We start from the raw sequence: 129,446 nt of genomic DNA, 5'->3' as shown, positions 1-129,446 counted from the left end.
TGGGGGGTGGGGTGGGCTTGTCCTTTATAGTGTTTAAACCACTTGTTAAACCTACATTTGTAAGTCTGTTTATCTGGTGGAGTGGTTAAATGAAGCCAGTGGCATTAAGTTAGTTAACAATAAAGCTTTATCCGCGTCGCGTTTTCAACACTCATTGGCTCAAATTTACACTGGCCATCTGGCTCATAGTCCTTTTTAGATTCTTTTCATCTCTTGCAGACAAAAACTCTTTTTAAAGCACTTAAAACACACAGCTACATCACATCGCACCGCTCTCAGATATAAACACAATGTTCCACACAGAGGGAATCCTAGCAACGTGGCAGGACGCACAGTGAGTGAATAAAATGTCATCTAACAAACACAGAGCTTGTAGACAGCGTCCCTCTACACTGTCGCCAAATGAGGCCACAGTTCAGGAATGACTTTTCTCCTCAGCCAAGGAAAGAGGTCCAGGCTTCTCTCGTACACTTTCTAATCCACTACTCTGCTTACCTCTTTCCCTCCCCCCTCCCCCCCATCACTCCCTCTTTTCTTCTCCCCTCTCTTCTCTGTCCTGTCGGGCTCTCTCAGCCAATGGGACGGGCTCCAGCAGCCAGCTCTCCACCCCGATTTCCAAGCATTCCCCTACCTCCACCCCCACCAGTCCAGGCCTGAACAACAAGCAGAAGGTACCCGGACATCTCTCCTTCTCCTGCCCTTTCATCTTGTTGCCCTGTTTTTCTCCAAATCCGTCTTTTTTTTTTTTTGCTCTTGACTGTGATTTTGCTCTGCTGTTTCTCCAGGATCTCTACCTGCCCTTATCTCTGGATGATGATGATTCTCTCGGCGAATCCATGTAGACTCTCCTCCTGCAGCCTGCCTCCCTTTTTTGGCCTGAAACACAGAAGTTTTTATACCTCTGCTGCTTTCCACCTTCACTCACAGTGCCACCTGTTGTCTAGGAGAACCACTCTTTGTCTCTTTTTAAGGCCTTAGCCACCAGGGCTATGACACCATTTGCTGCTTGAGAATAACACAAACACCTTTTATTCTTTTTTTAAATCAGTTTCAACCACTTTGTAACAATCAGCTCACTGATGTTCAGACATGTTTTTATGTGGAGGTTAGCCACTGTTTTTTAAAAGGGTACACAGTTCACTGACCCACAGATTTCATGGTGTAAAAGCTTCTCTCAGCTGTCTCAGACATTTTGTTGAAGGATTCACTCTGACTTCAATGTTTCAGTCACACAATTCCAAGCAGCAAATGGCCATTTTTAGGGGTGTTAGTCAGAACTGACTCAACTTTTGTATCACTTGTATTTGTGACGTTCCTCCATGTCCCTCTGTCCTCCTGCCCTACGGTTAATGGTGTGAAAGGTAATGGTTCCTCGTCAGAGGAAGTTTGCTAAGCCAGAGAACGTCTTTCTAACCCGCTGTAAATACTGTGTATAGCTATCCATCATAACATCTCTGCCCAATGTCCATTGCTGTGCTTCCATAACGTCACTACAATATCTGTCTAACATTTGCTCAACATAATACAGGGTATGGTCAAAGTAAAAGAAGCAACCAAAATGAAGTCCCACCACAGAGGGTGAGGATGTGTGGGATGCAGCTCCTGACTGAAGAGGATTGTTGGTCGGAAGCCCACACCTCCTCGATGACAATTCATGTTCCCTACATGAGAAATTATAAAACCGTAATTGTGTAAAATGATACTATTTAAACTACCATAAATCCATATGTTTATGCTGTAATTGGCGTTCATCTTGTCCAATCAGAGACAAGGCGGAGAAAAAGCATCTCACATAGCCCTCATGGGAAATCTTTATGTTGGTGTTTCCTCCATTTTGACCCTCTACATAGACAGTAGGCTATACATGGTATATATACCCTCTGTGTTTTAGATTTTCACAAACTGCAGTGCATGATATTGGTGAATGGTTATGAAATTTTGGGCATGTAAAAAGCTGATTGAAAGGACCTAACAATGCATAAAACAACCAAAGGAAAAACAATTAGGCCCTTGTTTAAAAAAAAAAAAGAAAAAAAAAAGAAAAACCAACACACATGCAGTATACAGTTTTATTGACCAAGTCTAAATAATTCCCTTTCCCTTCTTCATCACAAATAGTGGTGACATTTTATCGTTCAATGTGTGAAATTCAAAGATAAATAAAGGTCTCAAAGCCAAAGTATGATTTTAGATAAAGAATTATAGAAATGGGGAAAATATGTAATTTTATTAGTTGTAAAATTCTTTAAATGTTCTGGAGGAAACACGTCTGGAGATTTATGCATGTTACTTTTTAAACACATCAGAAAAAGGTCAAGATTAAATCATGCTCATCTGAGGCAATTGGCGTTGTCAGGGCTCTAAACTTTAGTGGGATTTCTCCTGTTTTGCATGGCTCAGCATAGTTCTCAGATACAGGGGAGATGAAAACATAACGGTTGTCTAAATCCATGTGTGGGTTTTAAATTTTATAAAGTTTATTAATTTATATCAAGGGTACTTGTCTAGGATTTCTTTTCTAGTTTTAACTTGCTCACACGAGCTCTAAACACTAGTACTTTTTTCAAGCCTCTGTGTGCAACTTTCTATCGCAATATGTCTTTTTCTGTAGTCATGACTTGCATCATGTGTCTTACAAAAATGCTAGGAGTTTTCTCAGATTTTGCAGGGAATCAAACCTGAGAATCTCTAAATTGGAAAACACTGAAGCACAAAGCAGGGAGCTACTTATTCATCACGGCAACAAACACTTTACTGTCTACTTGCCAGCATTACAATGCGTGACCACAATTCATTTCTCAATGCTTTTATTAAGTGGTAAAAATGCTGCACGTGTAGCATCTTTTAAATTAACATCTATGCATTCGGATTAAAGAAAAAAGTTTTTCTTTTGTGTAGAGGATGGCCTTTTTATACCCAATATCATGATAAGAAATGAACTAAAACTGAGATTTCCATGCAGTTATTCCTTTGTGATGACGTGACCGTCTGAAAGTTGTATGTCTTAGGAGAGATCCGGTGTCCGCCCTCTGGATAAGCTTTGAATAGCTGTTTTCATCAGCCACTTAACGCTCATGACACACTGCTACAAAAATATCTGGTGCTGTGAACTACACCTTTCTCCTGCAGGGAGCGCTGTCACACCAGCACAACGGCTAATAATATCAGCTAATCCAACAGCAGGGACGCCTCACTTTACCCACCAGTTTGTACAAACGCCCCATTTGTTGTCATTTTTCTCAAGCTATCAGTTCTGTATAACCTTACATGCTAATAATGGTCTTGTTTCCTTGATTTTTCTACAGCTTATTACAGCGCTACAGCATATTAAACATGAACAGAAAATGTTGGTTGTCTTGTGTAAACCGGCCGCCACCATGTAAGATGGATGGTGTGAATTCATCACCCACAGTGGTGCCTTTTCTTTTTCTTTTTTTTTTAAGATTACTGTTGTTTGATAAAATAAATGAAATGGGACATCGAAGGCTTGTTCTTTGTTAACAGCTGTTTGTAAAACATTTTTAAATGTCTTGAATGGGGAAGCCTCCCAACACATCTTGTTTTGTAGAGTTACAGGACACTTTATCATGGTGTAAATACGCTCCCTGTTCTTTCATATGTATGCCTTTCTGATCGAATGAATGACTTTTTTTTCTTGGAAATTTACAGCGTCCTTTTTTAGTGGTATTTTGCAATGTCACAGTGGCTTGTTTCAGTGCTTCATTCAATGTATTAACCGGTATCCTTTTGCAATTAAAACAGTTGTATTTCACCCCTCTGGTCTTGACTTAAAGGTTGTTTTCTTTTCTGATCTACAAAGTCGAACACATTTTATTACAGCAACAGTACTTTACTTTTTTTCTTTTTTTTCTTTTTTTTTCCTTTTTTACACCTATTTCTGACACGCACATTTTTTGCTGGCATAGTCGGCAAAGGAAGTTTGTGAACAAGTTGGTTCTGTATGTGTACAACACTAATGTGTGCTACAAATTTAGTTGTATAAATAGATAAAAGATTTGTGTGTAAAAAAAATAGAGGAGACCACTACAAAACCATCTTCATCACCATGGGAACAGGAGATCTGCCTCTCGCTTTATCAGCAGCGGCCAAACATGTCAAACAATAACTGAACCGTTAGCATTGCTAATTTTCTCATAACACAATAGTAAATAGTAGTGTAGAAATATGATGTGTCATGCTCCTTTGTCTCTATCAAGGTTTGTAACAGCTTCAGCTTATTCAAATTATAACATTTGTAAGCTGCTTGTAGAGCCAGATACTTGTGTGGGATATTGTATGTGGCCCAGGTTTGATCAATTTTCTTTATTAATTGATAAAATGTTGTATATTGAGCAATAAAAAAATGTTAGTACAAACATGTTGCAGAATATAACTAAACTGCATTGTATCTAATTGTATCTTAAATTTGGCAACTAGCCTCCCTCGTCCTGTAGTTATAGTCAGCATCACAAATACTGTGGCCAGTTTTTACCTTCATTAGTCCTGTAGCCACCTAACAGGCCCCTACATATGCTGCTTGTTGTGCCTAGCAACAGTTCAGATAAGAAGTCTTAGCTCAGAACAAACCCATGAATTCATTAATAACCCACAGAAAGCCATTAATCTGGTGGTGCATCATTATACGATACAATCCAATATTGATTATAACAAATATGCAGCATTAGTGCGGCACTTCCTCTCTGTACCATGACTGCACATTTTATTGTTGTGTTGTGCTGGAGAACGCCCCCTCTTCTTCCTGCTATAACATGATGCTGGATCTGACTGACTGCTGGAGTTGTAATACAACCGTTCAGCTCTGGCGGCCCCTACTGCAGGACTCAAGCGTGGACATACTGATGCCGTTTTTAGCAACACATATGGAGACGCACATTCACCTTTTATGAATGTCCTGCCATCTGCTGGCTATAATGTGTGTGTCCTACAATTTTTCATTTTTCCATAAGGAGTAGTCAAATCTGGGGAAGGAGTTGAAGGGGAGCTCCACTAAAACAAACATCCGTGACTCCACTCAAATTAACTCTGGGATTCTGCCAAAATTGTAGAAAGATAAAAAGGAACTAGAAAATGCTATTATCAGTGACTATCTCGTACTGTAAATTTACTATAAAAAGACTGTAAATATTTAACACAGGGTCACAGTACTGAATGTCTGTCTTTCCTGGCAACTATTTTAGGCCATATAAGATCATGAGCCTGTTTTTTAATAGTTGAATATCTTTAAAATGTCACCAGGAAAACGTAATTTTTCTGTGGTAGTAACTTTCCACAGACATGAGACTAAATGTTGTGACAGAGTCTGGCTGTCATCTGAGTTGATATCAGCAGAAATTTGATCCTTTCATTCTCTGATTTCAACCACCGCAACAATGATTTATTTGAGGTAGAGTGAAATATTACTCAACTCAAAACTCAAAGCAAGCATTCTTCAGACATGTGGTTATGTGCTCAGTGAGGGAAAATTCAAGCCAATAGTAGAAAAACAGCTTTAGTAAAACATGCTTTATAGAAATGCTTAATTTAAGAATTTATTTTCGTAATGAGTGGGGTTCAGTAAAGTACGGTGTAATCAATATTTATGATCAAAACTCTAATCTCTGCTGACATTAGGACAGAAAGTCCTTAGCAGCTCAGTTGATATTGTGGGGTAGGATTTTTTTTCTGTCCTGTTATTTATTCTGTGCCAGAGAATGCACCTTTATTCCAAATACTGCGTTCTTCACCACTCATTCTCTGGGTCTGTTTCAGATTTCACATCTTGACAACATTAAGGGTTCAAGTTCATCACCTTCTGACTCTGAAAGAGATTGTCTCATGTTCAATAATATTGACTGTCTGCAGCCTTATAGGACAGATATTTCTCTTTGACCTGTCAAGTCATTATGAGATTCAAACACAGAATCCATTACAGATCACAAATGTGCCTCTGGGGCGATTAGAGATTTTTAAAAAGATGACGAGGGAATAGTCTAATCATGTTAGGTATCAGCGTGGGACAGATTTCTGCTGTCAGCTGTTTCTTTTGTAACAACACAATGAAAAGTGTAAATCTCTGCTAATATCCCCAGAGGCTTTACTGTTCCACAATAGCAAAGCACTGGACAACACAGTGCTACTGTAACTGTGCAATTTATGGAGTCTCAGTGCTGTGGTTCAAAATGTAGTTTAACCTCTGGGTGGCACTGGAGGAAGGGCTACGAGTTAATCAAATGCATCATCATGCTGCGCTAACTTTATTTCCATGTGCCTCGTCAGTTTATGAAATATCTTGTGTATGAGTGCATTTTTGGCCTTGAAATTTGGATGGTAATAGAGCTGAATGAAAATTCATTGGGGAGTCACAGTGTAAAGGTTCATCTTCAAGGGGACATACATTTACTCAGTAAATGTCATAAAAACCTGCGCTTTTGAATTTGAATGTTTCTTGTGTGCAAGAAGATTTCTTTTGGCTGATGATGATGTGAGATAAAAGGTCAGGAGGTCAACAAAAGGATTCATTCTCTGTGGACTCTGAGTGTCCACAGCAAATGTGATTAAAAATCTGGCCAGCAGTTGAGATATTTCTTTTGGACCAAACTGAAGCACAAGAGAGCAATGATGGACACTGCTATCCTCAGATTTGTTTTTATTTCATGTCATTATTCACAACAACACTGTTATTTCATGTCACTTTTTATTTCAGTTTTTTTTTTTGTCACTTAGGTGAAAGTGCTGTTTTCTGCAGTTACCATTCCCTCACCTTTCAGCGAATCATCCGCTCCCAGCCTCTCTTAAAGGACCAGCACGAAAGATTTAGTACCATCTGAGACGGCAGATTGCAACCAACTGAATACCCCTCCCCTCACCGTTGCAGAACTTACGGTGGCCTTCAGGTAACGTAAAAGTGTTTCATTTGTCCATTATGGGTTACTGTAGAAACATGGTGGTAGCTACAACATGGCAGCAGGCTGTGGAAGAGGACCTGCTCCCTGTGTAGATATGAAGGGCTCATTCTAAGAAACAAAAACACCACAATTCATAGTTTCAGGTGATTATACACTAATGAAAACATAAATATGGATATTATATTCTATTTCTACCAATGGATCCCCCAAATCCTACACTTGTCCTTTAAGAAATAAAGCTTAGTAAGTGCTACCAAATTTAGCCAGTTAGCTCCAATTAGCTAGAACAACTACAGTGCCAGTGTTATTCTGAATGGTCCAGTGAGCAGGTGGTGTACAGTGGGTTTTTTGCACTTCGTCGATGAAAGCAGCTGCTGCAGCCAAAAACAACAGTAGGCTAGTGAACCAGGGCAGAAAAGTTAGAGGCCGGACGGCTAAACAGTACAGTGAAAATAACTGTAAAGCTCCACAAAGCTGAGTGGAGCTTCAGATTTGGGTGATCATTCTCCGTACGTTCATACGATTTTAACATTGTGACATTGTTTTCACTTTGTCCTTTGGGACATTATTGTTGTAAAAATATTGATTCAATGTGAAATGTGCTTTAATGTGAAATTCAGAATGATGAAATAGCATTTGATAGTAATAAGCTGAGCTTTACAATTTTCTTGAATGCTTCAGTTAATTGGTTTGTTTTTTTATATTTTGCAATTTGTTTTCAAATATAAGCAGAAATGTCTTAAGTATTTTAATAATCAATCAATATATTGTCCCTCAGATAATTAGATAAATAGAACATCATGAAATAAAAAAATATACTTTATGAATAATGTGTACAATTACCAGCCTCTGTGATTTGCTTCTGTGTTTTTAGTTTTTTTGTTTTTAGTGGCAAAAAAACTGATGTCCAGGCAAAGAATTTTCTGAGGACAACACAGCATACATACATTCTCACAAGGAAGAGATCTTTTTGACATGTGAACTTTTCCCTGGAGCCAGTATCAGGCTGCACTTTGGCTGCACTTCATTTAACCAATGCATTGAACACTGCAAGTGATAGGAGAGAGCATTATTAGGCCTCGCTGCACTCTGTTACATTAAGTTGCTGTCGCCTTTTTAAATAGGTTCCCGTCATACACTGTGTGACTAGATATTTCCCTCCCCCCCCACTGAAACACCCTTTTCTCATGAACTTTTGCTCGTATATGAAACCCTCCATTGTTTCTTTCTCATATTCCTTCTAATCCAATTGATTATTATTATTTTTATTTTTAAAATTAGTTTAGCTTCTTAATCCGCCTTTCCTCTTAACTCCCGCATCAATTATTACTGTTGGCTTCCTCCAAGCATTCTTCTCAAGCAGCCTCTTTTGCTCTCAGTTTAAAGCTGCAATTATCCAGACAAGATTTTTGTCCATCTGAGGGAGTCAAAATGCTTCTTGTGCTGCTTAAAAGTTAAGCCCTCACTTCTGAGAGCCTGCCAGTTTGTCTTATAACCACAGTTCACTTACAGTCTGGGGATTGCACATGGCTTATTAGTCATGTTTATTCAAATTGATTGACCTCTGGATAACTGTAAGATTTTTTTTTTTAGCATTATAAACAACACACAACAAATGATTTAACAAAGATAAATGTGTCATCCAGTACATACATCGAGGAAAATATATAGAAGTTTTTTTTGTTGTTATTGTAATAGAACAGGACAAGTTTTCGCCTGTTTCACCTATGAGCTGCAGGGTAATGGGAGGTAGAAGGTGTTCAGTTTCAGTCTTCCCTTCCCTCCCTCCTTGTAATCACCAGCCTTTGCATAACACCTCCTGCTGCAGAGAGGTGCTCGTCAGACCAGTTTTTAGTCAGTGTTTGTCCTCACAGGCAGAAGTTGAAACTCAAGAAACTGGATTTTGTTTGGACAAAATTGTGTCACAGACGCCTCGTTTTGTGTGACGAATGTTCAAAGAGAAATGTGGTGACTGATTTGAACACATCTCTCAGGAGGCTTCACAGGACTGCACTGCAAGATAAGACAGCTCAGCACAGGTGAGAGCTGCTTTTACTACAAGCTTAGTGTCTTTAATTCAGTTTTAGTGATCTTATATACAGTGTTTAGCTTCACTATAGTTTCATGGGATTAACTAGGATTAACCTTTACTGTGTTTTGTTTGTTTGTACCATCACTTCACAACCTTTTGTATGAGACATCTTTAGTTTCGCAAGTAAAAGTTTTGCCTCAAACCTCTATGCCAGTTCTTCCTTATTAATGTGCTCACTCACATTAATGTTTCTACTGGCAATATTTCATACTTCTCTGTGTCCATGTAACGATTTATTAAGAGGTTTTCTCAGATACAAGTCAGTACTAACTCCACATCAAAATGTGGCAAAACATTTAGGCATGCCTGCAGCCTGGTGATACCCATAGTTGGTTCTGATCTGATGTTTTTGTTTTCTTGCTGTGCCACCCCTGAATGAGACTAAAACACTTTTAACATTCCCATCGTGTCCTGTCATGCAGGACAGAAATGTGTGGAAAACGAACTGCTGTCTCTTTTACATATATTACGCCGGTTAAACAGAGAATATCATACCAAATAGTGTGTGAGGCAAAGTTTACTACGCTCATGGTCCACTAAAGAAGAGCAAATAACCAACCAAAAATAACCTGCCTGAGCACATTAGCCAGGAACTCTCAAACAGATAACATTCACACACAAGCGCATACAGGCTCACAACGCTGTCCCCTTACCAGAGCCACAGAATGTTTATGATTTCTCAGTTTAAAGTCTGGTAGCTGCGTATGACATCTGAAGTTTTAACACTCCTTCTTCCTAATGTCACTTACTGGAGTAAAACAATAACAGGGAGGAAATAAAATCCATTGTAAAACAAAACAAACGCAGGGTCAAAAGCCCGGGTGTGGCTCTTGCAATGCACATGCATAAATAGGCCACTGGTGCGTAGGAGGGGCGATACAGACAGGTACAACACCTGGAAACTTCCTTAATGTAGAGCGGTGTCTGAGAGGAACGGTTGGCATTTATTGTTTCTTTTTCACTTTAGTTTCCTCATTTCTCTTACTTGAAGTTTTCCAGTCAGTGCTCTTGCTGCCCCAGACATTTCATTACTTAACATTTGACTTCTAAAGACCCACTTCTGGGGGATTCTTATGAAGAAGAAACTTTATGTGCGTCGAGAACTTATTGCTTCCAGTGAAGTAATCTTGGTTTGCTGTAATGTGTTATTCTTGGCAAAAATAAAACATCAAGCTGTATCCATATAAATCAACTCAGTCCTGAGGGGTCAGTGAGAAGGGACAAAAGATCAAGGGTTAAAACATCATCATTCCCCAGAGAATACAGCTGTGTTATTCACCACTGACTCTGTCATAAATACAGTAATCTTTCTGGCCTTAAACACATTTCTGTTGTTCTTAAAATACTTGAGAGTTTAGGTTAAAACTGACTCATGAAATGCCAATCACATATACGTGGCAGCTTTTGTTGGCTGTTGTTAACATATTTTATTTATTTCAATTTAACAAAGGGACAATGTGCAATGACATTGATCATTTACAAGAAATGAAAAGATCCCATCACGAAAAATGACAGAATACAGAAAATACAGGGACCCAGTATATATCGAAAGACACTACAAAAAAGCACGAAATAAAGTATGAGGACCCAATAACCAAATTTTTAAAAATAAAAACCACAATAAAAACAGTAAAAACCACAGATAGAAGATATAGGTGCATATTTCAAGGTGCAATATGCGACAGTCAATAGCTACATTTAAAGTGACAAGGTTGGCTTTAGGATCAGCATTATGGATAATCTTGTATACTAAGCGAATATCTGCGAACATAACAAGGTTATCAAGGCCCAACATTTTGTATTTTGAGAGTAGATCACAGTGATGGAACTGTTGTTTTTTCTTATCCAAGACTTTTAGGACTTGGTTATAGAGTGATCTTATTGGATTTAGAGCAGTCTTGTTTGCCTGAGACCAGGAAGTGTGTGTGAAGGATACAGTATGTAATTAATTTGTTTTCCTGTCAGTCATGATGGACATGAAAAATCCAGAGAAAAAGTATCTCTGGTGAGATACTTGTGAGATAAATTTAGCTTTGGATCTGCGTGCTCTTTCCATAGAAACTTGATTAATAGACCACAGTTGGCAAAGATAAATGTTTTGGATTTTACAATGCTGTAAAAAAACCTTTTTTATGCAACACTGTAGGCTCATCAGTAAATTCAGATTGTCCAGAGGGACTCAGGGTCACAGGGCAGTCTGTTGCTGATGTGGGAGTGAAGTAGTGTAGGGATTTATAGGAAAACCTCTAGGAGACTTTGCCCAGAAATGCTCATCGTCATAGGCCACAGAGAGATCCTGCTCCTAAACACTATATAAAGTCTGAAAACGTCTGGTGCCTGTCATTAACCCGCAGCTGTGAATCATCAGCATCCGGACCATGTTCTCCTCCGCTGCCCCGTACAAAAACCAGCACTACGCTGATCTGAGGAGGAACTGCATCCAGGACAAGAAGCTGTTTGAGGATCCAGAATTTCCAGCCACCAATGCGTCGCTGTATTATCAGAGATCACCTCCAGGGACTGTGGAGTGGAAACGACCCGGGGTGAGTGACTCAGCTGTGGTAGCGGTTCATCAGTAGCATCCATCAGGAAATGCAATTACTGCTGCTGAAAAGAATAGAGTGAATTATACAAACTGCAATTTAACTGAAAAATCCTATAACACCGCTCCATTAGGTTTGTTTCTTCTTTCTTGTTTATGGTAAAGTGTTCTACAAACTTAAGAACAAAGTGTACACCCTGTTCATTTTTCTCTTGCAGGAGATAAGCAATGAGCCCCATCTGTTTGTGGAGGGCATCAGTTCCCATGACCTGAACCAGGGAGTTGTGGGGAACTGCTGGTTTGTTGCTGCCTGCTCTTGTCTGGCTTTGAAGCCAAACCTTTGGAAGAAGGTGAGTTCACTTGATTTATTTACTCTGTGAGTCAAAGGGCTGGTGTATTTGCTGTTGGTAACCAAATTTTAATAATGCTAATAGCTCTGATGAGACAGCAGGAGTGGGGTAAAGGATTAGGGTTGAAACGTGTAACCGGCTGATACTCAACTCAAATCTGGACGTCTCAGGAATTCACCTGAGGGGCTTCACTCATGATTTAGAACGACGCCACATTCCTTCAGTACAATAACGCATAACTTTGAGTCAGATTGTCTTTGCTTGTATATGGTAGTCTATCATATAAGCTACTGTGTTGTGCCACTGCCATGAATTCAAAATAATTCAAAATAATATTTAGAAAACAGTGTGTAGAAACTTGTAGTAGGAGGAAGAGAAGAGAAGCTAGAGAACTGAACACTCAGGAATCAAATGTCAGCCACAAACTTTCTGCTCAGAGTTGTTTCCTCTCCTGCTCAGAGAACTGAGCGTGCAGATTGTAACTGTTAGAGCCAGAGTGAGTCATTGTAAACTCTCCACATATTTGGGCTTTTTTGATCTATCGGGTTAAAAGTTCCCAAAGTGGCTTATTAACTAAAAGAAATAAACTTAAGCATCGAATATTTGTTTACACCATTGTGAACAAGCCACCACTACAAAGTTGCTAAAGCCACAAATGCCTTCAACTGATGACTGGATTTATGCTATTTACAATGTTTCGTGTATATTCTATGTATCCTATATTCTGAAAAGATAAGTGTTCCTTAAATAACTGGAAGAGTTTGTGAAAACGTGGGGAAAATATACCATACATTTATCCCTTGTACAATATATATTATATATACAGTACAACCCATAGGTTATAGATTGTACTTTCAAAATATGTATATATATATATATATATGTGTTCGTGTTGTGTAAAAAGGCTGATATCCACGGCTCTTCTCCTTTGCTCTAAATGCTGTATGACTGATGTATGAGAGTAGAAATTAAAAATGTATTTCTAAGTTGTTATAATGTACAGTATGTCTAAGCAGACTTATGTCATTGCTGAGTGCTATATGTGTAGTTTTACTAAAATCTGTCAGTGACATTACATTGGGAGCCACGTGCCATTTTATTTACAGTAGCTTTATCTGAAAATGACTCAGCAGTCTCACTGATATTTGCTGCATTGTGTTTGTGTGTTTCCAGGTCATTCCTGACTGGAAGGAGCAGGAGTGGGATCCCAAACACCCGGAGGACTATGCAGGAATCTTCCACTTTCAGTTCTGGGTGTTTGGAGAGTGGATAGATGTGGTGGTGGACGACCGGCTGCCTACAATTAACGGAGAACTCATCTACTGTCACTCAAAAAACCACAATGAATTTTGGAGCGCCCTGCTGGAGAAGGCCTACGCCAAGTCAGTGCACTTAAACCAGATTGTCCCTTATTCAGACATTGATTTTCACCTTCTTTTTCATATTCAAAAATATAACTATAAGTTATAAATGATCATTATAAATAATTGGCATTATTAAATACAAATATAGATCCTTTTACCAATACAAGTTCTACTACTTATAACACTAATAGCAACAATACATTAATAATGCATGATAAAATAAAACAACTATTGCTGCTTTTCTTATAAAATTTTTTAAATGTGTTTTGTAATATTGTATATTATATTATACAAATATATAGAATGCTGTCTTGTGTTCAACAGTATTCTTAAATATAGATCATTATATCTTTTAATATTTCTGTAACACTTCCAACTCTAAACTTGTGATTGCCCTGCACCCTGTGTCCAGGCTCTCCGGCTGCTATGAGTCTCTGGAGGGGGGAAACACTGGAGATGCTGTGGTGGATTTCAGTGGAGCCGTGGCTGAAGCCATCAACCTGGAGGCTGGCGCCTACTATAAAGAACAGAAAAAACAAGACCAGCTGTTTGAAGACCTACTAAAGGTGTATGACCGTGGAGGAATTATAAGCTGCTCCATTAAGGTTTGTTCCGTTTCTGAACGTTCACCGCTTTGTCTCTGCTCTTAAGACAAACTGGCCACTGTGAACTGATTGTTTTTATAATTTCATCAGGCGCAGCCTCATGAAATTGAGAACAGGATGGCAAACGGGCTGGTGAAAGGCCATGCGTACTCAGTGACTGCAGTGAAGAAGGTGCGCTTGGGTCACGGGCTGTTGGCCTACTTCAAGAACGAAACCATCCCTCTGATCCGCATGAGGAACCCCTGGGGCAAGATTGAGTGGAAAGGAGCGTGGAGTGACAGGTGAGAGGCTGATAGAGGTAATTTATTCTCCATGGTTTATTTTTTCATTACAGATGATAAAATGGAAAACTCATTGCCTGAAGATGTAAAAGGTGACTGTAAAACGTTGATAGTTTCCTTCATGGAGAAGACACTGTGGTCAACTTAAATTCATATTAGTCAGATTCCAATAAGGATGAGAAAAATATGTCCCTTTGTATGCCCAGTATGGTCCAAAGGTTTCAGTTCTGACCAGTGGAAGAACTCACAAGCTCTCCTGGGCCCTGCATGATAACTGAGATGGAAGTAATTCACCATATTTTAGTGAAACATACGGAGCATATGGAGAGACAGCAGAGACGTGGACATTGCTTTAGAAGTTGTCCGTCTTTTTTCCAATGTGAAATATGCTGGAGCTGCTGTATATCTAACCTGGTAACAGCATCTATTCTGTGAACAAAAAAAAAACACATTTAATGACTCAAAAGGTGGATTTTGTGTGATTCATAAGTGCAATAACCATTTGCTCTGCCTGGTGTCTGTCAGCTCTGAGGAATGGTCAAAGGTCGGTGACATGGAGAGGGGCAACCTTGGCATCACAGTGGAGGATGATGGAGAGTTCTGGTAAGTGGTTAAGTCCCCTGAATTACAACAGTCCAGCTGCGGAGTTTATCTCCTCCATGACATTGTAATCACGCATGTTCTGTTTGCATCCGCAGGATGTCATTCACAGACTGGTGCAAGTGCTTCACAGATGCAGACATTTGCCGTCTAATCAATACTTCGCTCATCAGTATCCACAAGACATGGAATGAGGTCGTGCACTTCGGGAGCTGGACCAAAAACGCAGAGCCGCTGTTAAACCGGTGTGGAGGCTGTGCTAACCACAAGCAGACATTCCTGCAGAACCCACAGGTACCCGCACGCTCCTCACATCACCTGCGTTCATGCACATGCACACCTGTATATTCACTCCTTTTCAACTTCTTTTACAGTATTTGTTTGATGTTACGAAGGAGGTCGATGAAGTTTTGATCTCCCTGCAACAGAGAGACATGAAGATCCACAGAAAAGTTGGCCAAGGAGAAAATTTAACCATTGGGTTCGGTGTCTTTAAGGTAACATATGGTGTAAAACCTCCAACATCCACTAATATACCTGCATAATAAGCACCAAGAGACTTACAAACCAGGGGCAAATGACAGTAAAAGAGAGTTGAAGAGTTTGTGAAACATTGCACAAAGATCAAGAGGAGATTGACTGCAATGATAAGTTCATCACAGAGGAAATGGTGTTCGTCTGGGATGAGGTCGTTAGTCAAAAGTTAGTTTATTTTGGGGGAAAACGGGGTCATTTCATCACATTTTGGCTTTCACAATACTTTTCTGCTCACTTGTTGAGCCAACAGTGAAGAGTTGTTGGGTGTTTCTTATGACAGGCAGACATTACTTGATCAGTTTATCAGAACCAAAACAGACCATTTAACAAGTGGTGAAATCATACATTTAAACACAAAGAATGCACATTCTTTAGTTGATTGTTTCAAGCTGAAAAACAGAGTGGAAACAAATACATTTGGTGACTGTTTTTTCCTGGGCTCTAGGCGAGGTGCAGGCTGTTCAGCAACCCGTGTGCTGGTGCTGCGCTTGTGCAGCCATTATAGAAATCTCGTGTAATTTGATGGTTGCTGGAGATTTTAAAAAAGCCTTTCATTTACATTCCTTCTGAGTGACAATATACCGAATATATATGAAACCACAACCTCACTAAAGGATTAAAAAAAGCACAACACATTTATGGGTAGAATTATACAGTGGTGAGCGACATTCATAAAGTCTATTTAACTCTTGATGTTTTTCAGTAGAAGTTTTAACTGATTATTAAATTACAAAGCCAACGCATTTCTCCCTTAAAGCAGCTGTAAAACATGCCAGACTAGATCTTATCTCTTATGCAGGGATTAGATTGCTACGTTCACATGAGTCCAGAGATCTGGCTAAGTTCTACTCTTACACTCTTATCATGCTCACAGAAGTGCTGCCAAAGGGGCAAATTCTGGACAGCAATAAGTGCTGGTGCCACACAGCACAGGGCCTGTGAACAGCTGCGTGCACGCGGCCTGTTGAAATGCTGTGAGCTTGAAGCCTTAACCTGAATTTAACCCTTGTCATCTATGGTCATTGTGTAAGAGATGTGTCCTCCTCCTTTATGTGATGGACTCCAGACACTGTGTCCACATTCTCTGTTTTATGTTGCTGTCCACTACTCTTTGTGTCCTCAGTCAAAAGAAGACTTTTACTCAATAGTTGTTTTATCAAATTACCAGTTTTTAAGACTTTTGATTAAATAGATAAATATGTGTCAGTGAACCTCTGAGTTTGTCCCCAGCTGGAGCTTGAGGACTACGATGATTATGATGTTAATCCTCTGCATAAGCAAGAAGTATATGCAGTGTAATTATGGAGCATGTCCAACAGGATTTTCATTTTCTTAACTGATCACCACATCACTCATCTTACCAGTAAAAGAACTGTATCACTCTAAACTTACAATAACACTGAAAAAATACACACTTTACACACAAGATTTTATTCACTATTCTGCCACCAGGGGGAAGAATAATATGTGTAGGCAATACACAGCAAAGTATTACTCCACTAGAACGGTTAACATCCATAAAATAACATTTTTATCAAATGTGTATGTATTATATGTTTGTATTGTGTGTTTATTTCAGATGTCAGTGGGTTTACAAGTGTCAAAAAGTAACCTTTGAGTTATAGCATGACATGTATCACCACACACAGTCCATCAAGCCTAAACTGGTTGAACCACAATACTTATGTGTTTATATTAAATATGAACCAGTGAGCCAGTGTTTACATGGGCAAACACCAATGAATGCACATATAAAAATCACGTGCCAGACTTTATACTTGATGAGTAAAGTAAATGAACACTAAATAAAGTTTAAACGGTTTTCCTTTTCCAGGTGGAGCTGAACAGGAAGTATCGGATGCATGACTTCCTGACACAACATTGTGTGGAGACGTCCACCTACATCAACGCTCGCACAGTGTTTATGAGAAGCATGCTGCCGCAGGGCCGCTACGTCATCATCCCCACCACCTTCAGGCCTCAGACGCTGGGCGATTACATGATCCGGGTTTTCACTGACGTGGACTCAGGGTGCAGGTACGACTGTGGTGACAGTGGAGTCGGTGTGAATCAGCAGTTTGGCTCCGCTTAATGTTGGCAGAAAGAAATGTAATGTTGTAAGTTTTATCTTACAATTATTAGGTCTAAAGAGACACTTCAGGGAAATGGGAAACATGCTGTTCTTGGACTGTTCATTTCAGACACTGGTGAATGGATCATTTCCAAGAAAAGCACACAAATGAGTGTTTTGGAGAGTGGAAACTATAAAAATTTACCCGTAATGGATGTCGGTGGTCTGTAAACATCGCTCTACCACTACTTTTCTTGGCCAAAGTTTCTGTCTTACCAAATTTTTCGTTGTTTCTGACATTCTTGTTGGCAAATCTAAACACAGCATCAAATCGTGATTGCTCGCATACAGGCAATCCAAGCTGTCAAGTCCAGTCAGTGTTGTGTCTATGAAACACAGACATAATGTCACAATGTTTGGACTATCAAACTCAGCTTCTCTTCTGGAAGTTTAACTCTCCTCTACTCTCACAGGGAGCTGACAGAGGATAAGCCGAAAGTGAGATGCTGGAGTTCATTTCTGGGATACCCGCAAGTTGTGACTCACATCTACGTCCACGGAGCTGAGGGGCTGCAAAACCAGGACAGCACAGGAGGTTGGAGGATGTCCCACAATCTAGAGTTCACCCGCACGTCTCCTAAACGCTATGAAAAGTCTTCATTCCACCAGTGTAGTTCACTGAAACATGTTGTTACATGTTTTCACGCAGGTGCAGACCCCTACGTGATTATATCCTGTGAAGGCCGGTCAGTGAAGTCCATCATCAAGACGGACACCTTGCAACCAGAATTTACAACCAGCGCCATTTTCTATAGGAAGAAACCCAGAAAGCCCATAACTGTTGAGGTAAGATGGCACCTATCTGCTCCTTATGACTGTAATTAATCTGAGTGACTGGCAGTGCAGACAGATTGTTGGTCACTGTCCTGTGGAAACCATGTATCACCAAAATGAAAATTTTACAGATTCAGAAAAAAAAGCCTTGATTTATGCTCAAAGACATTTTTTTTTATTTTTCAATAATTCAGTGTGATTTCAAAGGGGTTTACTACTAATATAAGGAACTTGTTAACCTTCCCCTAACATGCTTATTAAAAGGTTTTTTGTTGTTGTTGTTATTTTTCTGTATGTATATGTAATGGCAGCTTTTATTTGGCTATATCTGAGAGCACAGCATCATCATGTTTACCTAAACTCAACATAATCAAATGAGAGTCACCAACCCTTTGTCAAAGCCCTTATGATCACTTTGTGATACGGCACAGTGTCCTACTGTATGTTCAAAACTGACTGGTCCTCCTCAGGTGTGGAACAGTAACGCAGTGAAGGACGAGTTCATGGGCCAAGTGGTGCTGTCCGGGTCGGTGAAGGACACCACTGATCCTCAGAGGCTTCAGCTGAGGAAGCGAGGTCGGCAGATGGCTGACGAGATGCCGGGGAGCATCGGCGTGAGGATCATCACTGCGACTCAGCTGACGGCCATGTGACCTCGCCGGTGACCCGAGAGACAGCTGAATCATTTTCAGTGCTGAGCTGTGTGGTGTGAACTTGACACGTGCCATCATCAAAGCACTAAAACCAACAGCAGTATGACCTGTTTTCAGGGCACTATTGGATAGACTGAATGTCACTTCCTGTTTGTTACTTTTAATCAAATGTTTCATCTTCTCTTTTATTACTTTTTTTAAATTACTTTTGAATAACTTATGAAACATTTTTATATTGACGATTTTGCAATTTTCTTGTGAAGATATTTTTTTTTTTTTACACTTCAAATATTATGAGAAATATGGCAATGCTTTGTCATTCAAGTCTTAGATACAATTATATTTATGGCCTATATAATCATCATTATGCAGAGAACTCACTGTATGCCCAACTCATAATTCATGTATCATCTGTCTCTTTAATGCATGTTCCATCAGTTCATATCATCATGTTTCGTTCTCATGATTATTAACAAAATGCAAAACCATGAATAACATAACAAATTAAAATAAATCCAACCTAAGAATCATGATAGCCAACAAGCATCGTCACAACTCTGGTTTTCTTCCTCTTTTTATTTCAGTCCAGTTCCCAAACTGCAATATTTTGTTTGTTTTTTTTTACACTCAAGACACAGCCATGCACAATTCAAAGTTCAAAAAGTCTATTGCTTCAACCACAATTAAAAATAGTTTATCCAAAACCTCATTTCCCCTTCAATCGTTTGTCCTTTTTCAAAGATGGGGAAAGGCCTGCTGAGGTATGCCAGATGGATCAGCAGTTTTACAAAGCTAGACAATAATAAGAGTAATAATAATAATAATAATGATAATAATTTAAAAAGTAACATTTTTTGTCTTTGTTCCATTCTCTTGATACACATTAATAGAGGAATTTTCACACCACGTGTACAGGTTTACACATTCAGAAGATAGGAATGTACAGGCGCAACCACAGAAAAGGGGCACGTCAGCGGTGTCTCTTGTCCCGAAATTCACCTTTGTGCTCATAGTTCAGACCTGTACATGGGGCAGAGGCCAAACGTCCCAGGGCCGGCGAAGCTTCCTTGACAGGCCACCCACACCTACCGCACACACACATACATGTACTAACACTCAGCAGTGGACAGACTGTGTGGGCCCGCACACAGAGTGCTGCATTCATCGGCTCTCTCTGTCCAGATGAAGGAGTGTCCGATAAAGCCCAAACAGGAGAGCTGGATCCGGGAGTGCAGAGACAGCGTGTGTGTTTGTTTTTCTCTTTTTGATTTCCAGGGTGCAAAACATTTATTGATACATACTATAGAGCAACCTGAATATTGTCATTTTAAGTTACATAATTCTGAAAAAAGGGGGGGTTTTCCCGTCATATTTACATACATACATACATATCCTAACAATCTTAACCTATTTGAAGATGAGATACAGTGTATAGTTTGTTTTACATGCATGAATTCTGTTGCATCCTCCTGTCTAACATCACTCCTTCATCTTCTGTACATTTGCTGTACAATGGAGGTACAATGTGACTAAGCAGCTACCCTGCACCTCAAAGTCAAGGTGGACAACACGAGTGAGGCATCTTCTAGTGCAGATTGAGGTAGCCCCCTAACAACACGCAGACACACACACTCACGCACAGAGGGATGCTACATGGGAAATGCCTGACGAAGCTACCAAATAACGACACAAAGTAGATAACCTCTGTACAGGAACGAGTTTAAACGCTAAACCAGGTATGGAAGGAAATGTTAGGAAACGATATGAACCTCTACCACAGTTTCTGTTTTCAGTGCTCAAGGTACAATCATGAAATGGCACTCACTACTTCGCTCAGTGGATAACATTCCCCCTCTCTAATCTGTCCAAAAAACTCACCACAAACATATAGATCACATGAGAAAAGTCACATAAGACACCATTAAAAGACAAAAGGACACTGAAGCATGAATGAGGAGCACTGAAATACCAAAGGAGAAGAGGAGGGAGGGGTGCAGGTGGGTGAGGAGGACGGTTGGTGCCCGGTGCCTTATTAGACATGAATGTTGTTGAATATTTAGCTTGTTCAGCTGGAAAGGGAAAGATAAGGCCAGGATTTTGCTGGCACAGTCACAGTCATGTCATGTATTCTGCAATCTAAGATCACAAGATTTACTAATACCCCATGCTCCTGTAAAACAGAGGAATCATTTCCCACACTGGAGAACAACTGAAACGACCACCTTCATCTACATTTTACATTTCTTATATAAAATTCATACATTCATACATATCTTTCATAACCTTCGACAAGGTTATTTAAACTGTCAAAGGACAAATGACATGAACATTTTTTTTTCTCCCTCAATGTCTCGTTGCAGATTGTTGTTTTGGATTGACTAAATTTATGTTCAGTGTATTTTATGTTGGCAAAGATTTTCGTCAAAGGGCATCTTGTTATTTCCTGCTTAAGGTCTAAGGGCACGAGGATGCTTAGGACACTCTGGGAAACTGTGATAAATGTGGCACTGGACGTCCAACTCACTGTAGGTAAATAATTACATGACCTTCTGTTTGCCACTGTCAAAAAAAAGAGCTCATTTGAAAATCTGAAATGTTGCATTTTTAGGATTACGCACTGTCCACTGTGTACCAGCCCCTTAAAAAGCTTACTATCCATCAACATATACAGAGATCTAAATGATAACATATATCATTTCTGTTGAGTCTCTGATCTAGTATTTGTCTTTTCTTCTATTTCATACATAATTGTCAGATGAAATAAAAAAAGAAGGCCTGAACATTAATTAAGATAGATGTTGAACTGTCTGTTTAGCTCTGATTTATTTACAACATGGTACAACATGAAAAGAAAACAGAAACCCACAAATACTAGCATGGATAATCCTATTTGAGATGCTTGTACACAATGAATGCCATAGTGTACGTGGACATGTGCTTTTAAAGGATCTGTCTAATTAGCAGATAAAATGCTTGCATTGGTAATGAAACTGAGTGTTAATGTGCACTATTATAGTTATTCTAAAAATTTCTGCCACATAGACTATGCAGAATTTACAGTGTCAAACGTTGATTTAAATATGTGACAGGTCATCTGCATGTCAGTGTCACTACATCACTAAAATGACAATTGAATATGTAACACTTTCCTCCTGAAAATGATGAAAAATTATGTACAGTATATACTTATTATTTTCTATTTGCAGGTGTGATCTGCGGCTGTGTCACATTATAGATGGATGCTGTTCTACAGTTTTGGTTGAATTCAACATTTTATGTAGGGAAACTCAGTTTTTTCAGTATTTGAAACAGTCAGAGCATTAAACCTGATAGCATGTAGCCAGTTTTGGAAAGAGCGGAAATCAGTAAATGAACTGCAGGTAACCTTCATGAACCCCAGTGATTTCTATGACAGAGACTGTCTGAACTACGTTGGCTCATATGAAATAGAGACCCGTATCTCTTCACTGACATGAAGCAGATTACTGAAGGATGTTTAAAGCTGACATAGGTCATGTGAAATTATTCCTGACTTTTTTTTCCCCTGTAGCTGCACCCCTACACACACACACACACACACACACACACACACATACACACACACACACACACACACACACACACACACGTGATGGACTGCTCTACATGTACAGAGTGCTGGAGAAGTAAACGAAGAGGCAAGGTCTTTTCAGCAGCATGGGCCGAGAGGCTGCAAGGCCAGATGTCCGTCCTACATTTGAGGCCTGGGGGTCTTTTGTCCTTGTGCTGTCACTGTACGTCACACAAAGCCCCCTCCTTGTGCTGTCACTGTCACGCCACCCACCAACCATACACCCAAGTCTCTGCCCCCACGAACGCACACAACACAGGCAGGGCTCCAGCCTCGGGTGCGGACAGAGGGCACTCCCTAGCGACTGCTGTTCTTTATGGCTTCCTTCGCGGCTACAATCAGAGGCGTCAGGCTGGATAGAGGCTTCGCCAGCTTGAGGAAGGAATGCTGTAGAGGACAGAGAGGATATGAAGAACTACAGAATTACAAAAATATAAAAAAGTTGACATTTAGTGATGATTTGGTAACATCTGCTCCAGATGTTACCAAATCAGAGCAGAAGATAGGCAAAGGTAGGAGGCAAAATCTTGATCTTGAAGCCATCTTTAGCAATATTAACTAGCAATTCCAGGAGAACAAGTAACATTAGTCAACAGTGTTTGTGCACTTACATGTGAAATTATTCATGTTAACACAAATTATATCAAGTAAGATTAAGAAAGGTTTTTTTTTTATTATTGTCGTTTGGTTTTATGGACATGTGCTTTCTGCTAAATGGTTTTGAAAAATCCCAAAGATCCTGAAGAATCACATCGGCTACTTTGAACTTTGATTTTGCAAGAATAAGATTGTATTGACTGTCAAATTTTCCCCACAATATTTTGGTATTTTCCTGCAAGCCAACACCTGACTAACTACTTGTCCATGGCCAACGCAACCTGGTTGATGCCATATCACCCCCATGGTGCAGGACTAGTTCATGTACAAGATAATACGTGTGGCAAAACTGTGTACATGCATTTTTGGGTCTGAGTCTCAGTTTCACCTGTAGCAGCTCCTTGGCAGAGCCCCTGCGGTCCACATCCATCTCCAGACAACGGTTGAGGAAGTCTCTGAACACGGATGACAGTCTCTCTGGGTTCTGCAGCTCTGGAGTCCCGTTGGTAGCTATCAGGTACAGCGCCTGGAAAGATGGAGGCGGTCAAAACAGATTATCAAACGAGGGCACTATAGAAAAAAAAATCTGAATATTTCATTTTCATGCATACTGTATGACCAGCGAGCTAAAGCTTTGAGTCCTGTTTGTGTTTTACCCTGAGTGGATTCTCGTTCAGGTAGGGCGGTTCTCCCTCCACCATCTCTATCGCCATGATTCCCAGGGACCAGATATCCACTTTTGGGCCATAAGCCTTTCGAGTGACCACCTCCGGTGCCATCCAGTAGGGCGTTCCGACCATCGTGCTGCGCTTGTTCTGCTCTGGAGTGATCTGGGCACAGAAGCCAAAGTCGGCTGCAGGGGGAGGCAGAGGGAGAGAGGTGCCGTGGTGTGTTAAACATTTGAATCTGAGCCACTTGTTTGTCATTAATGGTGTTTTTTTTTTACTGTAATTCTTCCACGCTAAAACCAATTCAGAAATGTCAAAAAAGTAAAGACTTACTAAGCTTGACGGATCCGTCCATACCCAAGAGGATGTTGTCACTTTTTATATCTCTGTGGATCACCTGGTTGGAGTGTAGGAAGTCTAGAGCTTGAAGACACTATGAAGAGGGAGGAAAAAAAAGCTAAAAATATATATCTGATCGACACCCACACACACAAAGGGAAGCCTGCACTAAGCACATAGAGTATTTGGACTGTCTTTTTCTCTTGGCTGGTTAAGTGTTCACATGCTTTTTTTTAATGTGCCCACCTGAATTTAAGGGTCAGCTCATCATAGCTACAGAAGTAGTGGGCAGTATTGCTGATGTGTAAACTTGGCTTCTTACCTCTCTGCAGACCGCAGCGATCTGGCCCTCGTCCATGCAGGTCTCAGTCACTACATCTGTCAGCGAGCCACCGGCCAAGTACTCCATCACCACCCATAGCTCATCTCCCACCAAGTAACTAAACATTGGAAAGAGGGAGGGGAAAAGAGAAAAAAAAATTGAAAAATTCTTGTGGTTCTGAACTGGTGTGGCCTTTCATAATGTGGTGTTCAGCTCAGCTGTTGCTTTGATAGCCTGACACAGAGTTAATTTCTAACACAGGGTAGAAGGTCCTCAGACATGTTACTGCTAGAGGTAAAAAAAAAAAAAACTGGACAGGACAACAGGACAGTTCAGAAATCAGAGCTGAGTAAACCAGGTACTAAAATGTGACAGAAACTCGGGATGTTTAATTCCTATTTGATTTTTAAAACACCAGGTGGCGGTAATGCACCTTTAGATGAATGCTGACTACCATGAAGAGGGAAAAAGAAGAAGAACAAGATGAGGAAAAGGAAAAAGACCTGAGAAGGAGGCATAGAGGATCCCTCAATGTCATTGTGGTAACAACGTACATTGACCTCATTTAACTTATGATGACAAGTCAGTTGCTTTTAGCAAGTTAACATCAGATACATTCATGCAGCTGTGTGAGTCGTGTTAGAACCTTTAACCGTCTTAGAAAACAAAAAATGCAAAAATGATTTTACATATGCTAGAAAAGCAACAACAGCTGTGCCACTAACCTGCTAATGTCTTCTCTGAGTTTTATGAAATCTTTGTATCAGCCTTGTATTTCCAATGTCATGTAAATGCGTGCAGGAGCAAGATAATATGTAAAACTACAAGTACTAAAACTATTTTTCAATTAAATGGCCAGAAAATGAATTAAGAATAACTTTGGGGTTTGATAGATGCAAAACATTTGCTGGTCTCAGCTTCTCAAATGTGAGGATTTGCTTTTCTCTCTGTTATATATATGACATGAAACTCAAGATCTTTGGACTGTGGTTTGGGCGTCACTTTGGGCTCCAGGAAAATGATTTGAAATGTTGTTTTGTGGTGATCAGAAATCTAAAACTGACCTGTCCAAGTAGTTCACTATATTGGAGTTCTTGTTTTCCCTCATCACCAAGATCTCATTGATGATCAGCTCTTTCTTGGGCTGCTGCTGCAGGTTCATCTGCTTAATGGCCACCTGAGAAAACATACGGGAGGAATTTGCAGCTCAGAACAAATGTAAGCCTGATGGTTTAGTGAGGAAAAAAAGGAATAATATACAGTGTCAGAGTGTTGTACCTCTTGGCCAGTTGCGATATCGATGGCAGTGTACACAGTGCCGGATGCTCTGTAAAAAACACACAAATCAAAATCACGTCAATGATACATCATTTATGTATTATACATAGACACTGATAATCATAAAGAAGTGTAACCAAAACTAAATGGTGTTATTATATGATTACTATTTTGCCTGTAAAGCGTGAGGAATAAGAGACTTACAGCATATACATCAGCAAAATTAAAGTGATCATCATTTCGTGCTGCTACTACAGGAGCAGTGCTAACTGGGCTCAGAACGACAGTATGAGCCACTTAAATTTGTATATTCTGCAGATTAATATAGAGAAAGAGTAATTTTATGTAAATGCAAGAACAATTTTACATTGAATACATCAGATTTACTAGTTAATATTCAGGCCACAGACATACTCTGGTTGTTACAACTTGATTTAACTTAATTAGAAAACAGGAACTCTGCTGGGATAGGGCAGTCAGACTGAGTGGACGAGTTAGCGTGGTGGCTAAATGCCTTTATTCCTTTGATATTAAAATATCACTAGCTAAAATGAAGTGCTAATGATGTCATGAAATAATAAATTAGCAGAGACGCCATAGTGTAAAATAGTCTACACTTGATGCCAGACGCTTAGCGAACTGTATGTGTGCAATATGGAAACTTATATTGGATTACCTTAGCAGTGATGAGCACTTATACTGAATGCACAAGGAGTGTATGGTTTCCAATAGTTGGTCAAAGGAATGGTATGCAGCCATTCTGACCTTATTTGGAAGTGAAACTCATGATAGTGAAAACCTTCACCTAGGCCTCTAGTCTTTCCACTTTCTCTGTTTGTCTTGCTGTAAGCTGCACCTGTGTACCTTCAGAGGCTATGAATAATGAAGCACAGTTCCTGGTACTAATAAGTTAAAGATAACCTGGTGGAGAGTAAATAGACAGTTATCTATTGTTTAAGATAAGAGCTTCCTGATCAAATGTGGAAAGAGTGAGCACGTTAAAACAGATAAGAACCACGCAGTTTTTTATCTGTGCAGATGTGTAGTGAACAGGGAGAGAGGACCTTAAAAAACAGAAAGACAAGCAGGGGGAGAGAAAGAGCTGGCTGAGCTAATCTGGCCCATGGCCATTTCAGGATACAGTTCTCATTTCCTCTATACTTATTTTTCTCCCAGTCATTCAACCTAACCCTCCCTCTGCCTCTCTGAAGTGGTCACCATAGCTCCATCTCTCCTGGTGAGACTGACTGCTCCTGAAATTGCTCCATTTCAATTACTGTGACGACTGGTTGATGATCACGGACGGACTTACCCTTGTCCTATTTTCTCGAAGCGCGTGTACTTCTTTTTGGGATCCCCCACGCTCACAATACTCCCTGAGTCAGAGAGAAAAACAGATATATAATGTTTGAGCTTGTGTGGGCGCACACCGTCATGACAGCCTTCACACAAACACGCAAATATACAGAAGACAACACCGCAGAGCCTTTTCTGCCTCTCTATTTCAGACATGCCCTGCCTCGTAGTGCAGCTACTCCAAGTACATGGAGCTCCACTTTAATTGGGGCTGAAGTTGCATTGCAGGGAGAGGAGCGGCGCGATGAAGGCCACAATTAATGATAAAAACTTCTTTGCCACTGTTTTTGTTTATAATAACCATTCCTCTAAATGCACAGAATTTGTGCAATGTAAATGTGTAAAACCTCAACTAGAAACCGGATATCCAGCCCGTCTTCTGTATTACCACAGTGAATTATTCGATACAGCTGCGTACACAACCACAAATCGACAAGCACACACAGATACACATCAGGGACAATGAGGTCATGTCCTCGGTGTTGTTTTTGGACACGTGTGGATTTTAACCTTGTGGAAGAGTTTTCATTCTACAATATTTGGATGATTGCGATCATTTTTTGATGTAATATCTTTAAATTGGATAAACAAAAAATCAAGAGACTTAGGATTTCTGTACAACCATTGCTGCTGGCTGTGTGGAGAAAGATTTGAAATCATACTGAAATAATCATATAACTAACCCTTAATGAATAAAATCTCATTTGGACTCTAAGTTCCTATAACTCTGTCCTGATAAACATACAAACACATACTGAGCTCTAAAGACACATACTGAGTCTCTCCAGAATCTCCTCATCTGTCATTTTGGACTTCTTCCTCTGGCGGTCAGTGTGGCGATACATTGTGTTGGATGTGTTCTCTGGCTGCACCTGCGACTCCGGTGGAGTCAAAACTTCTTTCACAGGGGTGGGGGGCTTTGGTGGGTCCATGACAGAGCGCGTGTAGATCTGCAAGAGGAGGAAAGAGTCACAAAAAATGCAGACGGGGCCAATGTACTTGCAGGAGAACGATTTTACCAGTCGTGCCATATATACTCACAGATTTGGTGTGCTCGGGCCGAGGTGCGATGACCGGGGGCAATTCGTCGTCATCATCCTCCTCTTCCTCCTCCTCCTCCTCCTCCTCTTCCTCCTCATCCTCCTCCTCTGACACAGGTGGAGCAATCGGGGGCTCTGACGATGATGTTTTGGCACCCTGGAGGGTAGAGATGTGAGTAAGTGTGGATGCATGTGCCACGTAGCAGCATGGAGTGAAAAAGAGAAGATGCAGATCTTCTAATTTTTCCCAAATTATTAACAAAATGATTATTTTCTCTGTGATGAGTTGTCACCACAGTAAAGAGCCTGCAAACCCCCAAACCAGCCCAGGTACAGAGTTTGAGTTCTGGCCAGTTGAAGTTAAGCAGGACTTCGTCTGTCATACAGGCCCCAGTGATGCTGAGTTAATTTTTAAATCATGTCAATCACACAGTGATAACAGATTCAGATTAGTGTAGATTAAAAATGCATCGTATTCATTAACATGTAGCCAGAAAAAGGAGCACATGTGATCAACATAAACAACATACAATTAATCTGTCGTGACACTCTGCGCTGCAACAGTGCATCTGACATTTTGTGCAAAAAACCAAGAATGAGTCAGGTTAAGTTCTGTTAATAGTGGAGGAAAGCAATATGAGTCAAGTGAGAGCTAAAGAGACAAGCGCAAAAAGAGTGAGGTGCCATTTAGTGCAGTTTATCTGAGGGCTTTTAAGTTGAAGGGTCGGGTCAGGTGGCCATGAACCAGTGATGAGAATGATTTTTTTTACATAAGAACAAACTTTTCTATATTTAACTGTGCTACAGGAGAAAACATGCTGCAACACTGCAGTAATGTGCAATATGGTGATGAAGTGTAGACATCCTCTTGATGTGGGAGATACCTTTTAACAAGCATGATTAATATGCCTGAGGCATATTTATTATGCCTAATGCTCAGCCTTTATTCCCCCCATCCAAAACTCTGCTAGCCTTGGATCATCTTCCTCTTATGGAATGGAAACATTTCATCCATTTCCAGTGTCGTCATGCATAAATGAATCAGTGCAGCTTAGCTCTAGTGATTAAAGGGGAAGGGTCTAGCTGAAGGAAAGTCCCAGTCCTTCATTCAGACATACTGGGCCTCTGACCTGCTGCAAGGAGGGCTGAGCCAGGACTGCAGTGCAGAAATGAGTGTCTGGCTGACTGTAAGCAGTGCCATGTGTTTTTTTTTTCTTTTCTTTTTTTTTAACAGAGCCATGCGCTAATGTCTACAATGGTGATGAAGTTACAGGCACATTATTGGCAATGTGGATCAAATAGTAAGGAATATGAGCTCATACATGCAGTTTCGACAGTCATCACAACCCTCTGTGGCATGCGCCCCTGCCCTGCCATTTCAGACACAGTCCATTCAAAAAAAAAAAAGAAGATAAGAGGTGCTCTTGTGGAAGATAATAAATACAGTTTAAACTAATAGATCCAATCATACCCCCCAAGAAATTTCAATACAGAGAGTGATGATGCCTCTAAAATCAAGTATTTGTATGCATTTTGCATTAGCCAGTTGGCATAATCAAAATTAGGAGATCAAATAGTGGAATTTAGCTTCAAAGCCAATGCAGAGATACATCATGTGGAGAAGTAATATGGAGGAGTTACCTTGTCAAATAATGCGCTGCAGGTTCTAAGGCTGACAGGAGGCCCAGATGACAGCAGTCGGTTCTGAATGTGAAGGTTGAAAATGGGAGGATTTACTCAAAACAAACCCACACAATGTTTAAGAGTAAGTGGACTTCAGGGGGAGGAGGGTGGGGGGAGGGGAGGGCAGGGGTCCGCTACTGAGGGATGGACATTAAGTCCACAAGTTGTCCTCCTAACACACAGCATGAGGAGAGGACATGATAGAGTCAAAATCATGCCACCTGAGGACTGTCCTCGCACAGGGCCAGAACATGTTTCCCTCTACACTTCAAACGTTGTTTTAGTCACCTTTAATTTGGACGCTTCAGTAGTGACAATATCATGTCTGTACCTGGTTTCTAATTTCCTCATCACATGCTAAAGATGCAATCCATTAGTTATTACAAAACAAAAATGATCAAATTACACCTCAATTATTGTCCAGCGTTGTGACAGCACACACATAAGCACACGCACATACACAGGATTAGTCTTTGCTACTGTATTTGTCAGTGTTGCTTTGTGAAAAGCACCTTTTGGCCCAAACTTATAAATCACTATAAATAAAACTTTACATCACTAAGTTTGACTCAATCAATGTTACTTTGCATTACTATGTTGTGCCTCATTATCAATGCAGGATACCAGTGTTTGCTGTGGTTGTGTTTGTATTTGTTTTAGATTCTTCAGCGTAACAGGGAAATGGTTTCACCGTTGAGAAAAGGGAACAGCCACAGACTGGCTTTATAACACTGATGGAAAATGAAGTGGCTGTTTTCATTGATCTGGATGGATTCATGCTGTTTTCCATTATACAATAAAACAAATATGAACAAAGAAACATTACAGCTTGCGTGGCAACTTTTACTGAGTTAGCTTAAACATGTCCTTACAGTTGCTTTTTACTTCTGAACATCAAACCATTTTGAAGCTTTTTACCTTAAAGACTTTAAAATGACCATAAATGAAGTTACAGGAATTGACAGATTTACGTTTAAGTTTACTAAGGCACACATGTATTGTGTGAGCCTAACCAAACATGGGACACATTTCCCAACATTGTGGCTTCCATGCACCAACCACACTAGAGTCTAAGGTTTTTGTGAAGCAGTAATTTCAGCAGTGCAACCTGAGGTGCACGTCACACTCTGACAAACAAAGTGTCAATGCTGTGAATGTAGTTATGCGGTCGAGCCGTCTTTGTTGGTTGACATATGACTGCTGTGGTCTGACAAACACAATCACTTAAAGCATGTGCGAGTGCAAGATTTAGCATGTCAGAGAGGACATCAGGCACAGGAAGTAAAGTTTAGATTTCCTTACCGATTCAATCCCTGAATCTAAAATTCAATTATGACTTTTTAATTGGTTGGATTAGGATGTGACAGTTTCTCTAAGTGCACGCTGAGCACTTAGGTCAAGGTGAGGCACTTGGTCGACCTGAAACATGAACAACTGGCTCAAATGAACGCTCAAAGATCTTAAATGAAAACCAGAGATTTCACAATAGGGCCAGCAGTTTTTTCCCATCGTCCTAATGCATTATGGGAAAACGTTATTTTTCTGAATCCTCAATGACAAGACAAGATAGCTGCAGGATAGACGTGGACTGTAGCAGGTGATAATTGCAGAAGTGAATGTGATTTGCTTACAGTAAATAACACACCAGATATCAAACATTTACCTGTATTGCAGGTTAGCAGAAGCTGGTGTTCAGAATATTCGGACAGAGAGCGTCAGGTTTCTTATGGAACTGTTTGCCTCTATAGACCAGTGATTGGCACCTCTCCTGTAGCTCTGCTCATCTCAGACAGTGTGGTCCAGCCATAGGAGAGAATCTGCGGTGCGGTAGCCAGTAGCTGAGTCATCTCTGCAGCCGTGGACCACTGTGACAGTCCAAGGCCGAGACGCTCTCAAATACCCTCAGTGAGCTCGCACAACCTTTTAGACTCACTGCCACACCCGCTTGCCCTTCACTGGCAAAGAGCTCTTTTCAAGCAATAGCCCTGCATGAAGTGATCCCAGTGTAGTTTGCCTGGGGCAGCGAATCCCACTGAACAGACTTGGATTCCACTTCTTCACCCGGCTGAGCGTGTACAGGCCAAGGCATTCAAAGCATAGATTACTCTGGTCAAAGCCAGGAATGAGGTCAGCACAGCGGGAGTCCTTCTAGATGCAGTTGAGCCTCCAGTGAAGCCTGTCTATGGGTATTTCAAAATCTGGTTAAGTAGATTGGAAAAATAAACAATGAGCAGGGCAGCAGCAGCTCACGCAGCAGTCACCGTTTCCGTGCACGAGCTGCAGAACTGAGTGGCATTTTACGCAAAATTCAGGGCATTGTGCTGCATAGTCGGAGCAGTGAGCCTCCAGAGGGGAACACAAACATTTTTCCCATTAGAGGGTCTGAGGTCTGTGTGAAATGAATGTGCTTGAGAGTAACACAGTCCATCCCAGGAATTCCCACACAGAGTTAGTGAGAGTAAAGTGAAGAAGATTTACTGTGGTGTAGTGTAGGAGTGGTATAATTCCTCTGAGGTTCAAGACGATGAAATGAAGCCACATAATGTTGCAACTTACCTGTTAAATTATTACAGATATATAAATCATAGAAAAGAAAATTCCTCCATATATTACTTAGAGAGATTTTCCAAAGCAATGAAATATGGCAGTAATGGTGCATGGCTAAGAACCAAAGACTGGCTTGATTTGTAATTGTAATTTTTTTTGGCTATAATAACCAGACAGTCTAGAGAGGACAAGATACACAGTGCAGCAATAAAACTCCACATAAAACAGGCAGACGAGCCACCTCCAATAAAAAGGCACATTTTTAATTAACAACATCACAATTATTTTAAAATGGAGCATTAAAAAGTAGTTGGATACTATTAACTGCCCGATATTTTGTCAGATTATCATTTATGGTAATATTTTTCATTAAAAAAATATTCTTAAAAATCACTTAATATATATTATTTAGCCTAAGAAAATAAACCAACACAAGCAAAAATAACTTAAGGTATAAAACAACTCACCAAAGTGTTTGCTGCTATGTAGCCATGTGCCGACTTGTCTGTAACAAGATAGAAGACTTTATTATAGAGACAGCGTATCTTTGGTGTTAGAAATTTAAATAAATGAAATGTTTTTGTCTGAAATTTTTTTTTATTGGTAACTTTTATTTTATGGTGTCAGTATTTTGGTGCCGCTCACCTCCAGAGGTGAAGCTCATGTATTTCTGGTTGTTGACGGTCTCTTTGGAGTCGTAGAACTTTAAGACGTCCAACACCGCCTGTGGGTTCTTCTTCTGCTCCAGCTTGGTGATGTTCGAGGTCTGTAGGAGTCGCGCCCACTGCTCTGGGATACCCTGTGCGATCAAAAAAGGAAATCAAATATTAGTTCTTGAGTGAAATGTAACATTTAAGCCACGATGTGCAAGTTTTGTCTTGAGGAAAGAATGTGGGGTTGTTAACAGTCTGTCAGCCACAGCAAGAAACTGGTGCAGTCTTTCATTCATATCATCTTTCTAAACTTGTGCATATTTTTTTTTTTTTTTTAACCACTAAACCAAAATTCAGTGTGCTGACAAAGTAAGTCCACTGTTGTGCAGAAGCAGTGGCATTAGGGGCTCAGAAAAAGATGATACTTTGAGTGGGATCACGGAGCAAATCAAGAGCGATATACAGAGAGGTCTTGTTTTAAACTCTTTGTCACAGGCACTCAGCTAATCAAATGAACAAGGAACTATGTGTCACTGATGTCACGGACTGAGTGCTGTACATTTGGAAGTCAAATAGGTTAGACTACATATTCTTCAATGTAAAGGTGGTTTTAAAGGGTGATGATGATAAGTCTTAAAGTGCCCGCATGTTATTTCTATCTGAAATAATAAATAATTGCATCCGTCTGCCTAAACAAAGAAAACTAGACTTTTGTGTTACAGATTAGTCCTGTGCTGTTGTGAATCCATTTCAGATTCATGTTCTCCCTTATTATTTTCCTATTTCGTATTTATTATTATGTTAATGCTTTTCTCATTACAGATGATCTCAAGGGTGAGGAAAACAATATCATGAACACTTGTACAATATAATGCACCTATACTGCAACAACCCCCCTACAGTGCAGTGTATCTTTATACTGTATAAAGATAAACTGTATGTACTACAGTGCAATGACCCATCACCACTGACTGGGGCCTCAAATTAAAAACATTAAACATTAAAAGTTTCTTAAATTTTGCATGAGGGCTATCGCATTGATCCTCTTGTGTCAAACAGATATTGAGGTTTTATTTCTTCCTAATATACTAGAGCATATCTGGTTAAAGTGCGTGGTGGTTTGAGATGCTATAAAGCATAAAAAAATAAAGTTTAAACACTTTAAGACCTTCTCTATGAATTGCTGAAACAAAAAAGACTAGATCAATTTAATGTGAAGAACATCAAACGGAGGAAATAAAAGAATAAGGAAATACTGTGTCATGGTGTCGTTATCCAGGCTTTGGCAAGAATAAAACATCTGCTGAAAAGTGAAACTGCAGCTAAAATGTAATTTACCAAGAAATGCTGAAGGCTTCCAGCGCAGGTTTCACTTGATAGGAGAGAGTGATTGTCATTCAATTCACATGTATTACCAACCTTATGTGCGGGGAAATATATTATTATTTGACTCCATCACCTCAGGGAATTGCGATTTTAGTGTGTGCCTGGGCTTCTGCCTTTGGAGGAGAATTTTAGAAGCACATCAGTCCCTGTTTATACGCCTGATTGTCAGGTGAAAGGGAAACTCACCGTGAATTCTCCTGTTACAGCATCAAAGCCAACATGAATGGTATGTTCAAAGTCTGAGGGTAGGGATATCTCAGGACGTTCCTTCTCCTTCTTCTTGTTTGCTACAAGACACAAATAAAACCTGATTACAGGCTGAATATTCATACAGAAAGTAAACTCCTAAATTACACGTGAGTAAATCCGAGCGTAAAAAGTGAGATGGAGACGGACACTCACTCTTGTCTCCCCCGGGGAAGATGGAGCGCAGGCGGACCTTCTTGTTTTTCTCTTCAGGAGCCATTGGAAGTGGTTTAGAGGCGTGATTCACTGATGAAGAGTCTCGGGAACTACTGTTCATTCTCAAGGGGGGGGCTGGTGGTTTCTCTTCAATATCGACACTATCAGACATCTTTAGTGGCACTCACAATGTCCTGTGGGAGAGAACGAGAGAGATGGAGAAGTCCAGTGTTAAAGAGTCTGATTTTGGATCAGCAGGAACAGTGACACATGAGCAAGGTTAAAAAATCCCTCTGGATGAACCAAACACACATACAACATTGAAGTCTGACAGGTACTTAAGTGTACAAAATACAATGATATCAAGGGACCTAACTGAGAAATACATGTTTGTTTGTGCTTTTTTTTTTTCTGCTTGATTTTGAGCTGTGCCAAGGAGGATAAGTGGTCACCTGCGTCTGTCTGTTTGTTTGTTTCTAAGAAGGATTACACAAAAAGTACTGAACCAATTTGCACCAAACTTGTTGGAGGGTTGGGGCACGGGCCATTATATTTTGGTGCTGATCCAATTAAAGGTCACTGACATATTTATGATGTTGAGATCAATGACTTTGTGTGATTTGGTGCACACCCAGATACTAATCCGGATCTGGTGGAGAAAAAATGTTTGGCCTCGGCGAGGGTATGCGCTCCGCTGAGTACAATTCTAGTTTTTAAAATGTTTTTGTCAACATCAAGGACAGCTGCAAGTAAAATGCATATTCTATAACTCTGAGATTAGATATAAAAGGTTGGAAAATAGTGTGAAATTGGCCATCAGAATTTCCCAATGCCCAATGTAATGTTTTGAAATTGCTTGTTTTCCCTGACCAACAGTCCAAAACTCAGAGATATTAAATCCACAGTGATATAATACAGAGAAAAACAGCTTTTTGTTTTTTGATTGTTTTTGATTGTTTTTTCCTTGAAAATCTACTAAAATTGTCGCATTAACTTCTGATAAATGTGGGCAGAGAATGAGGTGAATGTCTTTTCTCTGTGGCTGGTTTCTGGAGCAGCAGAACTGGAGAAGGATCAATGTGCCAGAGACAAATCAAAACTTGATCGCTGCATTCAGACGGATAAAACTCTTACAGAAGACTACTCATTACAGTCTCAAAGTTCTGTATTTTCAGAGCTTTGGCCCATTTTCACATGAGGAATCCTGTTAGAGCGACACTGACTGCAGGTCTGAAAAAGTCTCATGAAATTGTGTATATTTATAGATCTCTGCTAACACATCTGTTATTTTGCATTGCAGATTTAGATATTATTCAGATTTAGACTCTATTATTCAGATTTAACTACTGAAATTTAGTTTATAAAGGACTCTCTACAAGAATCGTGTTTCCTCTTGCTATTTGAATGGAGGCTATTTGAAACGGTGGAGGTGGCGTCTGATGTCCAGTGGATCTGTTCAGCTGCGAAAACAGTAACCAGGAGCTGATTCTAAAAGAAACTGGCAAGACTAAACGTTCCCATCACTCATCCTCTCATCTTCTATCTCCCCATCCGACTAACATTTTAGACTCCTTCACTGCCTCACCCCGAGGCCAAGCCCATCATGTGATGTGCAGCACGACCGTCCCAGAAAGCGGGCCATCCAGGCCGCCCCCTTAGTGTAGACCTACATTAGCAAACAAAGAGCCTTACTCGGCTCTTACACAGTGCACACTGCCTCTGACAAATTACACATGTGCCTTCCGAGTGGCCTTTACGATTTTACATAACCATCGCCAGCACAACGCAAAATCTGGTTGGTTACACCCTACTCTTTGTCAACTTCCCAAAAGAACTGGTTTTGAATGAAGGAATTAGATTAGGAAGGAAGATGTAACATGATAAGAAGCCATGATTTAATCAGATATGTCCACAGTAACAGCATTATTACACAAGAGCTCTGTGCTTTCCCTCCGCTGCCTCAAATCTTGAGGAAGATGCTTGTCCTTTTGTGCAACATGTTTGGCGGTACTGTGTAATTTCCTCATGAACCTGTATGAGCAGAACCAATACTTGTCTTTACTTAATGACTGTAGATCTTGATGTCCAACAAAAACTGATTTATTAACTCAGGGATATTTTGATCACTATCGTACTATCATAGTAATTTCACTTTCACATTCTGTGTTTTCCTTATGATAACTACACATATATGTACACATTCAATTTGATTAAGTCATCATATTTCGACCCCATCTCCAAAACAGCCGAACACTGTCTCATCTTTCTTCCCTTTGATAATATTACCAATATGAATTAATGAGTAATGAGACTATTTTTAACGTTATATTAATATAAACCAGACTACAGAATATTTGATAATCTTTATCATGTGAAAGTCAAACATCGGTCTAAGATTAAAACACTATTAGTTGTGCAGTGTTGTTGTTCTTCTCTGCTCTCGTATGATGAGAATAAGAAGATCTTTGTTTCACTTAGCAACAGCATTTAACTCTTGCAAAATGCACTGAGGTCTTTTCAGCCAGATGCACTTTTCTATAATCACTGCGGGAAAGTATTTGTTTGATAGCAGCCCATACAGTGCTGGCCTTCAGTACCAGAGCTTGCTGTAGATGGATTTTCATGTCTTATCTAAGTCAAGATGCAGCAAATGGTGGACACAAGTTACACACTGAACAAGCCACAGAGTGGCACATGATATAAATAAAGATACAAAGATTACATCAGTTGCACTCATGAGAAACTGCTGATTTAATCCTCCCCAAGACAGATTTATGTAAAAGGTGACTCACTCCTGTCAGATTGGTAAACTATACTAATAAAAGTTACTTGTTGATCCATCTTGGCTGGAGGGCACGCACCAGACAGCTACAGACAAAGACTTCATGGTCTTAATGTACTGATACATTTTTAAGATTGTTTCCGGGTGTATTTCCAGGCTCTCATGGGATATATACTGGTGGTGGGGGTGAGCCTCCTGGCAGTTTCTACCGTGCTGGGTGAGTTCCAGGTGAGAGACCAGACAACTGCAGCAAACAGGTTCTCTTAGGTTGGAGGTTAGGCGTGTCAGCGACAACAAAACCTGGTGGAACTGCGCTGTTTGCAGAAGAATGTCACAATGTTGACAAGCTGAAGCAACAGGGAGCTGCTGACAACATGGCTATCATACCAACATAACAATAAGTGTATAGAAGACATAGTGGGAACTCAAAATGAACCCAAATTTAGTTAAAGGATATAGTATAGGATATAATAGAGCACCACAAGAGGCTAAGTCAGGAAATCTTGACCTTTAGAGCGAGAGTTGAGCTTTCAATTTTCCCCATGCTGGAAAGGAATGGCTTTAAAATGCTTTTTAAAGGGTTGATTTAAAATGCAAGGTGTGGACTGAGGCTACATGTTCACGAAAATAGCAATGAAACCAACTGAGTCTTTATTAGCTGATACAAGGTAGCTCACAGCTCATCTTAGCTTCAAAACTACAAAAATAATAAAAAAAAAATACATTCATATCCCCAGAAATCATATCAGATTATTCACTGAGAGAAAGACAATCACTGTAACACCTCCAGCTTTTCAACAGCATTAAAAAAGCATTCAAATGCTGTGCATAATCCCCTACATATATCCACCTTGTCTGGAGTCCATTGTCTACAGACTAATGCAGCTGTGACTGATGCCTCTGTTAATCCATTAACATAATCTTGGGAACACATTGTTGCCAGCTACAGTTTGTCATGCAGCTTTCAGCTTTTTAGTAGTCATGCAGAGAAGTGGCTTCACCAACATGTGCACATGGCACAAGCAAGACCTGACAACAGTAGCTGGGATCTAATCAATCAGGTCACTATCTGGTCAGCAGATACAGTGGGAGAGAAATCAATGGCTGCAACATCAAATAATGACGAGGTGTCAGGAGGTTTTGAATCCTTTGAAAATGAAATGGATATTTTCTCGAGCTTTCTTGGGTGTTTCACACTGTACTCCTTCACTTCATCGATTCTCACGTCCTCCTTGGGACAGCATACACTTATATAAAGCAGTGCAGGTAAAGCGCATGCTCATAAATATGATAGTTTCAGCCATTGGAGAGCAGTGTGGCTGAACGAAAAAAACTCTTCAGCGTCTCTGGTCATTTCTATATCAGGCAACAGCGAGAATCCGCGGCACTAGCTGAAAAATATAAAACCACAAGGAACTGAGTGGTTTTATATTTAACAAATCTCTCACTCTGGTCCTCGCCACTCTGTGGCTATTTGGCTAATCACCTGACATGCCGGATGCCGGGCGGTCAGACGGCTAAAGATGGCAGATTCATGGAGGCCCAGACATCACTGATTCTTCACTCACATAAAACACTGACCTATTTACTGTGCACACTGACAGACAGGCAGGCAGTCAGTGAGAGCACTGTCCCTGAAACAAGCAGCTCCTATTTCTGAAAACACACATAGGCCAGTCTTTCAACATCATAAATCAACTCTACGTCTGTCTTTTGACTGATACTGAGATAGTGTTATGAGGCTCCACTATTCCAGCACACTAGAAAAAAAAAAAGAAAAAAGAGGCTGTAAATGTAAACCAGGAAAACTGCAGCTGTAACGCTGACACACGAGATGCTAATTTGTCAGAAATTAAAACCCCAAACCTCATTCTACTTGGCTTGTTGTGGTAGGATGTGACATTTTGACAGCGATATGAGGATGTTCAAGTGTCTCAAAAACACACACAGACCCACCACAGACACACCAGCTCAACTCACATATTACTGGGGATGTTTTCACATTTCTCCTCCATAAAATATTAATCTATCCAAGAAGAGCAGGCATTTTCTCTGCTCTTTCAAACATTAATGCTGAATTTGAATGGCTAACACAGGAAGAGACTCTAATCTTGAGCCCATGGCGGCCCAGTAATGGCCCCCGCGGTGGGGGGAGGGCTCCATAAGCCTGGCTCTTCATGCCCCTGATTAGGACACGCTCTCTGTTTGACTTGGCTTTAGCTTTGGCTGTGCTTCTTTGAAGGATGCTGATTACTTGGATGGGATGGACAGCTAGAGGACATTCAAAGGATAAGGAGGTAGGGGGGAAACTCCATGGCCACAGTTTACCATTGTTATCTCCTTTATCTTGGTGTGTACTGACCACCGCAGAGTTTTTAGAAACACTGAGACAGAAAGACAAGAGCAGTTCACCTGAAAAACATCATATAACACAAGCACACACCAACGCAAAGAAAACAAAAGAACCCCACAATAAAACAAAACACAGACACTTCACCCAGACATTAAAGCACTGGAGGCCACCGACACACACATTTCAACATGCTATAAACACTCCTCTCTCACATGGTTGGTCTGTCAAGGTCAGACTAAAACACACACACAGCCACAGTGTAGATGCCACGGAGTGCCATCCCCCTTTAATTTCAAATGGAGAGAGAGGGAGGAGGAGGAGGAGGAGGAGGAGGAGGAGGAGGAGGTCGGTGTTCAATTCTGTTAAAAAGGACTCTGAAAGGGGCATGAGGAGAATTAATCGTCACAAGATCAAAACCTCATGTGGTCAAACATGCCACAGCATCCTCATAGAAATGACCTCATCTCCTTTTATTTCTTTTGTTTGTTTGTTTTAGTTTATAGAGATATTAAAATTAAATATAAAGGAAAAGGGATCCAATGCTGTGATATCATCTGACTTCACATTTACATCTGATGGTTATTGTGTTATTATACAGATATTTTGAAGCATTCTTGTAAAGATGAATTATTTTTTACAGGCTTTTGAACTCACTCATCTACTACACCAGAGTTTGTGTTCAGCCACAGACCTGGACTTAATGTCTGAAAAAAACTAAACAATAACCATACATATGCTTTTTCACTTTCTTGTTCAGGTGAAAAGATTGATACCAGATGCAGCTCTGAAGTTCACTAATCAACACATTATATCTTGTTTGTTTAATCTCCAACATGTTATTTTTACAATTCAGTTTTTGCACTGATGAAGACAACAAAGAATATGTCAGCATTACTTTGTCTGTGAAAAATTACACTGTTTGATACTTAATCCGTAGATGAGTGTCTAACAGAGCTTTGACATTGTGATAGCATAAAGTCATAAAGTCAACATCCAAAACGTACGGTACATTGAACCTGGAATTTCCAAAACATCTGAATCCTGGCCACTGTGGCGTCATACAACTGATCACTGTGACTGTAGTTTCTGTGCTATAAAAATTTCTGCTTTAGAAGCTTTTGTCTGACGAGGCTCCACCTCTTCGGTTTGGTTCCCCTCCTGCAAAAAACTCACTAACTCTGCTTTGCATACAGCTGCCAACGTTTTGTTCATGAGAGGGACAAGTCACAACTACCTCATGAGTTTTCTTATAAGAGGCGGCAGGTGAGACAGGGGTGTATAAGTTTTCTTGCCTTACACAAGTTGTCGGTTTAAAGTTCATGAGGAAAGCTGAATTTTAGAAACTGTTTTGTGACAATGTTTTTGCAACAGTTTTTAATAAACATCTATATACAGACCGACAATGAATATAAACTCAGTAACTCAATATTGATTCAGTTCCTGTCACCTTTCGGGAAGTGCAGAATCATCTCTTTCATCGCTTGTTAATTGCCTCACAGCAGTAAAATCATGTGTTTCATTACCAAATAAAAAATTCAAAGTCAAACTTTTTCTTTCAACTTCTATTTTTAGCTGATACACACGCCTTGGGGGAAAGCCATGAAAATGTTGAACATGAACATCTTTTAATCATGTTGGTATAAAAGGCTTATACCCGTTCATAATATGCCAACTAGAGCATGATTACACAATATCAAAGGCAAACCTAAATGGATGCAATAGCAGCTCTTCCACGTTAAATGTCCATTCACACTGACCCCTCAGAGATCTGACAAACTATCAGCTCACATATAATATATTACAGACACTTCAATTTATTCAAGCAATCATGTAGTTATTCAGTCCTATTTTACACACAGCACAGAGCATAAATGTCTCTAATAAGTAACCAGTGATCTATTATTAGCCGCCACCCAGATGTCTGTGTCTGATCTTGTTTTCGCTTTCGTCACTCTATTTTCCTGGATTGACTGGAGAGCTCTAGATAAACTGTATGTTATTGTAGCTTAAGCGTACTGGTGACTTTTTTATTTTTTTTATTACACTCATATTATTTACTGTTCTATTTCCTTGCAAATCACACAAAAATTACACCGCAATGAAACTGGGTCATATTAGAAAACTTGAATTTTCTATTGTGGATATAAAGATGAAAGAAAACTAAGGTCCTACACTCCACAGGACTAAATCCACCACATATCTCAGGTCGAGCAGTTTGAGTTGAGATGTAATCCGCTTTAAAATTACACAGTGTTTTCTGATCCGATCCTCATTTAATCTAAATTAGATGACTGCAATGCACCTTTTGTTTGGCTGTTAAAATTCTACATTGATCTTGTCCAATGCTAATCAGCAGCAACACTAATGAGAGTGAAAAACGCGGTGATAAGAACCTGCTTTATTTTCTCTTAGTGCTCGCACTAATTGCTCTCAGATTGAAAGGATTCATTGGTCCTACCACACAATATCTCCCTAGTTGACTTACTTACTATTAAGTAAAGCCTCTGCTCACAGGGTGTGCGATAACGTTCCTCATATTCAAAACAAAGCAGAAGAAGGCAGCGCAGCCCACACTCAAGACCCATTTATTCCCTGCAGACTGCAATCCACCATGACTCTCATTTTACCAGGCATCATCCTTTCCCAAACTCCCCTGCTGTGGAGGCCTGAGAACTCACTCTGTCATTTAATATTTAGCTCTAGTGAACCCGCCCCAGCGCTGCTCTCTCATGTCAGACAAACCCTATTTTTCTTCAACCTGCCACATTATTATTCTCATTTTCAAAAGATTCTTGTACCAATGTCTCAAAATAATAGTTTCCGTAAGTGGTTTCCAAGGTAATTTCAGAAGCTGTGTGCACACATCTTTTTTTTTTTGTTTTTTTTGTTTTGATGATGACATGTCAGCAGCAGCAGTAAACAATATTAAATTAAAAGACAGAAAATAACACTATGGAGCAGTCACAGCTGACAAAACTGCTGTGCGCTGTGTTCTGACAGTTTGAGCTAGCAGTGGAATAAAAGTGCTTTAAAGTGAAGCAATTTATTCTGTCAGGTGGGGAATTTCTATCAAAAAGGAATACCAGTAATATTAATCTGCTTTAAAAAAAAAAATGTCAGCTCAACTGGACAAAAGCTATTGATAAAATTAGAAACCTTATTTTTAAGCTAGTTTATATGGCGGCTTGTCTGTTCTGAGACAAGGCCTGATTTTATTCAAAGCAAATTTCTCTAACTGGTACTTTATTCTGATGGGTATTTCCTGCCTGACAGAGCCAATGCATTATACCACCAGCTTTCCTATGCCTCCTGACAGAATGAGCTGCCCTTTCTCCAAGCACATTTGATAGTCCATCTTAAAATGTGAAGTATTTTGATGTATTTCATGCATTAAAGTTCTTCTCCTGCACTTGTATACAAGATCTCAGATATTGTAATTATGAGTTGCTGCTCTCTCAGGTGTAAAATAAAGACACGGGATAGATGCAGAAGTTTGTGGTTGCCCATGGCTTAGTCCAACTGAATAGCTTGAATACCTTTTCAATGTATGCTGTCTTTACTTGATGGTTGATAGTAGAGGTCTCCAGGAAACAGAATGATATTGCAATTATAAAATCAAGTGCCAAGGCCACAGGGATGCCCAAAACCTCAAACATGTCTTACACTTTTGACATTCCAAATAAACCTCATAATTTTACCTTATGTTGGTGGCTGTAATCTATGAATACATGAATGGACTGAATACACTGTGAGTAACGAGCCGTAAAACATATCTGTTTTCAAGATGACAAGCCAGAGATACTGACGGTTCCCTGTTGGTTGATACGTCTGGCGCATTCTCAAGCATCTCTGAGTTTCCCACGAGGACTATTCAGAAATCAGACAGGTTTGGTTTCATATTATCAAAAAGATGAGCAAATCCCACTACAATTACCTCTGGAACCAAACTATACATTGACTGCTTATTCTTTATCAGTTGCTAATGACCTCTCCATCTCCAATAAATATGTGAGCACCAAGCACAGGTAAGGCTGCTTATCTTGTATTATCTGCTCTCCAGGTACCAATGTGTTTTTTTTTTTTTTTTTTTGGTTTTCTTGCATTAGTGTGGCATGGGTGGGCACGTTTGAGTGCCAGCTGGAGGCAGAGAGGGGGAGTGGATTCCCTCCTGCCATGCCAGCTGGTGCACCTTATTTGAGTCAAGTTGAAAGGGTTAAAACACACCCACTGAAAGGGAAGACGGCAAAACACCAAAGGAGCATGTCCATGTTCTCACTCTCTACAGCATTTTCTCCAGCAACGTGTAACGTTTCCATGTACAATAAGATACTTTTGAGTTCTAACCTCAGGAGATACAGTGCAATGGTGAGGAGGTGTGAATTTATACCAGCTAAAGCAATTATTTCTATACCATAGATGAAACAGTCACCTTGCACACCGCATCTGAGGTCATGGCAGTCTTTGCCTTCTCTGAAAACTCTTCCCTACTTGATAGCCTCCAACATCTTGCTGCTCTTTCTGCAGCCTGCTCGTCTTCAAACAAATTCAAGTCCAGATGCTCAGTCCTCCTGCAACTCTCCGCAAACTCTCGACCCAGTGAAACTTGTTAATCTCTTAAACCCCCTGAACCCTTTCCTCCTCTGCAACATTTCATCCTTTTATTCTCCACAGTCTCCATCCATCTGGAACGTCTTCGCCCATTGCATCATCTTACTGTAAAGACTTTAACACCTCTTACTTTCTGGAACCTTGAATCCTCCCAAGACGTTTCTCTGACTATCTTGACGCCACGTTTGTAATTTGAGTTTGATACTTCAGAAACAGAACAAGTCGCACGAGGACTGTCTATATTTGTAGTACACACAATGAGACGACGGATAAACGCACACACAGACAAGCAACCCTATTCTAAGTAGCTACAGACATCAAGTAGGGAGATTACGGAGGGAGCTGTGTCAATGTGTCAGTGTGTGAGTGTTTCCTCTGTCTCTCTCTCTCTCTCTCTCTCTCTTTCTCTCCCTGTCTCTCTCCATCCATCTCTCTCACTTACTCCCCCTCCTCTTTCTGAGACAAAATGGCCAGATGGCTTCCAATCCTAGATGCTAATCCACAACACACAGACTGTAGCTCTGACACACCTACCACAAGAGTACTGCTCCGATCTAGACGGCTGTGCCCTTAAAACACGTGCACAACACACACACACACACAAACACACAAGCACACACACACCCCAACATGAGACCACTACACATTCATAAACTGTCAACAAGAGTCCTGAATGATAACTCCACTTAACAATAGCAACACAACTTACCCAGAGTAAGTCCTCAACAGATGGAGGCCTACTTGTATGTGTTGTGTGTGTGTGTGTCCTATACTATCATATTTCAGCCAGCCCAGTTAGCAGGCTACTGGCCAAGATGAGGTCCTGTGTCTACTGCTTTTGTTAGCTGAGGTGAGGTAAGAGAAGCTGTGTGTGTTGGGTTACACCGGCCAACGGAAAACATGGGGAAGCCCAGAATGGCACGCTAATACACAGGGAGACAAACAGGCAGACATACTGAAAAAAGAAATGTTTTACATGTTCTCGGTGCACAAATGAAGTGCTGCTTTTACCATGTGTCCTCTATGACCATGTTAAATAAAAGCACATGACATGAGGTGGCAGATTAGATTAACTGTTTCATTTTGGTCACCCAGGTCTGGGCAGATGATCCTATTGAAAACATAAATAAAACAAAGTAAAATGAAACATCTACTAGTACATTTATCCAAGTGCCAAACAGATAAGGATGTCCAAGTTAGCTAGTATTGCCTGAGAAATCAAGCTACAATAAAATCATTCATTATTTAAGCAAAATGAAGAGAGAAAAGTCAAAACCCCAGTTTATAACAGTGAAAAGAAACTGTAAATGATGCGTATCTCTTTTCTGTGATGATTTAGTAAATGATTTTCTTTTCCACGTTTCTCTCCATTCAGTCTTACAAGGCCATTCAATCTAATGCTGGTTGTTCACTGAATATGAATAATAAAGGTAATGGATGTCTTGGTTAGTCAGTCATAAAGGTCAGTTGTGAAAACATTTGCATCAAAGCTAAACCACAATAAACTTGGATGTTGCCTGCAGAACATGTGTTTACACTATAAACGGTATACTGAGAGGTGCAGGTTTACTTTTATTCTGAGGAACACAGAATGCAAGGTGTATGAGAGCAGTCACATCATCACATGTTGAGTAGCAACAGCTTCTGCCTGTGTTTTGTCTTTGCACATATGAAATTTTTATGAGGTGCATGCAACCTATGCAGAGACAATAGCCTATACAGGTACATGAATACTTTCAAATGACGGCGAGCAGCCCTGCACAAACCCATATAAAGACATATAAAATGCAGAGCTTTTAACTGAAAATAAAGGTGTGATAAATATATATCGGATGTGGCATGTGGTGCATAGTGTCTACAGTCCAGAGAGGAGACCAATTATTCAGCAACAGTTTCACAGAACAGGACATAAAACACAGCTTTTCTGTCTGATTGTCTCTATACCTGACACTGCATTAGATTACCACTGTACGCCTGGTGTCTTTTCTGCCAAGACTAGTGCTGTGTAATAATGTGCTGTACTAGCACAAACTATTTTATGCACTGACAAAATTTTCTGTGAGTTTTAAGTAAAAACAACAGTAAAGATGATAAAATTATGTTGTTAAAATGGAAAAGGACAAAGGAGGGGGCACGGTGGTGGTGTTTATGGACAGTTTAGGTTTTAGCCAATTCATATTTCAATGCAAAAATACAGCACAAACCCGTGGATGAGCACAGTGAAAGAAGGATAGAGTGCAGTCATGGTGTAGGATGTCCAGACAGACAGATTAGTGATGAATGGAAGGGCATGGATGTGTATCAATATAACAGGCCAACGTTCGAAGGGAGTAGCACCTTCAGTATCCCATCCCCCAATTCCCCTCTACAATCATTTCACCCTCCCTCGATCACTGACATGACTCCCTAACATCCCCTTTTCACACGACAGCCAGACAACAGGTCTCCCATCAGGCCCTGCTTCTCACAAACCGGAGGATGACTGCGCTTCCTGGGAGAGGAATCTCTCACTCCCTCTACGTTGGCTCTGACACCACAATCTAAATGAGCAGCAGTGATGGGGAGACACACATTCAGCTCGTACTGTAGCCAGTCCTTCCATCCTCCTCCTCCACCAACGATGGCTGTGGAAGAATCCGTGGCAGAACAGCTCAGCTTTCACAGGACCGGCCCCCACCCCCACTCCGATCCCCAATGAAGTCAGGTGACCAGATGTTGTATATCTCCCTGTCACTACAGCCGCCATGAAACCGCTACACACATCCATGTTAAAGGCAGGAGACAGAGGCATGTCTCTGCTGTCTGTGTGTGTGTGTGTGTGTGTGTGTGTGTGTGTGTGAGTGTGATCACTGAAAGACAGAAATGGAAATAAAAGCCATTTCTTCGTGAAACCCTACCTAGAAAGACCATAAGTGAGGCAGTGTAGAGATAACAAAAGAGCATCCATCAGCATATTAACCATCCATCACCCCCCACCCTATCCACAGCATATACAGCTCAGATCCATCCGTCAGCCTCGGGTCTACAGACCCAAAATAGCATTGCCTCTTTTTTGTTCCAGTGTTGCCACTGCAGCTGCTGCATTTCTCCAGAACTGACACACACAAACACACACACACACACACACACACACACACACACACACACACACACACACACACACACACACACAAGGCCTGTACAAACGCCACCATTGATTCTAACACCTCCCCATCAATAAAGATGCTATTTGTGAGGCACGAGGGAGTACATACAGAGATGATGTGATGCAGAGGGGGGTATATGATCATAGAAAAAATATCCAGCCCATCTGATGCAGGCATCCATTTCCATCTCGCCCTCACGGACAGACTGCTGATGAAACAGCTGCCTCCTTAGCAGGGCAGAATGCAGAATGGAAGAAAAAAAAAAAAAAAGGCTACAAAGCACCCCTACATACACAGCCTCCCCCTCCTCCTCCTCTCTTCTCCTCCCTCCTCTGCCTCCCCCCTCCACATCCCCTATCGCATACACAGAGAGGGAATTACCTGAAATATGTCTTCACATTCTCTTGCTCAGTCTTTCGCCTTTGAGCCTGGAGCTGTGGTAGATTCATCGTCAACCGTACAGTCCTAATGACAGTGTAAAGGCAGGATTGCCATTCTCTTGTCAGACCAGTTCCTGACCCTAAAAGCAAGCTTGTTCGGCAGGCTGGATGCTTCACTGGCTGCTCACTGTTCCCTAGCCCATGATGTCATCCACCCAGCTTTGCCCATTGGCTGAGAGGCTGAATATTAATGCAGGCAGCAGGTCTGGGGGAGGAGGCAGCCAACGGCCAGACAGACTTGGTTTTCTGTTTAACAGACCAAACCTGCTGAGTGAGAAGGCTAGGAGGGAGGAATTATGTGTCCTGATCAAAAGCTTTTCTTTTGCAGACTTGTAAAGCAGGGGTCTATGTTGCTATAGCTATAACTATAGTTTCACTATGTGTAGACTGCATGAAAGAAACAACATATAACTAAGTATAAATAGTGAAAATATAATAATTTGCAAGTACAAAAGTAGTAAACAACTAATCACATGTTGAAATGTGATTAAATGTAATTAGGATCCCTGTATATTACTCAAATGTATCACAAACACCTAGTGATCTTTGATATTTGGTTATCGTAGATGGAATAGTACAGCTTTATTTTGTGTAGGAAAGGGGGATTCTTTCCTTTCAGAGTTATCTTAGTCCACAAAATAAACAGAAACAACAAATCTCTGCCGATTCTGGCTAAAGTTAGGTAAGGTAAGGCTTTCTATTTTCTTTTTTTAGAAGGTAATCGCTGCTGATGAGACCCAGCCACGTGCATTTCATCTTTTTCTTAAGATGTTGAAGATTTTGCAAACCACAGACTCAGACATGACTACTTGATAACAAAAAAATGTAATTTAAAAGAGAATAATATTCTGGTCCACTGATAACTTACATGTGCACATCACTAAAATATTACTAATACATCATATAGGATCATTGTACTTTGATCCAACGTTGCTAATTAACTGTAATGCAACATTTTCACCTATTTGAATTTTTTCCTTATCTTGAAGTGATACCGACTTTTTAAAATGAAAAGAAATCTTTTCTCGATTTTATGATGTATCTGCCAAACACCAACAGATTTCTGATAAAAGTGAATATAAGTGTATAAAAGGTTCATACGCAGGCGGAGACGACAACCACAATGCTCACTGCATTTGCCCTAATTTGCCTATGATGTCATCTTTTTCTTCTATCTCACCTGCGATTGGCTGACTGTCACAGCATCTGCTCAGTCTCATGGCTAGTGCTTCTAGCCCAAGGTGGAGGCCTATCTGAGGCTCTGTGAATCATGGCTGGTTGTCCTGACAACCCCTGTAATGTCGATTCCTTGTCGGAGAGTAATATGGCTGTTCTGTGACAGTGTTCAGTCAAATGGAGAACCCGATAATCACAAGAAGACAATGTCCCTTATAATCCTTTATTTACATCAGAGGTTGGCCTTTGTGATGTTTTACATAAAAAATGGAGCTTTGAAAAAAATTGGATTAGTATACAATAAATGTTGGTAGTTGGTTGTTCTTTTTATTTTTTTGTAACAAGCATATGAAACTTTCTGAAGTCTTGGGGATTTAAGATACATTAAAAATCAGAAATAATCCCATACACATCTTTTTTTTGACAGTTTCCTCCAGCTTTACAGACTATATTGCAAGACCAGATTAAACCCTGCCAACATAGATGAGAAAAAGAAATGCAAAATGTAAATTTAGCTCAGCAGTGGCACAAAAAACATTTTAAAGCAGAGAGGAGGTTTTGCTCTGTCTCCTGACAGCAGACACGAAGGATCACTGTACACTTACACAGAGGCAGTGAGGCAAAGTTAATAGACAAAAATGTCAAAATGCTCCTGGATCTGAGACAACAAGACAACAAGACAACAAAACAACGAGAAAGCCTTGAAAACATGAAAAAAACTGCATTTGGATAATGTTGGCCTTTTCAATGTTATCATTTCTGGACATCTATATTATATCCAAGTCTCTTTTTTTGTCAGATTTTGCCAATCCAGTCCACCCACGAGTTTAAAACAGCAGCAACCACCACTTCATTCATTTTCTATGCTTATGACTTCATCACATGTGACTGTAATTGTGAATAATCAGCATCACAGTGCGGCTGCCACAGCAGGCATTTGGCTGATGGAGAGGAAATACAGTGGTGAGGTCAACTGTCCATCACAGGTCCAACACATGATTAGACAAACACTCTCAAACACGTGACTATTTAACCCAAAGGCCTTCGGATTCGAGAGAAATCCATACAAACACAGAAACACGCAAACTCCCCCCTTGAGGTGACCGTGCTTCCCCGAGGATTGATCAATTCGCGTCTTTGGTATTCTCAAATATCAAAGGCTTGTTTGTTTTTCCACGGACCGACTCATGTCATTGCATAATGAGTTTTCTTCCAAAGTTATAAATGGCTGTTAGTTCAATTACTGTAACCCATCAGTTCCTGTGCGCACTTCAGGTCAGTCCCCTTCAGCCAATCAACAGGGTCTGCCCAAACATTTATGTGGCCCTGGCCAGAATCCTGACCCACCACTCAACAAAGAAATACACAACCAATTCCCTACATGACTGCACTGAGGTATATGCTCCAGTTTTTCTTTAACCTTTCGGTTGGCCGTCATTTTTGTAGATTCAAACTGATTTAACCAGCAAAATGAACAAAAGATTACACCTCCCACCTGGATTAACGTAATTTGTCTGCTCTGTGAGAGGAGCAGATGTTTTGTACTCTGAAAGCGATAAACTGGGTTGGCAACAATGATTAGAAAGGTCACAGACTTTCTACTACAGCCATTGTATGTCCCCTCACCGCCACTGCCGTGTCCTTTAGAACTACTGAACCCGTACACCTGCTCCCTCACTGTAAGTCACCATAGATAAGAAATGCATATAATATCTTAATTAAAGACCAGCACAACAGACAGACATACAGATGCTGCTCCACTTTTATTTGTTGTTGTGTCTCAAACTGTTTCAGTTCCAGCAGCTGTATATTGACATTAATATGACTGATGCAATACTTGTTCCATTCCACATTCTGCTAAATATGTGGCAATTACTTATAAACTTAGCCAAGTAACACTCAAGGCACATCACTTCCTAAAGCTTGGCAGTGTAAGCTCAGATCAGGAGCTGACAGGACAACCTGCAGCTGCAGTGAGGAGGAGCATGATTTACTAGTATCCATAGGCTGCTGTCAGTGATCAGGTTTATATAATGAATCCTATAAATATCCTCTGGGGCACAGCACATCTCCATGTTGACATTTTGTAATAAGCCCTGTCTGGAATTTACGTGTGGTGGGCAGAGTCAGGAAAAATGCTTTCTAAGTGGAATCTACATTGTATAACTGTATAACCTACATATACCCTGACTTATAATTGTATCAGTAACACAATCAGGTAGGTTCCTAAAGAAAACTGTGTTGTAATCTTGTTATGTGCATCTGAGTTTACAGTTGACTGCCTGTAATGTAAAGCAGTGTTGTTATTTCACTGCAACCCATAATTCACTTAACACTGAAGTGTTGCTTTTCTGTACATGTCAGTGTCAAAAAAAGATTATTAGGGAAAATTACAAACAAGTGTATATTACTTCTATTGTCATAACATGAGCATTATGTAAAGTGACTGTAAGGAAAATATTAACGGTGTTTAAGCCATGCTAGAGGCATGACTTTATGGACGGTCTTTCTGTCCACAATTCTGGTCCAGACTGAAATATCACAATAACAACTGAATCAACCGCAATGAAATTATGTATAGATAGATATTCATGGTCCACAGTGGATGAATACTACTGACTTTGGTGATGCCCTGACTTTTCCTTAGGCGCGACTGTGAAGCTGACATTTTTGTTTTTTAGTGAAATATCTCAACAAGTATTTGATAGATTACAATCAAATTTGGTGCAGATATTCACGGTGCCCAGAGGATGAATACTAATGACTTTCGTCATCCCCAGACTTTTCATGTAGTCCCACCAGCAGGCCCAATTTGGTACAGCATTTATTATGATGAATCCTGATGACTTTGGTGATCCCCTGACTGTTCTTCTAGCGCCACCAGCAGGTCGGTGCTCCAACTTATCCAATGACAGATGTCCACATGTACTGGATGCCACAAAATGTATTACAGATATTCATGGTTCCTGGATGATTAATGATTTTTGGTGAAATGTCTTGACAACTATTCAATAGATTGCCATGGATATTGTAAAAACATTCATATCCCCCTCAGGATGAATTGTAACATCTCTGGTGATCCTTTCACTTTTCATTTAGCACTGTCGCACATTTAATTTGGTTTTGGTATTTGGTTTAAAAGACCTCCAAAACTAATGGCATTCCCATTAGCCTCAGCTACATTTTGTGTTTAGTATAAATGTTAGCATTCTAAAATGCTAAATTTGAGCATGAACATTACACCATCAGCATGTTAGCAGTGCTATTGTGAGCATGTTAGCAAGCTGATGTTCCCATTTAGTATAAAGCACCACTGCGCCTTAGTCCAGCCCCACAGAGCTGCTAAAGCATGGGTGCAGTCTCCTAGTCTTGTTTGTATTTATTTTGTATTTTATGTATATTAGTAGAGGGAATTCAGAGATTTGTGCACCTTTTATTGGTTCTTTGAAAGTTTTCTGCCTTCTGGGTAACAGGAAATATCATGCACAGCTGCAATGGGCAAAACAAGTTTTCTCATTTTATGGCAATGAAGATTTGCAATCCAGTTGAATCTATTTCATCTGCTCAAATATCCCTTTGGTTTACAAACTCAGCCAGGCCAGCCATAAAATCCATCAACAGACACAGCATACAATTTTTGTTTGCAATATGAATGTAATTTCATCAATGCTTGTGTGCAGCAGCATTTCTTGATGATCCTTTTACATCAGATCAAGAAGAATGTTTCATTCTGCAAAATGGAAGGAAGATATTTGAGATGGAAGGTCCTTTGGTCTAGAATCAAATAATCATAGCACTGGTCAATCACTACTCTATAAAGCGTATCAAATTATGGTTTACATTATCTTATTATGGTAGAGCTCACTGTGCCTTGGGAGCAGAGGTAGAGGAAAGCTTCAGAGAGACTTGCAAGCCCTGCAGGAAATGATGATATACGAGAAGAGATGAGGTGTGTGGGTGAATCCCACTGAACTGAACTTCACACTCTGCTATGGGCATCAATACAATCTCTCTCCCTCAATATCACACTTGTGCCATCTGGTGATAACAACTAAGCGGTTTTTCTTGTAGTTAATGCTGACATCATATAGGAGAGCACACAGTCATGATAAGTCTGTTTTCTGGTTTCATGCATCCAAGTCAGTTTAGTTTCTTTGACTAAATTCAAGAGGGATATTATGACAGTAAACAGTGGTTTTCTGTGATGAGGCAGCTCTTTCTATTATGAGACTCTACACAAATTTCCTGTGTAAAAACAATTACATCACAGAACTCAGTTACACATTTTTTTTGCGATGTAGCCAATAAAAAGAGTAAAGACTGCAAGTTATATTGTTTTAAAACAATAACAGTAACATTCACAGAATCAAGCACATTTAAATCAAGTGTTGTTCACCATTGAACTACACTGGAGGACTTTAGCTTTTAAAGCGACTTCATACTTTTTACAAAATGTTTGGCAGCTGTTTTGATTGATAAAATGATTTATCAATATATTGCACAATACCCAACAAAAAGCATGTAGGGCATTATATGGTATTTGTCTAAGTGTGCTGATGTCTGTGGATAAAACAGAAGGGAGAGGGCTGGTATGGACAGTGTATTAAATGCTCTTCATTTTACCACATCAGATTAACTTCTGTAAACCCTCCACTGGTAACTTGGCATGTAAAAGATAATGGGTCACGCTCACCCATGCTACAGCTACATTCACAAACAGGAAAAAAACAAAACACACTTTTTGTGTTCGTTGGCACTATACAGAGATTACCCCCAAAGGACTATAATTGAGGTTAGTAGGCCTCTATCCTGCTGATTATGGGTATTGGCTATTGATAGGTTCCACATGGTTTTACAGGAGCTCATTAAGTCTATTTCCCATTTTTCAGAATGAAAAATGCTCAGCAGTAATGTAAGCGCTGTCAGCAGAGCGCAGTAATTACAGATTACAGTGGTTTAATACAGGTTTAATGTTGTGCACTTAACACCTCGGCTGTTTTGCCAAGATTTTAAATGTAAGCTATGTTACATGTTTCAACCTGCTTACTCAGAGAGGATGCTAAGGCTAAGGGGGAGCATTTCATCTGACTCCTGCTACCGTATGTTTCCGATCACGAATGCTAGTTTATGTCTTCAAACACAACTCCTCTGTGGCCACAATGCTAATCTGTGGTGACCCACAGTGGGGGTGGCGAGGAGGGGGGTCTTATTGACATTTTGCATCATCTGCTCTATCTGATGACTGTGAGGCTGGTGTGTGTCTAATGTCAACAGTAGTTTCCCAGTAAGTCTAATACATGATGGCCTGTGATGATAAACCAATTTGCAACATTTCTGCTGATAAAACCAAATGACAACCAAACTATTTAATTTACACTCAGGGGCAGTGTTGCATCTGGAATACATGCATTTATGTCCCACTGAAATATATCTATCCACCCGGGTGTTCAGGCAATGATTCAAGCTACACTGCAAAGTAATAGAAATGTGTCACAGTAGATATGGTGATGGGAACTGCTGTATTACAACTACATTTCATAACTTCTTTGTTTTTATTCTCCTAAAGTAATGTGCAGTCTCATCTTTTAAACATTAGGCTGGTATTTTGACTATTACAATGCAACTTTTACCATTCAACACACTCTAACCTCTGGATTGTAACACAGTCTGGTAAATCCGTTCTTAAGAGGGATTTGGGGATTTTTATTATGACATTTGTGTGACACTGGAATCTAAAATATACAAATCCATCTTACACTTAAATAATCATGAACTTTAAAATGAGGCAGCTCCAAACTGTTTGATGTGATTCTGATGTGAAACAAAGGTGATGGGGGATTGTAATATACATTTTAAATAGCAAATACCTCAGCCGTTAGCCGTGCCAATTAAATATTAATCTATTCATTCATTTATAATGGTGTTTGGCAAACAGGTGAAGTTAACCAGATTTTGCAACTGATAACAAGTAAAACATAAAAATTGCCATTATGAGATGTTATAATTAGCAAATTGGTGATAAATGGTATGGATTTGTCTATGATCCATGTCAGGGGAGCCGGTAAGCATCGACATACACAGGTTTATGAATGAACAAACGAGTGCAAAATCAAACGACTCTGGTTCCATATTATTTCAGTGTTAGTGTATCATAACAACACAGGTTATCATTCAGCATAGTAGCGTGAAATCACACAGTTGAGTAATTTGAAACACTGAGCAAGGACACCAGGTCTGATGCTGCAAACGAGATGCTCAGAGACACACCTATGAATGTAAAACAGGTGTGGGAAGGCAAATGAGTAGCCTCTGGGGATTAGAGAGAGGAGTGTGTGTGCCTATAAAGATCAGTTATTATTCAGTTGTTGTACAAGTAAAAATTATTTAAAAGGATAGGCTCCTGCAAATGTCCTCACACTGTTAATGGCCGGTGGTTAGCAATCCAGTCGGATATACAGATAAAGGGAGCGCAATTCAGCATATTTTTCAGCACAATGTCACAAACAAATAAGTTTTGTCTCATATTAACCATGTCGTTATATGCGACAGTGTTGCTTGCACAAACACACAATTCACATAGTAACATTTCTCATGGATATTCACAAACGACAGAGTTTGCATATTCACATTTCTGTGTTGAACACACACTGCTTTAACTCTGCTCACTTGCCTGTCCTCAATCAAGCCTTGTGTCAATATCAATCAGCGGATGGCAGCAGCACCTATCAGCTCTCAGAGGGCAACACAACAACAAAAGTACTATCCATGACAACGCTGGTCTGGACAAGTCCCTCCCACTGACAGCTGGCTTATTGTGTGCTGTGCCTCTGAAGCGGCCTTGTTTCCCTTTGCTTGGACTGTTCAATAACTAATCTCAATGCAGCCAGCAGCATGTAGCTTTGAAAATGAGGAGGGCAGGCCCGATGGAAAAGTCATAAGCTGCTTGTCAGTGTTGTTGGGTCACTGGTCGGGTACCTTGTCAGTTCACATGAGGATTCATGGACGTGTCAGAAATGGTGCGCACACCTTGGCTATGCAATGCCAAATTAAAAATGGTGGACAGTTTTTCATGAAGTTGTTAAGAAGTGGCATTCTCACCAAAGATGTGCTTGTGGACTATTGTTACATCTGACCAGTTATTACTGGTTTAGTTTCATAGCCAACAGCATGTTCTCCACAGGTCAGACATGTAATCTAATTTAACTAATTATCTTTGAATATTTACTACGTTGAATAACTTTTCTTTCAGTATCTGAAGAATTATTTGATTTGCCTGAAATTAATCATATCAAAGGTTATCATGGCACGTTTGCAATTATTCTTCCCAAGACTGCAAATGACATTTTGATCCGTCATGTTATCATCCCCCCACAATAATGAAATTGAGAAAGGGCAACTATAGTTTGGTCTCCAGCCTTCAGTTGATTCATCCATCTGTCACGTCTCAGAAACGCTATTCTGACTAAGCTCAGTGGGGTTGATTCATGTCAATAAAGCTAGAATAATTAGATCAAGGAAGGCTCCACATCCGCCACCTTCAGTTCATTTACAGGGCGATGGGTATTAGCAAAACTTGTTAATCATCTTATTACACTAATAAACGAATAAACCTTGTTTTTGCTGTTTTGTGCTTCATGTATTTTATTTTTGTTAAATGCTATTTGATCCATTTTTAGTGAAAAAAAAAAGTAATGGCAATGATGGTATCAATGTAAAAATGAACTGGTGAAAAAAATACTCAAAATAGCACGTTGACCTGTCGATTCACCCCTCAGCCAACGGTTACTTACAATGACATCACACATTAAATCTGAACTGGGCTCACGGCAGAACAAACGGCGGATTTCCCTGATGTTACTGCACACAGGGCACGCGAGCTCTGTCACATGTAGGCTAATGAACAGCAGGCTCGTGCTCTTGATGGAGGAGCCTTTTGGGCCACAAGAACCGTGTGTACTCACCACTTTCTGCTTGGACACACACAAACAATGGGACACGTCTGGAGTGCTTGGGGCCCAAACCCTGAGGAAGGGCAGATGGTGTCCGGGATCGAGGACCGCACCCCCATTAACATGAGAAAAGAGAGGGACAGAGGCGGGGGAACAGGTACCCTCTCTCCCATTTTCCCCTTCTATAGAGATTAGAGAGGGGGTGACTCATTTACCCAACACAGTCTGTGGCACTGATTTGGAACCCAATTAGGAGCATGCTGTCAACTCAGCAGCAGAGAATATCGAGTGTGAGGTTCCAATTTGAAAAAAAAAAAAAAGTCCCATCTACAGTTGCATAAAAAATGCAGTTTTTCTTATGCATATTTATTAAGATTTCCATGTCATCTTTTATTTAGGAAATTTCATTTTGCAAGTGCCATATTAGCCTCTAAGAATAACTCATGATTATCATTTTAGTACAACATTATGGGTGAAGACAAAATATTTGAGGCTTTTATTATAAAAAAGTGTGTTTTGGTGTGTGTGGATACAGTTCCTGTGAGTTTTATGATGTTAGCAGGATTGCTGTTATTTTTGAGTGAATAAGAGATCATACGTTTTTATTTATAATCATTATTATCATTATCTTTATTATCATTTAATTATACCCTTAATGTTAAATGCCAGCAGGTGGTGAAATCAGTAAAATGTCTTTTAATGTACTTTCATCTCAGATTCAAGTGGTTATAGCCTACATACTGGGTTTTTACATAAGTAGGTAAAAGATAGAGTTAAAGCTGCTAGAGTACTTACTGTTTGGGAATAAATAGAAAAAGCAAGAATATATTTCAGCAACAACGTCCAGCCCATAGTGTCACTAAAGAAACTACAGAATAATATCTTGCAGATTCTTTTAGCTTTTCAAAACAAAACCCTGCCAGATTCCTTGAGGGTTGGTAGTGTTTTCCTTTCTTTTCACTGGAGGCATCTTTTACCTAAAAACATAAACATTCCTGTTGCCACAGCTGCAGATTTCTGGGGCTGGAGCCTCTCTCCGGGTGGAGAGAGGCCGCTCTGTTGTTTTGACTCATTAATCACACCAACCACAATGTGAGAATTTCTCATGACCACAACATTACCCACTAAAAAGAAATGTATTCCTTCATCTCTTATTCCAAAATAAACCAACTTAATGGCAACGCTGAACAGCAACATTTTATGGTTCAATTTGCAGTGATGCAGCAATAAAATCATCATGACTACAACCAAACAACATGAATAAAAAGAGGAGACTAAAGAGAATGAGCGAGATAGAGAATTGAAACACTGTTAAAGTGTGTATATAAGTGGACATGCAGCCTATGGTGTGCTGCATATTATTACGCTTGTTTTTGTCTCCCCCTAGTGGTTATTTGGAGGACTGCTAAAATCTCCAGTAAATTCAGATATCCTCCTGACTAGTTCAGCACAATATCTCATTACATAATTACTGTGTCCCACATTCACTAAGGAGCATTGAGAAATCTTAATAAGATTAGATTATATATAGATTAGATATCTTAATTTGATAGAACTTGACAGAAGCATGGACAAATTAAACACTCTTGAAACAGATGTTTGCTAGTTTCCTAGCTAGCTCCTTTACTACAATATAAGATCATAAAACAACATATTGTATGTGTAATTTGATTAAGAACACAGATATAAGCAGTAACTCTGCATAAAGGATGTAACTTATGAATATACAATGATATTTTTTTTTTATACCTTTACAGTATAAAACTTTCTTTCCTCACCAACAGGAGGTTTACATTCAGAGCTCAAGGATGTTCCAGACACAGGTGGGTCATAGAATAATAGTGAATTTGCTTGGCTTCAGCAGCACTGACCAGTTTGCTGCCCCAGACTAGTACCACTGTATACAGTATCTTCTACTGAGATTGAAGTGTAGGGATGGAAGTAACAAGAAGCGTCCCTTCTACCTCAGCAAATTCCTCTTGGTTCACGTCCAGAGCTCTAATTTCAGGCTTATTCTAGATACTGGTCAGGGGGGCAATGATAGGATGAACAAACCTACCATGCAGTTTGTGGCCTTGAAGTTGATGGTGAAGGTGTCATTAAACCAACGCACCTATAGCTGGTTTGTGGATTTTAGCCATGGCTGCGATGCTGTGATAAAAAAAAGAAAGAAAAAAAAGATAATAACCAAGTGTTTAGTGTGTGTTTAGAACTGACATATAGCAACAACAAATATTTGGCATTTGGCATGATTTTTTGAGCAACCTTACCATGAGCTTGAAGTTGCATTCACACTGCATACCTTCATGGTCCATGTTATATAGGTCACTCCTCCATCTGTGCAGAGAGAAGACAAAAGTTTAAAAAAAAAAAAAAAAAAGAAGATACATTTTGGGATTTAGTCTCCTTAATATATAAACTGCATGAGGCTACAATCATTGTGTCATCGTGGCTGCTCAAAATGCACTCTGAAACATAAAAGTCTAGGCCTTAGTCATTTTCTGCACATTACATTTAGTCTTAAACAGTAGAAATCCTGGTAATAAATTTCTGAATAATGACATTTTTTGAATTTCAAGTCAGTATATGAAAATCTGTAGGCTATGTGTTTAATCCTGACAAGGACCTGGTTGCAGACAAGAAGGTCTTTCTTGCACTTTAGTAATTAGAATATTCAGAGCGAAAATGTTCATTCTTATTAGTAATGTGTTGATCCGTAGTGAAAACTGAAAAAATGCCAATTTAAGCTTATAGCTATGTACAGTGATGACTATATTTTGAATTGAAAATATATTAAAAGTATCTAACAGGCCTACATTACTCTGCAATGATACACCAGAGTAAGGCCTGGAGCGATTTGTTGATTAATATACTCACATTCATGTTCATTCAAACTGAACAATGAATTGGTTAAATTTAACAATAGGCTACTTGACTTATTAATCGATAAGGAAAACAATCAGAACTTGTAGCCCTCATGTTAACCAGCATGAAGATCAGTGAGGCTCATTATAATATCCTAGAGACTGAGTCCTCCTCACCACCTTGCGGGCACCAGTCAGAGATCTCCGCCCCAGTCATCTTGGGCTACAGCTCGGAGCCCGGATGCGCCGCCATGCCGACTCTATCAGCGAGTGGAATAATTTATTCACCAACCTGCCTGACACTGGGCGACTAGGAGTTGACTGAAGAAGTAGTCAAGACAGTTTGGAGAGCAGAGGAGCCGTTGCGGCGGACAGAGTGGCACGGAACAACCGCGCTGTGTTTTCTTACGTGTTTGTGTTGCCCTGCCAGCGTTGTATTGATGTAGGGACACTTGTGTGCTAGCTACGCTAACGTTAGCTCGAGTCGAGGGAGTGCGGGGTAGTGACAGTCCGGCCGGAGGCGGGGAGAACTGCGAGGTGAGACTGTTATTTTGATGGTGACTACACTGTTGACTGTTTGCGAATAGGTGGCCATCTGGAAGATAGTATCACTTTCATAAATGTGACTCACGGTTTTAGAGGGTTCAGGCAGCAGCATATCGATGTGGGTACTTGACTGTTTGTCTAATACCGCTTTTTGACCGGAGTGGAGCTGAACGTTTACTCGACGTTTCAGTCTTCTGGCCCGCGATAGAGAAGCTAGGAGCTAGCTTGCTAACTAGATAACTATCCAACACATAGACTCCCAAACTTTTCAGGTCAGTAACCCCCTGAGCAGACATGCTTCAAATCCTCAGGCTGATAATGTTGTTATCATTGAGACTCTGCATTTTAAGTGAGACTTTTGTTGTTAGTGCAACAATAGTGAAAAAGTAAATGGTTACCTTGTACACCCCCCTCTGTAAATTCAAAGTAATTGACCACGACGTGAACTTAAGCTGAACCTTTTTAAGTTGCCCCCTGGAGGGCGCAGGTCCCTGGATTTGATGTAGGTTTGAGGATCCCAGAAGCATAACCTAGTAGTAATGTTAGCCAACTTAGACTGGTATGAGTGACTTGAGTTTGCAAGTGTGAAGAACCTCCTTTTATGTAATATTGTTCACTGTGCTTGAAATGATTTATGCTACTCAGTAGATTATTTCAAATGTTTTCATTTAACTGATGTTCTCTGGGACTTTCAGATCAAGGAAAACTTCCATGTCTGCATCAGCTCTGGAAACCAGAAGAGATGTCTGTCGATGAGGATACTGTAAAAACTGGCAGCCCACAGGCCAGCTCAACTTCATCTCTGCAGCTCTCAGATTGTACTGGAGGTTACAGTAGTATATCTGTAATGGTGGAGGGTACCGCAGCCACCCCTGACTTTGCAGCTGCATGTCCTGTCCCGGGCACTGCAGCCTCACCTAAACATACCAGTACGACTGACACGCTCACCCACTCAGACAATGCTGAACAGAGAGCCAGAGGGAACGAGAATAACATCAATCGCAGGAACAGCTTTCATCATTCCAAACAACAGCAACAAACAAAACTAACGAAACGGCGCAACACAGCAAACTCCAGTTTCAAGCATCCGACATCTGGCAAGAGGAGACGAAGGGCCAACTCTGAGAGTGACTCCGTCCTGCCTACCAACTTCCTTCTGGGTGGGAACATTTTTGACCCACTGAATCTCAACAGTCTGCTGGATGAGGAGGTCAACAAGGCACTGAATGCAGAGACGCCCAAATCCTCCCCTCTGCCAGCAAAGAGTAGAGACCCTGTGGAGATCCTTATCCCCAGAGACATCACAGATCCGTTGAACCTGAACAGCGGGATAGCAGACAGCAGCTTTTTGGTGTCCCCCTTCAAGAGTGGTGGAAGGAAGAGACACCGCAATAGACACCATGGTGGAGGTGGTGGTGGCGGTGGCGGTGGTGGCGGTGGCGGCGGCGGCGGCGGCGGCGGTGGCAGTGGGATTTCAACCACACAGATCAACCTCTCAGAATTAGGAAAAAGTGAGGTTAAAACCAGCACCTCCGCACCGCTTCCAGGTATGTTAGCCTCATGTTCTGCTCTAGATGTCTCCAAAGAGTCCAACAGTTTCTCCAGTGTCACAGAGGACTCCCATGAGCACTCAGCTGACAACTCAGCCAGCTGCAAGGAGGAGATGACATCCATTTCCTTGGAGGATTCCACGTCCTCCATATCGGGAGGACCAAACCAGCACACAAGCAGACGCAAACGTAGGCGCAACTCCGGCAAAATGGAGACCCCTGTAACCCATTCCACCCCCATTGGAAAGTCAGGATCTGGAGACAGAAGTTGTAGTACAGGGGGACAGAAAAATTCTCAGTCTTTCCACACACCAAGAAGTGGTCCTAGAACAGGCCTGGGAGGCCGCCAGCACCAGCAGCCCCACAACCAGGCGAAGGAGCAACAGAGGAAGTTCCAGTATGGGAACTACAACAAGTATTATGGCTACCGCAACCCAGGTGCTAGTGAAGACCCACGGATGCGTGTATTTCGTCCAGAATGGTTTGAAGGTAAAGACGTACTGGATTTGGGGTGCAACGCAGGCCATCTAACGCTTTATATTGCCAAAATGCTTAGACCTGCACGAATATTGGGCCTGGATATTGACAGTGGACTGGTACATGCAGCCCGAAAGAACATTAGACATTATCTTTCGGAGCTGCAGACCCAAGAGGCCAGGCGTGCAATGCAGGAGAAAAAGAGCACTAAACAGGAGGAGAGGAATGGAAATGAGAGTCACACAGGCACAGAAAAGAAGCACAATGAAGCCGAGAGCAGGGATGAAAATGGGAAACCAGTGAAAGGAGAAAGTGGCCCTGCAGACGCTGTAAATGACAATGACTCCTGTCACACAGATGAGGCAGGGACCCAGAGGCAGGACAGCAAAACAGAGGAAATGGAGCAGGAAGATTGTGATTCAAACCCCACTGATCACTCTGTAAGCTGCTCTTTTCCTATGTCCCTACGGATCTCCAGGGGGCCCATCGCTGCACCTCCACTGACAGAGACACCCACCACACAGCCCGGGGAGTTCCCCTCAAATGTGTCCTTCATCAAGGTAAGATGGCTTTCTATGTGTGAACATCTGATGCAGTGTAGTTGCCATGTTCTTGCATCTTGGGAGCCGAGATGATAGTAGAATCAAATTCAGTACTTCACAGTGAGCTAGCCCTTAAACACACCCAAACAGATCTGATAAGAAAAAGGCTTTGTGTTAGGTGAAAGTCTCTGAGCTCTGACTGTCTGAGGACTTCATAGAATTTGTGCGCCCACTTATTCTCCCTGGAACCTGATGATGATGATGATGATGGTAATTGTCTTGTATCTAAATTAGGGGTAGCACCGTCACAGCACAGTCAGCCTCATTAAAGCATGCAGCCTGAATCATGCAGCCTATCTAGAGAATACATGTATGGTATTAACTTACCAGAAAAGGGAATAGCAGCCTTGAATTGCATGCAAAGTTAACATTGAAATATTGCATGATTGGATGCATTGTTTAAGTTCTTGTTTTCCTGTTAAAACAAAAGATACTCAGCTATCAGTCAAAAAGACCCAGGCTTCTCTTTTCTTATAGATTAATAATAATATATAAAGCAAACATGTTGCTCTCTTGTCATAGTTACTAATAAAGAAGCATCTGCACCACTTCATTTATGTATCTTAAATTTATCTTCACTGTCTCAAACTGTGAGTAAAGAGGGATTGACCACAGGTTTGCCCTGCTTAAAATTATTTGTGTGTTGCGCACCTTGGTGTGTGTGGGTTTTTTTTTGTTTGTTTGTTTGGTTTTTTTTTTAAACTAGAGGCTCCCTAATCTCTGAAGGTGATGTTGGGAACTGAAAGATAGAAGCAGCAAAGAGGCAGCAGTCTGTCCTTTTCACCAGATTGATGTTGATTCTAATGGCATCAGCTTTTCAATTGCCAGCCTTCATTTAGAATTTGACAAATATTTTGACAGCTTTTCTTTTACAGCTTAAAGTTTTCTCATTAAGGGTTTTATTATTATCATTTCTATGGAAGTTACTTCACTCCACTGGCCTTGTGCCTACAGGCTGTATGTAGGCAGCTACATGAATTGGTTAGATGCAGAAACTGTAGCGTCTCTGAATGAAATCAATAACCACCCCCCTTGCTTTGAGCATTAGAGTTAACGGCAGTGTAGCACAGAGCTTATTCTGTAAATCAGTGAGAGGCATCAAGATGAACGCCTGAACTCCCTCAGTCTGCACAATAAAAGATGGATTTGAAAGAGAAATGTCAGTCTGTGTAGCATTTGTTTGACAAACCTTCCCTGGTATCGAGTGAGAGCGTGGAAAGCTGAGGGAAAGGATATATTGATTTAATATAACAGTTGTTTTTCCTTATTGCTAAATTCTTATCAATTCCCAAATTAGAAAAATTAGAAAATACAGTTTCAGTGATCAGGAGGCAAATCTTGATCCTTTATCACCCATCTTGGATCTGTGGTAGATCAAACCCTTGCTAATGAGTTACACCAGTGCTTTTCCTGATATGACATTTCAAAATGTCAAAATGTATACTAAAAAAGCAGACTTTGTTCTCAGTTGTATTCTATTTAAAGGATGATCAGGATCAAATAACACTCGCCATCTGTTTCTTCTCAACTCTGCTCTACTGTTATCTGTTTTTCTCATTCAGCATCAATCATGCATATCAGTCCTTTCTAGGGTCCTACTGCTATACTTAGCAATTGTATGATATATATATATATATATATATATATATATATATATATATATATATATATATATACACTGCATATAAAATCAAAAATATCTGTGTATTGTAACTGGAGTTGCTGTGACCCTTTGCCCTTTCTATTCTTTACTATTGTTATTGATCATAGCATGCAAACGTTTTCAGCTGTAGCACTCATTGTTTCTACCTACAAGATAATTTTCATTATTGATTAATCAATTTTTTTTCAAATAATAATTTATTGTTATATAAAATGTCAGAAAATAAATAGACATTGTAAGTTCCCAAAGACAAATAAAGAGTATAAAAAAAAATAATAATAATTTACAATGATCCAGACAGAGTGAAGCGGGGAGCCACCTAAACTTAACATCTTTACTTGATAAAGGACCAAAGAGTCGTTTAGAGTTGTATAGCACTAAATTTCCCCAAAAATGTTCATCCAGTGAAGTCCATGTTTTTCTCACCGCACCTTTTTTTTTTTTTTTTTTTTTTCCTTTAGGCCAATTATGTACTGGAGAATGATAACCTGCTTGTGACTCAGCGGCCAGAGTACGACGTGATCCTGTGCCTGAGCGTTACCAAATGGGTTCACCTGAACTGGGGAGACAGTGGCCTCAAGCGGCTCTTCAAGAGAGTCTACAGACATCTCCGTCCTGGAGGCATGTTCATCCTGGAGCCACAGCCGTGGGAGTCCTACGTGAGGAGGAGAAAGCTGACTGTAAGAAACTGAGATGATTGTGATGCACATCGTGACTTCTCTAACAACACAACTGTGCCTAGATATTGGTAGCAGTCGGTGGTTTTAAAACGTTTTTACTGTTTTACTGAAATATAAGAAATTCTTGTTTTCTCTCTCATGTGACAGGATAATATTAGCAGGAATTATCACAGCATCCACCTCAAACCTGAGCAGTTTCCATCATACCTTACAACTGAGGTGGGCTTCACCAGTTTCGAGTACCTTGGTGCCCCTAAATGTTCAATAAGAGGTAAATTAATAATTTGTCAGTGCCAGTTTATGTCCTTCTTGTTATTTACTGTTGTAGCTCGATGCCATGATCCACTTTTCTTTCCATTATGACAGGTTTTCAGAGGCCAATCTACTTATTTCACAAATGACCGCTCCTGCCTTGAAGATCATTGAATGTGAGTAGCCTGAACCACCATCATACATTCAAGCCAGCCAGCTGCCCTGGACTGCAAGGAATCATCGTGAATCCTTAACAGTTACTCCAGACTCTTCAGACGCTGAAGATGAAATTCAGAAAGGAGGAATGGGACCAAAAGTGGAATTAATTTTGTAAAGACAATACCTGTGAAGAAGAGGCACCTATCAGAGTTTTCTGTGACTACAAATTCTTAAAATATCGAGTGAACTCAGACAGGATCTACAGTGTGTAACCTGGAGCCAAATATCATAGTTTGGCTGGACTGTGGAAGACGTGCTCATCTGATCAGTTCCTCAGACTGTCCAAGTGCTAATGATGCCCCAATTTGATGGCAGGCCATAACACATGTTTGAATACCTTTGGCCATATATCTTTACTTTCATAACTTTGTTCTGTGCCACCGCATCACCATACATTATACATATTAGGGTTGGGGGATAAAAGACAGACTTTCCCAATTGGCCATCGTTACAACTTCAACTGGCAGTAGCCGGTGTGTTCAATAGATTAGCTCACTGCAAAACTGCAGCTTGTCACTGGATTACAAAGCCATTTAACAGATCTTACACTGACATGATGTCTCTTTAACAGCCACTCTGGAGTGCAGGTAAAGGACACTGCAGGCTGTTGGTAAATGAAGCCCATATTGCCGGCTCAATTGCAACTACTCATGGCACAGAAAATGTTCTTAGTTGTTAAATATTTACATTATGGCCTTAATTCTTGATGCAGCAGTCTTATATAAATGCGCATATTTTGTTGATTTTAAAACAGCCAAAGACCATCAGCCATAGTCAGTGTATCACTAATAGCTGATGTGTTTGTCTTATCTCCCAACCCTAGTATGTAGATTGTTTTGTCATTATTTTGCAAAATAGGCATAAGAGCCGAATTAACTTTGATCTGTTACAGAGCTGTAACTCCACAGTTTGATATACAAAAAGCTCCTAGATTGCACAAGTTGGAGACCTTTGAAAAATGTCAATGTGATAAAGATAATGATGCACAATGAGAAAGGTGCACTCAAAACAGCCAAAACAGCAAAAGATCTTGTGAAATGTTGACTGTTGAACCCAGTCCGTGTTGCGTCCGAGTGCTGTATTTTTTTCCCCCTTTATCAGCACGGTGAAATTTGTCGTGCAGCTTAAGTGTATGTAGCTGTATAAAGGTAATGCTGGGCAAATTGGTAAGTCAGTGGCCCCGGTGACCCAAACACAAACATTAGATTCTATCATTTTACATGGAGACAGCATATAGTTGAATAAGGCTTACTATCATTGGGCATACTTAGCATTTCAAAACTGACAGATAAAATGTTACATCCCTAAGTGCACATTGAAAATGTTCATATCTTTGTTTTCAAGGAAAAAGGGGTTTGGGCTGTTTTGAGTGTAAACTTTACCATTTAAGAAGCAACAGATCACTTCATGGGTTCTTCAAGCATTTTCGATGCTCCATCCTAATGGAAGGGGGCTGAGCTGTGATGACACGCAGGTGTTGGGCTCAGCTCAAGATAATTCAGCCCAGAGACCACAAGGACTATTTTGCAAAGTCAATGTGTAGCATGCAGTGATCTATTTCTTTTCTTTTTTTTTTCCATGACAGTTAAGCCATAGCCCTACGTTACGTGTTTGCAGTGTCCTTCATGAGGTGCTGACTGAGAGTAAAACTGTTAGTAGACATGCTAGATCTTCTTCAGTGCTGTATAATTCTGGCACGTACATAGTTTTGTGTGGTCTGATCATCTCGACTGGACAGGCATTAATTCAAACCGCATCAGAATCACTTAAAATACTCTAGTGCTTTTGTAGCTCCTGAGTTGAACTCACCTTCTGTGAGGATGAACAAAAATTTACATTTGTAGAAAATGGATTGTTACTAAAAGTACTGGAATATATCCGTATGACTTTATACCAAATTTGAATATTAATATGCTGTTTGTATTGAAGCGCTGCCAAAATATTTTATGGGTCATTTGCTCTTGAATTTGACAAAATATGCCATCATCATCTTAGTCTTTGGCCTAATGAGGACAGTTATGACAGTCTTTGTGATTGTATCTTAATTGGTGTGCATTGAGCACTGCTCATCTACAACCTTTCATTTGAAGTGGCTGGGACAGAAAATCTTCCTTTTTTTGGTGACTGATTCAGTCATAGTATTTGGCACACTAGGGTAGGAGATGATGGATAATGTATGTTTCTATTTTAGTACGTGATCAATGTAAATAAGTTTGCAAATTTTGTTTCACTGTTGTCAATATTAAGTTCATAACTGCTTTTGTCATTTTCCAGTGGATTTGTTTTTGTCTTGTTTTCAAATGTTTGCTGCCAATTTGCGGGTGAGTCACAGGTCAGAGTTTTTCGTCCTAAAACGGATCGCTAATCCGGCTCTGTAACAACAAATGAAAATGTACATTGCAAAGTTCTGATGTGTTTGCTTTTTTTCTGTCCTGGCAGGCACATGGATTGTTAGATTAGCTCTTTATTTTTTTTATAAACTGTTTGAAAGGAGTGTTTGTGTTAACGCACTCTCATTTCACTTCATTTGACATGCTATAGACATTTTAAAATGATTCAAAATCAAGAAAGATTTGCATACTTTTTCCATCAGACTTTTTATAACAAGTTGTGGAACACTGATTAACCTATTAAATGAAGCTTCAGGTTACATTTTGAATTGAAAGTGAATTGGCCTCAACCTCAGTTGGCCCAACAGACACAAAAGCACCAAATCACACCTTCCTCCTAAGCTCAGACAATCGGATTCTCAGGCTTAGATCAGCCCACTGCAAGGGGCATTTTGCTTTTTGCATTATTAACAAAAGTTTTGCTTTTTGCAGGTCACATAATAAGCATTTTATTTGAAAAATGAATTGTTTAAAGCTAACTTGTGTTAAAGATTGCACCTTACTGTCTCAGCAGCGGTATCTTACAGATTTTAACCCAGTAGGTCTGACTTGTAATTCCAGGTAGTCAAGCTAAAGCATGTCTTTGCTGGAGATGTGAAATGATATGTTGTTATATACAGTGCTGTAAAAACTTTTGTACTTCCCTTGAGGTTTTGCACAAAGTTGTGCAAAGTCATGAATGAAAGGAAATTACACAAAAATAGGGTGTATTAAATCTAACACCCCTTGCATCGACAAGGTGTAATGCTAATGAGAAATATTACTATTTTAAAACCTATGATGATCAGACCTCATATTCCGGTTGTAGTTTACAGTACAATATTGTGCAACATTTGTGCTTCTGCCTTTTTAGCCAGCAAAAATTGATTCCATCATAATTCAAGTGTATAATGGATTGAAGTTAAGAAAACCAGTGTAGCATTGAATGTGAAAGCTTAAGCGTCCAGGTTTTCATGTTGCAAAGAACACAAAAGGTAAATATTACAAGATACATTGCAATCAAAGCACAACCTGTTGTATTTTTCAATTTTTTTAATTTATTTTAATGTATTTACATAGTTTTGTATTTGCAACTTGAAGACTGGGAGCCATTCCAAGAAGTAGTTTAGTGAATTCTAGCATTTTGTTATCTGGCATTTTGTTGAGAGAAAGAGCTGCTCTGGCTTTTATTTAACTATATGATGCAGGTAAATTAGTAATCCTGCTTTGTGCAGCAGATCTGTAAATGCCACAGAAAGTAAACCTCACATTCAAGACTATGCTTACATTTTACTTAACTTCAACTCGTCCTATAACTAATGGAATAATGGAAACTATAATGTTTAAAACCAGTAGCTACAACCTGATTATAACGTTTGAACAGCAATCACAATGAAATAATACAATTTTTGTCAGAAACACAATAACACTCTGACACAGGAACAACTTTACTTACAGTTGCATACTCGCTTCTAATTTATTAGAAGTTTTGTAACACATGTACCTAAATTTGTTCTAAAACTGAAATAATAAAGCTTAAACTGGATGTCTTAAAGGAAAAAAAAGATGTTAATCTCTTTGGAGCACAACGAATGCATAAATTCAAGGGGTGTATGATTTTTAATGGCACTAAAATTCACCTCTTCCTGTTGAATTTGCACTGATAATGACTCGAGGGAATTAAACTAGTTTAGTACATTTTTTTGCAGTTCAAGTTGATGTTTTACATGTACCCTAATTTTCCTAGAACCAGTTTTATGGAAAAACTGTTGGAATAAAATTAGCCCTCTGTCAGGGAAGCTTTTAATTTTCATGCCTCTGAACAACAAGATATATCTGAATGTTTCTCTATGTAACATTTTAATTGATTAAAAGTGGTTCCAGATTTGGTGGTTTCACTATTTGCTTATACAGAACATTTAAAGGTTATTTCTTTTTGGATGGAAGTAGGTACAGACATTAAGGTATGGACTACTCTCTCTAATTAATTTTTGTTTTCATAGTAAACAGTCTGTTATGTGTCTTGTTGGGCTGCCGTCTTATTAGTCATGCCACAGTTTGCTAGCTCACACATGACCTGTATTCAAAAGCTCCTCTGATAAGCAAGAAGTAGTGAGCAATATCTGTGGTCTGCCCATATCTGTCCTTATTGAGATGATCATCACAGCGTCTATAAAGAGGTTAGTAACTTACTTTTGAAGGACGTGGTAAGTTAAAAGCAAATCCATCCCCTTCATCTGGAAACAGGTCAAGGTTGATTGATGTCACCAGGAGAGAGATTTTTTTTTCCAGGTATGTGGGAAGTAAAGTCTTGTGACCTTTCATGTGATCTAGCTGCTGCTGTATCAAGGGAGAAGTCATTTCATGCAGTTTATGTCTCCCTATAAAAGCCTCCATGATAATCCAAGACAGGCCTACAGTCCAAATTTCAGTTGGAACAATGTGTTGTACTGCCAGGTATTGCAGTACAACAGCATCCCAGTGATAGTGTCTATTACAGGGCTATTTAGTGGATTGCATAATATTGTACAGGTGTTACTTTTGTTATGTGGTACAATGGCCACCATTGAGTGTTCACTCATCTTTATTTTTATACTTTTCTGCTTCTGGTTGTTGTCGATTTGCAAGTGTATTATTATTTAGTCTGCACATAATCTTTGTCCATTTACAGAAATATCTCATGTACATGATTTCAGACCATTTGCTGTGATGCTCTAAACTGACCTCAGAGACGTGTTGTTTCATCCTTACAATTTCTCTTCAAACTCCCTGCCCTTCAGCACGTTGTATGAAAGATAACACAGTTCAAGATTCATGTCAGAGCAAAAACCAATCCATGAAGTCAGCTCAGAAAATTGTAGCGAGGAGCAGACTCAAGGAAGAGTGAAGACACATTTGAAGTGACAGAAGACCCAAAGGTGCGCTCTAACAGAGCTTCAGAGATCCTCCTCAGGCAAACAAACTTCAAGGAACACCCCGTCTGCAGTGCTCCGTCGATCAGGCCTTTATGGTTGTAAAAGTAAAAGGCTTATGACATTCTACATAGAGCTTGTATAATGGTATTTAATGGGACCTAAAAACATGGAGACATGGCGGAATTCTTCTTTGATTCCACAGAAGTTAAACTCCAGCTTGAATGTCAAGGACTACTTCAAATGAGTGTCAGGCATTGCTGACCACCTGGATAATCCCTCTGGTGCCGTCGGCATCCTGAGAGGTGCTTCTTAAACGCAGGGTGTGTGAGAGACTGGTCCAGTCTGAGGAAATGATGGATGTAGCAAAACACAAGTTTTAATTTTTAAGAGACTGCTACACAGAGAGCACAAAACATCTGACCTGAAAAAAAAAATCTAGTTTGTTTTCACCCAACATTACCATTACACTTTACCAGAGCACAGTAACATTATTGGAAGCTGAAGGATTTTTTTCACACACTGCCATCTAGTGAGGTACAGGCCATTTTATTTTACTCACTTACTGTCAATAAAAATCACTTTAGTCTCAGAACTGCCTTTCAACACCAAAGCAGAGGGAAACTTTCTCACATGACAGGATTACAGGCATAATTGCTCAAATGGTACATTTATAACATACACACTAAATTTACTCTTTATAATGGAGACAAGTCAGAATTATCCTCGATGCTTTTACATGAATCATGATGATGCCATGTTTTTAATGTTTACTGAAAGCAATCAAGTTTGGGCCCACATTTCTATGAGATTAACATTCAGTATATTCACATATACTTAGCAATAAAGACACCATTGAAATGTGCATTGTTAAAAACAAACATCAGCTCTTTGATTTCCTCTCCTAATTGTTTAATTTCTCTCTAAAGTCACTATATTATTTTGATAAGTTAATCAGAAAACCAAAAACCAGGACTCAATTTACTTGGGCATGTTGAACATCAGAGTTTCCATGTATGTCTATGTGATTACAACATCTCCAAACCCTGATTTCCCTACAGTTACACAGGTCTATACAGTTACAGTTCAAAAATACACCCACCCTGTGATCATTTTCTGTTTTAAGCTGTTGCTTGCTGTCAGCTTTGTGAAGACAGACAGCCTTGTGTAAACAGGTTTGTGGGGTTTTACCCCTTTGTAGTTTGGTCACGCTGCGCTGTCTGAATAGTACAAAGATTCAACCCAGATGACAATGCAGGGCACAATACAGTGGCTCCTGTTTACAAATAGCATCCATGCCTTTAACACCTACCAGCCCGGGCCGGTCACCAAACCTTCTTCAGATCCTGGCTCAGTTAACTCTGGTGCAACATCTAGTAATCAGATGGATAATAAAACGATTGACTCACACACTGAGTTGGTTATTAGATGTTAGTACTTTATAATTCATTATGACAGGCCTTTTGTCGTCCAGTAATGGTGTATCTCAAACTAAGATGAGTGAATTTGTTTTCAGCTGACAGTTATATTGCTTCATAAAAAAATATAAATAAAAGTACAAAGCCAAAGTTCATCAGCAAAGACATTTGACCTTACGATGATCTGAGATAGGCAGACATTAAGACAATGAATTTGCTTTGCAATCGTGACTGGTGCATTGTGACGTTGTCCGTCTGTTCCAGACAGTGTTGTCCAGACAGACAGAATGGTGAGATAACATAAACACAGACAAGAGACATAACACTTCATTCACAAAAGCTCTATTCCATCACAGTTATTTAGGTCAGTCACTTGACCATTATTGTCTCCTGTCAGTACAGCGCTGAGCGACAGCATGCCAGACTCAACTCAGACTGCTTTCCATGCTGTTATTTCCCCAAGGTCAAGCCAAGTGGATAATGGGCTGTATATAGACACTATATTTTAGATGTTTTTCAGTTTTAAAGTGAATGCATTACTTTGCATCATATTTAGGACAATATAATTAAAGCTGATAGTGATGATCACCCTTATTAAACCGCAACAAATCAAACATCAGTGCATTTATTTTCATGCATTTATTGGCAACACTGCATTTCAGAGAGAGGAACCCACTGTACACAAAGGCTTGATTATGAAACATCATTAATCGTGAAGGTACAAGATCAGTCACACCATATTTCAGGGAACAATATGAGCAACATGATTGCAGGGGCACACCTCATGAAAAGCACTCATTGTTAGATCCCACAGAATGATAGGGGTCCAAGAGGGACTGACTGAGAGTGAAGTTGTCAAAATGGTTTATCCAGGAGAATGCTGTGTCAGTTACCAGGATCCCGGCTACCTGAACTGAAGATGTCAGCCCTCGATCTGGGACATCTTGCAGAGGTCATTAGCCGGTGCTAAGACCGCACAGCACAGCACCTGAAAATGAGCACAGTACAACTTAAAGGGAATATCACAATTAGCAATAATTTCTCTTTGCCTTCTGTAGAACACATGTATTTGTTTTGATGAAGCTCATACAGCGTTGTCTTCGTAATAGGAGAACAAATATTACAAAGTTGTGGGCACCTCCACATTATGATCTTAGCAGGCCTACCTGTATCTTCGAGGGCAACCATGATGACCAACGATGTACTCCTGAGCATAGCAGAACCGTCTGCAGAGTCCTCTATACCCACATGTCCAGTACTGCATTTCTGGATCATTGCCTGTAGATAATCAGAAAAGAATTACAAATATGTTCCCATATTCCCAATGAACATTTACTTAACTTTTTGTAATAGTTTCATAAACTGCAATCACCGTAAATCTTTTAAATTAAACATTTTTAAATTACTTGACGGTTAAGACTGTCACATTGTGATTTCATAATTTGTTTTACTTCTCCTCAGAGTCACACAAACAGGCCCCATATGAGTACAGTGAAGTATGAGCATTTGCCATATCATGATTTGCTTGATTTGATCTCACACAGTAAGAAAATGGGTGTATCCATTGCTTACCCTCCCCGACTGCGAGCATCAGGAGAAGCACAAGGAGAACCAAGCTCAGTCCCCTCATGTTTGGGTACCAATAAGCTTTCAGACACTGCAGTTGACAGGCTGATGCTGCATTTATACAGCATTTCAACCACGGGGGAGGAGTCCGTCGTGCTCTGTCCAAATCACAATAACAAAGTATCGCTGAATGATGGGAGTCTGAGGGCTGAGGGTCAGGACTATCAGCTTACTCAGCTTAGTCAACAGCTGCACCTTCTTGAGAATATGAGGTTGCTTTTAGGTATTTTACAAAGAACCATCGGCTGCGGTAATTTCCTGTCAATGTGATTTAGAGATACAAATGCTCTGTACTGTTCACCAACACAGACATCTAAATGAAAAGGGACAGTTCTTTGGTTTTGTACTTACATACACCCCTATGGCTGGACAGAGGAATAAACACTGACCACAAAAGACTCCAAAAGCTATAATTACAGGTGAAGAACTAACTAATCTGTTTTTTTAGACACAGTAAGCAGTACAATTCTGCCCTACTGTGTTTTCAGGGCTACCCTCTGTTCGTCCACTGCTCTGCCCACATCTGAATATGGCAGTAGTTCATGTGTTATTGCTGATGCTGTGAAACTACAATCAAACTGCACAAAACACACTGCTCCAGTGACGCAGGGGTGGATTGTTAACAAAACAATAACAACACAAGGCATGGACTAATGGACATGTATTTGTATAGCATGCCCCCTAGTGCTTATGTAAAGATGTTAGTTTGCTTGTTTATTCTCTCTTAACACACACGTACATGTACAGATAAACCACCTTAAAGGAATAAATCATGATCTAATCTGTGTTTTATCAGTCTAAAGAGTGTTTTCAACACTGTCTTTTTGCCACATTTGGTCTGGGAAAAAACAGAAAACAACTGAGAGTGAGGAGCTTAACAGCATTACAGAATAAAGTACAGGGCACTCAGCAACTTTCCAAATTTAAAAAACATTTTCCTGAGGAGGAGCAAAAACTCATTCAATCAGTTGTCTCCCACCACAAACCCCACAGCTGGAACTGTCAGAATGAGCTTTGTAGTTTCTGGGCATGTCCAAAGTTCAGAAATTACTGGAAGGATGTATTTGATGCCCTGATTTGAAGCCCACCACTATGATACTCCTAAAGATCCAAAAGTATTGAGTCTCCAAAGGCCAAGAAAGAGGTGGAGCCCTGTAGACCCCCCTCTACATTTAAAAACACTTACTTTGAGGTTTCTGTATTAATTCGGATAGATAGATAGATAGATAGATAGATAGATAGATAGATAGATAGATAGATAGATAGATAGATAGATAGATAGATAGATAGATAGATAGATAGATAGATAGATAGATAGATAGATAGATAGATAGATAGATAGATAGATAGATAGATAGATAGATAGATAGATAGATAGATAGATATGATTGCACTATGTGATTTTATATCGTATTGTGACTTATTTCATTAATCAGAACATTAAACAGAATATGTAACATTGTGTATATCCTACATAACAGCATAGCGATACAACCTTCCGGTACAGGGGGTGGCGATAGATGTTTTTATTTGCACTTTTTCAACACGCGAAGAAAACGGTGGCCTTTTCTGCGCCTGCGCAACCCGTACAGCTGCAGCCAACAACAACAGTCTGGACCGTCTGCCCTATCATTCCAAGATGGCGGACCTCCTAGGCTCAATCTTAAACTCGATGGAGAAGCCTCCGACTGTCGGAGACCAGGAGAGCCGACGAAAGGCTCGAGGTACATCATGTATTGCCTTAGTAACAACTCATTGTGCGTTAGTTTGAAGCTGCTGAGATAGCTTTGGGATGGAACTTAGAAGTGTGTAAAAAACCGAAAGGACAGGCGAGGAGAGCTCTTCTAGTGCTGCCATTGGCTCGTTGAGCTTTCAAGTAAACTCTGCGGTCCGGGTTTAGCACCGCCTCAACGGAGCTTGAAGCCCCGCGTGTCCTGCAGATTTCCGCAGACCAGAGGGCAGAGTCGGGACCACAGGCAGCTACTGTTGTAATACAAACCCGCTAAAACCACCCTGTAGACAAACAGCCCCGGTTTATCTACTGCAGCCTCCTCCTGGATGTTAACTTAAAGTGAAAGTTACTTCTGCGCATTCTCAGTGCTCTGCCCTTTAGATATCAGTCTCTTGTGAGCCCTTATTATTCTCATCATTCTTTTTCTCCCTGCCAGTGAATTCACTGAAAACCATTATATTTGTGATTAATTCTGGGTATGGGCCTTTAGTGAGTTACAGTGGATATGTTTGAATAATAAATACTATAAAAATAAAACGTTTACATAATTTCTAGCTTTGTTCATTTGTAGTCTTAAATACCACAGACAGATGGTATAGCCATATTGTCATATGCTGCGGAAAGTTTCCACCAAACCTTCAGAGTCAGCAGCTACTTTTCCATTTGGCTCCATTTTTATATAAGATCAAAACTGCGGTAATTCACAACTGCCATATGGCAACACCAAAATATATGAAATTGGGAATACTTGACAATAACTCGTGTCTGTAGAGCTTGAAAACTTCTCGGTGAAATCCTTAGTAACGAAGCTCTGCAACACTAGCAAGGCTGGGTGGAGTGTTGCAACAAATAAACAACTTAATCCACATTTCAGTGTTGTAAAGACATAACTTTTATATGGCTGTGATAATAAAAAAGTGGCCACAATTATTTCATTTATTGTTGTGAGTATGCCTACCAATAAAACATCAGAGGCTGTTTCCTCACAGTCATGTGCCACAAATAATAGGATCTGAGTCACTCTGCACTCCCGCCCTGAATGATCTGGAAATGTGGTTTTGGGATTGGAGAAATTCTGTCTCTTGATTAGCCTTGTTGTGACTTTTGGCTTTAAAAACACACTTAGGCTGGGTGTTTATATAAGACTGCATGATCTGTGTTGACAATGGAAACTTTGAATGCTATCGAACACAAACAGAACCCCATGAAAACTTCCTCCTCTGTAATTTTAAGAGCAAGCAGCAAGACTCAAGAAGATGGAGGAGGATGAGAAAAGAAAGAAAGCAGAGTTCAGGAAAAAGGTAAGTGCTTTAGTGTCACATATAATGCCCACTGATTTTAGTTATGGCACTGAGCTCATCTGGCCTGGACTGTTGGGGTTTATCACATCCAAAATTACACAGACTTTGACTTCCTACATCTCTTGTTTAGATGGAGAAAGAAGTGTCGGATTTCATCCAAGACAGTTCACAACAGAAACGAAAATACAACCCTATGGGGAAAATTGAAAGGAGTATATTGTAAGTAGTCAGTACTTCATATAAGCAAAATAAGAAAATTCAGTTTTATCTGTCACATGTTCACAACTATTTACATTGTATTTCTTCCTGTCTTATAGACACGATGTTGCAGAAGTGGCTGGTCTGACTTCTTTTTCTTTCGGGGAGGACGAAGAGAGTCGCTATGTCATGCTTTTCAAGAAGGTCTGAACTGAATTCTTCTTAATCCAGTGTTTGACATATTAAAATGCCAGCTTGCTAGGCTCATCTTAAGCAGTGTGGAGTAATGTGACTGTTTTCCACCTTGGGCTGTGGCAGGAGTTCGCGCCATCGGATGAAGAGCTGGAAGCCTATCGCAAAGGAGAAGAGTGGGATCCCCAGCTGGCAGAGCAGCGGCGAAGACTAAAAGTAAGACTGGATGCTCGTTCTTTGCATTTACTCAAGTATTTAGGTGTGTCTAGGTGACAGTGTTGTGTAACAAAATCAGCAACCTCTGGTTCTATTTTGTTGTTGTGCTGCATTTCTCTCATTCCTGTCAATAAGCATCATGAAATACTTATGTTACACCATAAATATCTCATAATGTTCCAGCATCCAACCCTACAGTACATTGGAGTTTGTAAGAAACAACAAACAAGAAAGTACCTAATAAATAAAAAATAAAAATGTATATTGATGTCTCAGAATAAAAGTGAAAGCACTTATCTGTAGTGCTGCCATTTTGTTCAAACACTCAACTGTGATACAGGGAAAAAATGTATCATTAAAAGAGACACCAGTTCTTCTAGTGGAGCGTAAAGAAATACAATCACCAGACATGTTGTGCGTTTGGTAAAATGCCTTGACTTGCATTATCTTGGCTGGAAACTGTCTTGTTTAGTACTAGATGTAACTAACTTTGCCTAAATAGAAGCAGGTTTGTGTTTTTAAATTTAATTGCCAGGTAAATTCAAGAATACATTTCAGACAGTGTAAGAGAATTCCTGTCACAGTGTCTGACTTTGCCTCTCTTTGTCGCTGCAGGAGCAGGCTGCGTTGGAAATGGCAGCATCCAGTCAGACAAAAAAGACAGAAGCTCCCAATTCCAACTACAGAGACAAGTACAGTCACCTGATCGGCACCTCAGCCGCAAAAGATGCAGCGCATACACTAGAGGCCAACAGGGCTTATGGCTGTGGTGAGTAAATGTTGCACTGTTTCATAGAAACACTGCATTGCTTTGGACCCCCCCCCCCCCTTTTTATTTACTCATTATGTTGCTAATGTTCTCTCCCAGTGCCGGTGGCCAACAAGAGGGACACTCGCTCTATAGAGGAAGCCATGAATGAAATCAGAGCGAAGAAACGGCAGAAGCGAGAGGACGACACAGGGGCACAAAGCAGCAGCAGCTCTTGAGTCTCCACTGTTTTTGCTTTATCTACTGTTGTGTGTGAGTGTGCGTGTATGTGTATGTATGTGTGGGCGCGTTAGTGTGTCTGTCTGAACACTTCATTCTGTAATGCAATATCCTTTACTTCAGACATTTAAAAGTTTAACTTATATGACAGACATTAAATCTCGTGTGTATGCCACTCTATGACCAAGTCTGTGCTGAAATCCTGTTAAGTGGAAGATGCTCAGCTGTGTCTGATCCTGGAGGTGGGTCACTATACATGTTTGTTTAACATATGTCAGTGACTTTCTGTCAGTTATCAAGCTTCTCTCACACATGATTGGAACCTCTACAGTATGAGAAACCTTTTTGAAAAGTGTCTCTGTGTTCAGCTACATAAAAAACACCCAATATCTTCATACATAATTTTTAAAGGATTAATTTTTTTGGCAGTGACTAGCATTTTTTATGCAGATGTACATTTATAGTCCTATGGGACATTTTTATCATTATCAATATTTACAGTTTTGAGCTTTGGCCAGGCCTGATAAAGTTTTGAAAACAAGGTTTTAGTCAAACCATGGCTGAGAAGTCCCACTGACAGTGTTCCAAATATCCAGTGCAGTTTTTAAAAGGGAAACAGCAATGCCGTCTATTGACCAGCTTTTGGTTTGGTTTGGTGACCCCCCCCCCCCAAAAAATCTCAACCTGTTCGAAAGCTTTGTCAAATTGGAAGCATGCCATTTCCTCCGTCATTGGAGGAACCCCGTTTTAGAAAATGCTGTTTTGTGGATTTTAGTAATCTGTGATTATGTCTAAGATATTCTTTGTTTCTATACATCTGCACTGACTGTGAATTAAACTGTTTACTCCTAGTCGAATGCTTTATTGTTAAGTTATGCAACGGCTTGCAATAAGGATCATAGTAGAGAGTGGGATTGCCAGACTCCTTTTTGAGATATGGGTCACTACGTTTTATTCTCTGTCTTTTTTTCATGTCTTTTAAGTAAAAGTTTATTGGCATCTTGATGTCTTTTAACATGGTTGCACTGTTTTATTCCCCCCTGTGTGTTAATAAATGGAGAACAGTATTAGACCTGTACCTGTGTGTTACCTTCATTTCTGCAAAGTCAAATCTGCATTTTAGATTTTTGCTGTTGACTACAAGGGCAAATTAACACAACAAGAACACAATCTAACTTAATCCAATGCAACAACATGAAATACAAGCTCAAACATAAGCATAGAGTTGAATCCACGTTAGCATTATTCAGCAGTGATTTCACTATCACCAAATGTAATATGAGATGGCACAATGACTGCTTTGTGCACTCACTGGTTATCTGCATATATAAAGTATATGAATTATACACAGTTGTGTATTCAACAAAATGACAGTCAGCATAATCCTTTTAGGGGACCAGCAGACAAAATGTTGTTTTATGTGCGTTAAGGTGCATTTGTGGGTTTTATGTGGTCACTCTTTGTCTCATCTATTTTAAGGTCATGCGTTCACTCTCTTATCCCTCCAGTTCATTAGAGTTCTGTCCTGAAGGAGGCGCCAGAGATTAACTAAGAAAAAAATGTTGCTTTTTTTTTTTCTTTTCTTTTTCTTTTTTTTTTTTTTATCCCTGCTTCACACTGTCCTGTAGTTTCTGTCCTGCAGAAACATATTTATTGCGCGTTGAAGACTCAGTCACGCACATGTAAAAAATGAAGTCCATGCTTTTGCTCTTTTTCATCATTTGGTTTGCAGATGCAGAACTAAAACTACGGAAAGGTAAGACCAGACCCTGCTGATGCTTATTGTGTCCTGATCTAACGTGTGGGACTTAAAATAAGGAAAAGCGTGTTAAATGTGACTCAAGTAAGGAAAAGTTTGTCGGACTCCGCCAAAACTGAACTCATATTTTAAGACCAACATCCTCTCCTGCTCTAAACATTGCTTTGGTGTTTTGTTGTATAAGTTATTCACCTCATTCTGTGACAGAAGCCACTGAAAGTTCAATCTTTTTGTCTGGATAGTTATGGGCTGAAGTGGGATCAGTGGCATTTGTAGTTTCCCGTATTCTCCTCTAGTTTGCATTACTTGGAGCTGATTGTCGCTTTGACAAATGTTTATATTAGTTCACATGCAAATGTTTTATTCCCGTTCAGTTTATCTGCGCCATATGGTTTTCCCAATGGCTCATCTGTCTTTTTTTTTTTTTTTTTTAACACCCAGGGTCCGGGGTGGTATGTACTTTCAAAGACAAGACATACAGCCCAGGAGACAGCTGGCATCCCTATCTGGAGCCCTTCGGATTTATGTTCTGCATGCGCTGTGTCTGCACAGAGGTAACTGTTAATATCTTACAAACCCGTATCACTTCAGAGTACCTAAAGGATTATTACACCAAACACTGTTCAGCTGTCTCTGCTCTGAGCCGCTGCCATGACAGTGGCTGGGGTTTTAAAAGTGACCCATGCTTGTAAAGTCTTAATACTGCTCTCTCTTAGACAGGCCATGTGAAATGTAGCACGATCAAGTGCCCCGCTCTGCCATGTGAAAACCCCGTGGCTGAGCCTCAGCAGTGTTGTCCAAGATGCACAGGTAGACCCTCTTTCTCCAATCTCCTCCTCACCAGCTCTGAGCTTTTGAGAGAATCATTTCTGGTTGTGACTTCAAAGCCTCCTGTCCTGTGTGATGTGTCCTCTCTCAGATGAGCCCAGGATCCCTGCAGGGCTGAGAGCCTCAGTGAAATCCTGCAGGTATAATGGAAGCATTTATCAGCCAGGGGAGACCTTCACTAAGCACGACCTCTTCCCATCCAAGCAAAGCAATCAGTGTGTTATGTGCACATGCTCTGTAAGTTACAGATCATTTACTGCTTTTGTTTCTGTTGCTCTGGTGAAAGAATATCATATGCCAAATGCATAGAGTGGATAGGGTAGGACATGCAAGGTCTATAATTGTAGCCCTGCATGTGGTGAAACTGTCTGTGGAATTTGTTCTCAAAGCAAATTTATCATGTAAATATGTAATGTAGAAATAAAATACAAGGAAAAGGAATGGAATAATAGCAGAATTACATCTTAATCTTAAAAAATATATTACAAATTCTCAGTCCTTGTCACTAGTAACTGTTTTCCCTCTGAATATTCATGAGTTCCTCACAATCCTTGTTTGATTGGGACACCTTATTCCATCACAGCTTAAAATGGGTGAAAAAAAAAATCAGCTTTTAATTACTAGGTGTTTATGAAATGAAAAACTTTAACGACACAGTGTCTGTCTGACAATTAGGAAACTTGTGTTTATGCCAATCTATAAATAATGAATACCACAGCCCTACCATTAACTAAAGGCCACATGTGCATTTAAACATTTTTCTAAAATTAATTTTGTGTGCATGTGTATGTGTGTTTATTGCATCCCATGTTGGCATCGCTAATAAGGTCACTGCATATGCATGAGGAGTATCTCTGCCCGCTAACTTCCTGCTGCTAATGATATGCAATCAAAGTGGAAATGCATTGTTGAATTTCAATTAATTCTGAATACTCTGGTGAAAGCATCTTGCTTTGGTTTGTGTGTTGGCTTAGCTTGTTTGTGATTGGCACTAGAGACTGGATGAAGGTTTTAATTTAGAAAACAAAAGGCAGATAATGAAGATGAAATGGGAAGAGAAGCCAAAATTGAAATCACCCTGGCGTTGTCAAGTTAATTTTATGAGTTGTTAAGTGGTGTTCATTAACAGATGTTTCTAAGTCTCCAAGGAGACAACACATAACAATAAACTAATCAAGATGAATTTCCTAGTATACATTTTAGAACAGTACAAATTGTGTTTATCTTTACACTTTCATTTGTCTCTTGGACAGTTGTAACTTGTTGCGTTCTCAATGTTCGAGCAGTGTCTCTTCAGGCCTTGATTTCAATGCAACATGCTCATGGCTTTGCATATTACCTTGATACAAGTTTCCTTTGATTATGAGTTTTTCAAGACATGCCTTGAGATGCCCTGAGGTGGCTCAGCTAGTAGAGCAACATGTCCATTATTCATGGGATTGCTGGTTCGAGTGTCCTTTAGCTCTCAATTCTTTCCAGTGAGCTGTCCCACACCGTTACAGCACCTCTGCCTCCGCTGGTGTATGAGTGTGTCTGTGTGTGGAGAAAGAAAATGTAATTTACTCTGGACAAAAGCCAAATAAAAGTTAGGTCTCATTATGTTTTTTGCATTCATACTTCAAGAAGAGTAGCTCTCAGACGACACTGCGATTATGTTTTTGGGACTTTGTTTCTATTGTTTCAAGTCATATGCTGTAAATATGAGTCCATGTGAACAGTAAAGAGGTCTAGAGAGGTCCACAGAAGCACTGGAGTACTTGAGACTTCACCTTCTGGAGCACATACTTGGAAATTTTAAAAAATAAGAAATTTTCCCTCCCTTTCTTTTCTCAGAATGGAAACATCTTCTGTGCTCTGAAAACATGCCAATCAATCACCTGTTCCTCACCAGTCTCAGTTCCAGATACCTGCTGTTTGGTGTGTAAAGGTAGTCAAACTCCAAGCTCCAAGCTGAGAAAGTGTCTTTACATTGTTTCTGACCTGGAATATTATTTATTACATCGGGGTTGAAGATATGGCTTATTACTAAGAAGGTTTTTTTCTGATATTGATACATATCGCCATATGCAAATAGATACAAAATTAGACTTAGAATGATCAAATTAATGTTCAAAGCAATACATTTTGTTTAAATATAACGCAATAAATCTGATCAATTAATCCCACATGTTAAAAAACATATCATTATACAATTCCTCTAAAGGTCGATATGAGATATTATTAAATTATGGCCCAGCACTAATATAAATGAACTTAGGCTTCCATTATTTTCTGTGTTAATTACAATTTCCTCATCCTTTTCTCTCCCTTAGATCATGGCACCAGTGGGTCCTCATCAACTGAGGATGGAAACCAGCAACTGAACAGAGGCGTTGTATGTCCTTGCTGATTTGTCATAAAAAATAACATAGCCTACCTTAGCCGCTGCTTTAACATGAAACTTGCCTGTGTTTGAAAACATACTTAAATACAGTGGAAGGTAGCAAAGCAATGTGTTTGAGTAACTGGACTTTAATTACCCGACTTAAGTTCAAGTCTCACAGGCAAGTGTCTGCTCTGATGAAGTGTCTTTGAATGTGACACATATCAGTGCAATCTTCAGGGGAGCTGCTCTGTAGCTGATCTTGACCATTGACCTCCCTGTGCAAAGGAACAAGCAAATCAATTATTTTCCCTTAAGAATTGCCAGAATAATTTGCTCAGCTTGGCATCACATTATTCAGATTAGCACTGAAACATCCATCTTACTGAGATCATTAAAGACAAAGACTTTCCCCCAAGATTTATGGACCATTTGGCCTGATAATCAGACTGAACTGCAATGTTGTTTTATTTGAATTGCTGAAAAAATGTGGGCAGTGACTCAGCGTTCTGGAGCCAGGCTGTGAACCTTTTTTGATTTAGGACTAAATATGATGCTATTCAGCTATTACTGAGGGAAGACAGAAGGTAAGCCAATAGCTGAACAGATGAAAGATAACTGCGTTTTATTATATGTTTGTTTACAACAGAGGCATTCAGTCGACCAATGTCCTGGAGAGCCGAACAAGGCGCGGTCTGACCGTGCCACTCCACCCAAGGTCAGGACTTCTCCCAGAGGCCTGAGCCTGAGTAAACTTAACCTCAAAGGGGCTTCAGAGACCACTGTGAAGATTTTGTTGCAGAGGAAACACCAAAAAGGTGAGACTTTGTCAAAACAGAAAGATCCTTTATAGGTGTTTGATTTTATGGACATCTTCCTCACAACTTTTACGATTGTTTCCATATGTATCACAAACATCAGATGTTTTCCATTTCTCTCAGCCTGTTTATACAATGGCAAGACGTACTCTCATGGAGACATGTGGCACCCAGTTTTGGGGAAGGTCCTGGAATGCATCCTGTGCACTTGTAATGATGGTCTCCAGGACTGCAAACGCATCACATGTCCCAGCCAGTACCCATGCCAACATCCTATGAAATCAGTGGGAAAGTGCTGCAAGACTTGTCCAGGTAGTCAAGCATGGCTCTGAACATAATGAGCTGTTTATAGTGATGTGATGTTGATCGACTGTATACATCATGCACATTACATTCCTCTGTTTTTTCTCTCTAGAGAGTAAAGCTGAAAGTAACCAGACGCAGTGTTATCTTGGATTTAAAAATAGCCTCTTGGTGTATAAAGTGGAATCATCTTTGAGAATTGACTCACCCAACACAGTTAGGGTCATTGCTGTTGAAAAACAAAGTACTGCTGAAGTTGAAGTGCAAGTATGGAAGACTGTAGAAGGTACTGTAACTACTGGTGGCAACAATTATAAGGAATAGATCAACATTTTGGGAAAATCACTTTCTTGCAGAGAATTAGATGAGAAGGTCAATGCACTTGCCATTCAGTGTGAGGCTCAAGCCAGCAGCCGGTTAGCTTAGCTTAGCATAAAGAATGGAAACAGGGGAAAACAGTTAACCAACTCATTGTTTTTGTGAGAATAAAACAAATGGGATATGAGTGTTTTAGAGGTGCTGGTAGGTGGATTTCTTTTACCATTTGACAGAGCCAGGCTAGCTGTTACCCTGTGTTTTTAGTCTTTATGCAAAGCTAAGCTACCCTCTTGTATCCTGACCATAGTTTTATATTCAGTGTACAGACATGAGAGTGGCATCAGTTTTCTCATCTAACTCACCAAGAAAGTAAATAACAGCATTTTCCAAAAGGCCAAAAATATTCCTTTAAGACAAATAAACAGTATTTAAGCACCATGATTGATTGTCATCTGGATTATTTTATTTATGCAGGTGTTTTACAATTAATGGAAATTGGTGACGTTCAAAGAAAAGATATTATGGATCACCCCGAAAATTACACAATGCTTACAACACTTGATGAAGGTTTGTTGAAAATTATTTCACAATGAATTTATATGTTTGGATTCTGGGGAACCTATTAGACTTTTATATTCATTTTAATATTATTTTGTTTTCTGTGTGTGTCATATTTATGTTAATTCATTTTTCAGACACATGGAGAAAATTTAAAGAGGAGGGAGAAAATCTGAGTAAAGCTCCTCAGACCACAATTTGTGAAGACGGCATACGGGAGGTGGTGACTTTCCTAAATCCCACGCAGATTGAAGGCCTGTGTTCACCCTAAAAGTCACTCTCTATATTGATACTCCCCATAAGTACATGGTTGACATACATACTTCAGTCATGCATGTTGCACTTGGGTGTCCTGCGTCATTCCTGTCATAATTGTGGAATTTCTCATTTATAATATTGTTGTTTATCAGTTAATTCATACCTCATTGTCCATCATGTTTTAATCGTCACATATTTGTGTTGTTCATTATTGGGTTTAAAAACACAGGCTATAGCAGTGTGGTTGACACCTGCCTTGGTCATAAACTGGAAGATGGTTCTGCCGCCACCCGTCATCATTCAAACATGATTAGATTGGGTTGATTTATATTGAACCTCTAAACAAAATGCAACAAAAGTTAAATGTGAATGCGGATTATAGAGCTTAGAGCTGGAGACAGCCTTAGTACCCAGCTCCGAGTCTGTGTGTTGAGACTTTTTAGACTCAGCAACATTTAGGGACATTTTTGGATCAGAATCTCTCAAACAATCCCTTTGCTTAAGTATATGAATATAATGTGTATTTTAGAATATGCTGGGTGAGGGGCCACGTTCTGTTTAGAATGTGATGAGTTTTTTTAAGGATTGTTATGTGATCAACATATTTATTGTAAATACAAATGTCACCTTATTTAAAGCGTATTGGTTCTTGTTTGATTTGTGTATATACATTTGACTGTTTGAATGTTGTCGTTGTTTTTGAATGAAGTAGCAAAAGGCGATCGCATTGGGGTAAATACACAGCTTTGCCAAAACTGTGTGTTTGTTAGTGAGAAAACGGCCTTCACAATTCTTTCTTTCTGTGGTCAAATATAGACCTACTGTAGCTATTTTTATACAGCCACAGGATTTGGTTTGTTATCATAGCCTAATGACATTTTACAACTCCACATACCAGAAATATTTGTATTTTAAAGTGGTCATTGTTGATGTAGCTGAATGCACTCTGTACCTCTGCTCACAATTTTAACCCATAAAGTTTTCTCAGTGTTTTACACCAGCCAGCATTTCTGTCTGATTTGTTTCTAGCTGTGACTTTAACGTTTTATATTGTATGGCCCACATAATTTGCATGGAGTCATTCGTAGTAAGACAGTGGGAATATGTGCTGGAGACAGCCTTAAGATCTGACTCAGAGCTTGTTTTTGAAGGTGTTGTTTGAAAACGTTTTTTTTGATTCATCTATGGTCCGCACACCAGCCGCAGCAGAGCCGTCCTAACACCGTCATCGCCTCAAGGCTTCCATTTAATAGAGCTCCGGAAGGCCGGATAAACTGTGTTCCCGCTGGAGATGAAATGTTATCAGAGACATGGAAATCAAAAGCAGAAGTTGAAACTCCTTTCACCCAACCAAACTCTCTCACACAAACACATATGCACAATATTTTTTACAGAACCAATATTTTCCTAAAAATAGCTTTTTACTACCTTGATGACACCATGATGCACATGACTGGTTGCATGTCCCACACCTACTTTTGCCCTCAAGATTAAAGGGTTAATATGTGAGATTCTACTGCCCCATAATACCTTGTCCATAAAGGTTTCTGTTGAATCTCTCTTGTGATAAGTTATAGCTTATTTAGGATGGTGTATAGGAGCTGATTTAACAGCCTGTCTTATATTTCAAACTGAAAACTTCACTTCCATGTGCACGGGTATAAAAGTGTTCTCTTCCTGTTCTGTGCCATAAAGGAATCCCTCTTTGAGTTTCAAAGCAGGAACAGCTTCCTGCAAAATCCATTCAACTGGCACACTATGTAAAAGTGCTGGCTAGTTGAATTATTTATGTCAATCTGAAATCATACACCACGTATATATGGTTCACTGATACATATAGATACATATACAGTGTTAACCAATGTTAAAGCTGCTATTCTGAAATTTTTTATATTACTACTATTATATGCTACTATACTATTTTTTAGCCACAGTACCAGCTCTCGGCAAAAAGATTCTTAAAACTCTGTGCATGACCCTCTGAGCATCAAACAGCAGCGCGACAAAGTTAGCTACTAGCTAGCAAATATTGCGGAGCATATAGCTGCATAAAGCCAGAGCCGGTAGAGACCAAACACAGAGCTAAAGGAGGGAGAATGTTGCACACATTCACCAGGTGGTCAGAAACATGACTCCAAATGAATGACAATGTTGCTCTGTACCTGCTGAATGTGTAATAGGCCACTGTTTGCAAACACATTGACCTAATTAACTGTAAAGGTGATTATTATGTCAGTGTTGTGTACATAATTTGTTTCCACTGCCCCCAAGTGGCCAAAAATGACATAGTCTGTTTTAAATTTTAACAACGTTTAGAAAAAAACTTACAAGGTAAAAATGCAGAAAAAATAAAACCATTTTCCCATAAAATCTGTAAAAAAATGAAAGTGCAATTTGAAATCAGTGATAGACAAAAAATATATTATAGCATGGCTGCAAATATAGGCTTATTCTATCTGCATTTTTTCCCACATCCCTGTTTTGGCTGAGCTCACTGTAAACTAATAACAAGATGAAAACCATATCTTTGGTTAAATGTTTTGACTTTCTGTCACGGGGATTGCACTATTGTTAACATGTGGTGTAGGATTGTGCTGGCAGATCTAAATGTAGGCCAAAATGTAGGACATCTGTATTTCCAAAACACTGAGCAAAGGAAGTAGCCTATAATACTTAATAATTAGTTAGGTGCCACCAAAAACATATTTAAACTTTGAATAACATTATTATAGACAAGTAGCCTAGCTGTGATTTCTCTACAGCCCAGAAACAGTGGTTTTGCTCAGCAGCACTGTGTGCAGTCTGTCCCTAGGCCTGTTTGATCAACAGGTGTCAAATTATCACGGTGGTTCCCATGACTCAGTCAGTGTGCAACTGCAGATTTGGTAGACTGAGTGGGTGCTTCAGAATAATGCTGCTTCCCTTCTCTGTGAACTCCCGACATGCTCTCTCTGTCCCCTCCCCTTCCACAATGAGTCATTGTATTTCTTTCACACTTTGCGCCAGACAGCTCTGTCCGTCTCTCACTAAAGGCATGAAACAATATTTTGAAACAAACGTTCTTCCCTTGTGTGCCTTCATTACTCACACAAATATTTTTGTGTAAGCTGCTGGACCTGACAGTTTACAACAGTCTCTGCCTTAGTTGTCCAAAGTGGCTGTTCCAGTCTGGTGAGAAAGGGGTGTTCTACTTTATTGCTGCCAACTTAAATTAGTAATTAACATTTTCACGTTGTCATTTTCCCATGCAGATCATTAAAAGATAAATGTTAATTGTTCAGGTTTAAAACCACTTTTATGTATCTGGCACTGCATGTTTCAATATCTTTGTCAGTCATTTTTGATAGAAATCCTATCAGCCCCACATTTAGTGAATGTTTGAATTTGTCTCACGGGCCAATTCAGCTATGCATGCTTAATCTTGGCTCTGGCAATTGTAACAGCTGGGGGCAGTCAGTAGGTATAAATCATGCAGTCGGTCAGCTCTCTGTGTATGTGTACTCCACCCTGCTGCCCATGTAGCCCAGATTCACTGAGAAGTGAAGAAAATGTGAGACTCATGGTCACGTCTCGGCTCAGGATTGGAGGCACCTTTTAACCATTGTTATATTAACAAATCTGTTTCGCTTTTGTTCTATATGCCGCTTCCTTTGTGACACAGTCAGAGAACAAGAAATAATCCATGCATGTTACAGAAAAGACTTTGAGAAGGTTAATGTCAAAGTTCACACAGATTTTCACTTACTTTTGTAGCTCTGCATTAATCATGCAGCCTTGCTGAGTTGAACTTATTTCAGAAGTCTGAATAAAGCATCCTGATCTGCTGCAGCAAGTCGTTCCTCGCAGATGTCTACAGTGTTTGTGAGGAACTGAAGCATTGCAAATCAATCAGGCAGTCTTTTGATTCAAAGGGAGCCAAACTGTGTTAAGTTAATTAAGTCTGATAGATGCGTTTGCTTTCATAGCTGATTAAGGTGCTCCGCAGAACCCCTGAGTTTATACTTCATCAAAATACTTCCGAAATCTATCAAGGGCTCTGTTTTTTACACCCTTACCCTCTCATTAATTAAGTTGGCCCTGATCATTTTAGCTGATGATTGGAGTCTGGCCAAGAAAACATGGACAATACCGGGATACATGTCATGAACACTTTGGTCTTCATCCCCTTATCCTGATCGGCTCAGCTTAAAGGTCAAAATTTTAAACACATGCTAGTAATGACTGTAGACTATTAAAGACAGACCACAGTGAGATCTTTTGTTTTGCAGAAGAAAGAAGACCGACAACAACTTTACGGTTATGATCTGTAATTAATAATGGCCTCTTTTCAGATGTCAGCCAGAGTATCCGAAGCCTTTCCAGGATTACATGATAATTGTGTTACAGTTCAATTGTCCATCAAAAGAAATAATGAATAGGTCCAGTCTGCAGTGAACTCATTTGGCACTTGAGTAATGAGGAGTGTTGATGAGGTATTCAGGCCTATTCTTCCTGAGCCAAATCTGGTGTCTGAGTCTCCACAGGGTTATTCTCAAAGCTTAACTGTTGGCCCTCAATTTGAGAGTCAAACAAATCTTACCCAAACATTTCTCAGGCTTGATTGCCACGATGACTGCCCCAGATGTGAAAATGTTCTGCGTTCAAATGTACAGAAAAAAAAATCATATAGATATACAAACACAGATCCATCTAAGACACAGACCGGCGATGCCTTTCTCCACCATGTCTTTTGTTATTTTTGCTTTTGGACACAGTACCCGGCTCTCCTGCCAGATTCTGTTATATCACCAAGCGCATGGATAAAATGTGTTTTCAGTTAATAACTCACCTCATCAGTTTTTTATGGTAAGAGCAAAGAGGTTACAGAAGAAAAGCAGAACTGAGCCTTTTTGTTTGTCCGTTTATTCTGTGTTGATGTTAATGTGAGAAGGACTCCAATGAAAATAAAAAGAGACATAAATTTCCATTAGCTTCACCCTACAATGTTAAGTGGATCTAATTCTGTGCTTATTAAAGTGAAACCTCTGGAATAACTTTACATATATGTAGGAAATAAATTACAGACATATGTGGATTGTCTAATTATCTTCTGTCTTGAAGTGATTTGTCACATTATTTGGCCATTTTCACTTCTTTAAACACGCATGCCTCCATGAGGTCAGTAAGTGTAAATCACCAAGGGCAGGCCAGAGAGCAGAGAATGTTTAGTGATTATATTTGCACAGTCAGAATCTCCCACTATTATATTCAAAAGAAGAAAAAACTGCCACTGATATTAAGTTAGAAATGGGGATTAACTTGTGACACTAATCAAAGTGACATTAAACGTGATATATTTCACACTTTGCCAGTGTTGTGTTTGAAGTTTTGATATTCATAAGAAGACATATTTGTGGGTTTAAGTATGAAACTATTTCAATACAGTTTTACATCTCCTCTCTTATGCTTCTCTCTGGAGCTCTAGAGGGAACAGGGCATTTTGTGTCAGTCTCGGAGCTTCTCTTCTGATTGGCTGACTGTTTTCTGATTGATGCACAGGCCAGACCAATTACAGGTGATGGATTGTTGCCTACCACTGTAAAACTCACTAATTTAATGCAAATGGCGATGGTCCATCAGTGCTGAAATGAGCTGAACAGAGGGTCAAAATTGGGTCTAAAATTTTAGGTATTTCAGAAAAAATAAACTTGTACTATCCTTAGGAAGGCTGTGCAATGATATATCAGCTTTCTGACAACCAGCTGTGCAGCGTCTCCTTGACATCTGTCTGTCTTCTATCTCATTGGCTCAGAGACGTGATGAGAGCTCAGTGTTGTGTTGTTAATAAAGTTAAAACAACAACCAAAAAATAGGTTGGATAGTGGGTCAAGGTGGGCCGTGCTGGGGGCATGGCTGAGAGCAGTGTTTGTATAGTTGTGATGTCACAAAATTACAGAAGTAATGACAGCTAGGATAAGGCGCAGTTCCTGAATTAAGGCTGTGTGCATTTCTCCATAGATTGAGATACCTTCACAATATTTATATAGCACCAAGATCAGCTATTGGTACAATGTCTGTTGTGTCTCTGGATGGAGCTCTCCAGAGTCTGAAAAAAAAGATGTCACAGTGTCATGGGGTTATCCTGGTTTGGGCATAGAGACTACAAGTTGCATTATGGGAAACCCACTAGCATTCACTGTATTTGGAAGTTGAACTGTACGGACTAAAAGTCTGGATATCTTGGCCTCTTCGGTTTTGACCATTCTTTTATAGTATGTTTCGTTTTTTGTGCAAAACAAAATTTGTTGCTCTGTTTGATGGTTTTTTATAATGATGTTTTTTTTCCTGACAGAGTTGATGTGCTGTACTCAAATCCAACAGAGTATTTTTTGGCTATCCTGTAAACTTGCATTTGAGTCTATATGAAGCAAATTAAAATGTGTGTAATGTTTAAACTGTGCTGACAGATTCAAACATGACTCATTTTGATCACCTGACCTGGTCATTGCTTTCATATATAGCCTAAGCTTCGGACGAAGAGAAAGTTAGTGGTCAGGGTGTGTGACCAGGATTATTTTGATGTCTGTAGTAAAAAGGCAAAGCAGGATAGGTTTTGGTGGTTCATAATAGTTGGTGCAAACACAAGCAGACAAAGGAAGAAAGTATATTTATCATTAAAAAAATGGTGACAGAAGGATCAAAGTAAACACTGATCTAAACCTGTTCATATTATCCTGTCGGCATGGATTATAACAGCTGTAACTAATCATTGCCCAAAACTGTAGAAAACTGACATGTATAAGAAGCTCTTACATCACAGAATTCCAGCATGAAAACACTGAACTTATGCAACACTAGATGCTTGAAGAACCAGTCATTATCACTTCAAAATTACTTCATAACAGCTTTCTTGTCAGGCAAAATAAATTCATGGCAGGACTCACTGGCTGAAGAACAAACTCCAACAAGTTCCTGTAAAGCAACAACAAATTCTCAAAAGACATTTACTTGAGTTGCACTATCGTCTGGAGAGAGCAGTAAAAGTATTGTGGTTTAAAAAGAAAAAGGAATTCTGATTAGATTTAACAGTGTACTGGAAAATAAGACAATTACCTGGAAAACAGTTTTTATGTCAAAACTCTTTCAATTGCCAGTCTCCTCATTACCACCAAATATACCGCTGAAGATGAAAAACCCCGCAGACTGAAGTGCTTGATAGCACAGATCATGAAAGTACTGTTCGTTCTCAGTGTCTTAATTTATTTACCAGAGCAAACACACTCTTTATGTGTTGCTGTAACCTTATATGTTTAAATATTTTAGATTATTTGTACCCGGCCTTTTTTTTGTCCCTGATATTTTAATATCAGCTTTTCAAATTGTAATACAAATATATAACTGTTTTCAACTGTGTTATTGTAAAAATTCTTATTAAAAAAAAAAAAAAAATGTCAATGTCAATGAAAAAAAAAAGTTTTTTTTTTCAGGGATTTCATATAGAGCTATAATAATCTACATTATAAATGAATGAATAGCTTTACAACAATTTTATTATGGTTAATAAATGAATGTAACAGTTGAAAAATAACTGAAATGAAACAAAATGAAAATGTGAAACAGATGGCACAAAATGACAGCGTACTAGATACAGTGTACAGAAAGCATTTTGCTTACTGTGTGCAATTCATATTTTATTTACCATTCAATACAGAAGCAGGGGAATATCCACAGATGAATGTAATAATGTAGAAAATCTGCATGACATATCTTCAGAGTACCTATTGATTTATTCCACCTGGGCTGAACGTGCATTCCACATCTGCAAGCTGCTCTGCAGAAAAATAATTGAAATCATATGAAGGACAAGACCATGAAATCAAAAAGGGAATGGAAAACGAAAACAAAACATGACTAGAAATTTTATAAAGCTTGACTTGATCATTTATGCGTTCAAGGATGTGGACTGTAAATCATGTTCAGCTACAGAGGTCCGTTCAAAACTACAAACAACTACTACTCAACTAAATACTATTGTTCCTGCCTGACAGAAATGACCACAGCCGTAGCTTCACTAATGGTATCTGAAACCTACAGTATGAAAGCAAATACACGGGACTCAACAAACCAGAAGAGAGTGAGACATGAGTCAGAGAGTCATGAGACAATGGATCAATCATCTGTCAAATGAATTACCGGCCACTTTGCAGTATAAATGTTCTGTAGCTGATTTCAAGGTCTTAAAAGCGTTTACATGGCAACAAACCATACACAGGACCACATCCTCAGCTTTATTCTATTGGTTAGAAAGTCGACCTGGTCAACAAAATGTATAGCATGTCCCTGGAGAATATCTGATTCTGATCAACCTCAGGCTGTGCAATATTTAAAAAAAAACTGCAGACTCTAACTAGTAACTCAATCACTGCTGTTCTGATGTAACACTCACTATACTTAAGCTGTAGGCTGCAGCTTCTCCCATTTGTTTTGTTCTCAAGTAGCAAGGTGACATTTAATCCACGGTTGACAATAGTGCTAATGCTATTTTAAGATTAAGAGAATTCTGAACAATATTTATATTTTAAGTCAGCACAGGGCTCATTGTGGATTTCATTGTTTATGAATCCACACAATCCTGTTTGTCTTTTTTTCACTGGTCACCCAAAGAGCAGCATTGCTTCACTGCTTAAGGACGCTTCAGTAGGCTTACAAGATGGGTGCTGGAACTGACCTCTTCCTCACTTATTATCACAGCCTGTTGGCCTATAGTGGACTTAAAGATATCACTAGTAGGTTCATGCTAAAGAGAATACATATGGGAACAGCTTGGGCCAGAGGAAACACTGAGACCTCTTATTGGCTTGAAAAGATAGTAATGTAATAGTTTAAACTGTCTCTCCCCAAGGAGGACCCAGTCGACTCTTACAGCTGAACTCTATTAACAGTTGATGCATACTATGCAAGCACGCTGGACTGAATGTGGTCAAAGTAGCATCGGTGCAGCTGCTCAAAACCGTCACTATACGTTTGTCACAGTATTAACCAGACAGACTCATGTGAACAGAAACACAGTGAAACACCAGTTCTATGCCAACATCAACAAGGTGTTATTCAAGGCAGGCATCACACCATCTGCACAGGTGGAGGTTGAGCTCCATTTAGGTTGTTGTCATCATCAGACTCAATGCTGGCTGCTTGTTCCATTGTTTTCTTATGGACCATCTTGTACTTTGTCTTCATGTCCCTCAGCAGCGACAAAGCTTCCTTATATTCTTGCTTGTTAACGCCTGCGCCGTGTATGGCACTGCCTGTACGCAAAACAAAGTATTACATAAGGAAAGGTAAGGTCATGAAAGGTCAAGTTGTCTGAAGCGGGATTGTATCAGAACTGTGCATACTCAAGGCGACTTCTCTTATCGTTGTACTCCCTTTGATTTCCTTGATCATTTCGTCAACCCTTTCAGTCGGCTGCTTCACTGGTTTCAGAGGTGGAAGTTCCTTAATCTGTGAAGACAAATGTTTGAAGTCATAACATGAAGGTGAAACTGTTTCACTTGTTCTTAACAGTCCTTGTTTTATTTGTTGTAACTTGACAGTGACATTAAATCCAAATGCAAAGAAATTTTGAGAAGCAAAATATCAAACCCTTTTCTCTCTTTCTTTATATGGCATCTGGATGCTATCAAGTTTTGGTTTTGAGTCTCTGTAAACATTAAGATTCTTCAGTGCGTGTTCCAGCATCCGAACAGCTGTTTGAATTCCTGTTGGAAAAAAAAAGCATGAATATTCCCCCTTCACTATGGGGCCATTGTATAGGCAAACTCTTTAGGGCTTCACGAAAATGTACAAAAATAAACAGCTGCAGGTGAAACTACAGTCCTCACCAGTGGGCTCCACGGCTTCAGGATATGGTTTTGCATCCATCAACATCTTGTAGCAGTTGAATTTTTCAGGAATCGTATCATCCTCGTATCTGTCATCATTCCCTGCTGTTTCTTTCTCATCAGCTCGAAGATCAAACTCATTTTCAGAAATGTCTGCTGCCTGAACATGAAATAACATCCCATGAAGAGACAAAGAAACTGTGCAGGCACTAATCCACCGTGTATTTCTGAATAACATATAAGTTGTAGAATTCACATTTCCCAACCAACAGGAGCAATATGACAATCACAGATACTGGACATGTACATACCTCAGTAACAAAGAAGTGCTCTGTATTTTCTTGGAAAGTGTGGTCCCTGCTGTCCTTGCCCTCCTGAGTTTGTGCAGGACATGATTGTTCCATCAGCATTTGCTTCTTTAGCACCTTTGGGATCCTTTCTTCGAACTACAATACAAAAATGTCACAAAAAAAGGAGATGAATTGTACACTGTTTAACTTTCATATAGTGAAATCTGGAGGGTCATGATCAGACAATATTAATTATGCAGAACACATCCAACCTGCCATTTTGGATTAGTGGACACCTTCAGTGGGGGCTTCGCAACTTCTCGCGTCTGTTTACGCTTTATTGTTATCCCCAGTCTCTCTTGGAGGTAATAGGTCAGTAAGGGAGGGTCCCCTGTATTCAAGCAAAGACATGATTCACCAATTCCAATTCAGAACTGATCTTCAAAAACTGTATTTTATAGGAGAGGATTACCACTTCTCTTTGTGGTCAGAGGGTTGGAGTGAATGTCAATTTCGCGAAGCATTGGGAAAAGAATGACAGCCATCAGTGCGTCTTCCTCGGCAATCTGATGACAAAACACTGATGAGACACGTTTGCTATTTTTTCCAAAATAGTTGATTTCTTTATATAAAATAACAGGGATACCTTGTTGTCAGATAAATTGAGATACTGAAGCTCTGGTAGAGGCAAACTGGATCCCTTGCAGTACTCCTCCAGGTTGATCCAGGTTGACAGACCACACACAAGTTTAATTTATTTAAAATGTGGGCTACAGAAACACAGTGGTGAAACATCTCAAACACAAACTGCAGAATCAATTACCTGTGAGATTCTCTGTAAATCTTCATCATCCTCAGGATCTGGCTCAGTGTGGGCTGGTTTGAATGGATAAAAATGACAACTTTTTTCAGAGGATGCTGAGGAAACTCTTACATGCAGGTTCATTGTTAAATTATTTACAAATTACATCAAGCAGATTCTTAGCATTTACCAGCTCCCTCTTCCTCAGTTGGCCTTTCAGCCGAAGTCTGCACAGGTTTTGAACAGCCCTTAGTTTGTAAATATGGTACTTCTGAAATGTGGTTGCGCTGTAGGTTTAAATACTTAAGCCTGAAATTGAAAATTTAGAAATGAATTAATGTTTTCACAGATTGTTTTGTGCTTTAAAATTGTATTCCAGTGACAAATGGTCAGAATTGATGCAGCCAAGACTAAAATAACCCATTTTTTATTCCCTAATATGAGTTCATCTTCAAAAACACAGGATCCCACACTTCTCATAATGAAACATGATTGCACTTGATAAATAAATGTTCACATCTTCCAATGTTGCCAGTTTATAACACAGGATCTCTGTAAAAAAACAACTGGTTTACAAGCATAAACTGAGATTACTCAGATGATGTCACTGGAATTATTTTGTCATGCTTGGCTAAACTTCCTCCAGCTCCACAGGCTGAATTGTACACAAGGGATATGACTATGACTTGGTGGATTGTCCTTTTAAGTAACACTTTTTTATTTAAAATATTATATAGAAAACCTCATCAGTACCTCTTCAGATTTGTAAGACTGCTGAAGACTCCAGAGGACAGTTTGTTATCATCAAGCATCAGGATTTCGAGAGCTCTAAAGTGTGTGTCCTCTTCTTTAGCCGGCCTGTATAAAAAAAAAAATGCAACAGTACAATCAACCAACATCATGAAATCCATACAGTACACACACTAATAAACAGTCAAAATATTTTATAATGCAATTAAAGCTGCATTTACATACTACTGATATATATGTGTGCATACCAATCATAGACCTGGCTGTGGAGCAGGTGTATTGAATGTCATTACATTTGTTTGACCAGAATCAGGAGTGTGAATCTGGAACATTTGTGCACCCCCTTTTGGTCAATTTGAAAATGCATCTTGACTTTGTGGCCTTTCTCTGTAATTGACTGTTTTGACAAGAATGATAACCAATGCACTGAACAAGTATAAGCATGTTTGATATGTGATGATTTTGCAAGCCAAGTGATCACTGGTACAACTGATTTGAAAGATAACTATAAAACATTTGCATTATTATTAAAAGAATTTAGGATATATCACTATTCATTCTTCTCATAAACTGAGGCTGGGTACTGTATCATGTGCACTGCCTGCTTAAGATGTTCTCTGCAGGAATAATTGAGAGCAGCAGACTGGAGGCAGTGTCAGACTGTAGTTAGAGAATTAATTTGCATTTTGATGTGGAAACTATGCATTGAAACAGATTAGTTGTCTTTCAGTCTGCCAGCTTCTCCACAACTCATAGCGGAATTTTGTTTCATTATCAACTTGTGTTTTTTTCAATTTTTCCTGAACAAATGAGCAATGTTGTTAGAAGAGAAGCAGATTAATTTGTTTTGATTCGTAGCATAAATTTGCATCAATGAAGATAGATGAAAACAATTAGAGAAAAAGAAAATCTATGAACTGAAACGGGAAGTTGACTGATCATAAGTGAAGCTATATGTAAAATAAAAAATCTATGACAAACATTGTATCTCGTCACTCTTATATTGCTGCTGCATGGAAATTAAGATACTCTACTAACAGCTGAGTGTGGTCACAGCTGGAGGAACCCAGATTAGGAGGAAGATGACGAAGCTGATTTCCAGTCAGATGAAGGACCTTTAGACGTGGAAGTCGACCGATGGAAACAATATCATCAGCTGACAAACTGTTGTAGGACAAATCCAAAACCTGTTAGGATTTAAATTAAGCATTTAGATGAACATAATCACATCAAGGGGATGAAATAGAGAACGAAGAGGAGTGTATGGCATTAACAGAGTGTGAATCTGAGATAATGCAGTTTGAAATATTACAGATGTTACACAGATTAGCTGCTGATCTGTCCTGCACTAACATGAATTAATTATGAATTGCAACCTCCCTCCATCTTAATCAACTTTGTTCAAGCATCAAACAGGCACAAATATTGAAATTTAAAAGGCATGATGTAGGCATCAGTAGAGATTAAACTAACAGTACAGGGTGTCTTTGTTTGTCAGTGGATTATAGGAAAACATGAAAGAACTGGAGATGTGAAAGAAGCTGTAAAAAGAACAGAGGGAGCAGCAAAAGTAAATGAGAACATGTTGGATGGTAATAAAAGGAGTTCGAGTTCTTGTGAGAAATGAAAATTTAGGTCGAGTTGTGTATTAATGCTATGACATGTTAATAATCCAAATAAACAACATTAAAAATAATAATAGCAACAGTGTATCGAATTAGTACAGTATGTCAAAATCTGTCATCCTACCTCAAGACAAGGGAAGTCAGATGCTTGAAACGTCATGTTGCAAATCCCATTTAGAGACAGACTGAGTTCTCTTAAAGACACAAAACTGCTGAAAGACCCTGTAGAAAAATAAGCGACAGTTCAGACACGTGAAACTTTTTTGCCAGAAAAGATTGTATTCAGGGTTTGCTTGATGTGTAAAAAATAATCACCTAAAGAGAGGGAGTTAACAGAAGCATCGATGTAAACTACATTATCAAACAACTTGAGGTCTTCTGGCTTGACCTGTGCACAGTTAGGGAAAACTCTTCAGTCGGTTTTACCCACACACTACCAAGTGATTTTGACTAAAATGTGAAAAATGAGTCTTACAGAATTCAGTTTATGGTCACTGACATCAACAGAGCACAGTTCAGATGGTTTATCAACACAATGTAACTGGAGCTACAAAAGAAGATTTAAAATTGTGATTATTTGCGTTCACCAAAAAACAACTGATGGTGTGCTCTTTCGTCAGATAACCAATTCTCACATAACTAGATCTCAGTGACTTACCAGGAAGGGCCCATCTAATGTATTACCATCAGCCACCCCACCGTTCTCTAGTTTTTTATGAGACTCTTTTATTCTTCTGTGCACATTACTGTACTTCTGCTCCTGTGCCTTTCTGTAAGCCACAAGCCAATGACCACCACCTGAAAGGAAGGTCAAATTTAATACCATCATGCCAGCAAATACTGTTTGCAGATTTACAAATGTATACAATATAATAGGCCAGCAATTCACAATTATTTTCATTATTGATTAATTTGCAGATTATTTTCTTATTAATTATGTATTGTGTTGTCTATTAAATGTGATAAAATTGTGAAAAGTAGCCATCATAATTTTTCATATTCAAATTCAAATTGCGTGTTTCGTCCAACCTTTAGTCCAAAACCCAAAGATAAAAGAATGAGCAATGACATAAAACAAAGAATAGTAGCACATTTGAGAAACTGGAACCAAAGAATATTTTGCTATTTTTGCCTGATTAATGTCTCAAACTATAAACTGATTATCAAAAAAGTTGCAGATAATCCACTAAATGTTTCAAATCTGCAGTCTACTGTGTAGCACAAAATAAACTGTATGTCTATACAAACTATCAGCAAAGATTTAAAAAAGCATGTGATTCATATAATCAGATACTGTAAAACACGTAGTGCTGACAAAATTTACACATATATGTTCTGGATCAGATATTCACTGAAATGTACCATTTGCCAGGATAGACATCCTTCATTACTTATCTAGTCCTAAAAAGTAATAAAAAGTCCCTCACTGTTTGCAACATTTTTGCTTCAAAGTGTCTGTCATGGAAACTGTGATTAAACCTGTAGTCCCTCCCCTCCAGGTGAACGGCTGTTTGTGCAATTTCATAATAATTTAATAAATTATTCATTTCTGCCTGATTTAATATACATATAGATTCATTAAGTCACATTTTAACTTACTTACTAACTTGTAATATCGTGTTTTCATTGCGTTAACCTAATATAATTGTTCTCCCTATTGTTTGAGATAGTGTCCTTGTTTCTGAAAATTTCATGTAACTTTCTGGACAAGTCATTTGATATATAACTTAAATTAATTTAACCCACCGTCTTTCCTTCGACTGAGTAATGTTCGGGCCGGGAAACATTTGGTAGGATAGCTCTGCCCATCATCAAATTTATACGATGCAGCAGTCATCTTGTTTGCTTGGGTAAATCCATTTGTCACGAAAAAAAACTCTTTATGCAAATGTTAATTACGCTTTTCACGCACTGAACTGGCAAAACTACTTGCTACAGCTCCACTGTAATGCTCCGTATCCTAGCAACAGCACGTTAAACGATACCTGCCCCTCCCGTCCAGCGGGGGGCGGTAAGAAGTCGACATGGGTATTTTCTTTACGGCGGAAGAGACTGGCGAGCCTAGTTTATCAAAGATGGAATTCAATGGTAAGATAATACACCACCTAGCCTGCCTCAAGTGTTTAAAAACATTAAACAGCAATTGTTAACATTATGTGGCAGTTCTTTTCTATCTGTAAGAAAGGGTGTAATTTATTCAATAAGACGAATTAACGTCCGACCGTTGGTTTAAACCGTTTAGCACCTGGCGTTTAATCAGAAACGTCCACACTACGCATATGTAACGTCGGGTACCACTGTGACTGCAATTGGATGTTGTTTTGTGTACTCCTCTCATGTAACGGCTTGTCTGTTACGTAGTTGTTGTGTTAGCGTAGTAATTGGAAAATAAACGATAAAGGGGCTCTTTGGCGCTCCATTTTACGAAGCTCATTTACCACCGACATCTAGTTTAGCCAGGTGGTGTCCAAGCGAACACGGAAGTACGTGTGTGTTCCTCTCACTTCAGCGCCGCCTTCGTTTCTGATGAACCTATAGCATCAGTGTCGTGAACATCAGAGGTCCCTGGTTCGGCTTGAAATTACATGGTGTAATGCCGTTCAAGAAAAGATCAAAGGTGACGAATGGGAAAAGTGACAAGTGAAGGTAAGGGCTTTGGTATGCACGCACAGTAAAGGCTACATGTTGTTTATACCAATGCAATCATATGTGGCTATGAGCATAGACGGAGCTGAGGGGCGGTTTGTGGGGCTCCAGCCCGAGACGTTTTCCCCAAAAGCCCCGAATCTTATATAAAGTTTATAATATAACTTCAACTTGGTGTCATTTCCTCTCAGTCTCAGTGTGAACAGACTGACACAGTGAGTAAATGTTTAATCTAAATATGAAACAGCTTCCACAAATACAAAAAATACATTTGTAAACTTTGCAAATATCTTGCAAATATAAAAAGGATCTGAAAATACACAAACAAATTCCAGGAATAAAAACATGTCTGTGAATACATTCAATTAATTTACAAATAAATGAAAACAATTCATCTGTGAATATCTTCCTAACATTTAAAACTTTCAAACAGACATTTGTGAATCCATTTTCCATTTGTGAGGCGAAAAAGCATTTGTGGATCTCTATTCCACGCTTGTGGATTTGCATTTTACACACAGAGTTTTGAGACAAACTTTCCGCCAGTCTGAACGAAAATCGACTTTTTTTTTTCAAAGTAAGAGCACACCGTCTTCTATGAGTTTAATTTCCCCAAATACTTCAACAAGTAAGAGTGGGATTTCTATGGACGTAGATTTGACAGTCCGTGTGTAAATGTGTAATCTGTAAATATAAAACACCTTCCACAAATTGATTGAATAATTTCAATAATCTCAAAAGTAAAACAAATGACACCAGTTATCTCTTTACAGATTGGATGGGTATGAAATATGGCCTTGTTGCAATGTATCTTCATGATCCAACAACAAGAGATGAAAATGTGTTGACAAGACAGGATTGAAGAAAAGAGGAGGAAAGGAGAGCAGAGGTGGCGCAGATATAAGAGAATAAAATATGTGTTTAATATTTTTACATCTTCAGTTTATGATCAGAGAAATAAAAATCTTTTTTTTTTATATTTTCTTTGAGTGGAGGACATTTCCAGGAATAGATGAGTGGAGCCGAGAGAGTGAAAGAAGAAGAAAAGGGGAGGAAAGGAGAACAGAGTGATCAGGAGTGGATCAAATAAAATACTGTACGATAATATTACAGTATATGTCCATGTTGTTTGTCCTATGATGCTATTCCTTAAAGAAATTTAATTGAGTAAATGTTCTTCTGTTGGCCTAATATTCAGAGAAGTGAAGAGAAGACATTTACTTGACCATGTTGTGGATATGACTGCTCATTTAGAGCAGCACATATTATTATGGTCGGGATTTAAATGTAGATTTGTCATCTAAACATTAAATTTGTGAACTGTACTCCGGCATAGTGTGACAAAAATAGGTTTCAAACTTTAGTGATGCTGTTTATGCCATATTCATTCCCCACCTATGTAATGGAAATTCAAAAATAATAACACCAAACAAGTTGTGCCTCTTTTTATGTGGAAGAAGTGAAAATTAGTCATTGTCAAAATTTGTTGTGTTGTCGTTTCAGAATGATGGAGACAGAGGAAAAGTTGATTCAAAATATGACGCAGGCTCTGGATGATTTTTTTTTCCTGGGCAACTATCATTTTTTCCCCAAATGATGTTAAAATGGCTTGATTCAGTAAATAGTACATGTAGCTGCTGTGACTGGGGAAAAAATTCCCCATGGGAAATATAGACTATGTCTTGACTATATACTATGTCTTGCTCCGCCCTTGGCTACGAGGAGCTGCTGGAGTGTGAACTCTCAACTGTCAGTCTGCTTTTAAAGACTGTTATAACAAGACTAAATCACAGGCTAAGACTTATACTGTACAGTCATTAATTTGGAACATTTTCTATTTCCAGGAACTCTGACCCACCATGGGAAACACATCATCAAAGAGTGGCAGCGGAGAGGAACCGGTTAAAACAATCTTGTTTGAACAAGAGCAGCAAAGTGGGATAACATACAGAATTCCCGCTCTCATTTATCTGCAGCACAGTCACACCTTCCTTGCTTTTGCAGAGAAAAGGTCCTCACCTTCTGACCAAGATGCCAAAATTCTTGTTATGAGAAGCGGAACATTGAAAGATGATGGATCTGTTCAGGTTATTATTGGCACCTTTGCTTTAATACTGAAAACTGTCAGCATTATCTGTGCTCATCTTTCTAATTGTTGTCCTTTGACAATGTTTTTTCCAGTGGTCCTCCAGTCAGGAGCTGTCAACAGCACGTCAACCGGGCTGCCGCACCATGAATCCTTGCCCCGTGTATGAAAAAAACAGCAGAACATTGTTTTTATTTTTCATCTGCGTCTTGGAAACCATCACAGAAAAATACCAGGTAATCACAGGTAGAAACCAGGCACGGCTTTGCTGTGTTAGCAGCAGTGATGATGGACAAACTTGGACATCAGCAAAAGACTTGACAGAGAGTGTAATTGGCGAAACTATCCATGAGTGGGCCACGTTTGCTGTTGGTCCCGGCCACGGTGTTCAAATGGAAAATGGCAGATTGATCATCCCAGCATACGCCTATTACGTCCCTTACAGATGCTGTTCCTTCCCCATTCCTTGTACAGTCTACCCACATGCACTGGCTATTTATAGTGACAACGGTGGGGAGACATGGCACATGGGTGAGAAGCTTCAAAAATATTCATGTGAATGTGAAATGGCAGAGATCATAGACCACGAGGGCAGATCTTATCTTTACTGTAATGCTCGTAACAATGGCGGGATCAGATGTGAGGCCCTGAGTGAAGACAGCGGCAAGTATTTTGACAAACCCCACATGGCCTCAGAGCTCGTCGAACCACCTTCCGGCTGTCAAGGCAGTGTCATTGGCTTTCCTGCTCCTGAATTTTTCCCAAATGATGACGCCGAGAGCAAAGCTTGTGGCACATCGCTCTTGTCTCCAGACACACAAACCTGGCTCCTCTTCATGCACCCAACCAATAAGTGTAGTAGAAGGGACATGGGCGTGTATTTGAACCGATCCCCCCTGCACTCTTCTGGTTGGGATAGGCCCAGGATCATCAACAGCGGACCCAGTGGCTACTCAGACCTGGCCTACAACAGCGACAAGGATCAGTTTTCGTGCGTGATAGAGTGTGGGACACATAGTGAAAACGAGCAGATTGCCTTCATATCGTTTACCCTTAATGATGTCATGCAGACAGGCAATAAGAGAGAGAAGAAGATGCGCAACCTAAAAATCTAAGCAGAAGCCACTAAATAAGCTGTGCAGTTACATCTGTCTGTGTTTACTGTTGTTCTACATTCTGGAGATGATAATGCATGAGTCTTGTGTTTTGTTGTCTCCTTGTTTACATGAAAATGTAATTCAAGTCCTTATAGTATTAATATGCAACCAGCTGTATCAGGAAGGAAACCATTTTTTAAAGGAAGGGTGGTTGATGTAAGCATGCTGTGCTGAGCTGTCATTTTTAAAACAGGCTTTGTGTGTAGCATGTTTGACAAGCACTTCATCCCCATTTCTGCAACTTATTAGACTGTCAGTACGGCTGAGCAGAGCAGAGCTGAGAGTTTGCCTACCTCTTTTTATTTTCATATGAAGATCATAGCAGGCCTTGTAAAGCGGAGCGTAGAGTATCCTCCAATGCTCAGTCTCTCCTTTACATTTAGTATTCTCTGATTCACATATGCCTTCTACTCCACTGTTTAAACTTAAGCCGTGCCACAGCCTGTCAGCGCACAACCTTTTCTGTAGGTCACAGTGGGGGGCCGAAAAGTTGACAACAAAAACTGGACTGAAAAGATAAATATTCACTTTTTACTTGCCAGCTAATCAAGGAAGAGACCAGCTAAACTGTACCAGCTAATGGATTGAAAGAGATTATTTACCTTCAGCAAGCTACTGTCAAGAGCATTTGTGTTACTTTGTAATGTACACTGGTTTTTATTACTTTCATGTCCAAAAGCTTTATATCACTTTGCAACATTATTTACTTGTTTATTTTCAGTTCCCCAGTGTATTTAACATGATTTTCAGGACACATTTTTTTCCTGGCATAGTTAAATAAGTGCAGTATTACGACCAGGTATGATTGATTGGCTGTAGGTTATCACATGAGAGCATGATACAGCCGATGAAGATTAACTATTTATAAAGCTACTAGGAATTTGCACACCTTGTACTGAACGGTTTTAACATCCCTCTTTGCCTAATGTTGTGCGGCAAAATGCCTCGAGGTGACTTGTTTCATTGTCTTTTTGTTGACTATTGTGGAAAGTGACAAAACTTGCATGAAACGTGTATTTTAGTAGAAAATAAAAGTAACCTGTGATCACCTGACATATCTTGCGTTTAATTTTGTACACTTTCTTCCTGATTATAGTGTATTGCTTTTAATAGCTGATTATTCTGATGAATTTATGAAGACAAGTTAAACAACAATCATTTGTCAAACAGGGATAAGGCATAAAAGCATAGGGCATAGATATGGTTTAAAAGCAACTATGAGAAACACTTCATCTGCTGTAGGGAGTATTTTATTCCCTCACCAGGCAAAAGAGACTATGGGCTGCAGTGTGTTGAAATTATGTGAAGTGGTTTTGTTGTAAAGCAACCTGTGGGGATTTGAATGTGATTCAACAGATGTGCAGGCAGCAGGGATGAATTACGGACAGGGGGGAACATTTTAGAAGACGGTGGAATCTGGACATTCAATGCTTGTAGAGATTGACAAAATAGATATGATGTCTTTACTGTAAAGGGGGTTATAGTGTTTGTCAGACTGCAGTTAAATGAGAAGTAGCTGTGTTGCCTTGTAGCTGTATTCGGATTGGTTGATTTGTAGCCCTTTTCTGATTGGTTGGTTGGTTTGTACCTATATTCTGACTGATTCACAGTTGTCACAGCCGCACTAGAGAGAGTAAGTGCTTTGTGTATATTAGAAACACATTTACAGTTTTGTCCTGATTCTTATTGTGTACAGTGTGATAAAATTACACTGATTATATTTTGGTGGTTAAAGGTTAAAGGTCAAAGGTAAAGGTCACGGTGACCTCACAAAACACAATTTTGGCCTTGTGAATGCAACATCTTGGGAACTCCTCAAGGGAATCCCTTCAAAGTTGGTACAAATGTTCACTTGGACTCAAAGATGAACTGATTAGATTATGGTGGTCATGGTCATGGTCACTTTGACAGCACACAATAGGTTTTAATCCATAACTCAAGAATTCACACAGCAATTACCACAGAATTTAATATTTTATATGATTCTGGATGAACAGGGATGAAACCTGAAACCTGTCTAAGAGGTGGAGGCATACAACCGTGGAGGCTTAGCAATTTTCTGGGCACTAGTTTTTAATCAAAGGTTTCTTAAACAGGAGTAAACACTTCCTTTCTTGAGGACTATTTTCAGCAGTGGATGAATACACATTTGGTGCTCTAATTAGTGTTTGTGGTAGGGGGATGGTGTATATGGAATTATTTTTTAGATAATATACTGTGACTATGTTCATGGTAATGAAGGAACATATCAGCCAGTGCAACGAAGTGGCTTATTGATGTGTTTTTGGAAACAATGGAGCTCTATGGGACACATGACTAACCGATATCAGGTTTTGGCTACACAGGCAAAACTTGTTTGTTAGATCAATTCAGTGTTTGGTCTTTTGTGGGGATATTTTTACAATATGAAAACTATTGAACACCACCAGCCTTATCCCACTTCAAATGCAAAAGTGAAGGAACATATTAACTTAACTGAACAAGCGTTGAACCACTAGATGCATTTTTAATTGTTCCCTGTGTCCTTGGGTACACAGTGTAGGGGAAAATGTCTTTATTACTAGGTTTTGATTGTTAGATATAGAATAGAGTAGTTATAGTTACACCCAAATGTTATCTCTGACTGCATTTCATGGCCCGCCCTTGGAGGGAACAACGGACCTATGGAAGGTGGGTTAAACGAACTAGGAGAGGCCCTTATCTCAGTTGTCCAGAACAACTGTTTGCTTCTTTAAAAGTGATGAGGGGTTCAGTCTAGGCACTCCATTTGCTTGTTCTTTGTCTGTTTTACACTTGATTGAGTGATTCAAATAAACATCAAAACCTTACAAAGCGTTCTCCTTTGAAGCTTTCTCACCAAACAGTTTACAGATTTCCACCACACACAGCAGTAGCTCCAGGCTGCTTGCGACCTCAGCACCTGTCCTGATCATTAATAGAATCACTGAACTGATACAAAAGCAATAAATAAGCTAGGTTTGAGGTGTGCTTTATGTGAAGGCTTGTGTATCTCAAATGTGTTTATTAACTGGCTACGGCTACTTCATTTCTGTTTTTCATCACCTTGTCCAACCTGCTTCTTCACAGGAAGGATGAATCATGTAGTGAAACCTGTTTTTCTCTGACACGGTCGGTGGTGAGACATCCAACATTTTTCAGCACATATGATTATCTTTATCAGAGAGTGGCTCATGGTAGTACACACATATGTGTCATCTGTCACTCTGATGACATTATGGAGTCCAGCCCCAGAGAGGTTGCAGATGTTTGCTGTTTGTGTTAAGTGTGTGAGACGTCCCAGAAGGCTCTGCTGTTTTAGCAGCACAGACAGTGCTGGGCACACGGCTTTGATATTTGTTCTTGTACAGTCCATTTGAATGACTCTGGCGCCACAGGTGAAGGGGTGCCAGACATATTGGAGGATGTGAGGATGACAGGAGTACACTTAGTTTGTGGTCCGAGTTCTTTTTTGATTTGTTAAGCAGAATGATATTGCATGGCTTGTTTATTGCAAGTTGAAAATGTCTTATTCATCCACTTTGATTGTCATAAGCAGCCTCTTTGTCATTGCAATATATCAATGACAAGAGACATCACTTACCTAACCTCAAAATATGTCCTACTGTAACACGATGGAGAAAAGTTGATGTTGACTTCTGTATGTTTTGTATTTTGATATGAATTTGCACAGTTTGTACATACTACATGGATAATCAAGCTTTAAATGGGCCACATCTAGCTAGTAAAGAAACAGACAAAACTATGGTATTGTTTCCATGCTCTTCCATGCTCAGTAAATGCTGCTGCCATTTTCTACACCTGCAAAAAAAAAAATTCTGCTCCTTTTTAGTGTGAGACCATGAAGCAGTTCTGTTATTGCAGCAGTGACACAAACGCACATTATGAGCCTCACTGGGTGCAGAGATGTAGAAAACCTGTTCAGGGTCAAAGGTAGATTCAATGTTTGGTTAGCTGTGGAAGTTTGCATCGTTGTGTGGATTTGGTGTGGAGGTTATGTTAGTTCAGGTTATGAACACTGACTAGTTGTAACAGCATGTCTGCCAAGCAGTGCCAGTTTTAACTTAATAGTTTGACTACAATGAGAAAAAGCTATGGTTGAAGGAGCTGCTGCTGCTTTTTTGCTAATTTGTACACATAAAGTGTGTTAGTTATAAGGTCATATACGTGAGTGTATGTTCTCAAGAGCGTGTTGTTCAGTAAAATGTAGAGAAACCATCATTGTGTGTGAGAATGGAAAATTATATTATAATCCTACAATTCACAATGTGGGTAACAGTCCACACTTATCCATAAGTTGTTTTTGTGTGCCTCATAAATTAATATCCCTTTACATATACTCAAACAAACAGTTTATTCCAAACGTTAACATGAAAGGTAAGCTGACGTTAATGTTCAACATAACAGCTATGATTGGCCTGTTTCAGCTAAAATGTTCAGGTTATGAATAGTCAATACAAAATCTTTTTGACTTTCCATAAACAGGTGAGCACAATTTTGACTCAGAATGGTGTTTATGCATGAAGTTACTGTGAATATCCTTTTGCCCAAATCCTGTTGTAAATATTTGCACGAGAGCTCTGCAGGTTCTTATGTAACAGGTTCAAAAACACAAAAAGGAAACTACCTTTAAAACATGTTATGTGCTTTGTCCCTTTAGGTTAGATAGGTTTGAGCAACAGACATGATACATTCAGTATGAGTTGTCTCTCATTTGGTTTCTCTTTGTTTGCAAGACAGTAAAATATAAGTTATGCAGGCAAAGTTACATTTTCAAGGTTTGATTGAAGTATCTATGTACACTGAAAGCTACACTCAGTTGAACTGTACATCATCACAGAGTCACAGAGGGAAGCAACGCTTCAGCTGCTCCTTCAGGAATTTCTTTCATTCATAAATGTAACCTTTATCTTTTATCTCACTGTGAAACAGATAAGCCTATTTACAGTACAATGTAACCTTGTGCCAGCTAAAACAACTTCATGTATCAAAACACACCCTGCCCCGGAGATTAGTGCCGTTTTCATGGGAAACCACAAAGGGAACAAATCCCCCTCACATTACAAAGTACGGAAATCAATACAAAACTAAAGGGAAAAGACATGGGCATGCACAGTATAAAAGGACCTGTGCATGTGTGCAAGAATCAAAGGAACAAATAATACAGAGAGAGAGAACTCCCAGAGAAATGAGCAGAGAAGCTATATTTATAGGCTTCCACAAAAAAAAGTTACATTTGCTAAATCTTACCCCAAGTGACCTGTGGCAAGAGTAATATCACATTTGATAAACTCAGACGTATCATTTATGTCCTATCATTGGAAAACTACTAGTTCACCACAGTGTGTCCAGATCTTTGTGTCAGACGCTCAGTGACCTTCCCATATAGTCCAACTGTCTCAAACCTCTGATTTAGGAACAATGATGCTCTTCACAAGAATGGCATCATTGAAAGTGCCGTGAACATCTTTTGATACAGTTTAGGACAATACAAAGATTATATGTCAGATGGACACACAGCTGTGTCTGCAGACTGCAGAGAGTCTTTAAAGCAAAAGTGCCCACCAGCACGCATCCTGAATCAAACTGCCAGACCATTTAGAGTAAAAAATGGCTTACAAGGGCACTGCAAATCTACATAAGCCATAAAAGCCATGCCACATTTACACCCTGTTAGGGCTATTCTCTCTTAAAGGGACATGCGCACAGTTTACAAACAGAAGAGGCAAAAAGACTGCCGAGAAAGCAGCAGGGTTGGGAAAGTTACTTTCAAAATCAACTACTATAGATTCTTGACTGACAATTTTAAATTGTAAAAACATAGTGCACTGAGATACTTTAATTCAAAAGCCAGTTCAGTAATAATTATTTCCAATTTAGATCAAGTAACTTGAGCCACAATCAGTTATTATTTCAGTGTAAAATGTGTTACTGTCTGTCTTGCTGCTTTAAATGAATGGGCCTATTTTTTTTAAAGCATGTGATCTGATCCTTTTTTTTTTTTAAAGTAATACCAGAATGGATTAAGTTTTTTTTTAAAGTCACATCACTGTAATGACTCTACAAGTAATCCATTGTTCCCAACCCTGTAAAGCAGTGAGCGTGGCAGACCAGTCACATGCACACTATGGGAGATGTTAGGCTAGACTCATGAGTACTAACCTTTGGCTCTCTGGCTGCTGGGTACTAAACATCATACAGAATAACAGGCAGCTGCGAGGGGAGGGGGGACTCCAATGAAAGCACCGTTAACGCAGTAAAGTTTCATTTTTAGCACATAGGTGTGTTTTTTTCACTTTAGAACATTTCATTAACAAGAGTCAAATCTGTTGAATATTTTTCAACCTCTCTTGGTCTCTATGGATTGCAGAAACATGTCACTCCAACCTGTTTTAGCCTCCCCCTCTGTAGAAATAATTAATCTGTGAACAATCGGCAGTGAGCAATATATGACCTGTTTTTTTTTTCACAATTGAAAGATTTTTTTTTTTTCATACATGATACAATGTACTGCGCAAAATGGATATGCGCACATACTGGAAGCATAATGTTGCTGAGGACATGCAAGTTGTTGAGTATACAGCAGAGCAAAAAGCAATGTTTCCCAATGTCATTGTCTTCTTCATCTTCTTGAAACATCATCTGTCACTCAGATTTGCATCTTCAAGCGCGTGACTCTTTCTTCGAGTGTGGCTTATTTCCCAGCAGGGCATCAATCTCGGTAATGGTTTGAGGGTTCATTTGAGATAAAATCTGGAAGGAGGAGGGAAGGACAGCATTCAGTTACAAATGTGTTCTTCTGTGGTCTGTCAGATTTACCAACTTCGTATTACACACAAAGTAGTTTATCTATTGTTTTACACAACTGTAGCTCAGTATGTCAGGCAGAATTATTGATGTGGGAGGAAAAAAGGAAAAATAAATATCTACCCGGAGGGCACCCAGGTTCTCAAGTAGCTGGTCTGTATTAGAAACTCCCAGAAGTACTGAGCTGACTCCCTCACTGCGCAGACACCAGGCTGTAGAATTAAAAAAAAGAGAGAAAACCAATAGAACTCATCAACGTTCAATCTACTGGCCATATTAAACATGCATCAAATATATTTGAGCAGGATTTCTGATCTAAGATTTGCTAATCGTGACAGTGATCCCAAATTAGAACATTTTGTAGTAGGCAGGCAAGGATAGTGGGAAAACCTAAGCAATAAATTAACCTTATTGAATAAACACAAAGATGGAAAAAAAGTTATGTAATTAACAAATACAGCCATTGCTCAGGAATAGAGTGGTTGGACACAGGCAGATGGGCACATTGGAAAGATTTGTGTGATGCACTAAATCATGCTCAAATCTGTGGCCTAACCTTCGCTGTGCATAATAAATCAAAGCACTTCAATTTGAGGGTTTTTTTGGGGGGAGAATTTTTATGGAGGATCTCAGGACAGAGGATTTCATACTGTATGCTGTAGAGATTGTAAAGCTCCTTAGAGACAAATTTGTGATTTGTGATTTGTGATCTATATAAATAAAAATTGACTTGACTCGTGTGAAATAAATGACCAAACATTTCAGTAGTCTTGTGCACATTTAAAATCCAAATCTGAGAAACAGCTAAATGTTATCTTCCACTAATGCAACAATACACACAGAATAAGTCCCTGAATGTGCACTGTATAATCATGTCATTTGCCTGGGTCATACCTATGGCTAACTGTGCAGCAGTGCAGCCCAGTCTGTCTGCCAGTAGATGGAGCTCCTTGATTTTAGCGAGCTGCCTGCGGCCCTCCTCACTGTTCACTCGTTCCTTCAGCCACTGGTATCCCTTCACCAGGAGCAAAATGGAGAGAAGCAATGATAAGGCAATGTGCAGGACTTCTATAGTGATTTCACAGTACAATACCTCACTGATAAGGTAGAGAATCACACTGGGGCTGGTTTTCAGTGAGAGAGAAATCCCAGAGGAGGACCAGTCAAATCGAACTGACCTTCATTGCTGCTCTGGAGCACTCTGGTACACCGTCGCTGTACTTCCCTGTGATTAATCCACAAGCAAGTGGAGACCAGGTCATTGCTCCAACACCTGAAAGATTGGAATAAGCGTAGACATTTCAATGAAACAAAAATGAAGCTTCAATTGAAAAAATAAAGATAAATAGAGCTGTGAGACTGTGGATGTCCAACCAATCTTGTGGTAGAGCTCAGGAAGCTGGACCTCGACTTTATCCCTCTGGAAATAGTGATACTCTGCCTGCTCACACACAGGTGGTATCAGGTTGAATTGGCGTGCGACTGAGTACGCCTCCTGGTGCCAAAAGGACAGAAACAAAACGCCATGGTTACCGATCAGCATTTCTGCCATAAGCTGACAGCATCAAATTTTGTAAAGAATGGGAGATGAGCTTTCACCATGATTTCCATGGCACTCCAGCGTGAAGTTCCCCAGTACATGGCCATACCCTGGTTTATTACAAAGGTCATGGCCCGTACAATCTCTGCAAATCACAGTATATAACATCATATTTCAACAACACTCTTTTTTTATCACTTTCAGCTAATTGATTCACAAATAAAACATATATTACTATGACTATTACATGATCTATGCATATCAGCAAAGAAGAAGAAGAATTTCAAGCATGTGTCACTGACCTTCCATTGGACTGTTGACGTCATTTCTGTTCGCAAAAACAATGTCCACATAATCTAGCTGGAGTCTTGATAAGGATCCTCTTAAACCTGTCAACAGCAATAGTCAATTATTTGACAACATGATCATCAAAAAGAGTAAAAGTCAACAGCCAGACTGACTTTAAGCACAGCTGTGCTGTGAGCTAATGGCTAACATCAGCATGCCAAAATGCTCACTATGAAAATGTTGATGTTTAGCAGTTATAATGTTCACCATGTTTACTATTTTCATTTACATCATGTAACATGCCAATTAACACTAAACACAAAGTACAGCTGAGGCTGACAGGGATGTCGTTAGTTATTTAGCCATAAACCAAAGCAGCTGGAGATCACCAAAGTCAGTGATTCATCATGGGGAGCATGAACCTCTGTATAACATTTCACTGGAATCCATCCAACAGTTGAGATATTTCCACCAGGGCCAAACTGACCGACCCACACTGCCATACACAGAGCCATGCTGCTAGCATGGCTAAAAAGAGCTTCTGGGCAACAATTAAACACTTTGACGATATAGATTCCCAAGCAATGCCAGTGTGCTAACTTTCCGAACTTGGGTTTGTTTGCAATTTGATTTAGAGGTTAAAATCACAAATGAAGTGACATAACTACTGTATGAAGTCATCACTGCATGTCGTGCAAACCTTTAGAGCTGCATGTAGTTCGCTCATTATGCAGTTGCTTCAAATCAAAAGCCTCATGACGGTGAAACAGCCCCTTCAACTCTTTGGTAAACAGGCACCCTAAGGCCGTACTATTTACAAAACAAAGAAGATGGAGGGGTGGGGGGCTGATTAAGTGGCTGGAGAAACAACAGTCCTGAGATGTTCTTTACACTTCATGTCCTACCAGCAATCATAAACAACTGCAGAGGAATATACTTTTTTTCATTCTTTTTCTTTAGCTGTTACGACACACAGTAATTTATTTGATTATGAGGCATGTGGACGTAACTACTGTGACGTGACATGAGGTGGCTTTAACTGAGTGAGACAAACAATGCTTACACTCAAAGAATAAAGGGTCATCAAATGATTCATCACAACTCAGGTTTGTTGAACTAATGCTCTCTGGGATACATTTCAACTACAATAAAAGTTCCACTCATTCTGATAGAAACTGACTTTTGAACTTTTATTAATATCTTCAGCAAACAAATAGGAATTCAGTAATAAAACACAGCTCTGAATTGACCACTTTCTGATTATAGGATTACTGCAGGATGTATTGAGTGATGAAACAAAGTTTCGGGGGCCTGAGCTCACAGTTATGCTCAGGCCCATTACCTTTTTAAGTCATTATTCTTTATAAATGTATTCAGGTACTTAACTGTAAGAAAAAAATCATCATACTTTACCTTCAATGATGTGCTTTCTGGAGAGTCCTCTCTCCGTCTCTGCTCTGTGGAGTGTTGAAAATACACGATTGATGCGCCATTGAAATGATAAAAGCAAACAAGGATTCTGATTGAAAAAAACAGTATAGTCCAGTATATAGTCTTTTAACATTATACTTACTGGCCTCCCCAATAGATTTTTGTTGTGATGACAAAACTTGAACGCCTGGCAAGGACACATGAGGGTTAGGAGCACAGTTTAGATATGAAGATAGAATTTGAGTAGGAAAATCTTTTGTTCTATCTCTCGATTTCTACTTCTAATACTGTGTACAGTGTCATTGTCTCTTTGGCTATGTAAGTAAGTATAACAGTCAGTTTCTCTGTGCTTGCTATTGGTATGGTTCATTAAAATATTGTGTCTATAAACCAGTATTGTGTTCTTTCTCAATATCGACAAATTCATCTGACATAATAAATGGCAGTGACAGACTACAAAAGCATAAGCATAAAGTCTGACTTGTTTTTATTGATATATTTTTTCTCCAGAATAAAAATATCTCAAGGAATTCCCACACAAATGAGTGTGTGGCAGTATTGTGAGCTGGGAATCTATTTTCACATGGTTGCATTTTTGTCCTTTTATAGTCTTTCTGAGGCCAAAGCTCCTCATTTTTCTTAAATGAATGAATTTCCCTCAAGATAATTTAATAGTGCATTTGTTCCAACAATAATGAAAACACGTGTTAATGCAGTGCATTTCAGAAAAGCAAGCGATTGTTAGGGATTATTAAGCTTTCAAAAAATATATTTTTATATTCTTTTCACATGCACGTTAGTCAATTTGGAAAAATGAGTGACATCACCTCCATCCTTTCTTCTTGATAATGTTCCCTAGAGTGATTTCCGCTCTGTGGAGAAGCACATCATGGATTGTGATAGTTTGATGCTAACTTCAAGTCACTGCACAACAACATTAAAGCAAACAGGAAATCTGCAAACATATTAAAGAAACCTGAACACTATGTTTTGAGCTGTTCATTTGCCTCAGAGAGAAGTTGCACTCAGAGGCTATGAAATACACATAAAAGTCCTGATACAAAAACTTTCAACAGGAAGAAAAGCAGAAGATTTAATTGGTGCTTGGTAGAGTCTGACCTTCCAGAGGCATACACCTCTGCCGTGTCAAAAAGGTTCACTCCATTCTCATACGCTATGGCCATCAGGTTCTCCGCCATCTGAGGGAACACAAAAGTTGAGACTGTGAAAGGGAGACAATGGATAAATTCCAATTACCCAGAGGTCGTCCGGGAAGGGCACTATGCAGGGAGGATGATACAGTAGAGATATACACAACATCGCACTAAGCTGCAATACTTTCAAGGTCTGTGGGATTTTGAAACATTTCTATAATTGAAAACACCGAGATTCACATTCACAGTGTCTGGCGTTTTCCACAAAAGCAATAAGAGTGAAAGTGCTCTGGAATTGACTTCTCATACAAACAGAGGGCCAACAGACTCTCACCTCATCAGAGATCTGTGATCCAAATGTCACCCAGGTGCCTAAACGAGAGGAGAGATAGAAGTTTGTTTTGTTTGAGGGGTTGGAACGGAGATGAGTATTTTCCTGCTTTCAAACCAACTCACCTAACCCAAGGCAGGAAACACGGAGGCCTGACTTCCCCAGGTTCCTATGGAGATGAAAAAGCAAGCTGTGAGGCTCAGAAATAAACAACGGAAGAAGACACTATGATGTGTGGGCATTTTGAATACGTTTGCTCACACATCAATCATAGCCGAGATCCCTTCTTACTGTACACTGATGTGTGTAAGTGACAAGCAAAGCGGAAAATAATCCTGAATGATGAGACTTGGTTACCTGATCTCCACTTCTACTAAGCAGTGATGGAAAGTAGCTACCATGCAGTCAGTGCAGCTTCGAGGTACTTGTACTTGACCTTATTTTCTCCATGTTATTCTTCTACTCCACTACATTTCAGAGTGAAATATTGTTTAATATTATTTAATCTTTGATATTATTACTGCGGTGTTTTACTATATTTACTACATCTACTATCTGTTAACACTTATATCTGCTTACAATCGTATTATATTGTGTTAGAAAAGATTTTTTATACAAAGATTAAGATTAGCCTTTAAAATATGATACATTATAACAGGTTATGGAGTAGTCAGGTCAAACCCAATTTGCTACAACATTAAAAAACTGCATACACGTCAGTAGAAGTAGCAGTAAAAATTATATGATAATATATTGTATATTATGATATAACACTTTTGGCATTAATACTTTTTGACAGTTGTGAACATTTTGCTGTTAATACTTCAATTGTGGTACCATTGAAGAATAGCGGTATTTATACACTGTGGAGTTATGTTTACTTTTACTTTTGTCTATCATAAAACTAAAAGACACATTCAATCTATAAATGGATCGCTGATACACAAAGATATAAAATAAAATGATTTATAATACATGACATAGAATGACCAGATTTTATGCTTAAAATTGAGACATGACACAAGATAAAACCATAACCTCATATAACTTATTTCATAGTGTTCCTGGGTGTGAATTCCTCCTCCACTAAAGCGTCTGAGTTCAAGTCTTTCTCACCTGTGGTTAAATTACAGCCTGTGTCTAATTATTTCTGAACAATTGACCTTTTATCCTTCGTATGTTAACAGTTCAGTGTATTACACTGGGTCAGTGAAACAGCTGGAGGGAAGCGAGCTCAGCTCAGCTTAGATCGAGTCCAGGCAAAAGCTGCCATGTTCTGTATGCTAATCGGTCCAAAATGTTCCATAAGCTACAGAGGAGTCGTCACCCAGCGTGCCACATCTGATTATCCAGACAGCTGAATTTTTGAAGGGTGCACAGGGAGAAGCAGAGAGCTGCATTTCTGACCACAGGAGCATGTACAGTTGAAAATGATGTGGGCTTCATGCTTGCTCTCCTCCTCCTCTTCCTCCTCTTCCTCCTCCTCCTCCATGCATGCTCTCCCCCATTCTAATTAGCCGGGGAGCCAGCTGGAGCGGCAGCAGAACTGCAGTGCTACTCGCTGCTCGCCGTCTTTTCATCTCCAGCGCCTCTCCCCACTCTGCCTGTCTGCCTGCCTGCGTCCGCCACAAATAGCCAAATGCAGAAAGACAGACTGTCAGAGCATTTAGACTCAGTCGAACGACTCCTGCTCTTATTTTCTCTGGTCTATTTTTAATGCCTGACATTAAGCTATTTTTAGATTCCTGCATATGTAAGCGTTTGTGTCTTTCTTTGTGTGTTTGTGTGTTTGTGTGTGTGTGTGGTGTGTGGGGTGTCAGTGTTCATGTGTGTGCTGCATGTGGGTGTGAAACACTTATTGTTTGTGTCATTACTTTAAACTGTCAAAATAGCATGCAGGTGGAAGGTCAGTGATACTATATAAAGAGAAAAATGTTAGTGGGGTCTGATGTAGTTGATTCCTTGTATGGTAATCTGGCTCTTGTTCACTGTTTGTCAACCAATGACAGCTCTGCCTGTTCTCACACACTGACAGTCACTTTGAACACTGGGAGTAAATATAAATGAGCCACATGGGAGAAAACACACTTCAGAGACTTTTTCTAAAGCATTTTTTTTTTCAAATCTGTTATTTAAATATTTTTTCATTGTTTTGTTCTCTCCTTTACTGGCAGTTTTTGTGACATCCATCAAATTATACCATTTTGCCTTGACTTCACTAGGGGGAAGTTAAAGGAAAAAAAAATTCTAACAACATTTGACAAGGTTGCACCAGTAACAGCATCCAAAAGTATTCCCTGCTTGTACAAAGATGCTTTAATCAGATTTGTATTTTTTAAAATGAAGTTTGAAACTAATTATAAAACAACAGTAATTATGTCTCAACATGCACCTGCAAGATAGCTAACTGTATCTGCATGCTGAGAGTATACACTGTTAATTATAGGCCATTGTTTGTGTCAAAGTGCAGTCCCAAACTTGATCCTTATTTTTAAAGGTGAATAATAAATTAACTTTAAAGGTGCAATATAAGATCTGGCCACAGTTTCAGTTTAAAATGTTCAAAAATGAACTAACACTATCAACAGTGTGTGAAGGGATGATGTCATGACCAAGACCTCTATATATTGTATTTCAGAGATATCTACTGAAATTAGCATGCTAACCAGCTAGCTCTGACCCGTCCTGTGTTGTAATACCACTGTTTGAAACTAGATGCTGTGTGAGTCAGTTTAGCATCTAATCTGCCCTCAGGCCCATGAAGAAGAAGAGCTTCCTCCAGAGCTTGTTATGCTACAGCTCCCGACTACCATCACAGAAACACAGAGATGGCTGTAGCTCCTAGAAAGCAATCTTCATCTCCATCCCGAGGTACCACTTCCGACAAGAAACCACATTCAACGGCAAAGAAAAGAAGCAAAACAAGAGTAAATCTTGGTGCCACTGGCGACAGCTCTTGACGAGTAAAGAGATGCGGTTTTAATGCCGAGCTCACAACCTTTAGACTGGTGAGTGACATCTAATGTTGGTCTGTAGTGAACAGTGTCTTTAGTGCAACTAATAACAAACCGTCCTGAAAAACATTCAAATGGCATAGATGCATGATACTGATTAGGGTTAGTAGAAGTTAGCCTGTTCCTGCCAGCTGTTGCCGGCTAGTCACATCAGTAACTTTAGGCTTATTTTATAACTGATGACCATACATTCAGATTGTATGGATCCAGTAGACAGAGTGAATACACGATTTCGGCACACCTCTGTCTTTATCGCAGACCTGTAGTCAGTACAGACACCGCTTCTGCCTGTCATACCAACACCGACGGCAGAGAGTTTACAGACACAGCGAGGAGGGTCTAGGTAATTAAAATTCCATCATTCACTTTTACAAGTAAGACAAAGAGACTGCTTGCAACTGGAATCTTCGTTCAAGAACCAGTGCGCTCAGGATCTGCTTCTTCCTCTCAGCTGTCACCCTGCTCAGCTCTGCACCACTTGTCTATACCACTGTGATTATATCAGAGCTACAGTGTGTACATGTTCATACTGCTGATTCATAATAATGAATATTTATACCACAATTATACCATTGCCTATATTGGTTATGTATTTTACAGTATATCCATACTTGTACTACTGTATAGTTTATTGGTTATACAGTGTGTACATTGAATTCTAATCATACCGCTAGTTGTTTACTCTTCATTTCCTTACATTTACATTTCATAATATTCATACTGTTACTAGTGTTCACATTGTGTATATCTCTGCATATTCATGCCAATAGCAATACTGTATTTATTTTAGCATATTCATATCTATCCTTACTATTTATTATACACACACAAGAGACCTAACATGTTTGAATATAAAGAACTTGTATGATCTACAGTAATTGTCGTAGCACATGTTTGTCTGTATCAGGACCAGAATTACAGTGCAGCCATCCCCACTGATGGACCAGCACCTGCCTTTCCTTCTGAGTCTGGCCTCATCAATCATCAACAACCACATTACAGTAACACCTTGAGGTATTATCCCTGCACATAACAACGATTTTTGCACATCCCCTAATCACTACCTTTTGCACATCCCGCCCAGCAGGAGTTTTGTCAACACTTTTGTACATAGTTATAGTATTTTGTGTAGTATCTTTTTCATTGTTTTATTTTGTTATAAATGTATCTTTGTATCCTTGTATAAATTTATCTTTCTGAAATATCTTAAGTGAAAACATACCTGGCAATAAAAATTATTTTCTGATTCTGCCTTTGTGATGTTGTCATCATCCCTTCTTCATACTGCTCTAACATCCATGTGCCATGCAGCATCCCCTTGCCTTCATATTTATATAGGTGAACAAAGTAGTTCAACAAAGTATTAATAGTTATTAGTTTGTTTTAGTGCTATCAATAATTTTAACAATATCAACAATAAATGCACATATAAATAATTATTATAAACACTGTTGCCCATAAAGTTGGAATAATTTTGTTTTCAGACACAATCCTCTGTTTATTCCTATTTAAATGCATCAGTAATCACTTTTGACCAGGTGCAATGATTACATTATGTGTCCCAATTACCCAGGTGAAATTAAATAAATCACATTGTCACAATCATTTCATGGAAAGAAGTAAAAAATGTTTTATTCCAACTTCATGAGCAACAGTGTATTATTATAATTATATTATAATATCATGTTATTATAAGGAACGTAGGGACGACTGGACGGGCGCAAAGAGGTGAAATGCTGCCCCTTATCTGATCTTACACAGTGCACCTTTAAATAAACAATGCCATTATATTCAGTAGACTGTATGTTGTTGTTTGGTTTTTATTATATCACCTATACTGTAAGGTTTCAGGGAATTTAAGGAAAACTATTTGACATCTTTAGAGAGCCTTTTCATACATTTATGAAAAGGCTTTTATTTAGCCCAGGGCTCTCTTGTAATAGTGTGAAATAATTACATTAATAAAGCGAGAGAGTGTTTACCACCTTAGTCACATAGCAGTCCACCTTCTTTCAATGTCCCCCTTTAAAATGGTAGCATGATGAAAAACAGAAAGGTTATGTGTAGCAAGTACAAAACATGAGTCAGCATTAGGAGAATGTCAAGCATCCAGTAGCATCCACCACTGCTTCAGAAATGCATGCGTCTTCTCTCTGACTGTGCTCATACTCAATACGCTTTTTCAAGATGGAAAACAGGCGCATGAAGCTGACACACAAACATGTTTGGTTCACACCGTCTATGAGCACATCGTGACAGGGGGCAAATGAGAAACCAGTGCGCATTAGTTGGTGAATTCCACGACTGCTGTGCCACAGAAAATACCTTTTTTTTAAAAAAAATCATTATTATTTTGATTTCTTGCCAATGGAGAATGTCATTGTTTCTGTGTGTGACAACTGGTCGCCCCCTCCCTGTTCGCAACTCCACTGCTCTCTGCAGTGCTGCAGTCTGCTAAATTACTATCAGTGAGTCTGGAGAGAGACACATGCTCTCTCTCTTTCCTCACACTACCTCCCTCATGGCAGTCTTTCTCCCTCTCTCCCTCTCTCTCACACACACACACACACTATCACATACACATGCATGTACACAGACACTCGGCCTATATTTCATCTGACATGGATTTGGCGTACGTTAGAGATCTATGCTGTGCGAGCGTCAGTGGGGCTGGTCGATGCTTTCACATGGATATTCACGCTTGATGAGAATTACACTCGCACACAGGCACAGATCTGCATACGGCCACGCATGAATGCACTCATGAGCAGGGCACACAGAAACACAGATGCTTCTCCGCAGCCTTCATAAGTAGTGGCTTCCTATGTTTTCCTGTCCATTCTTTCCTCGCGCCATAAATCATGAACCTCAAACAAGGTGATTATATAGAGACTTGGCTGTTCCATACATTATTAATGGAGAGAAAGGAGGCACGCGGGTGCTCTGTCATGGTGTAGTCAGCATTTTAACCTATGCTGACATTTACAGTTAGTTTTCACCTGAGACTGGAGGAAGACACTCTATACAGATGGTTAGGTGGAGTTTTTTTTCCTGCAGTTGTCATAAAATGCCACACACATGCTGAGCAGGCTGTTCTCCAGAGGGAAGCACATCTAGATATTAATAACACTCACATCAGTGTGTCTGTGTGTGTGTGTGTGTGTGTGTGTGTGTGTGTGTGTGTGTGTGTACGCGTATACATGCATTTTCTGAGCACAAACTGTGGGAAGATTGTGGACTGTCTGTTCTTATTTAATAATGCTGCACACTGTGTTTCTGGGTTTTAAAGGGTCAGTTCATCTAAATTACGAGGAAATGTTCTCTCTCGAGTAATTAGCCATGCAGAGATTTCTGCCTCCACCTCAATACAGAGGAGGTGAATACATTTTTGTTTGTGGCGCTCACAGCACTGACAAATTCCATTTAAACACCTACATCTCTTTTCTATAGTCCATGTGTCCTTGTGACTTTGGTTAATCTATAGTCCTGTTAACAGTTTTTAAAGGGACTATTTTTTTCTGTAGAAAGTAGTTTCACTGAAAAGATTTCACTGTTTCTGTTGTTGCTGAATAAAAAAAATGAATATTTTTCAATTCTGTGAGCACCACAAACAAATTTCCATCACTTCCATTGTATTGAGGTAGAGGCACAAATTTTAGAGACAGATCAATCAGGAGCTGGACAAATAAACCCAAATTCTCGGCATAGCGACAGAGATAAGTGAGAAAATGTTATTTTGTCTGACTCGGCTCTGAGGGACAAGAACACAGTGTAATTCTGACAGGGTACCAATTCCTGCTTCAGCTATTATTAATGAATTACGCTAAACTACAGACTTTTCATGTTACATGATGTTTTTTAATTCAGGTATATTTAAACATTTAGGAAAGTAGGTCTGTCCTAATTATAAAATACACACGCTGTGAGCGGAGCAAATGGAAAAAACAAATTTTTAAATAAGCACAGAGACAGACTCGCTCACACAAACTCATCTGCTCTCCTCCGGTTTTATGAACCGCTGACGCTTTATTAGTGGTCAAGACTCTCTTACTAACTGCAATTGCATGTAATGAAGTGGCACAGCTGAGAGTCCACCAGCTGATATTAAAAGTGTGAAGTGTTTTACTATTCAAAGTTTGGGACTTAGAGAGGATGTGTGTGTAAGACTCCTCTCATTGACACAGATTATGTTTTTGAATGTCACTTGAAGGTGAAACAATCCAAAAATGACCAATCACTTTGAATTTTGAGTCACCTCAACGTCTCAAAGGTCACTGCACTGTGCTGCTACTTGCCGACCTGTTTTATGTCTGCTGAGAGAGAGATGAAGATGAATATTAGAATGATACGTCAGTTTCCTGGTCTGCTGCCTCATAAACACAGACCCTGACAGCTCAATGAATTTAAAATGATTAAATGCAGTCACAGAGTAGTTTTGGAGCATCACACCGTGCCTCCATTTGTTTCTTGTAATTTAAAACATCCCAACTGAGCTACTTTGCCACAATGACATGGTCAGATTTGTAATATTGAGATGCTGTAATCACTTTTACAGTCAATACAGCTGAATAAGGTGGCTGTTTGACTTTTTAAAGCCACCTGGAATTAGTTAGAATATCCCAACAACCAAAATCATAATCATCAACATCTTTCTTTGTCTTTTCTAAGTGGCATTATCTCTAAATGCAAGTACACAGTCCAAATATGATGGCAAGCCATTCGTTGAAACACAACTTTTGTTATTTATCTGATCAATCTAATGTTGTTAATCTAAATGATCTGTCAGAACAGTCTTATTTTATCACCACACCGAAATGATTTATTAATTAGAAGTATATCTATTAGAAGAGCAGAAAAACTGAGACCTTTTCCAGGACCTGTGGAGATTGTTTTCCATCAGTCTGCGTTTCTGCTCTTACGTAATGGCATGCAGTGATGACTTTGTCTTTGCCAGAAGACAAAATCAGACTTTGACTTTGACTAGACAGTCATATTCAGAGGACGTGACGTGGACTTTCTGCCTCTGATTATGACGCTCGCGGTTCAGAAAGAGCCTGCTGCTGATTGCTGCTGCCCTCGCATCCATCTAGTATTGACAAATGCAGGCCTCATCACACGACACTGAGCAGTTACTTCGCATGAAGCAGTCTGATCTGCTTTATGGCATTTTATGTGTACAAGTTCTTATTTTAGGGCTGATGTGGTGTGGATATTTAGCTCCAACATGCAGCTGCACAAATAATAATGGTCTAAAGTATTCTTCAGTTTCATTATTTATAACTATAACATTCAGCAACTCATTGATATATATCAGTAGGTGGCAGATGAAATAAGCAGCCAGATTTTTGCTGTTTAGCAGCCAAAAACAGATAGTTTGGATATATTTTGGTTATGAGCCAGACAGAAATCTGAAAATTGTAGATGTAGTCTGACTTTTGGAGAGAGGAGGGTTTGAGACCAAGGTTGTTGTTCTCCTCCCTTGCTACCCAAACCTTTTGTTTCCATTGATAATTCATCATGATAACAATATGAGGCCAAATTACTTAATTATCCTTGACCTTAACCATGATTATTATTCATGATGATTCCACTCTATGAAATGCAGTCATTTTATTACTGTTTGTGATTTATTACAAGTTACATACATATGCTTTCCATAGGGTATTAATAAAAGTGAGAATAGTCTGCGTGCATGTGCGTGCGTGTGTGTGTGCTTGTGTGTAAAGGGTTAACTCTAACAACAGGTCCGCTGTGAGAGTAATAAGACTGGATCACTGTCTCGTGGCTCTAAATGATCACAGTATATCTGTAAAACTTGACAGGGCTGTTCATCAATAACAATGACTCGATCATTACTTCATCAGCTACTGAGAGTTCAGGCTTTCACAGCTCACTGTTCAAGTGAACACGGCCACTCTGCATAGTTCAATGTCAGGACACTTCAACTCCTGATACAAATGCAAATACATGTAGGCCTTGTTCTCCACTAAAACATGCAGCTGAATATTAGCTATTATTATCATTACAGTATTTAGCTATGTCATACATCACCATCCACTGGACATTTCTCTTTGTTTTCTACTTTGACTAGTGCTTGTTATGTCATTCCTCTTTAAATAAAACAAGCTATAGGCGGTTGAGGTGGTGTAAGTTCATTCTTGACCTTGAAAATAGAAGGTTAACAAAATAATCCTAACTCAAGGCCCACCATCAAACTCTTTTTCCTGAGCTTTCTACCACATCACAGCATCTGAGGAAGATCACACTGATTAGACTGTGAGGTATGACTGAGAGCGCAACTAAAGGCTAAGAAATGGACCTTCAGTTAAGTGGCAGTGTCCAACTTGTCTCTTCAAGACTAGAAGACTTGGATTTGTTAAAGGAACAGTTCGACAACAGAGTCAGATGAAAAGACTGATACTCTCACATCTGACCATTTAATATGAAGCTAGCACCAGCAGCTGCTTAGCTTAGCTTAGCATAAAGCATGGAAAAGGGGGGAATAGCTAGCCTGGCTCTGTCAAAAGGAAACAAAGCTCACTAATTAACACATTGTGTCTTAGTTTGCTCATTTGTTTAATCCTTACAAAAACTGAAGTGTTCAGTCTTTGTGCTAAGCTAAGCTAACTAGCTACAGGTTTTGGCTCATCTTATCTCGCTCTCAGCAAGCAAACTAATGACCTTATTTCCCAAAATGTCAAATGATTCCTTTGACAAATTACGAGCTGAGGCCTCCAGGGTGACAGACACATGGATGACACATGGACGCAAAAATGGCTTCCATGTGTCATACTCCCTGGACCCCTCCTGTTTCCCCTGCGGTCCTGGAAGTTGTTTTACAGCCCCAAAACAATTTGTTTAACTCTTTATCAGACTTCCTTCCATGTGTGTTGTAGTGTTGCATATTTCATTTAAGTGTGGCTTTCTTTCCTATTTACATGCACTTCCTGTCACTCATGCATTAAGATAGTTCAGCTGCCACTGACAACAACGTGCCCAGCAGCAATTAACGTACAAAAATCCATGAGAAATGTCCAGTGGCAGATAAATCTACACAGGAAATGGACCTGACCTGCTTATCAGGTTGCTGTTGGTGAAAGGAGAGGGCCTTGTTACCATAGAAACGACCAATTTGTGACAGAGGTTTGCCTGAGTGACTTCCAGACTCACCTCTCAACAGGTCCAAAAATAATCATTACTGTTTTCAAAACATTTTTTTAAATGAAGAAATCCAACATAATTATATGATTGTAAATTGTAAATTTGGGTGCAGTTATGTTCTTATCTAGGTTTGAGGAATGTATGCAGTCATCATTTAGAGTCCACAGAAATTTTCTCTGACAAGTTGGTCCAATAATTTTACAGTTATTGTAATCACACAGTGATACTTGTATTAAGATCTAATTTATTCAACTCTTCTAAGATAAGAAAGACAAAAAAATTATATTTAAATGTTCATTTATTTTCAATTACTCCTGAAGAAATGAAGCAGGTTTTCTATTATAGACATGAATAGGCATTCTCTGTTGTTGCATTAAAGATTAATGCACCTTTTCATCACCCTTTTTCTTATCTTAAAAATTATACACACACAAACACACGCACGCACGCACACACACACACACAGACACATGCACACACACACACACACACGCACGCACACCTGTTCAGCTCAACACACAGAGGATGGTGCAGTGCACTGCAACAGTATTCGCTGTGGCAAATTAAGTCAGAAATTGAGAAACTTTGATCAAAGAGAGGAGATAAAGGGGGAGAGTTGGGGCAGGGGGCGACAGCAGGGGCTCATGGGAGTGATAACTGGCAGCAGGTGCCATTGTCTGTGACCTGCCGGTGAGTGATGAATACTGAGGTTAATGAGATAGCAGGGAGGGATTCAAAAACATGCAGTCAAACAGGGCAAATAGAGGTAATGATGGGTGCCATCTGGAAAACGGAATACAGATTGAATTTACTTGCAGTTCTTCACTTCTGCTCTGTTGTGGTATTAATTTGGCCTCAATCAATGTCATGTCAAGAAATCTGCGACATCTACTATCTGCACAGACTCATTCATTCAGCATGCGGATGTGATTTATGTACACTCCCGTTTCTTCCCTCCCTGACCTCAGTCTGATTGCGACAACAGTGTAAAATGGAGAACGTGTGACCACTGTGCTGCCACAAACACACTCTGTGGCCGGGTGGTGGGGCTTTGAGCGGACCCACTTGCAGAAAGGACTGATAAGCGACAGCAGTGCTGGCTCATTAGGAAATAAGACAGACAAAAACTAAAGGCAATGCCTAGGGTGTTGCCACTGGCAACTGGAGCTGGCCATATGCTATATAGACGTATTGTGCTGCTGCACTCCCTATTAGTGACACTTTTCCCGGAGACAGCAGAGCATCCAGAATGATCCCACCCAATCAGAAGTGTGTGTTTGTAATTCTCAAGGAAGGGAGAAACAGTGGTGAAGATATCTGGGTTTCATCTTGTGCCTCATTCCCTTTTTAAACATCCTATTAAATGAAAACTAAATTGACTGAAGAGAATGGCAGCAATTCAATCAACCTGATTAACGGGAAAACAGGTCATTAAAACTCTCCACCTAGTTATTGAATTTTACAGTTGAAAGGAAGGAAACAAATGGTATGCGGTTATGCTCTTAAGGTATAATGTTAAGTGCATGCTGTGTGCTTTTATATACATATTTATAAAAGTATACATTATTTTCCACTGCTCCAAGAAACCCCCATGTGAGTGGAGGCTGCATGAACAGCTGTCCTTGTCAAGCTGAGGCTCTGATCCATCAAGGTGAACTGAATATGATGCTGAGACAAAATAAGAGGAGGAAAAAACACAAGTGACGTTCTGTCTTGCTGTTTATCTCGTCTGCTTTTCTTTCCTACATTATGACTCAGACCTGGTGTGTGCAACAATGGCTTTCTGTGCATAGGGTAGTCCTCTGCAACACTATTTTATGAAAATGAAATGCTTTTAAAAACCTCACAAGAAAAGCTGGGTGTCCTGGGGTGATTTTAAGGGAAGCTGTTATTGAATACAGGCTTTTTATTAATCTGTTGTGAAGAGCAAGAGGCCAGGGGAAAATCTGCATAAATCACTTTAGCCTGAGGCAAATGCTCCTACATGCATACTGTCTGTTATACTGTGATAACACTATGGCTGTTTCCTATGGATTATATAAGCATTTTTACATCCATCAGTGTAAGCTTTTTTGAGAGTGAATGTCATATTTTTTATAATGTCAGTAACATCACTGCTGTATGTGCTCTCACTGAGGTGCTTTCATCTCGGCTAATGGGTATGGAGGCAGTCAGCACATTATATTATAGCATGCATGTTGGTGATAATTCAAGCTAACCTTAAATTCACCTCACATCTCCACAAAGAGATTGATAGAAATAGGAAAAAAGAAAGCCTGGCTGGCACAGTGTCATGATGAGAGAATCA

At 39.6% G+C, this 129,446-nt stretch overlaps 10 protein-coding genes and 1 long non-coding RNA gene across 20 annotated transcripts in view; 7 read left to right on the top strand and 4 right to left on the bottom strand.

Annotated features, from left to right (window-relative positions):
- The window catches only part of LOC111666211 (neuronal migration protein doublecortin), a 27,604-nt gene extending 23,832 nt beyond the window's left edge, over positions 1–3,772 (top strand). The window contains exons 6-7 of one of the 2 annotated variants that reach the window (XM_023421484.2): positions 574–671; positions 786–3,772. In XM_023421484.2, the coding sequence (XP_023277252.1) occupies positions 574–671; positions 786–842 (155 nt within the window). In that variant the 3' untranslated portion in view covers positions 843–3,772. The remainder of the gene's footprint in view (positions 1–573; positions 672–785) is intronic. The other variant, XM_087178051.1, reaches the window with a different exon arrangement.
- Positions 3,773–8,751: 4,979 nt separating this feature from the next.
- LOC111666240 (calpain-5-like) lies at positions 8,752–19,377 on the top strand. Of its 2 annotated transcripts, none has more exons than XM_023421520.2 (13): positions 8,752–8,944; positions 11,366–11,540; positions 11,758–11,889; positions 13,063–13,271; positions 13,666–13,858; positions 13,949–14,139; positions 14,665–14,742; positions 14,838–15,033; positions 15,114–15,236; positions 17,111–17,313; positions 17,821–17,942; positions 18,057–18,193; positions 18,652–19,377. In XM_023421520.2, the coding sequence occupies exons 2-13, from the start codon at positions 11,376–11,378 to the stop codon at positions 18,832–18,834; spliced, it is 1,932 nt and encodes a 643-aa protein (XP_023277288.1). In that variant the 5' UTR covers positions 8,752–8,944; positions 11,366–11,375; the 3' UTR covers positions 18,835–19,377. The 2 variants fall into 2 exon arrangements, with proteins under 2 accessions (XP_023277288.1, XP_023277287.1); XM_023421519.2 differs by having other exon boundaries at positions 11,352–11,540.
- Positions 19,378–19,392: 15 nt separating this feature from the next.
- LOC111666241 (serine/threonine-protein kinase PAK 3) lies at positions 19,393–60,998 on the bottom strand. 3 transcript variants are annotated; one of them, XM_023421522.2, is made up of 18 exons: positions 60,978–60,998; positions 59,440–59,506; positions 59,229–59,320; positions 34,716–34,909; positions 34,500–34,600; positions 32,920–33,073; positions 32,742–32,779; positions 29,686–29,748; positions 28,046–28,201; positions 27,780–27,954; positions 26,961–27,024; positions 25,649–25,697; positions 25,435–25,547; positions 24,371–24,488; positions 24,043–24,142; positions 23,698–23,894; positions 23,430–23,567; positions 19,393–22,831 (listed from the first exon to the last, which is right to left on the bottom strand). In XM_023421522.2, exons 4-18 carry the CDS (start codon positions 34,885–34,887, stop codon positions 22,742–22,744), a joined length of 1,728 nt encoding a protein of 575 aa, XP_023277290.1. In that variant the 5' UTR covers positions 34,888–34,909; positions 59,229–59,320; positions 59,440–59,506; positions 60,978–60,998; the 3' UTR covers positions 19,393–22,741. The 3 variants fall into 3 exon arrangements, with proteins under 3 accessions (XP_023277290.1, XP_023277289.1, XP_023277292.1); XM_023421521.2 differs by lacking the exons at positions 59,229–59,320; positions 59,440–59,506; positions 60,978–60,998 and adding an exon at positions 47,986–48,172; XM_023421524.2 differs by lacking the exons at positions 29,686–29,748; positions 59,229–59,320; positions 59,440–59,506; positions 60,978–60,998 and adding an exon at positions 47,986–48,172.
- Positions 60,237–70,276, top strand: mepcea (methylphosphate capping enzyme a). 3 transcript variants are annotated; one of them, XM_023421518.2, is made up of 5 exons: positions 60,237–60,570; positions 61,275–63,166; positions 65,333–65,551; positions 65,699–65,822; positions 65,918–70,276. In XM_023421518.2, the coding sequence occupies exons 2-5, from the start codon at positions 61,322–61,324 to the stop codon at positions 65,950–65,952; spliced, it is 2,223 nt and encodes a 740-aa protein (XP_023277286.1). In that variant the 5' UTR covers positions 60,237–60,570; positions 61,275–61,321; the 3' UTR covers positions 65,953–70,276. The 3 variants fall into 3 exon arrangements, with proteins under 3 accessions (XP_023277286.1, XP_087034156.1, XP_087034157.1); XM_087178030.1 differs by lacking the exon at positions 60,237–60,570 and adding an exon at positions 60,584–60,697; XM_087178031.1 differs by lacking the exon at positions 60,237–60,570 and adding an exon at positions 60,721–60,851.
- A 3,069-nt stretch (positions 70,277–73,345) lies between these two features.
- Positions 73,346–74,907, bottom strand: defbl2 (defensin, beta-like 2). Its single transcript, XM_087178019.1, has 3 exons — positions 74,294–74,907; positions 73,888–73,999; positions 73,346–73,709 (listed from the first exon to the last, which is right to left on the bottom strand). Exons 1-3 carry the CDS (start codon positions 74,349–74,351, stop codon positions 73,688–73,690), a joined length of 192 nt encoding a protein of 63 aa, XP_087034145.1. The 5' UTR covers positions 74,352–74,907; the 3' UTR covers positions 73,346–73,687.
- Positions 74,908–75,971: 1,064 nt separating this feature from the next.
- spag7 (sperm associated antigen 7) lies at positions 75,972–80,052 on the top strand. Its single transcript, XM_023421353.2, has 7 exons — positions 75,972–76,071; positions 77,313–77,380; positions 77,511–77,599; positions 77,698–77,782; positions 77,897–77,986; positions 78,602–78,755; positions 78,855–80,052. Exons 1-7 carry the CDS (start codon positions 75,987–75,989, stop codon positions 78,971–78,973), a joined length of 690 nt encoding a protein of 229 aa, XP_023277121.1. The 5' UTR covers positions 75,972–75,986; the 3' UTR covers positions 78,974–80,052.
- Positions 80,053–80,574: 522 nt separating this feature from the next.
- Positions 80,575–87,178, top strand: chrdl2 (chordin-like 2). Its single transcript, XM_023421602.2, has 11 exons — positions 80,575–80,730; positions 81,175–81,287; positions 81,450–81,543; positions 81,653–81,798; positions 83,395–83,488; positions 83,874–83,935; positions 84,573–84,741; positions 84,865–85,053; positions 85,157–85,330; positions 85,837–85,929; positions 86,058–87,178. Exons 1-11 carry the CDS (start codon positions 80,664–80,666, stop codon positions 86,189–86,191), a joined length of 1,335 nt encoding a protein of 444 aa, XP_023277370.1. The 5' UTR covers positions 80,575–80,663; the 3' UTR covers positions 86,192–87,178.
- A 6,650-nt stretch (positions 87,179–93,828) lies between these two features.
- Positions 93,829–101,342, bottom strand: xrra1 (X-ray radiation resistance associated 1). Of its 2 annotated transcripts, XM_087178021.1 has the most exons (17): positions 101,252–101,342; positions 100,164–100,303; positions 99,981–100,052; positions 99,821–99,893; positions 99,630–99,727; positions 98,919–99,067; positions 97,884–97,988; positions 97,321–97,439; positions 97,137–97,204; positions 96,975–97,040; positions 96,801–96,894; positions 96,601–96,719; positions 96,350–96,484; positions 96,039–96,198; positions 95,800–95,915; positions 95,553–95,658; positions 93,829–95,462 (listed from the first exon to the last, which is right to left on the bottom strand). In XM_087178021.1, the coding sequence occupies exons 1-17, from the start codon at positions 101,340–101,342 to the stop codon at positions 95,278–95,280; spliced, it is 1,896 nt and encodes a 631-aa protein (XP_087034147.1). In that variant the 3' UTR covers positions 93,829–95,277. The 2 variants fall into 2 exon arrangements, with proteins under 2 accessions (XP_087034147.1, XP_087034148.1); XM_087178022.1 differs by lacking the exon at positions 97,137–97,204 and having other exon boundaries at positions 96,975–97,060; positions 97,330–97,439; positions 98,910–99,067.
- A 293-nt stretch (positions 101,343–101,635) lies between these two features.
- Positions 101,636–106,447, top strand: LOC111666140 (sialidase-3-like). The gene is made up of 3 exons (XM_023421369.2): positions 101,636–102,151; positions 103,996–104,238; positions 104,333–106,447. The coding sequence occupies exons 2-3, from the start codon at positions 104,011–104,013 to the stop codon at positions 105,350–105,352; spliced, it is 1,248 nt and encodes a 415-aa protein (XP_023277137.1). The 5' UTR covers positions 101,636–102,151; positions 103,996–104,010; the 3' UTR covers positions 105,353–106,447.
- A 3,300-nt stretch (positions 106,448–109,747) lies between these two features.
- The window catches only part of LOC111666203 (voltage-gated potassium channel subunit beta-3), a 25,734-nt gene continuing 6,035 nt past the window's right edge, over positions 109,748–129,446 (bottom strand). For 2 of the 3 annotated variants that reach the window (XM_023421467.2, XM_023421465.2), the window contains exons 2-14: positions 117,089–117,132; positions 116,967–117,004; positions 116,598–116,677; positions 116,306–116,350; positions 115,621–115,665; positions 115,461–115,504; positions 114,062–114,148; positions 113,819–113,904; positions 113,594–113,714; positions 113,398–113,492; positions 113,114–113,234; positions 112,343–112,431; positions 109,748–112,165 (exon numbers count right to left, since the gene is read on the bottom strand). In XM_023421467.2, the coding sequence (XP_023277235.1) occupies positions 112,076–112,165; positions 112,343–112,431; positions 113,114–113,234; positions 113,398–113,492; positions 113,594–113,714; positions 113,819–113,904; positions 114,062–114,148; positions 115,461–115,504; positions 115,621–115,665; positions 116,306–116,350; positions 116,598–116,677; positions 116,967–117,004; positions 117,089–117,132 (985 nt within the window). In that variant the 3' untranslated portion in view covers positions 109,748–112,075. Of the gene's footprint in view, positions 112,166–112,342; positions 112,432–113,113; positions 113,235–113,397; positions 113,493–113,593; positions 113,715–113,818; positions 113,905–114,061; positions 114,149–115,460; positions 115,505–115,620; positions 115,666–116,305; positions 116,351–116,597; positions 116,678–116,966; positions 117,005–117,088; positions 117,133–118,079; positions 118,605–129,446 lie in introns of those variants that run through there. The other variant, XM_023421468.2, reaches the window with a different exon arrangement.
- LOC147818245 (uncharacterized) lies at positions 117,312–121,227 on the top strand. Its single transcript, XR_015438160.1, has 3 exons — positions 117,312–117,384; positions 119,718–119,971; positions 120,885–121,227. It is a non-coding gene; the product is annotated as an uncharacterized LOC147818245 (long non-coding RNA).

This window comes from Seriola lalandi, unplaced genomic scaffold (genome assembly GCF_002814215.2).
Source record: "Seriola lalandi dorsalis isolate HSWRI2012SDOR001 ecotype SW California unplaced genomic scaffold, Sedor1 jcf7180002054672, whole genome shotgun sequence".
NCBI classification, from domain to species: domain Eukaryota; kingdom Metazoa; phylum Chordata; class Actinopteri; order Carangiformes; family Carangidae; genus Seriola; species Seriola lalandi.
The sequence above is the reverse complement of the archived record's forward strand: the minus strand, read 5'-3'. Positions and strand labels throughout refer to the sequence as shown.

Bases quoted from the DNA above. Each gene is read 5' to 3' on its own strand.
- LOC111666240 (XM_023421520.2), top strand. From the start codon at position 11,376: ATGTTCTCCTCCGCTGCCCCGTACAAAAACCAGCACTACGCTGATCTG. The intron at 11,890-13,062 runs GTGAGTTCACTT...GTGTGTTTCCAG, and splicing joins AGCCAAACCTTTGGAAGAAG to GTCATTCCTGACTGGAAGGA. The intron at 17,314-17,820 runs GTACGACTGTGG...CTACTCTCACAG, and splicing joins GACGTGGACTCAGGGTGCAG to GGAGCTGACAGAGGATAAGC.
- LOC111666241 (XM_023421522.2), bottom strand. From the start codon at position 34,887: ATGTCTGATAGTGTCGATATTGAAGAGAAACCACCAGCCCCCCCCTTG. The intron at 32,780-32,919 runs GTGAGCGGCACC...ATCTTGTTACAG, and splicing joins CATGAGCTTCACCTCTGGAG to ACAAGTCGGCACATGGCTAC. The intron at 22,832-23,429 runs GTGAAACTGAGA...TGTCCTCTACAG, and splicing joins CTGCCAAGGAGCTGCTACAG to CATTCCTTCCTCAAGCTGGC.
- mepcea (XM_023421518.2), top strand. From the start codon at position 61,322: ATGTCTGTCGATGAGGATACTGTAAAAACTGGCAGCCCACAGGCCAGC. The intron at 63,167-65,332 runs GTAAGATGGCTT...TTTTTCCTTTAG, and splicing joins CAAATGTGTCCTTCATCAAG to GCCAATTATGTACTGGAGAA. The intron at 65,552-65,698 runs GTAAGAAACTGA...CTCATGTGACAG, and splicing joins TGAGGAGGAGAAAGCTGACT to GATAATATTAGCAGGAATTA.
- defbl2 (XM_087178019.1), bottom strand. From the start codon at position 74,351: ATGAGGGGACTGAGCTTGGTTCTCCTTGTGCTTCTCCTGATGCTCGCA. The intron at 74,000-74,293 runs GTAAGCAATGGA...GATTATCTACAG, and splicing joins GATGCTCGCAGTCGGGGAGG to GCAATGATCCAGAAATGCAG. The intron at 73,710-73,887 runs GTAGGCCTGCTA...GCTCATTTTCAG, and splicing joins GGTTGCCCTCGAAGATACAG to GTGCTGTGCTGTGCGGTCTT.
- spag7 (XM_023421353.2), top strand. From the start codon at position 75,987: ATGGCGGACCTCCTAGGCTCAATCTTAAACTCGATGGAGAAGCCTCCG. The intron at 76,072-77,312 runs GTACATCATGTA...TGTAATTTTAAG, and splicing joins GAGCCGACGAAAGGCTCGAG to AGCAAGCAGCAAGACTCAAG. The intron at 77,987-78,601 runs GTAAGACTGGAT...TTGTCGCTGCAG, and splicing joins AGCAGCGGCGAAGACTAAAA to GAGCAGGCTGCGTTGGAAAT.
- chrdl2 (XM_023421602.2), top strand. From the start codon at position 80,664: ATGAAGTCCATGCTTTTGCTCTTTTTCATCATTTGGTTTGCAGATGCA. The intron at 81,544-81,652 runs GTAGACCCTCTT...GTCCTCTCTCAG, and splicing joins GTGTTGTCCAAGATGCACAG to ATGAGCCCAGGATCCCTGCA. The intron at 85,331-85,836 runs GTACTGTAACTA...TTATTTATGCAG, and splicing joins AGTATGGAAGACTGTAGAAG to GTGTTTTACAATTAATGGAA.
- xrra1 (XM_087178021.1), bottom strand. From the start codon at position 101,342: ATGACTGCTGCATCGTATAAATTTGATGATGGGCAGAGCTATCCTACC. The intron at 96,199-96,349 runs GTATGTACATGT...TTTCATGTTCAG, and splicing joins AGCACTTCTTTGTTACTGAG to GCAGCAGACATTTCTGAAAA. The intron at 95,659-95,799 runs GTTTGATATTTT...TTGTCTTCACAG, and splicing joins ATAAAGAAAGAGAGAAAAGG to ATTAAGGAACTTCCACCTCT.
- LOC111666140 (XM_023421369.2), top strand. From the start codon at position 104,011: ATGGGAAACACATCATCAAAGAGTGGCAGCGGAGAGGAACCGGTTAAA. The intron at 104,239-104,332 runs GTTATTATTGGC...TGTTTTTTCCAG, and splicing joins AAGATGATGGATCTGTTCAG to TGGTCCTCCAGTCAGGAGCT.